General features: G+C 38.6%; 9 protein-coding genes and 1 long non-coding RNA gene across 14 annotated transcripts in view; 8 read left to right on the forward strand and 2 right to left on the reverse strand.

Moving 5' to 3' along the window:
- The window catches only part of LOC110160198 (N-acetyllactosaminide beta-1,3-N-acetylglucosaminyltransferase 3-like), a 9054-nt gene extending 3187 nt beyond the window's left edge, over positions 1-5867 (forward strand). For both annotated transcript variants that reach the window (XM_055164886.1, XM_055164887.1), the window contains exon 2: positions 3875-5867. In XM_055164886.1, the coding sequence (XP_055020861.1) occupies positions 3887-5053 (1167 nt within the window). In that variant the 5' untranslated portion in view covers positions 3875-3886 and the 3' untranslated portion in view covers positions 5054-5867. The remainder of the gene's footprint in view (positions 1-3874) is intronic.
- A 1340-nt stretch (positions 5868-7207) lies between these two features.
- LOC110160012 (uncharacterized) lies at positions 7208-12452 on the reverse strand. Its single transcript, XR_002318749.2, has 5 exons — positions 12275-12452; positions 8274-8297; positions 8030-8181; positions 7734-7826; positions 7208-7410 (listed from the first exon to the last, which is right to left on the reverse strand). It is a non-coding gene; the product is annotated as an uncharacterized LOC110160012 (long non-coding RNA).
- A 33-nt stretch (positions 12453-12485) lies between these two features.
- LOC110158788 (N-acetyllactosaminide beta-1,3-N-acetylglucosaminyltransferase 3-like) lies at positions 12486-17965 on the forward strand. The gene is made up of 2 exons (XM_055165059.1): positions 12486-12645; positions 15247-17965. Exon 2 carries the CDS (start codon positions 15254-15256, stop codon positions 16391-16393), a length of 1140 nt encoding a protein of 379 aa, XP_055021034.1. The 5' UTR covers positions 12486-12645; positions 15247-15253; the 3' UTR covers positions 16394-17965.
- Positions 17966-19622: 1657 nt separating this feature from the next.
- Positions 19623-38612, reverse strand: jak3 (Janus kinase 3 (a protein tyrosine kinase, leukocyte)). 4 transcript variants are annotated; one of them, XM_055165057.1, is made up of 25 exons: positions 38498-38612; positions 38218-38422; positions 36597-36714; positions 35558-35675; positions 35347-35492; positions 33046-33184; positions 32161-32313; positions 31966-32088; positions 31708-31865; positions 31318-31429; positions 31063-31243; positions 30422-30546; positions 28609-28740; positions 28430-28517; positions 28138-28262; positions 27897-28035; positions 27370-27518; positions 26044-26194; positions 25835-25959; positions 25347-25536; positions 21507-21631; positions 20822-20994; positions 20644-20761; positions 20433-20546; positions 19623-20353 (listed from the first exon to the last, which is right to left on the reverse strand). In XM_055165057.1, the coding sequence occupies exons 2-25, from the start codon at positions 38414-38416 to the stop codon at positions 20249-20251; spliced, it is 3306 nt and encodes a 1101-aa protein (XP_055021032.1). In that variant the 5' UTR covers positions 38417-38422; positions 38498-38612; the 3' UTR covers positions 19623-20248. The 4 variants fall into 4 exon arrangements, 2 of the variants coding, with proteins under 2 accessions (XP_055021032.1, XP_055021033.1); XM_055165058.1 differs by lacking the exon at positions 28609-28740 and having other exon boundaries at positions 38498-38594; XR_008633571.1 differs by lacking the exons at positions 19623-20353; positions 20433-20546 and having other exon boundaries at positions 21512-21631; positions 38498-38594.
- A 9458-nt stretch (positions 38613-48070) lies between these two features.
- slc5a5 (solute carrier family 5 member 5) lies at positions 48071-60326 on the forward strand. Its single transcript, XM_020924767.2, has 17 exons — positions 48071-48188; positions 50437-50820; positions 52551-52616; positions 52772-52823; positions 53703-53770; positions 53846-54000; positions 54102-54242; positions 55519-55648; positions 56868-56956; positions 57062-57174; positions 57256-57326; positions 57454-57540; positions 58426-58616; positions 59126-59223; positions 59883-59968; positions 60039-60122; positions 60216-60326. Exons 2-17 carry the CDS (start codon positions 50452-50454, stop codon positions 60324-60326), a joined length of 1911 nt encoding a protein of 636 aa, XP_020780426.1. The 5' UTR covers positions 48071-48188; positions 50437-50451.
- A 1612-nt stretch (positions 60327-61938) lies between these two features.
- Positions 61939-66045, forward strand: LOC110160211 (clusterin-associated protein 1 homolog). The gene is made up of 14 exons (XM_020924851.2): positions 61939-62047; positions 62142-62218; positions 62409-62450; positions 62578-62689; positions 62794-62878; positions 62954-63133; positions 63236-63331; positions 63412-63495; positions 63593-63726; positions 63802-63943; positions 64044-64116; positions 64192-64302; positions 64379-64428; positions 65710-66045. Exons 3-14 carry the CDS (start codon positions 62429-62431, stop codon positions 65878-65880), a joined length of 1260 nt encoding a protein of 419 aa, XP_020780510.2. The 5' UTR covers positions 61939-62047; positions 62142-62218; positions 62409-62428; the 3' UTR covers positions 65881-66045.
- Positions 66046-66324: 279 nt separating this feature from the next.
- On the forward strand, positions 66325-68709 carry ccdc124 (coiled-coil domain containing 124). The gene is made up of 5 exons (XM_055165361.1): positions 66325-66417; positions 66868-67045; positions 67526-67721; positions 67969-68074; positions 68177-68709. Exons 2-5 carry the CDS (start codon positions 66887-66889, stop codon positions 68379-68381), a joined length of 666 nt encoding a protein of 221 aa, XP_055021336.1. The 5' UTR covers positions 66325-66417; positions 66868-66886; the 3' UTR covers positions 68382-68709.
- A 2558-nt stretch (positions 68710-71267) lies between these two features.
- On the forward strand, positions 71268-78326 carry kcnn1b (potassium intermediate/small conductance calcium-activated channel, subfamily N, member 1b). The gene is given in 10 exon segments (XM_055165360.1): positions 71268-72123; positions 74526-74859; positions 74862-74917; positions 75242-75337; positions 75647-76065; positions 76990-77131; positions 77196-77306; positions 77691-77818; positions 77893-77962; positions 78033-78326. Coding segments are annotated over 10 exon segments (2490 nt in total). The 5' UTR covers positions 71268-71277; the 3' UTR covers positions 78321-78326.
- Positions 78327-78994: 668 nt separating this feature from the next.
- On the forward strand, positions 78995-85449 carry uhrf1 (ubiquitin-like with PHD and ring finger domains 1). Its single transcript, XM_020924742.2, has 17 exons — positions 78995-79153; positions 80214-80376; positions 80464-80718; positions 80800-80948; positions 81039-81254; positions 81348-81463; positions 81799-81985; positions 82066-82189; positions 82270-82377; positions 82461-82565; positions 82656-82762; positions 82848-83010; positions 83098-83235; positions 83325-83433; positions 83516-83664; positions 83795-83893; positions 84301-85449. The coding sequence occupies exons 2-17, from the start codon at positions 80224-80226 to the stop codon at positions 84445-84447; spliced, it is 2325 nt and encodes a 774-aa protein (XP_020780401.1). The 5' UTR covers positions 78995-79153; positions 80214-80223; the 3' UTR covers positions 84448-85449.
- A 377-nt stretch (positions 85450-85826) lies between these two features.
- kdm4b (lysine (K)-specific demethylase 4B) lies at positions 85827-116430 on the forward strand. The gene is made up of 22 exons (XM_020924776.2): positions 85827-85962; positions 88091-88650; positions 88914-89089; positions 89168-89282; positions 91863-92056; positions 96907-96956; positions 101330-101433; positions 101589-101726; positions 104775-104971; positions 105056-105294; positions 105372-105541; positions 105619-105739; positions 106088-106233; positions 106320-106506; positions 107138-107214; positions 107388-107443; positions 107641-107749; positions 110806-110994; positions 111836-112012; positions 112200-112319; positions 113871-113963; positions 114644-116430. Exons 2-22 carry the CDS (start codon positions 88120-88122, stop codon positions 115205-115207), a joined length of 3753 nt encoding a protein of 1250 aa, XP_020780435.1. The 5' UTR covers positions 85827-85962; positions 88091-88119; the 3' UTR covers positions 115208-116430.
- Positions 116431-143827: the final 27397 nt, after the last annotated feature.

Raw genomic sequence — 143827 nt, forward strand, 5'->3', positions numbered from 1 at the left:
AGACCCAAAAACGTAGCGGCCAGTTGAAGGGGAGTGCGGCGGTGGTTTGTAAGCTCTGAAACTCCCTGACTCTCCTACCGCAGCATGTGAGGCGGGTACAGTAGACTCTGGGCCAGGTGTCGCTTACAGGAGCCGGGCCCTCACCTCTCCGCCAAGCTCCCATGCGGCGCACCACTGCGAGGATGAGGTCTCAGTGGTCTCGCATAGACACCATGGTTCGCCGACCGCCACCTTAAGTGCCGGTGTGGACCGGCCCTTTCTCAGAGGGTCCTCACCTCCCGACCCTCTGCAGGGCTCCAGGAGAGCGGGCGGGCCCGTTCTGCCCCGCACAGTGCAACCTCTAACTATCTTCTTTCCAACATGAGTGCAACTGGTTGGTCCACTCGCACCCTGGTTGACAAGGACGCTGAGGAGCGGCTATGCGTTACAGCTCTCCCGTCGCCCTTCTCCTTTCAGCGGCATTCTCCGCACTCAAACAGCCAACGATGCGGACGCCGCAGCCCTTCAAGAGGAAATATCGTCGCTCCTACACCGCGGCACCATTACAGAGATGGATGCTACAGAGGCGGAAGCAGGGTTCTACTCTCCCTACTTCCTGGTGCCCAAGAAGAGCAGAGGAGTGAGGCCCATACTGGACCTGAGGGTCCTGAACAGTTATGTGGCCACCAGGAAATTCCGCATGCTGACAGTCAAACAACTCCTGGAGAGCGTTTGCTCAGTAGATTAGATAATAACGTCCATAGATCTCACAGACGCATATCCTTACCCATATCCTGGTCCTTGCGTCCTCTCGTCACGAGGTGGAGGAACACACAGCCCTGATTCTGCACCACATCTTCAGGTTGGGTTTTGTGGTGAACAGAGAAAAAAGCGCACTCCATCCTGCTCAACGGGCCACTTACTTGGGAGTGGAGCTGGACTCGCGCACAGTGCATGGACGGCTCACCAGGGAGAGGTGTGGAGCGCTACTCACCCTGGCCACGACTCTTCAGCCCTATCCCACCAAGTATGGTCTGTCTTGGGGATGATGGCCTCGGCCCACCCAGTGGTAAGCCTGGGGCTACTGCACATGCGCAGACTCCAGCGTTTGTTCACTCGGCTCCATCTGCACCCTACGAGGGACAGGCAGAGAGCAGTGACTCAGGTTCTGGCTGGCCCCAGGTCGCCTCCAACAGGGAGTGCGCATGGTCGGAGTCCCCCACTACGTGGAGGTGTTCACAGGCGCCTCACTCGCCGGGTGGAGAAGGACTCTTGGCCAGTTGGCGATAGGTGGCACATGGGAGTCGCCACCGACCCACATCAATTTGATGGAGATGGGAGCAGTGCAGAGGGTGCTCCTGCACTTTGCCCCCAGGTTACGCAGGGAACACGTCATGGTCAGGTCAGACAACATGACGGTTGTGGCCTACTTGAACAGACAGGGGAGGCCCAGGTCTCCTCCTCTGCATCGGAAAGCAGCGGAGATCCTCTTGTGGGCCGACTCTTGCCTGGCATCTCTGAGAGCACGCCATGTACTCCGAGTACTCAGCATCGGGGCAGACAGGATGTCCCAAGAGGGGCCTCTGCCCGACGAATGGAGCCTTTCACCAAGCATAGCGCTTCAGGTCTGGGAAAGGTTTGGTCGCCCCAGGGTCGACCTTTTCGCAAGTGCAGTGAACGCACAGTGCCCACTCTGGTTCTCGCTCAGGTCGTCAGACGAGTCACCACTTGAGGTAGACACTAGTGCACCGGCTGTGGCCCGTGGGCCTACTGTACACCTTTCCACCGCTGCGTCTCCAAGGACCCCTGCTTCACAGAGTGAGGTTGCAGGGTCTGCATATCCTGGTTATAGCCCCGGACAGCCCGAGTGCCAGGTGGTACCCGGACCTGGTACAAATGGCGGTGATACCGACATACCAGATGCTCTAGTACAGATGGGGGGCACACTACGGTCACGCCCCCTCCTGGGCAGGAAGCTTCTAATCTGGAAGTTGAAAGGGGAAGACTAGTTGGCTTAGGTCTTCCTCCAGAGGCGGTGTCCACCATTCAAAGCGTTAGGGCTGGCTCCACAGTCAGAGCGTATAACAGCCGTTGACGGCTCTTCTCCACCTGATGCAACAGCAGGGGGCTGGACCCCAGCACCTGCTCAGTTGGTGGAATTTTGGAGTTTCTGCAGGAACTCCTGAACAAGGGTCGGGCTTCTGGCGGTGTTTGCAGCAGCCATCACTGCAGGTCATAATGGTTTTGGTTGCTACTCAGCTCATAGTCATCCTTTGGTTAAGCAATTTCTTCGGGGTGCCTCCAGAGTGAGACCACCCTCCAGACACGTTGTTCCACCCTGGGACCTCCAGGTGGTTTTGGACGTCCTGTCAGGAACCCCCTTTGAGCCCTTGGAACGGGCTGAAACGCAGTTCCTTTCCTACAAGGCTGCACTTCTTTTGGCCTTGTCCTCTGCCAAAAGGGCGGGAGATCTATGTGCGCTCTAAGTTCACCCCTCTTGCATGTCGTTCAGTGAGGATGGATGTTTGGTTCACCTTTGGCCCAATCCTTCCTTTCAACCTAAAGCCATCACCTCTGGTTTTCGATCCAGGGTGATCAGGCTTGCATGCATCCGAGAGGGATTCACGGCTGAGGTTTTTGTGTTCGGTCGGAGCTCTACACTGTTATGTTGAGCGGACGGCAGCCTTTCGCATTTCGGGCCAGCTGTTTGTAGGGTTCGGGACCAGAGGTTGTGGGGCCCCAGTGTCGTCCCAACATTTTGCTTACTGGATTCGTGGAGGCATTATGGCAGCATATGAGGCTTATGGTTGCCCCCCTCCTGTGGTCATTAGGGCGCACTCCACATGTGGTCTTTCCACATCTGTAGCCCTATGCAGGGGCGTTACAGTGGAAGAGATTTGCGTGGCTGCTTCCTGGTTCTCTGTGTCTACATTTGTGCAACCTTATCTGTTAGATGTTTCAGCTGGATCACTTGCTCGTTCTGTGCTTGATGGGAACCAGGCTTCTCTCTCCTGAGAGGGTGGCCTTTCACATTGCTGGATCTCCCTCCCTGCCCAGTGCCCAGGGAGGGAGACATTTGTGGGCGCCCTCTGGGTGAGGCTCATCCACATCCCAGCTTGATACTGTTTGTTTCTTGTACAGTTATGGTGCCTTGGTCTGTCGGCCCTGGCTCCATGAACCAGAGTATGTGGGCTGTACTTGGAGTATCAGGTCCACAGGACTTTGTGTTACCGCGCCAATCTCGAGAGCCTATCCAGCTGGGGGTACATTTATTGGTGGGTAACCAATAGCGAAGCCCGTAGGTGGGCGGAGCACACACGAAATAGAAATTACAGTTACTTGACGTAACTGTAGTTCTATGAGTGTGTGCAGGCCCAGCTGGATCGTCTCCCTCTATGAGCTAATTCGAAGAAGGGAGTTATGTGGCTAGTCCGGTATTTATAGGGCACCGGGTTCGCATGTGCCAGGCTGAGGGCATGATTGGTCCAGTGACTGCTTTGATCTTTCTCAGAGGCTGGCTTGGCGCCAGAGAGAGGTAACCAATAGCGAAGCCCAGAGGTGGGCTCTTACACACTCATAGAACTATAGTTACGTCAAGTAACTGTAACTGATGTTGCTGTGATGTGTCTGGTCAGCTGATTTATACAGGACTACAGTACACAAGTACTTGGCAACACATCTTGCATCTAGACTTGATACTTTTAATTAACATCTGGGGGGATGTATGACTATAGAGAAATGTTCAGCAGTAACCATGGTGACACAATGTACATATTACCAAACACTGATATCCTGATACGTTTGATTGTCTGAAAACTCAAAACATAAAATATCAATTTTAAGATAATTTGTTTGGAAGTCCTTTAATTGGCTAACTCTTATTTTGTCTCCACAGTTCCTCTTCATCATGCAAATCAGATACCCCAAGACACTATTTTTTTGTGTGCTTGGAGCTTTGGGGATTTTAATGCTTTATCTATATATAGACTTAAACAATTTTCCAAAATTTCAAGATTTTAGAAAAAAGTTCCAAGAAAGTGTTGAAAGTGATGCGGAGGAAAAGCCTACTCAACCTGCAAAAGTCAACTCCTATGTGTACTCATGGCCCAAGTGTGAACGAAACATGTCTGCAGTCAATATCTCAGGCTTTAGCAGTCTCCCAGAGCGCATTCAAAACTTCCTCTACTATCGCCACTGTAGGCACTTCCCCATGCTCCTGGACATTCCCGACAAATGTGGAGGACCTGAAAAATCATCTGAAGTTTTTCTCTTGTTGGTGATCAAAAGTTCACCTGGGAACTATGAGCGGAGAGAGGTGCTGCGCAAAACATGGGCCGAGGAGAGACAGCACGACGGTTTATGGATACGAAGGATTTTTATTTGTGGTACAGCAGGCGAGGATCAGCAGAAAAAGAGGTTCAACAGGCTTCTTCAGGTGGAACATAAGTTTTATAGAGACATCCTCCAGTGGGACTTTGCAGATTCTTTCATTAACCTTACTCTGAAGCAGATTTTGTTTTTGGAGTGGGCAGAGAGAAACTGCCCCAACGTCCGCTTTCTAATGAATGGTGATGATGACGTTTTCGCCAACACAAACAACATGGTTGAGTATCTCCACGGCCTCCAGGACAATGATGGCAGCAAGCATCTCTTTACAGGGAATCTAATGTATGGAACAGGTCCCATAAGGTCACCACCAGGAAGTAAGTATTATGTTCCAGTTCAGGTGGAAGAATCAAACGTGTATCCTCCTTACTGCAGTGGAGGGGGCTTCTTACTGTCCGGCTACACTGCTTCAGTTATTTATAACATGTCCAAGTCCATTGTACTGCTTCCGATCGATGATGTTTATATGGGCATGTGCCTGGCCAAAGCTGGTTTAGGCCTTGAGGCACACCCGTTAGTTAAGGTTTTCGGATTCCACATTCCCTCCAAAGAAGATGCATATGACCCGTGTTTTTACAGACATGTCCTGCTGGTGCACCAATTTCCCCCCATGCACATGTTTCTCATGTGGAACCAAGTATTCAATCCAAATTTGAAGTGCAGTAACAGTTTCAAAATACTGACATGATAAATGGTCACATTTATATATCGCTTTTCCACTTAATACTCAATAGGGGATGTAAAGCTTTCTGTGTTTTGAGTTTTCTGTTAAATGAAGTTGCACTTTCATTAACGGCTGTTTGAGCAAACAATTCTCAGCACTCCAAAAAATTTAATGTTGATCCTAGATTAAAATAGTTAGTAATCTTTTGTACAATTTAGTTATAATAAACTTTGATTTTAAATGTCCCATCTTATGCAAAATTGAGACTTAAGCCATGTTAAAATGCTGTTACCTTCTCAAAAGCATACCTGGAGTTTGCATACGATGTTCCGCAGTATGGCATTAAACAAATATATCTTTTATCTGTTCAGTTACGGGTGTTCTTATTTCTCAAAACTAAAAGTGCAAGTAAAAACATGCATTATTACTATGAACAGGCCCGCCTCTCCACACATCTGACCTTGAACTTGGCCCTGTGACGTGGCCTGCTTGCCTCCATGGAGATATTTAAATTAAATGCCATCCTGCAGAATGTTCTGAAGGAAATACATTAACATACATGGAATCAAGGTCCCTCTACCCTCTTCCAGAAAAGTTACACAGTGTACTTTAAAACATGTTTCAGCTAGGTGTGTGTCATACTAAATGTTGTCCAATTTGAAAATGAATAACTTTAATTACTTTTTTGTTTGTTCTGGGTATGCAATGTTTACAATGTTTTTATATGGAAAGTTGCTATTTTTATGGGAACAGTTAGATCCTGGTTGAATACAATAAGATTCGTGGTTACAATTGTTAAGTAAGAAATTATATATGGCAATAAAAGTGGTTTTGTGGAGTCTTGGTTCCTGTTGCATTTGTAGATACACTTTAAACATTCCTATTCATCTCATTAATGTTTAATTAAAATAAGGAAGATCAAGCTGAAGTTGTAGTCCATAAATTTTCTAGAATATTTATGTAGATTTTTATTTTTATTTTTTTTACTTTCATTGACACTATAGTCATTGTGGTAGGAATAACGCTGCCACGCCTATTTTGGATTAACTTTATGACGTTTTACATTTATCTTCAAGAAGTCACATGATAAGTGGGTGGTAGATTGAGTAAAGTAAATTTTATACTATTTCCTGCAAAAGGCTGCTCACCTTCAGTACACAAAACGGAGTTACGTCCAATAGTCAAAGTACTTTATTTTAGGTTATTAGGTTCTTTTTTTTTCAGACCAAGAAATTTGTTTTCATACCTGCCAACTGTCCCAAATGCCAAAGTACATGGAGAAACGTTCTATTTGTTTTAATTAGTCATACCACTCGAAACGAAACTCTCAGGTATGAAAACAAAACTCTTGCTCTGAAAAAAGAACCTAATAACATAACTTATCGGAAGACCAAATTAACCTAATTGAACTGAAATACTTTACTTACTTTTTGTCTGAGTAAAAGTACAGATCCACTCGTGACTCCTGACAGTCACGAGTGGAACTGTACTTTTGTAATCTGCACGCAACCTCTGTGTTCTGAAGTGAAAACGGTTTACAGCACTGTCGCCCGCGTGTCAACATAAGCACTAACAGAATAGCGCTCCATCTCTCTGACTGCATTTCCAATTTAAAAACATTTATAACAGGCCTACACTAACACTAACGCTAGATGTCAGGCGTTCGTTGGCTTCAGGCTCATCTCTGTATCAAACAGGATCCTCATTTGGGATTGTGCGGGATTTTTGCAGTGCGAGAGCCTCCTGGTGGCCACGGGAGGCGCATGCATCCATACTGTAAATTAGTAATCATTACTAAAACCGCGCGTGGTAAATGATTGCACTGGGATGTCTAGTTTTTACAATATCAAAAACTAAACAAATCAAGCTCTGTGTACATAAAGTCTTCTGTCCAAGATAACCTATTACTAAAGAACTTAAGTTTCTAAAACTAATGTTTACAAGTAATTAACTAACCATTAGTTGTGTATTACAAGTAATTACTTATTTTTATCAGTATGTATTTCTCATATTTATTGATTATGTTTATTAGTAATAATAATTAGATGCAAATCATAAATCATATATATATATTTTTATAACTGACATAAAATGACAATTTTTTTCTCACAAGTTTATTGCAAAAATAGTGCAATAGTAACATGCTTAAACCTGAATAAAGTGCAGTCTTCTGTTTGTTCCCTGTAACAGCATTTGCTTTTGTGTTTTACATTTCACAATTCAAACAAGGGGTTATAAGAGTTGTCAGCTTGTCCATAACAATTTCACCTTCAATGATGATTTTCAGGCAGCTGGGTGAAGATCTGGTGTTGGAAGAGAGACACCTTCAGATTTACTAACAAGATCCCAATGTCCATTTGGCGAAAGGATTCATCTCCATCCTAAAGAAAAACAAAAAATTTATGCCAGAAACATAACCATTAGTGAATGAAATTACTGAACTACAACAGAGTAAATAAGAATGACAAAACATAAATTGTATGAAATTCAATTTATGCTGACATGATAACTATTTGGTCAAGCATTTTCAAATGTCCAAACAAATATTTAAAAATCAATAATAATCTGACTTTAAGATAAATAATATTCATGGAATGGCTGAAGCTCGTAATGTACAGACTACTTGTCAGTTTTGGCATATTCAAATTATACAATAAATGTCACATTCTAAAAGTTTCACATTACAAACAAAATGTACACTTACAAAGCTAGATTTGAAGAATTCAGTGGGATTGTCTCCGAGTAAGTAAGGAAGCCCTCTGAGTGTGACTGTCCTTTTTTCAGTAGAATCCAGTGACTGTAAGACAGAAAATGGATACTGTATAAGTTAAAAGAAATATACAGAGATGCAAACACTTTTGTAAATATACATTTAACCATTAATATGAACTATGTATTTTAATAAAAATGAATTATCTTTTTATCCATTTTAGATTAACTATGTTATGAACTTATGCTTTTACTGCACATGTGTTTTTATCCAGGTTACAAAAGTTTTACCTGCATTTTCTGCAAAAGCTGTGCCAACTGTCACCCACGTTGCCCCTCTTAGCTTTAAAACTTTCAATAAAACGGGTAGCGTGGTTATCAAGGGCAGAATAAAATTCCTGGTGCAGGTCTTTTCCCACAATCCTTTTGAATTCCAGACAAATCTAAAAAAAAAAAAAAAAAAAAAAAAAAAAAAAAGAAATTAGTGTTCTGTAGTGTCTGAGCAAGTAACCTCTCTTATCACAGCTGAACTCACAGTATTTACAGCTCCACAGCATGTCTGTAAAACAGAAAATATGTTTTATTTATAAAACATATCTATAAATTGTACATCAAAAGAAAGCAAAATCTCAGCTATTTTTTGGTCTTTTCATTCTATCTCTCTGTATTCCTAGTATTCAGACCTAGTGATAAGAGTTCAAAGACTCAGCATCAGTTCCAGTTATAATTATTCCAGCCTTTCTGAATCCTGTCAGGATGGTTTCTGTTGTCACTGAAGTCTAGGCTTTATTGATCCATCCAGTGACTTCCAGGAAAGTTGCATGGTGCACCCACCCGGTTGTCGTGAAGCTGTGTCCTGTGTTCCCATCCCCGTTTTCCGCCAGTTCCTCATAAGTATCTCACTCACTCCAAACTTTCTTTCTGCTGCTCGATTACCGTTTTTGGCTGAATATGTCACTACTTGCAGCAGGACAGTAGCTTTTTCTGCAGGAGGCATGCATGAAGTGACAATGGTACAGGAGTAATAGGAGTAACAGATACTGACACACAAGCCTAGAGCGCCCTCTCACGTTTGTCAGTGTGAAAATTTTAAAATACACAGATGTGGACAAAATTGTTGGTATCTCTCTAGTAATGAAAGAAAAATTACCAATGGTCACTGAACTAACTTGAAACAAAGAAAAAGCAATAATAAATAAAAATTCCCTGAAAAATAACCTATACAAATCAGAAACAGTTTTTGAACAAACTAATGATGGACAAAAATTATGGTACCCCTAGAAAAGATTGTAAGTAACTGAACAATAGGGACATGTTAAACTTTGGTGTGTCCTCTAATCTGCATCACATGTGTCTTCAAACTTGTCCTCAGTCAATCTGCCTGTTTAAAGGGGGACATGCGTCATTGTGCCATTTGGAGACATGATGGATACAACACTGAACATGGACCAGAGAAAGTGAAGAAGAGAACTAGAACGAAAATGATGGACAAGCAGGTTAAAGATAAAGACAATAAGACCATCTCCAAGCAGCTTGATGTTCCTTTGATTACAGTTGAACAGTTTAAGGTCCACAGGGCTGTAGCCAGCCTCCCTGGATATGGCCGCAAGAGGAACATTTATGACAAATTGAAGAGATGGAGCATACAAATGGAACCTCCAAACAAATGAAATGTGAACTCGAAGCGCAAGGTACATCAGTGTCAGATTGCACCATCCATCACTGTTTTTTCCAAAGTGGGCTTCATGTGAGGACACCACTGCTGAGAGTAAATCATAAAAAAGTGAGACTGGAATTTGCCACAATACATATTGACAAGCCACAAAGCTTCTGGGAGAATGTCTTTTGGAGATATGAGACAAAACTGGAGCTCTTTGGCAAGACACATCAGCTCTACATTCACAGATGCAAAAATGAAGCATACCAAGAAAAGAACACTGTCCCTACTGTGAAGCATGGAGGAGGCTTGGTTATGTTCTGGGGATATTTTGCTGCATCTGGCACAGGGTGTCTTGAATCTGTGCAAAATACAATGGAATCTCAAAACTATCAAGGTATTTAAGAACGAAATGTGTTGCTTAGTGTGAGAAAGCTTGGTCTCAATCATAGGTCATGGGACTTCCAACAGGCCAATGACCCAAAACACACAGCGAAAAACACACAAGAATGGCTAAGAACAAAACATTGGACTGTTCTGAAGGGGTCTTCTGTGAGCCCAGATCCCACTCAATCCCACTGAACGTGTGAAATGAGTTGAAAGATGCTGTCTGGAGAAGGAACCCTTCAAACCTAAGGCAACTAGAGCATTTTGCTCACAAGAAATGGGTCAAAATACCAGTTAACCAGAGCAGAAGTCTCACTGACAGTTACAGAAATTGCTTGATTGCAGTGTTTGCCTCAAAAGTTTGTGCAACAAAATATTAAGGTACCATCATTTTTGTCCAGGCCAGTTTCATTATTTAGTTTTTTCTAATATTCTGTTGAACCACAGGTGAAAAACAATGTTTGATTTTTGTTGGAATATTTTCAGTAATTTTTTATATATATTTGCTTTTTTTAGTTTCACGTTATTTCAGTAATTATTGTTGATTTTTCTTTCATTGACAGACGGGAACCAACAATTTTGTCCACATCTGTAAGTCACACTGGAGGATGAGTCACAGGACCACCCAAACCATGAAAAAAATGCAACTTATAGTCCGAAAAATATGGTTCATTTAAGTAATGAGTGCACAGTGTGATGGGGCATCTGGTTCTGACCTCTGATTTGGGTCAGCGCAACTAAAGAGACCAAACCCTGTGAATTGTGTTGTAGAGCTCACATTGTTGTTAAATTAACTTAGTGTCACTAGAAAAATCTCCTTATTCATATGTGAACATTATTCATTGATTTGGGTGATGGGACAACTTGCCCCAGACCCCAGGTGCACTTCATCTGATTGGTTTCTTTTTTTTTCTTTTTTCTTTTTTTTTTTACCAGGTCCCGCTTTTTCAAGAGAGACCTGGCCAAGGTAGCAGCCAACACAATCAACATAAAACAGTACTATCACAAACTATCACATTAGAAAACCATTTGCATCTCTCGAGAAAAGCATTCACGTATCTTTGTCACCACACTTTTTACAATTTTCTTGAACAAGAAACATCATAGATTACAGTTTACGATATTCCTGTAAATTATTCCAAGACCATGGTGCTGCACAGGAAAAGACAGATTTTCCCAGTTTAGAGAGGCATCATGGCACAGTGAAGAGTAGGAGGAGCAAAGCCAGTAAATAAATATTAACCAATGCTGTTTTCTGTCAATTGTTAACTATATGCAGCCAACTAAATCATAGAGAGTGCAGTGGTGTGTGAGAGACTTAGCACTGGTGATAAATCTTACTGATGCATGATACAGTCCAGTTTGTGCAGACTGGAATAGGAAGCATTCATACACAAGGTATCACCACAATCCAGAACAGAAAGAAAAGTTCCACCAGTTTTTTTCTTAGCACTAAAAGAAAAGTTTGTGTCTAAAATAGAAACCAATCTTTTGTTTGAGTTTTTTTTTTTTTTAGGATTGCAATACTTTAACTGTAAGATGACCATCCATTCATATACCCAAATATTTATATGAATGAAACTGTCTGAATGACTTTCCCATCAGATAGTGAATAGTGCAGGTGCTTGATCCTTGTGGGACACCTCTCACTATATTGAATGACTCTTATCTGTGGCCCTCGTCCAGCACATACTGGGTATGGCCTGTAAGATCATTTTGGAACCATCTGATCGATTTTTTACAGAACCCAGTTGATCTTAGTTTATTTAAAATAATGTTTTTTGGATCTTCACTTCTGAATTTGAACTTATTTGATCTTTGTTTGCCTGAGATATCTCCAGAAAAGCATTTTTCATAGTTACAAGTAATTTTTTTCAACATCTTTCCAAAAGAATTAATAATGTAGTACATATTTGAATATTTAATAACAAGTATAACTTTTTTCTAATGATCAATGAAACTGAACAGATGAAAGTAACTTTAGCCACAGCCCAGAGAAGTGTGCCTGGGGGTATGGGGCACATTGTCACAATCACTGCGGGGCAAGATGTCCCATACTTACAACCCCTTTAAAAACAAAACATCACCAAAATCAATGGGTAATGTGCACAATTAGATTTTTCTAGTGACACTGAGTTCATTTTTCGCTCTGACCCAAACCAAAGGGCTGGACTTTAGTCACACTCTGCCTTCATTGCTTGAATGTATTTTTTATTTTTTTGTATAAACTATTATTGTTCCTAAGATAGAAAATAAAACTCATAAAAATATATTTTTTTTTAATTTTTTAAATTATTGATAAAAAAAGAATGTGACATCTAACCCTGTGATGGGGCATGTTGCCACAGCCGTCCAACCTTGTATTTGAACTATTGTAACTGTGTGTACGAGACAGAGATAGAATGAACCAGCTCTTTCATTTGGCAGACATTTTATATTTTAAATTTATGTTCAGTTTCAGAAGTGTGACAACATGCCACGGTCTCCCCTACCTTTTTTAAAAACAAGAGTCTCCACAGGCTACAGGTGCTTTAAATAGACCTTCTCATCCTAATTGCCTCTACTTTCATTTGTCTAAACTAACGAAATCAACGACTTGCGCACGTGATGTTCTGTGCACTTCCTCCTCCCCCACTGCGTGAGCGCGCGTCCTCGGGTACAATCTCCTCTCCCTCCGTCTCCTCTAGGGCGGCTCCCATCGATGAATCTACATCTCTCCATACCTGCTTCACAGACTCAAGTAGATCGCAGCCTACTGGGTGTCTACATCACATTTTCCGCAGCAGGTGGACTGTACTTGTAAGAAACATTTGTACAAGGCGGAAGACCACGATTCTCATCTTCTAAAACTCATCATTTATACGTAAGTTGTCAGACTTTTTGACTGTTTTGTTTTTAAATAGACGACTTGAAACTACAGTTAGCGGTGTCTAGACAATCAAAGAACCTAACGACATCACTCTGGTTGCGCTCTATAGCCTAAGTAAAGGTCCGGTTGGTGTATCACTCGTGGTCACACTTGGTCTCTTATTTATTTATGTTCTATGGAAGTGTTTGTATGGTGCTTTTGTTGTTGTGTTGTCTTTTCTTTGTGATGAAGCATGTGATCCCCTGTCTCAAGACAAAGTTCTCCCATGGGAGACAATAAAATATGATCTTATCTTAAATAGATTAAAGTGAATAAGTGCTGTGTGCGTATCGTCTGCCATTTTCTGGGCTCTATGATACACACTTCTTCAATACTTGCCGAAATGAGCTCTATACAGGCTATATTAAACATAAAAATACAGAAAGATACCATTCTGGATTTGCATGTTTGGCATGTCCGAAACCTGCTTGCCCCATGTGGTTATTATTGCTTTTCCTAGAATGTTTCACAGTGTAGCCGACCATTACACATGAACAGCACCTTACGCCACAATGGCAATTTATAGGTCAGAACTGTGGAAAGGTGACCCCATTGTAAAAGGTATTTCATCAATAAGACCGCTGTAATTAAATAATAAATACCAAATATACATTCATTTGTGGGTTATCTTCATAGAAACAAGCAAGTGACAGACAGAAAAGTTACATTTCCTCTAAAAAGCTTTAGATCTAATTAGCAGAGCCTACTCTTGGCTGTATATTGATGCTTACAATGCCCAACTTTTATTTAAATGATTTATTGTCAAATGTCCTATATTACACCAAACAGACTCTTGTGAGCTTTAAGTCATGTTATAGTGTTGTTACCTCATCAAAAATATATCTGGTTTTGTGTCATTCAGTCATATCTGAGTAAACCATTATTATTAGTCTGTCTACATCTCCAAAGCTCAAAATGTTCTATTTGAGTGTTTTCTGTTTGAGACTAATAATATAGGGTTACTCAAGCATGTGTGAATGAAACAAAACACAACTCCATGTCTGTTTTTGATGAGGAAACAACTTAACATAGATTACTACAAATAGTGTAATATGGGCCCTTTAACTTTAGATGTATTTGGGAAATAGTTTAGCCTGTGTCTTTTGTCTATAACATTTCATAGACGTTGCTTCAATACAAACAAGGCAACAATATTATCCTGTAAATCAATCAAAAGTTGTTGTCCCGCAACAAACAAGTTCTACAAACTCATAGCTTATCCTCTCTCTTTGTCGTTCTATGAAATGTTAATAGTCCTGAAGTTCTTTATATTGCAAACATCATTGCAGTGAGGGGACTGGCACAAAATAATTTTATAGTTATATTTTGAGAAGTTTTGTGGGAATTATCACATTTGAAAGGCCCACATGTTATAATGTTGTTTCCTCATCATAAACATAGCTGGAGTTGCGTTTTGTTTCACTCACACGTTTAACCCTAACCCTGCATATTTTGGCTGTGTTCTTTTCTCAAACAAAAGAACACAGCCAAACTTCATACACCTTCATTAGAATCAGTTCTATGATTTCAGACAAGGAATTGCTAATCTCTACAGAATAAAAGATAAAAGGTAGCTGTTGAAAATAGGGGTGGGTATTCGATGAAATTTTCTTAATCGATCGTCGGAAGAATTAACGATCGATTATCGATTAATCATTAACGTTTTTATATTAAAATGATCATCATTATTATTACTAGCTGCACTACTAATCTGCATAAATAAATTCAACTTTACAACAAATAAACCGTAACGACTCTAGAGCCACATCAATCCGTTTGACATTATAATGTGTTTAAAACTTAAAACCGCATCGCTAATTTGCATAAACTCAGCAAAGATAAAACTACAGCTCTTGTGCACTGATGTGGTCAATTTCTGTCGGATTAAAAGACATGACTCAGTGAAGTACAGGGTAGGGTGACAATATTTGCGTTTGTCAAAACCAGGACACCGTACGGGAGGTGGGAAGTGGGGACTCTTCATCGACATTGCGCGACTCTCACCTGGTAAAGCTTTTTCCCACTGGACACCGAAACATATGTGCTGCTTTATACACTGTGCACAAGGACTCCTACTTGTCCCGAACGCAACAGAAAGTGTGGAATTTCTTGTACAAGTCATCGTTAAATACACATTTGTGCTTCGGCACGCTGCAGGCTCACAGACTGTTTGTGTTTGCTCGCTCCTTCTAAGTGCAGAGAGACACATGTACGGACCCCTGTTTGGTCACGCTACGCTACGCACAGCAACCTACATTTGGTTTGTCGATTAAAATTAACGTAATCGATGAAATTCTTAATGATCAATTATCGATTAATCGATTAATCATGCCCATCCCTAGTTGAAAACTAACACTACATGACATCACAAGGGGTAATATTTTGATCTGTAGGCATACTGATAAAGGATTGTTCAAACACATGTGAATGAAACAAAACACAATTCCCAGGTATGTTTTCGATAAGGTAACAACATTGTAACATGGCTAAAAGCTCCCAAGAGTCCGTTTTGCATAACCTATTATATAACTATTTCATTTTTTCTTTTTTTTTCAGTGTCAAGATGTTGATAAAACTACGGCTAAGCACCTTTTTCCCCATTGCCGCACTATTACTCTTCATTTTGTTTTGTGTCCAGATGAATAACAATAACTACTATGATAACTTAAATAGCTACAGTGAAAATGTGACGGAAGAGGAGATTGTGTATAAGAGAGTTATAAGGAATTGGCCAAAATGTGAACAAAACAAGTCTGCAGTTATCATACAAGGCTTTAGCAGTCTCCCAGAGCACATTCAAAACTTCCTTTACTATCGCCATTGTCGGCACTTCCCCATGCTCCTGGATATTCCTGGCAAATGTGGCGGACCTGAAAAATCCTCTGAAGTTTTTCTCTTGTTGGTGATCAAAAGCTCACCTGGGAATTACGATCGGAGAGAGGTGCTACGCAAAACATGGGCCAAAGAGAGGCAGCACGACGGTTTATGGATACGAAGAGTGTTTATTTCTGGTACATCAGGGAGTGGTAAAGACAAACTGAAATTAAACAAGCTTCTAAGAGCGGAGCAAAAGGAGAACAGTGATATCCTGCAGTGGAATTTCGAAGAGTCCTTTTTTAACCTGACTTTGAAACAGATTTTGTTTTTGGAATGGATGGAGAAAAATTGCCCCAAAGTCCGCTTCCTGCTTAATGGTGATGATGACGTCTTCGCCAACACAGACGGCATGGTTGAGTATCTCCGAGACATCCCTGGAAATAACGGGAGCAGTCATCTTTACACTGGGTTTGTTTTTGAAAATACTGGACCAGTTCGAGATAAAAGAAGCAAATACTACATTCCAGAGCAGATCCAAAAGTCTGCTAAATACGAACCTTACTGCGGAGGAGGAGGCTACTTACTTTCAGGTTACACAACTATGATCATTTACAACATGTCCAAGTCCATTGAAGTTCACCCTATTGACGATGTGTATATTGGTATGTGTGTTGTGAAGGCGGGGTATTTGCCTACACATCACATAGGGGTGAAAACACTAGGATTGGTGATATCAAACAACCAGAAACTAGATGAACAAGAGCCCTGCCACCTTAAAGGCCTGCTGCTGGTGCACAGATTTTTACCTGCTCAAATGTTCCTCATGTGGCACAAAATAAATGACCCTCAACTCAGATGCGGCGTGCAGTTTTGGGAAGACATTTAAAAAGTGAGAAATTAGAATTTAAAGGGCCTATATTACACTGTTTTTGATCTATGTTGTAATGTTGTTCCCTCATCAAAAACATACCTGGAGTTGTGTTTTGTTTCATTCACTCAACACACAAATCCTGCATATTTAGGCTGAGTTCTTCTCTCAAACACTCTGATCCACTTTGTGATGTCATGTGGTAACACAGGAGCTGCTCCAGTGTGCTTTTAAACATACAGCCTCACTAGAATACTTTGGATAATGTCAGCCCTGGAATTTCTGATCTCTACTTAACAAAAGGTAAAAGGTAACTGTTAACTTGAAAAGTACCACTTCATGACATAACAAGGTGGAACGGAGCAATAGAGACAAACTAATGCTAAAGGGTTACTCAAACATGTGGGAATGAAACAAAACACATCTCCAGGTATGTTTTCAAGGAGGTAACAGCATTATAATATGGCTTAAAACTCACAAGTGTACGCTTTTCCATAATATAGGCCCATTAACAATTTAAAATTGAATATTATACTTGAAACAGGAAAACTCCTCAGAATGTTCCACATAACCGAAAGCTGAATCTCACAAACAGGAAGAATTTTTAAATCTTTGGACCGTGAAAGAACAGAAGCACTTTGCTGTTTACAGTATAATCAGTGGATGCAATTGTCGTCTTACTATATGCCTTACTTTTATGTGTGGGTGTGTCATGTTGTCCACCAACTGTCCTCTACAGCACTTCCCCATTGTCACTCTAATGTGTTTCCAGTATGATCAGTTTACCTTTGATAATAATCAGAATAATCCCAGGGTTTCTTCAACGGTCTATATTATGTTTTTTTGTTGTTTGTTGTTTTGTATGTTATAATGCTGTTTCCTCATCAAAACAGTACCTGAAGTAGTCTTTTGTTTCATGAACATATTAAGCACAGAAACAGAAACCATTCTATTCCACCTTGTGATGCTATGTGGTAATACTGGAAGTGCCACACTGTGGTGTTAAACTCTATACACTTCATTAGACTCATTTGGATCATTTCAGCGATGGATGGAACAAAACATTTTGAGCTTTGGAGATGTAGATAGACTAATAATAAAGGGTTACTCAAGCATGTGTGAATGAAGTAAAACACAACTCCAAGTATGCTTTTGATGAGATAACATTATAACATGGCTTAAAGCTCATAAGAGTCAATTTTGAATAATATAGGACCTTTAAATCTAACAATAAATCCTATGAATATTTTGAAGTTAGACAGATCTGTTACATGCTTGTATATTGCAGTTGTTAGTTGCTGTTGTAGACACTGGAGAATGTTGAAGTAAAGGCATAGGTTCAATAAGCAAATTCTGATACAAGACCAAGTGAGCTTCTACAGGATTCATTTTACATTAGTTTTTAAGTAACTTTTTTTCCTCTTAACCATATTGTTTTTAGTTTGTGCACGGCTGTTCTGTGTACTGTGAATACAGACTATTTGTTGTGCTTATAATAGTAATGTACTTTGAATATTTTGTATTGATACTATTTATTAACATATTTACATTCTTGACAATAAAATTAAATAAAAATAATATAAAAGACAATATTGCAGAAGTCTTTTGCAGAATGGTATGAACAAGACAAAAGGAAATCAAGTTCACGCCACTGTTTACTCTGGTTAAGGACATCATGCAAATATATCTTTGCAATGTGTGGAGCGGAAAATGCATTTACAAAGCAAGAAGCAGAGTGCATACTTCAGGTTAGTCTCATTTCACTAAAACATACCTGTCATCATTATATTTAAGATGTCACTAAAAATCTTACCTAGTTTTTCTAGTTTAGTAATTTCGATCAAGTTTTAGTCTTCCTAGTTACCGTAATGTAAATAAAGGCCAAACCTAGATTACTAATAGTTAAGATTACTAATAGTTTTTGTTGCTTTTACTGGTAACAGAAGTAGAGGCATTCTGTTGTAGAACTCACCACTACTTCCTGTTAACTTTTCCTCCACAAACTGCCGCTTAATACCACAGTGATGTAGACTAAGTCTACTACCGTCTCAATGTTTTTTTCTGTTTACTACTTTATATGAAGTAAGATGTATCAAATTTAGTATCAAAGGCAAATAAACTACTACTACTATTACTTTATTACTAAATATTTTATAACCAAATCCTAAAATTAGCCACCCTTTCTTTTGTTGAAAAATATTCAGTAGAGTTATGTAACTTTTTTCTTTACTACATAATTCCATATATCTCGCTTCATACATTTGAGGTCTTCTATATGTACAGTATATATATATAAAAAAAAAAAATTAAAAAAAAACATTGAATGAGAGGGAGTGTCCAAACTTTTGACTGGTAGTATAAAACTATGATAATATGTACCACAGATACTATTTCAAGCAATAATTGAAAAAGAAAAAAAAAAAAAAAGAAACATGTCATATACACTGAACTTTAATGCACTGTAAACACTTTTACAGATATATAATACAGTTGAGATTAATTTGAATTTGTGTTTTGGGGAAGAGTAATGCATGTTCACTTTGTATATGTTTTTATACTGGAAACAAAACATAAAAAAGTATAATGAAGCAGTCATATCTCAAATAGGATTTCTGTAAAAAGGGTTTCTTCATTAGTAGTTTAACTGTTCAATGGGTCTTAATGATTAACCTAAACAAACAGTCACACCCATACCATAAAACATTCCTCACCTCATCTATATTATTTTATTGATTCAATGTTTTACCAGGTAGGTCCATCTATAGAGTTTCCTTTGTAAGCAAATGAAACAAAGAAGCAGTCTTTTCAGCTTTTGTGGAAACTATAATTTATGTAAGATCCTGACTATGAAAGTAAGGCTGGTCCATGGTCTTGAATGTAATTTTGTCAAGGAGTGAAAACTGATACCAACAATTACTATTATAATACAATCTCATAATTAAAATGTCTGAAGGGTTACATATTTTAATTGAAAAGTCCTGTACTGTGCACTCTTGTGAGCTTTAAACCATGCCATTACCTCCTCAAAAACATACCTGTGTGTTCAATATGTGTGAATGAAATAAATCACATCTCCAGGTACATTTCTGATGACAACATTATAATATAAATTAGACAATAAAGTAATATGAGCCCTTTAAAAAAATTGAGCTTTTGAATGTGAGTGAATGAAAGTTTGTATGCACGTTAAATAATAAATCTGTGCTGTGAAGCCCAGCCTAAAATAGCGAGAAGAAGCTAATTCCAATTAAAAGAGCAGCAAATCAAAACAATATTTATTTATACATTTATGGGAATAACATAAGAAAATATAAAAACACACTACAACATGTTATGGCAAGAATTATGACATGGCATGCTTGGTTTTGTTATAATAGACAGATATAAAAGTAACAAAAAGTCGGATACTAATAGCTACTATAGAAACTAGCACAGAAACTATATATTCCTATTCAAGTATCGATACAAAAGAAAAAAAAAAACAGATACATTACATGTGACATTTCCTGAACAGTCTTGAATGGTTTTGAGTTTCATCAGAACTAGTATAAAGTCTCATGGTAACAAAAAGGAAGTATGTTTTGTGTTGACGACAATGGGAGCAAATGCCAGTTTTTTATTGGTTCCTGTAATTTGTCACTAAATATCCAATATCACAAATCTGATCATTTCTACCAGTGGCTAGATCAATTAACGTCTTGTATTACAACAAAAATCTGCATTTTAACAATATCTATTTTAGCTGCCCCCATCTGTATTAAGTATTATTGATCTATATAGAAAGTTATGATGTCATCTGAAACCCAGCAACTGTGTAAAAAATGTGCATTTTTAAATTAGCTGTATAACCACTATAGTAAATCTGTGTGACGTTTATCTCTCTTCTTGTATCATAGCTTCAATTTGTTCTTCCAAACCAGAGAAGCCAGGACGGTCCTCATAGTTGTACAACCAGCATTGCTTCATCATACCGTAAACCTGTGTGATAGATATAAGAAGTGAATTTCTTATTTCTTAAAATGATTCTTAGTATTGACGTGATTGCCATAGTCAGAACCTTTGTAGGACAGTGCAGTGGAGCAGGCAGTCTCCACCCATTCTTTATAATATTAGCCAGATACATTGAGATAGATGGTCCCTGTACTCCGTGTCCTATTTCCTGCATGCACAACTGAAAAAATAACATTGATGCAAGTTTGATTCAAAAATAAGAAAGCATATTAATATGTTAATAATAATAATGTTTGGAAAGAGAAATGCATATTTACTCTTTTTGGGTTAAAGTTTGCATTGCAGTAAGAGAAAAGCTCATGAAGAAGAACTCCAAAGCTCCACACGTCAGACTTGGATGAAAACTTAAACTCAGTTAGGGACTCAGGTGCGTACCTATAAAACAGCTGTAACCACAGAACTTGATGCACATTTTAGTTTGTCATAGTTTATTACCAGAATATGGGGCTTTCTCCAGGCTGTGTGACTCGATAGTACTCTTTATCACAAGGGATGACCTTTGTAAGGCCAAAATCAGCTATTTTAACCCTTGAATGGTCTGCAACAAGAATGTTTCTGGCTGCGAGATCTCGATGGACATAGCGTTTGTCCTGGAGATACTTCATGCCCTAAAATTGATGATATGACAGAGCAAAATAAATCCAAGGAAGACAGAGAGGGTATTTAAAGGACATATGCCAGGTCTGAACACTAATTTCACATCAAACAACATTAATATAATTTTTTTAAGACTTTACTAAAAATCCTGCCTATTTTTTTCTAGTTTGATTATTTTGGTGAAGCTTAACATTTTGCTTAGTTGGACATGGGTAGCAGATATAACATACATAAAGGTAATTCCAGTTCCATTATCTAGAAACCATAATGTTAACAGGGCCCAAAACGTTTGTCTAAATTGCTCAAAAATTATGATTAGACTAATAAAAATGAAAAAATACCTTTATATAGTTATCTTTTTGTACTTTTCTTTTCAACTGTGACCTGACAGATGTAATGCTGTGAGAAAGAATTATCACAGGCCCTACTGCACCAAACCAAGTAATAATCGGAAAAACATGAAAAGCTGTCATATTTAAAGTATATGACAACTTTAGATTGTTGAAGTGACTGGACTTAGTACCTTACAGATTTGAGAGGCAAAAAGCAGCAGCCTTCTGATGTTCACACTGTCAGGGAATTTCTCCATGTAGTTAATTAAACTCCCAAACGGCAGGTATTCCATCACCAGGCTCATGTTAAGGCGACCTATGAACAATAAAAGGCAGGTACTAAAAACCAAGGCAAATGATTAATAGCCCTCACATAAAAAAATCATGTCTTATATCAACAAAGTTAATAATTGTTCCTGTGATTCACAGTGAATATCAGTTTACCGGTTTGAACTGTTGAAACACCTGTCCAAGAAAATGAAACCTACACTGTCAAACGCCTAGTATTTATAAGACAAGTATTTGCCCTATTATACAAACAAAGCACTGGTGCTTGTTAGTTGTTTTAAGATGACATAATATTCATACTTCACAAGCTGATAGCATTAACATTCCCTGAGGGGTGTACTGCTACCTGTAAGAACTGTTCTGAGATTTGTTTAGAGTAGATTAGATTAGATTAAATAGATAGGAGATCTGATTTGTGCTGAAACACAAGTCTCTCTCAAATAACATTAGTTACCTCGAATTCACACCAGGAGCTGCAGCAGCGCTTAACGTAGGCGTAGCTGCACGTACGCGTAAATTTCAAAGTTTCAATTCACAACAGAGCGTCAGAGACACTCCTGCTACGCAGCCTGCACATCTTCTCACTGTTTTCAGACATCACATTTTGTACTTGCTTTTTATTATTTATTTTATGTTAAAGTGTATTAAGTTAGAATGTGTATTAAGTGTATTATGAATTAAGTGTACAACTGCAACGCATTTGCGTTTAATGAAGTTTAAATCTATTAGCACGCACATTAAACACCTCAGGTTTTTTTTTTCCCTTAACAAGGTAAAATCACGTATAATTAACATACATTATGAGTGTGATTAAAATCATATGTCCGTCTAGGTAATAATGGATGGATAAGGGAAAATAGTCGCTGAAACGGGCGAGTTTTAACGTTCTGGAATTTTAAGAGCGAGTCAGGACTAATTTAGGTCTAAACCAGGTCTAAACCATGACTAAGCCCGGACTAAATCAGGTCTAAACCAGGTCTAATCTTGGAGAGAGAGAGAGATAGCGAATCCTAGCGGAGCAGGTGTCCGAAAAGCGCGACGGCTGCACGTACCTCTTTTCCAAGCTCTGCACTGGTCCTTTCGCCCGCGGACACTCGGGGCTACACGGAAGGACCTCCGAGTATATTTCGACAGTGAGTGCTGGTTTAGTCCTGGTTTAGTCCTGGTTTAGTCCTGGTTTAGTCCTGAGTCCTTGTAGAACTGGTGTCTGACATCGTAAATCACGTGCGCGTTGTTTACGTCGCTGTCTTGACTTTGGTTAAATTATTTTGAAAGGGTATCGGAAGTTTATTTTGACTCCGCGTGTTTATTTCCTGTCTTTCCCCTGCTAAAAACCTTGGAGACGCACCATTGACGCTGCAAAATTAGAAGTCCAACCTCTTGAGCAGCGCGTCAGCGTCAGACACTCGTTGGACGCGCGTATGACACTGTTGGTGTGAACGGTCAGACCGGTTAAAATGGAGTTCTAAGGCAGCGCGTGTGCTGCTCGTGTTCTGTGCTGCTGCGCTTACGCGCCGTTGCGCTTTGGTGTGAATTGGGGGTTACAAGCTAGCCAGCATTACCCAACAGTTTCTCAGTTAGTCACTCTCACTTTGTATTGTATTGTACTGTACTGATCACAGGCTCCTGAAAATGTCCTGAAAACTTCTTAAAAAAAAAAAAAAAAATCTTAAAACTTTTTGGCAGTGTTTGCTAATGTGTGCATTGTATCACCATGCTAACTCCTAATCATTCTGCCATACAGATACATGTAGAAGACCCCCAGTGTGATGTCACTGCAAAGTATCAACTGGTATATAATACATTTAATTGTGAAGGATTTAAAGTACTGTACCTTATGTGTACAGTTTCAATACTTTACTAGTACACTGACTAATTAGCATGCTGGTTATTGCAGTAATAATATAACTAAGTCCTTGTGTTACATTGAACAGAAATATTGATCAGAGTGTAGGAGAATTTAAGTAATTTATCTTCCACGTACATCTCAGTTTAACATTGACTCACAAAAGCTATATTTACACCATGATCTTCCGTTGGCATACCATTGGCATGCCATTATCAGGCGGCCCACAGTGTCTGCGTACACTGGTGTGTGAATGTGTGTGTGACTGGGTGAGTGGTTCCTTGTTGTAAAGTGCTTTGAGTGACCATTTACCATTATCTAAATTGTGGCATATTGCCGTCTAACCGGTGCCTACTGGCCTTCTCCTTTGGAAGCACAGAAAAGGGACTGAACACTCAAAGATTATACTATGTTCACTTTTGAAATCATACTATGTTGATTTTTCAAGCCTTTTCAATTATTGATGATTACTGATTGATAAATAAACTTCTCCTGCTTAAGACATCCAGTTGGTCTCCAGCCTTTTACTTCCAACCTTTCTTGGACAAGCAGAAAACTTCAACAACACAGAGTACTTTTAAAAAGTGCACTACTCTGGTGGAGAGTCATTATTCCACAATATGGAGTGAATCTCCATGAGAGGAAGCTACAGGTTAGATTTGTGGTAAGGCGACCCCACTAAGAATGAATGTTTTTTTTTGTTTTGTTTTGTTTTTTGAGCAATAAATAACACCTGCAGCTGAATAAATGAGTGCGTATAAATGTACATCAGTATTCCGGTTATGATCAGGTTTTTTGAGTATCCCGGTTTCTTCATGGTGCATGTATACGCCGTACCCTGGTTTCAGTATCAGTATTCAGTATAGATACTGTAGCTGGTTTATTCCGATAGTAACCGGGATACTGTTGCATGTATACACAGTATCCCGGTTACTGCAAAATAGAGTTGAGTGCGCATGCGTCCAAAAGACAAACACTTTCCAGTCTTTTCACACAATAGTAGTGACAAAATAAAGTGACCAACATAAATACAGTGACCATACATGAGCGAAATGACTAAAATTAAGAGCTGCGCTAAACCTGCACACGTACAATCTGCACTCTCGTATGACCTGCACGCGTATAATCGCCGAAAAGCTAAAACATGAACTATCTCCTATACAGTGCAAGCACAGAACAGACTTACCATCATTAGCATCTCTTCTGTCAGAAAAAAAACACATGTAATAGACAGAGTCGTGTTCTTCAGTCCGAAAGAAGCTGATCGCATCAGCGGCACAAGAAGCGAGCTGTTTTTATTAACCATGCAGTCTTAAGTTTTGTTTCTGTAAAACGTAAACAAATGTGATCAAAGCTGAATTATATTATCAAACGGACTGATGTGGCTCTATAGTGGTTATGGTTTATATGTTGTAAAGTTGAGTTTATTTATGCAGAAGATTTTAATGAAGAATCTGTTCGGTTTGATCTTCGCAGTGGATTGTGGGATACTTCATAGCTCCTTACCGCTGGTTAAACCTCCCGAGCTTCCTATGCTAAAGGAGCTCATGGTTTGTATTTTTCTTGGTTTATTAAATTGATTTAAGTGAATTTTTGCGCTTGCGCATTTGTAAGATTATGTCAAGAAACCGGGATACTACATTTGATCATGTATACAGGGATATGAGTATCCCGGTTTCTCAGCATGCACGAATACTGACAAAACCGGGATATAGCTAATAACCGGGATACTAATGTGCATGTATACAAACTCATTGTAAGACAGATTAGTTTAAGACTATATATTGTGAATTTAAACCAAAGCAGTAACATCCCCATGAAGACAAACAGGTTGGGGTCCTCCTCCAGAAAAGTTACACAGGGCACCTTTAATGTTGCTTAAAAAGAGTGTTTTTACCTGTGCTGTAGCAGATTCCTCTGTACTTAACAATATAATCACAATTCAATGCACTCAGAGTATTGACTTCTTTGTGGAAATCCTCAACAGTGGACTGCTTGTTTGGCTGCAGCTTCTTCACAGCTACAAGATCACCAGTGCTGTCCCCCAATGGGTCATAGCGACAGAGTTCAACACTGCCAAAGTTACCCTAGCAAATATAAACAGAGAAAGCCTTTAATTAGCCTCAGGTGATGTAAACATGACCATTGTGGAAACAGTTTGTCCAGGTCACAATATAACATAACAGTAAGAACTTAAAAAATCACAACTGTGACAATTAAAAAAAAAAATTATTATACTTATTTTTGCTAATGTGTGCTTTGTGTCTCCATGCTAACTGGAGAACATTCTGCCAATAGCTACACATACATTGAGCACACCCCCGGCATGATGTCACAATTACCTATAGAAATGTTGATAAGGGATTATTCTTTGTATTTTAGTACCTTTCCAAGCAGTGAGATGTAACACAGGTGACGCTCTTCAAACAGCATGTCATTTTGCTGTGGAGTCAGGGCTTTCCAAACTGCATTCTGTGATACAGAATCTGTCGCGTGTAGTATCACATAATCTACCAAACAGCAAGACATTTGTGCATGAAGCCAGGTGTAATTCTTGATAAAATGCCAAAACAGATACAAGACCAGATACATACCTGACGTGATGAGACTGTTTATTTGTCGGATAATGCTGCGTGATGAGGGTCTGAAGTCTGCCTGGTAGTCCATGCACTGACTGATCAGATCAGCTAACTCTGTCCACTGTGAGCGAGGCAACTGCTGGAAAGACTCGTAAAACTGACGCTTCTGATCAGAAAATAAAAAATATATTTAGATATAAATATATAGGGAACAGTGCAAATTAATGAACAGTGGCGGAGCGTGCATTTCACACCTACGCCTTCAGTAGTGCTCCGTCTGAAACAATACACTCCTCAATAACAATTTTATAGTTATAAAAGCATCTTATTACACAGAAATACAGTATAAAGAGCCGTGGAGATTCCGTGCATGTAGAAGTGAGGAGAGTGGGGTGCGAGGTGCACGGGGAAGTAGTGAGGAGCACTAAGGTGCTAAACCAGGACTAAACCAGAACTAAACCAGGACTGTTTGTCGGGACTGGCCCAAAGGTGCGCCCGTTTAGACTGTCGGGTGACCTCAGACGAAAGGACCACGCGGCATGGCGCTCCGCGCTGCACGGTGCTCAGTGCAGCTGTTGCCCGATCAGGCTTTGCAGACACACTCTCACTCTCTCTCGCTCTCTCTCAAGTCTAAGATTAGTCCTGGTGTAGTCCTGATTTAGACCTGGTTTAGACCTGGTTCTGCTCCTAATGCATTTTGCTGCTTTGGCTTGTTTTGCTCTTCTGTCCAATCAATGGGTCTGAATCCGGTGACGTCATATGCCTGCTAGAAGGCCCTGGCGATACCAACTCAAAATCTGATTGGTTGAAGCAACAGTTTCATTGACATTTATTTTGTGTCCGAGAGTCTTCAGAACGGATTGTGAAGGCCTAAGGGACACTTCTTTGACTTTGACTCTGCCTAGCAACAAGTGACGGCTGAAATGTGACTGGTCAAATGCTTTAATATGAAAATGCACGTGTGGAAGCAGCACAACCATCGAAAAAGCTCTGAAAGGAAGCAGACGGACCATTTGGAATTATTTAATAATAATATAATTAACATCAGTCTGTGATTCAGATATTTTTTTAGGCCAGCAGAAAAGGCCTTGAAGGCCCTGACGCCCCGCCACTGTTAATGAACATTTAGACAAATATAAATATGACTATATGACAATATGATTATAGCCTTATTTCCATAGTATGGTTATTGTAGTTTAAATCTGATCTGTGTCATGACTAGAGCTAGATAGTCTTATAAGGATTATGTGACAGTATTCTAACAATGTCCAAATATTGTACAGAGAGTCAGATCATAGTAAAAATGTTCTACGGAAGTGTATAGAGCAAAAGTAGAAGTACCCTGTCTAAGTCCCAGCCTCTCAAAGGAGTGTTCCTGTTGAAGATTTCCCACAAAGTGGCACCATAACTCCACTTGTCTGACTCCAGGCTGAGCTTCTCCGGAGCCTCCACCACTTCAGGAGCGACCCAAGGGATACGGTCCAGAACCACTGAGGAAGACAATCAGAGGTGAATGTGAGGAATTGGACCAGATCAAAGAAGATAATCTTGCACTTGCAAGATAAAATTGCCTTAAGATAGTGCACACATGTGAAAAAATTATCTTGAGATTTTTCGTCCAAATGTTTATATTTTGTATAAAAAAATGGATCTCTCCAAAAATCATTGCTTCAATGACAGCAAAACAAGCACAAACAAAATGAGGCAAAAATTGTGAACTGAACAGCATCTATTATAAATTATGTCAAAATCTCATCTTGTCTCATTTTCAATGAACCTAATCTTATCTATTGTTTTATGCAAATTGTGCCCCATCCAATCCCTGGTAAATATTATTTTCTTAGAATACACTTTTATGACCTCCTCACCATCTTTGCCCAGCATGGCCACACTCACGCCAGGATCACTCAGTTTGATGAAGGGCAAGTCCCCCTGTGATGGGTCTCCTTCTCGAGCCAAAAGCAGATTTTTAGCACAGATATTCCCATGGACTATGTTCTTTTCTTCCTGAAATGTTTAGAAAAGCAAACATTTTTCAACTCTGATTAAATTATTACAATATGAAGTTATTTACAATTATTTGCATTGGGATTCAAATCTTTGACTCACTAGGAAGTTGAGTGCTGATGCAAGCTGTTTTGCTACATCAAGTTTCCAGCTCACTGAGACAGAAACTCCTCTCTTCAAGTAAAGGTCTAGTGCCCCGTACTTGACAAACTCTTGCACCATTATATCTGAAAAACACAAGAGCAGCTCAGTGGGGAGTATTATTTTACCCCTCATAACAAGCAGAGGGTGAAAAACAGGTCACATAAAGACATCCAGCCGCGGAGGTAGTTTGAGGTCACACAGTTTTTTTGTACTTGATTACACCAGATTTTGTGGTCAACATAATACTCACTCTTAGCAGCATGTACACTGACACCATACACAAGAAGGAGGTGCTTGTAAGAAACCTGACTCATAAGGCTGGCGGCTTCGAAGAAAGACTAAAAACAACAACAAACAAAACACATTCACAATAAAAAAAAATGTATTTATGTGTTCATTTTCTGTTTTGTGTTAATCATTAAAACTTGCCTCCCAGCAGTTCTTGTGAACCACATCTAGTTCTTTGAGGAGAACTTCTGTCACATGTTTCTCTCCTTCATTCATATCAATTTTGGAGCCCTTAAAAATCCTGGTAAAGGATCCCTGTCCAAGGCTATCACCCTGACAAATAACAAGAATTCATAATGTATTGTAATCTAATTGTGATTACAACAATGCTTTTTGTGACCATAGCCTGTATAAAGAAGTGGACTAAGTGAGTGTGATGTCACCCATAGTGTTCAGCTCTAGTCAAATGAAGTTCACGATGTTAACTGTTACAGGCGCGAAAGTGGACTCAAGTTCCATAGTAGGAATAGGTTTATTTTACAAAAATAGTGAAATAAAAACACCATGATCAAAGAGCAGGTTAATACGAATATTTTAAAATCAAAATGATGAATCTAACATCAGCATTTATAGACAGAGGGATGACAATTTTTCAGTGCAAAGTCATTTGGAAACTGAGTCAGTGGAGCTGGAAGCATGCCCATGTTCACATCCTATTTGGAACATGACAGCTAACAGGTTAGCTATGTCCATTTATATAAACAGTCTATGGTTCTGACACATCAAGACAGATTGAAGTTAATTTAATTTAAAAAAAATCTAAAAGAGTGGCAATGGCAGAGCGTTTGTTCTCCAGTCCGAAGCAGGAGTGTAGTGGGTGTGGTACGCAGAGGTACAATGTCAACCAACTTCTCCCGAGATATAAGAAAATAACAAATATAAAATAGCCTACAACAAGGTATTGGCAATGGTGAAAACAACCTGCATAAGCCTATGATATCTCCAGTACTGTCCTATTGTGACCTGCGACATGAGGGGACCAGGACTGATCCCAGGACTTGTCCCAGGACTGAGTGTCTGGACGAGCCAGGAGGTGCAACCACATAGACCATTCGGTGACCACAGGTAAAAGAACTCAGCACATCAATGACGTCACGAATAACATACCCCCACTTTAAAAAAGAGAAAGTTGGTGGTTCAGTTCCAACTTTGACACACTGCCATTGTGTACTTTGGCACAACACTCCTTGTCACATTTCCTGCCTGTCCGTCTGTAGAATGGATCTCTCCCTCACTGTGGTTCTCCTCAAGGTTTCTCTTTTTCCTACTGTATTTTTTTTATTTTTTTTTTCCTGAGGAGGGTCTAATGAGGGTCTGGGACAGTATTTGGTTCCTGTGAATGTATGTTTATCTGCTTATCTGTTGTGTCAATATTGTCACTGTTTGGTTTTCTAGCTTTTTGTGTTTTGTTAAATCTTGTGAGGCGACTGTTGCTGTTGAATTTGGGCCAGGTGACATCTCTGCTCCACCACCACCCACAGGTACATCCTGTTTTTGTTATTCAAGGTTCTGCTTATACAAAATTGACTCTTGTTAGACTGTTTTTACCTCATCAAAAACATGCCTGAAATTGTGTTTTGTTTAATTCACATATGTTTGAGTAATCCTGGATTATTGGTCTGTCTACATCTAAAAAACTCAGATGTGATGTCATGAAGTGGTGGTTTTCAAGTTAACAACTACATTTTACCTTTTGTTTATGAGAGTCTGGCAATTTCAGGGCTGAAATTATCAAAATGATTCCAGTGAAGGTGTATGGAAATTAAAAACACAGTGGAGCACTTCCTGTCTTACCACATGATATCACAAGGTGGAACAGAGTGTTTTCAGTTTGAGAGAAGAACTCATCTTAAATATGCAGGATTTGTGTGTTAAACATGCGAGAATGAAACAAAACACAACTCCAGGTATGTTTTTGATTAGGAAACAACATACAAACAACAACAAAACTCACCCATTTTAGGTCCTCATATTTGATCATGTGAAACTGGATGTGATTGAATTTGCTTCTTTCAGGGCAAGGGGAGTCTTGCTCTTCCACTGAACTGTTGCCTCGAATTATGATTAGATTTGTGAGTTCTGTAAACAAAACAAGCATATCACCAATAGTTATTTGACTGATTAACAAAACCATTATATTAACAATGTAGTTTTAATCTTAAATATTACACTGTTTTCGTATTTTCCTTTTTTCATTGACATACCTGGAGTTTTGTTTTGCTTCACACACAAACCCTGCATATTTAGGCTTAGTTCTTCTCAAACAGAAAACACTCTGTTCCACCTTGTGATGTCATGAACAGGAAGTGCTCTACTGTGTTTCTAAACTCTATACACCTTCACTAGAATCATTTGGATAATTTCAGCCCTGGAATTGTCCATCTCTACTAAACAAAAGGCTTAAGGTAGCCGTTAACTTGAAAACTACTAATTCATGACATCGCAAGATGGTACAGAGCATTCTGAGCTTTGGAGATGCAGACAGACTGAGTAATAAAGAATTACTTTAAAATGTGTGAATAAAACAAAAACAACTGTGGGTCTTTTTGTTGAGGTAACAACATTTTAACATGGCTTAAAGCCCACAAGACTCACCTTTAGGCTTGGGGGGACAACAGCGACCTAGTTTAATGGGAATGTCGGCCAAAATGATTTTATTATGCTGGTAAAAGCTTGTGAGCTCCTTTAAACTGGAAAATGATTTTTGGACCCCAGGAAGACTGAAGTTTTCATTCTTTATGATGAGACAGTCTTTGTAGTCCAGTCCAATCGGGGTCTTATGAGACAAACCAAACTAAGATCAGCAAAAGTGTCATATTATGCAAAAACATTTATTATTACAAAAATAACCTGAATGCAAACAGTCAGGAGGTAGTTGTCATAACTCTTAGGACTTTGTCGTAAGAGAAATGCGCCCCCTCTAAATCCAGACTTTTTCAACTTGTTCATGGCAAAGTCCGATCTGTTTGAACAAAAATATGTGGTTGTCAGTAGTGGAAAGGTGGAACAAAGTAATGGTGGAATATGTTTACTTAAAGGTGCACTGTGCAACTTTTCTAGTAGAAGATCTGCTATTTGCTTGTCTCCACGGAGATGTTGATGCATTGTCTGAAATGCCCTGGTATGGCATTAAATGTATCCATCTTGCATTTACTCAGTAAAATGGGGGTTTATTGACTTAAAAACAGCTTTTTTCTAAATCTATTGTGCAGCCTTACATAATACCATTGAATATCTCACGTAATGGGTCCATGACAGTGGTTTCTGATTCCCTCCAGAATACTTGGTGGAGCAATGCTTTGACAGAAGAAGTGGGTTGAGTCTGTAGTCAGTCTGAAGTAGCCATCAATAAGAGACACAAATGAGAGAGCTTCTTTCAGACTGGTGAACTTGGCTTCCTGCACAGTAAAATAAATAATAATCATCATGAAATAATAATGAACAATGACACATTTATTGGCAAGGTCGGTGAATTCAAAGTGTATGCATTTTATTTACCAAACATCTGTCATCCCTGCGAGTTACTGTGACTAATCTGCTGTCTTGTCCTGCATTTTCAAGACAAACCCGCTGAACACTAATGTCAATGATGTCTTGGAAATCACAAAACGTCTCCCATTCCTCAATAAGGCAAGAAGAAAACTGTTATTCTTTTAAAATCGGCCTGTATTTTGTATTGAGGTTTTAATTTACCATTGGTTCATCAAGCCTCTCATCTCTTTTTGTCTGAATACCAGATTCTCCACTGATGCGCACATGAGTGAACTTCGAAAAAGATCCATCCACCTGAAAGACTTCACTCCCCAAAGATGGTTTGATAGCAGACAGTTCTATCAGGTATTTGACCTTAAATATGACATAAGACAGGTTAGACCACACAGTCCCCCAAAACATAGTTAAAAGAATTATATTTAAAGGGGTCTTATTACACTATTTTCTAATCTAGCACAATGTTTCCTCATCAAAAACTGACCAAGAATTGTGTTTTATTTCATTGCATATTAAGACTGTGTTCTTGTCTAAAACAGTGTTCCACCTTGTGATGTCATGTGGTAATAAAGGAAGTGCTCCACTATGTTTTTAAACTCTAAACACCTTCACTCAAATCATTTAGATAATTTCAGCCCTGGAATTTCCAATCACTACAAAATAAAAGAAAAAAGTACGAGGGAGCTGTTAACATTAGGCTAGACTACCGCTTCATGACATCAAGGTGGAACAAACCATTTTGAACTTTGGAGATGTAGACAGTCTAAGAATAAAGGGTTACTCAAACATGCATGAATCAAACAAAACACAACTCCGGGTACGCCCCAAAACTCTAATTTATAGAACAGTTGAAAGATGAAATCACCTTTACTTTGATAAACTGTTGTTGTCTTTGCATTTTGGATGGTATGAAAAAGACAGAGGGATTACTTTTTAAAAATCCAACATTATTTGCTGTATTTTTCAATTTTCTTTATTCAACAAAATCTTGACCTGACTGCTATAAACGTATACTAAATGTAAACCACAGGTATTACCCCCACTAAACAAAGTAATTATTATAAAAATGTGAAAACCTGTCATACGTACTTTAAGGGTGCATGCATCTACTGAATTGTTCCCAAGCTTCCTTAAGAAACGCTTCAAAGTGTTTCGGATTCGGTACCGATCCAGGCGACTTCTTTGTTGGATGTCATGACGATGAGTTTTAGGCAGGCAGGATTTGTAGCTGTTAAAAAGAAATTTGTCATTATCTTTTATGATGTTATAAAATGTAATATAATGTTTATACTAGCCAGGTGAGAGAAGTAGACAGTTACTAAGGTTATGATTAAGATCCACTTTATTGTCCCCAAATTATCCTTTGTAATTATCTTGTTATGCTATCTACACTATGAGAGTGTGCCAGCTTTGTTGTGACAGAAGAAGGGCAGAGAGTACAGGTGAATTTGAACAAAGACCAGGTGAGGATAGGGGAAGAGGCTTCACATCTGCCATTTACTGGTGAAAACATAGATAACAGAATAAACTTGCAGATAGTAACTTTGAATAATATATTTTACAGTCTAGTTATACTTGACTTTTGGTTGCTCATCCCACTGTGAGGAAGTTTACAAGTGACAAAACCTTTATCTTGATATGGTTTTGATTTTCCCCTCCTTGATGACCTTAATGTGGTGGAGGGGTATGAGTGCGAGTATGAGCCCTGGAGCTATGTTGTCAGGGGGCTTCATGCCTCTGGTAGGGTCAGCCAAGGCAAACAAGTCAGATGGGTCAGACTAAGAGCGGTTCAGAAGCCCTTTATGATGAGTTCAACAAGGCCAGTTACGCTGCCCGGATGGGCATTACCGGGGCACCACTCAGGAGCTAGGCCTGGAGTGGGTGCTTGACATTGAGCCATTGAGTACCTGGTGGCTGGGCCTTCGCTCAGAGGGTCCAGCCGGGCACAGCCTGAAAGGATGACGGGGGGCCGTCCTCGCTACCCATTTCCCCACCTCCCTACCTGGACTTACCCCGGTGCAAGGAGATCTGGGAGGCAGTCAAACGTGGGGGCCTCAGCTACTGGATCTCCGAACATGGAGACTAGCTCTGGGGACATGAAATGTCACCTCTCTTGGAGGGAATTAGCCTGAGCTTGTGTGGGAGGTTGAGCGTTACTGACTATAGTCGACCTCACCTTAACACAGAGCTTGGGCTTTGAAACCCAGCTCCTTGAGGGCAACTAGACTCTCCATTTCTCTGGCATGCCTGCGGGGAGCGGTGGCCCACAGCTCAGCCGCTGTGTGTTGGAGTTCACCCCGGTGAACGAGAGGGTCACATCCCTGCTCCTTCAGGTCGAGGACAGTCTCTCAGTGTTGTGTGGGATTACGGGCCGAACAGCAGTGCAGAGTACCTGGACTTCTTGGAGTCCCTGGGAGGGGTACTGTTCTTCTACTAGGGTACTTGAATGCCCATGTGGGCAATGACAGTGACACCTGGAGAGGGGTGATCAGGAGGAACAGCCTCCCCGATCTGAACTCAAGCAGTGTTCTGTTATCGGACACTGGATATTGATAAATGGTCACATCTGTGGGAGCTGGAATCACACCACCAACCTGTGGGTCAGTGGACGAACACTCTACCAACTGAGCTAGTGCCGATATTGGATGTCCTGGTGTCATTGTGTCATATAACCTCCGGCCGCATGTCTTGGACACTTGGGTGAAGAGAGGGGCAGAGCTGCCAACCAATCACCACCTGGTTGCGAGTTGGGTCGGCAGGGGAGGAAGCTAGAAAGACCTGGCAGGCTCAGGAGTATAGCAAGGGTCTGTTGGGAACATCTGGCTAAGCCCTCTGTCAGGGGGACTTTCAACTCGCACCGCCTCTTTTTCAAATGTTCTGATTTGTTTTGTGTCTTGTGTAGCAATGGGATGAGATACAATTTCTACAGGACAAGATGAAATACAAGATTGGACCTAAGATAACGAGAGAAGACAATTTTGACATTACTTACAATAAACAGATTGTGCAATTGAGTTCCCAATTTTAGCTTCACCATTTTTGTTCTACTTAATTTAATATTTCTGCTGTCATTGTAGCACTGCTCTTTGGGACTCTAACTTATCAAAAAATGTAACCCACCAGTATTAACTCAATTTTTTTGATTCAATCCTATGTAAAAACATAGGAAATGTCTCACGAGATCATTTTCAGCACGTGTGCACAATCTTTTGTCAGTTCTTGTCCCAAGGTCTTATCTTGTTCAATTCCTAGTTAATAGTTTTGCAAAATGTACAAAAGATTTCCCAGAAAAAGTATTTAAGTGTAAAGTATATATTAGAGTAAATAGTATGATTACTCTAGCCACTACTACAGTATTTATAACTGACTAATGATTCAGTGTTTATTTACCTGACAGATCTACACAGCTCTCTCACACTCTGATGTCGCTCTTTGGCCATTCTCCATAAATCCAGCACGACCAGCCCCAGACAGTCCTCCTGCGCGGTCAAAGGTGGGGACTTTCCTGCCTCACTGTTGATGAAATCACTTCTCCACTTAAAAAAAGGCATGTGTAAATTAAAAACAATCACTGACGAATGTGTGGTAATGTGATCTGTACCTGTGCAAAGAGGTAATCAATGACACCGCAGTCTACAACAGGATTCATTCTGTCTCTGGTCAGGCTATGGCGATAAGATGTCTTTGGTTCTTGGCCATACCAATTTTCAAAGAAAAACCTTAACATAAAAAAGTGTAAATATATATTTTGCTTATTTAAAAGGTACATTGTGTAGCCTTTTAGCTGGTGTTCTGCCACCTGATTATTTCTATGAATATGTCATTGCTCTGCCTGTAATGTTCCACAGTATGACATTCAACCTTTAAAGTTCCACTGTGTAACTTTTCTGGTTGGGGGTTTGCAATCTGCTGGTCTCCATTGAGTTGTTATTGCTGTATCCAATATTCCACTGTATGATATTAAACTTCCTTATGTCCATGGAGAAGTAGGAGGTGATGCCAAAAGGCCAAGTTAGAGGTCAGATCTGTGGAGAGGCAACCCTTGGGCAATAGAAACACACAGAATAAAAAATAAATGCTAGGTAGATTCGTTTAATGTCAGAGTGTGGAACATTTCAGGCAATGCAGCGAAATCTCCAGCAGGCAGCCATTCCCCAGTCAGGAAACTTACACAGTGCGCCTTTATTTAATTTCATAGGCATTATTTGGGAATGCACCAATCTAGCTTTTTCCTTTCCAATACCGATTTCAGTACTATATTTTAAAGTACCTGCAGATATCAATTGATACCACTGCAGAGACTGAAAACAGCATTTACTTCCTTTATACAAAAAACAAAATAAGACAAAACTGATCCAATTGTGTTATGTATCTGTTACTTAAAGTTCTTTCCGGGCCATAAATGAATATATCCAAACAGGATATACAAACCTACAAACCTTAGGCTACAATTTGGTGTGTTTATACTCATGTTGTGTCATGTTTGTCCATTAACATGCTCTGTCTCAATTAAATATATAAGTAAATATTGGCTTAATCGATATTTGGAAGCTGATATCTGATCTAGCAAATTACAGTATCGACAACAATGATCGATACCAGCACTGGATTGGTAAATTCCTAGCATTATGTTAACCTACCTTACTCTAAAATGTACAAGCAGGTTTTCATCTCCGTTGAACATATGTGATGGAGGATACCAGAAAGACAAATCAGTAGACGCCAGAGCGAAAAGACTCTGATAAACTGGAAATATCCCTATAAAAAACACATCCATCATAATAACAAAAATGACATGTACTTAATAAAAATAATACTATATATTAGTATATAGTACTGTCGCAGATGCTCAGAGCTGATTTACCATTTTGTGCATTATTCATTCACCCCATACTGGGTGCTGTCAAGCTATTATTGTACACTGCAAAAAGCAATGTCTAGTTAAGTTAAAATGACTTAAATTAAGAACATTTTACTTTATATGAGTAGAGTCAACTTGACAAGTAAAATTATCTACCAAGGGAATAAGTGTGTTTTTTTCTTAATTCAAGCAACATTAAAATTTGTTTCTTATTTTAAATGCAAAGAGTAAAGTTGTTTTACTTATCTTAAATGTAGTAAGATATATTTTCATATTTTAAGTACAAAAAGTCTTGTTGCATTGGTAGATATTAAGTGAAATATACTTAAGTCATGATAAAACCTTCTTAACTCAAGTCATCTTAACTTGGCTACATTTCAGTGTTTGGTGTCCTGTGGTTGACTGACGGAAACCGCCAATGTGTCATCAGCCCTTCCAAAACAATCAGTTACTCACACGCCACATTCATACTCAGTGATGGGAAAAATACTTTGATAGTGTATGTAGATAGACAGAATACTGAAATCTGCATTAAAATGTATTTTGAAACATATTCTGATATATGGTCCAGTCAGAGTACTGCATTCTGAATACTTAGAATACTTTTACATTGAGTTGAATTTAAATGAGTCTAAGGACACAAAATAGGTTTAAAAAAAGCTTTATGCTTGTTTCACTGTTTTTTGTCATTTATTTCCGAAAAATTACACATGCAAACACTATAAGAGTGATGTTTTCTATTTTTCTCACTAATTCTGTACAGTTTTAACCCTAAATTTTGTGATCAAGTAATGTATCCCTTTAGTAAAGTAACTGTATTCTGAACACAAATGAAAGAGTAACTGTACTGGAATACAACTACTTAAAATTACCTTTCTGAATATGTATTCTCGGTACATGTATTCACTGACTTTCCAACACTGTTCATACTAGGCAAAGTGGAAGAAATATCTTGCCTAAGTACACAAGAACAATATAAAAACACGGAAGGAGTGACAGCTTCAGGGGATTTTTTTCTCAGTTCAAAGTCCAGAACAGCTACTCCTCAAGGACAAGGCTCAAAAGCTAAGAAACTATGAAGATGCCCATGTTTAAAGTATAAAATTGACCATGATAGAGTAAAAAGCTGTCAAAAAAGTCTGAGGCACTCTGGATTTAAAGGAATTTTATTTTAATTCCAACAGAGAGCCTTCACTTTTTTGACCTCTTTTTACCCTATCACAGTCAGATTTTATACTACAAGCATGGTCATCTTCACTGACTGTTAGCTTTACACAACAGCAGCGTACATTAGAATCACACCTGTTATTCCCAGCGGTCTTCCATCCAAGTGCTAACCAGGCTCAACCTTGCTTAGCTTCTGTGTTTTAATAATATGATAATATAATGTCAGAACCTACCACATTTGGCTGCAGCTTGTTTGCAGACATCTTCAGCAGAGACATGATTGCATGATATGTTTATAATGGTCTCTTCTTTGGTGCCAGGAATGAAGTATAGATGGATTTGTAAACTGTGACCTGAACTACAATCAGATTTCTGACTACCACCTCTGTCTCGATACACCAGAGGGGCACAGTCCTCTTCACTCAAATCCATCAAGCCCTGAAAAGACAAAACCACACTATACCAAATTATGTCTCTAAAAACATTATGCAAGTATTATGAAACTGGTTGTACCTTTTTGAAGCTGTTTTTATGCAATGTTGTCTTCCGGTACAAACATTGAGTTCTGGTTTCTGCCGGCTGTTAGTTATCAGGAAATGTAAAGGATTTCCTGTTTTAGAGAAAATGACATACGCCATTTCATGTCAGACGTGATAGAGATATATGATATAGACTATTCAAGTATTAGTACTACTTCTTTATTGTTTTGTATTGTATAGACAAGTTTACTATTTGTTTTCAGGGTAAATACAGTTAGGATATGCAGATAATATAATAATAAAAACTAATGGATTTTTTCAGTATTTTTTTGTGCTTGGATTACCATAACTGCAAACATATACAGATATATCTTTTCCTGAGTAATTGCTTTACTATTTCAGCAAATTACAGTAAATACACTGTAATTTGTAAAGAACACTTTACAGGTTTTTGCAGTTTTTTTTTACAGTTATTCATTGGTTTGAAGTATACAGTAAATAATTGCTCTGTAGGTTACAGCAAAACCTTGTATATTAAAAATTTACATGTATTACCTGACAATTTTGTTGCCAATAATTTCCTGTAATTTCAAATACAGCTAACCTATGGATTGTCATAAGAATAGGAATTATTATATTAAAATTGATTAAAACATTTATTTAAAAAAACAGTTAACATTAAAATATAAGAAACTATTTAAGGAAGGTCAAGACAAATGTAACTGACTCATAATTGGACATGAGCTGATGTATAAAGTCCATAAACAGCATGAAGAGAAAAGACATGAGTATTCTCACAGAGAGGAGTGACATAAAACAGTTGTGCTCAATGTGATTACAATGACTTCAACATCCCACCATTAAGTCTGTACATTAATGACTACTTACCAGTCCAGTGTACAGTAGGCTTTTAGTGAAGAAGCCAGCTCAGATACATTGGTGGGTACTTCAGTCTTCAGTATCAGAGTAAGCTGAACAGATTGACATTTTATTATTATAAATGAAAGTGATACTTATGCCTTTAATGTACCTATAATCACAGAAAACAACAGTGGCCCATATGCTATTGTAATTACAGAAAGTTAACATCACTAAACTTTTACATTAATGACATGAACACCTTTAACTGAAACCTAGTGCACAGTAAACCTTTAGTGAAGAAAGCAGTCAACTACAGAGGTGATATTCAGTCTTCAGTCTCCATGTGGTGTGGTGACACCTGAACAAATAAATATCTATTTTTATTAAAGGTGGTGTTCATTATTACACCTGCAATCACAGACTGAAACTTGGTCAATTCTTTAATTTAATCTGATGATTATCTTTACTTTAATCCAGTGCACAGTGGACTTTTATGTCTGTAGAGAAAGCTTAGCTCATGGTGAGATATAGCCTGTAGGCTGTTGTGACCCAGCTCTGCTAAGGACAGGGGAATTAACAAAAGAACCAAGGTGTAAAATGGTAAAACTAAAGTTGTTCTTTATTTAAATCGAATGTAATGGTAAAACTAACAAAAAGAGAATATTTACAATAGACAAAAGAGGGTCTAAACAGAGTAGTCAACTGTATAACTAAAAAGTGACAGAATTAAATTGTACAAACTCAAAAACAACAGAATAAGTCAGTCTTCTTCAAAGTCACAAAGGACCACTAGTGTCTCAATCACACAGAAAAGCTAGTCCAGAGACACAACAACAGTTGTAAGCAATAGACTATAGACCATTATCACGCTTCCGGGTTTTGTGGGCGGGGTTTATCTACTTTGTGAACTTCCACTTCCGGCGCAACAACAACAATGGCTCAAACGATGTCTAGATGTCACTGCTCTTTTTAAATGATGAAATAATCAGCAGGATCAATGCATATTCTTTGTAAATACTTTGTAATAGCTTTATAATTGGCAAAAGAAGTTACTGGGACCAGTTAAAGCTCCACAGCGGGAGCAGGACAAATGTATCAGACACAAAAAGGAGGAAAAAAGTCCGCTTCAAACAGGTGTTCTCGCTCTGTCTTTTTTATTTTCTCATAGCATCGTAAAGTTCATTGAAGTCCGAAACATCACGGTGCTTTGAGAAAACAAAAGAAAGCCTGGTTAAAGCGGACTTTTTTTCTCCTTTACGTGCTTGCAAAAGAGACTGTCGTATGCCGATGTTAGCTGACTGAAATTGAGAGGCGAACATTCTTCCTCTCAGAATACAAATGACATGGGTGAATTTACTTAGCCTCATTTAAAAATGAATACTCTTGCTTTTGTTGGGTATGTTGGGTAAATGCCTTATTTCCATACACCAAACTGACGTTAGCATAAAATAACCCTCCTGTTCTAAAGCATAGGCAACCTATGCCCCGACATACAGTCACTCCAACAGACCCGCACTCTGTCATACCGTCATTTCGACAACCCTCCACCCCGACATGCCCCCATTCCGACACCAATGAACCAGGACTAATCTTGAATGAGAGAGAGAAAGAGAGACAAAACCGCCATCCCATATTGGAGGGTATTTGGCGTAAAGCTCTGTGCCATTAGAGCGCGCAGAGCTTTACGCACACTGCTCTGTTGGCACGAGAGGGGGCCACATACGCCTGACCTCCTGCAGGTGAGAGCACGTGGAGGTGCCAGGTTAACGAGTGCGTAAAAGTCCGCAACTTTAAGTGCGCGCACGAGGAGAATGAGCGCTGCAGCTACCTCTTTATAAACTTTTATGAGTTTATTAACTTTTATGAGTCTTTAAGGGACCGACGCATTTCTGGGTCCCTGTGTAAGCCGCTCTGTCCTCTATGACCAGGTATAATTCTAATCTTTTAGCCCTTATTCATGAAAATATCCAGATTCCTAAATCATTGATCTTTTTGTGTCTCTATCTGACTGCGAGCCCGGCACCGGTTCACTGTCGCAACATACTGAGCTTTACAGCGCATTCTCGTGCGCCCTAGTCTTTACCAACAGGTAATGAATGTCTCCTGCTCCTGTCCATTCACAAAAATGTCCAAACTGTCACACAATTCAGTTTTTCGTAGTTTCTCTGCTTGGCCGTATCATTGCGCCTTGAGCCAAATGCGCATCACCTCCACCTGCAGTGTCACGTAACACCCCGTAACCTCTTCATTCATAAAGTTCCAAATTCTTACACATCTGTCCCTTGTAGCCGCGCTGCTCGGCTGCACTCGCAGTACCAGGACCTTTACGCACAGTGGTGCGCCTTCAACAATAGGATTCTGCCACTCCGACCAAGGGATAAAGAAATGTCGGAGTGCAGGGACGTTTGATAAAAAATGGAAATGCCACTACACTGACAATAACACGTCAATATCGGAGTGATGGTATGTCGGATCGGCAACTGTAAAGTTATGTTAGCTAGTAGCACTCACCTTCATAGTTGTAGGTGAAATTTTCAAAAAATAAACTGTGTCCGTTGTCCACTTTGGGGCGGGCTGTGATTCAATGTTGATCAATGAGACGATGTACGTTGGAAAAGGATATTTTCGGTAACTTTATAAGGGATGTAGTCTATGTAAACAACTTCAGTTCGTCCATCATGAGTTCAATCAACAGAGTGACAATTCACCGGAAGTAGGCATGCACAAAGGTCACAGAATGCGGAAGTACTACGTATCAGCGTGATAATAGTCTGTTCACAGGAAGAACAGCAGCCACAAGGGGCAGGGGGCGGGTTCTTTTGTAAGTGTGGCAGCTGCAAGTGTAGGCTCAGGATTGGCCAGGCGATAAACTAATCAGCTGGAAGTGCTCCAGGTGCCAGCTTGAATTGAATACACCAATCACAGCAGAGGCCTGGTAGTTTGAGTCATGCCCAACAGTGGGCTAACTGCGCTGACAACTTCACCTGAACAAACACATTCATAATTGTGAAGTCTGAACTGGCAGTATGTTTTTGTAGCACACACACACAGCGCATCATGATGCTTTTTGTATATAGGCCTAATCATATAAAAAAGTAACCACCAATTATGCCACCAAAAAGTCTGACTGACTCCTTAAAAACGCTTAAAGGTTGTATGGAGGATTTTTTTTTTATTTCAAATTGTCAATGAAAGTTTAAAATACCAGTACAGAGACGCAGCAGCCTCGTAATTATGATGACCAAAAAAAAAAAGAATGAAAATCTATCAACTGTGGACGTAGTGAGGCCAGATAAACATCAGCCAATAGAAAACAAGGCTACCTCATTTCCTATTGGCTGTTAGGTTGTCAATCAAACTCCCCACATTTCTAGTGTAACTGACTCGTCGGTGCGCGGGGATTATGTAGTTTATGCAGCAGTTTTTAGAGAATTTTTCCAACTGTAGCTTCCTCGCAATTCGCACAAAGTTTGTTGCGATGGCAGACGAGAATCAACGACCGGTTCGCTGTAAAAGAAAGTCAATTTTTGAGGTCGCTGAAAGAAGAAGAGAAGGGGAAAAGGAGCCAAGACAAACTGAGGTGATTCTTGGAGATTTCTTCCAGCAATTGGACGAATGAAGCAGATGAACGGTCTAAAAACTGATGCGCTGGTCGATAAATTATTTCTAAACAGGTCACTTCAACAGTAATTCTGAACATGCACTGGATGTAAACAAGCGTGATTTCTAGAGTAAAGAGGTGGGAGGAGATGTTTCTAGTGAAGGAGCGGTGGAGGAGGAAGGTGGTGTCACTCATGCACAACATTTGAAAAAGGACCGTCACTGTATGTCACTTCCCTTAAAAAAATCCTCTATACAACCTTTAAGTTCAGACGCACGCCTCACGTCTCCACTGCTCCTCCTGCCTGCTCCAATGTTCTCCGCGACCCCGCCTGGCACACACCTCTTTCCCTAAATAACACACGTGCTACCGGGCTTGTACCGGCCCAATGCTCTATGTTGTTACCGGCACACTGCCGTTAACCCACATCATTCCGCGCTCACCTCCGATCACCGCTGCCTCTAGTGTGCGCCACACCCTCTCTGCCGGAGTGTTCTAGTGTCGGAGTGTTTGTAGTAGTGGACCCGGGTCCGTCCGCACTCAGCTCGTGTCACCGACACCGCGGTGCCTCGCGCAGCAGCAACACGAAGATGAGCAGGGCTCGGTGAAGTCGGGCATTTCACTCAAACGCTCATGTAAACGAGTCTATCGCTCTAAATAGTGGTGCTGTTAAGGACCAAAAAAAAGTGCCCAATTGTTCATTTTTATGGTACAAGCATGAAACTTTGCCAGATTATTAATATCCTAGGGACCAACATTACATTTCAGAATATAGAAGCCAAGCCGACCCCGGAGCAGAGTATTGCGCATGACGCAAAATGGCCAACATGGAAACGAGGTTAGTAGCTAAATTATTTATGAAACCGCCTTTTTGGAAAATGATGTTAAATTATCACATAGGTTATAAAGAAGAATATGTATTCTCAATTTTCGATGCCATATGAGGAAAAAAAAGAACAACAAATTAGTTTCACAGGTAATGTTATCCCACTCTCACTGTTTATGTATTAAAAATGCTTATAAAAATATTTGAAATATATAAAAAAAAAAAAACATATTGGCAAATCCTGGTTTAAACCATATGTCTGATAGAGATATCAATATCCCAAAAGCCTATCCATACAGACAAAGGTGATGTTTCTTGCCAGTAGTAGTTTTGGAAGAGTAAGGGGCAGCATATATATAGAATAATTTATTTTAGGGATTATTATCATTTTAATCAGGTTGATTCTTCCTATTAGGGAGATGAACATTTTATTCCAGTTATTTAAGAGGAGTTTAATATTTTGGATCATTGGTTCTAGGTTAATGTGAGGGTTTCATCCTGCCCCTCCTACCCCTCCCTTCCCTGTTCTTTCTCTCCTTACCCTATTTGGTTTTCCTGGGCGGACCCCAATCACTCACCTGCTGAGCTCCACTCCTGATCCTCGTCAACTAATCATCTCCAGCAATAAAAGACCTGCTGATCTGCTCTCCAGTGCCAGATCGTTCCGTCAACCAAGTGGTGAACTACTCAGGCTTTTTTGTGTTTTTGAGCATTTTGATGGTTTTTGACTCTTACCTGTTTACTTTTGTCCGTTCCCCAGTTCAACCGTTTTGGAGCCAGCCTCATCCCGTTACCACCTGTTCCGCAAGCCTCTGGTCAGCCTCTTCACCATTGCACTTCAGCCAACCTGGACCTGTCCTACCTCCCCTGGAATCTATCCCCCTGTCCACGACTATTTTTTGTTAATAAATACTTTTGTTTCCCTCTGCATATTTGGGTCCGACCAGTGATTCCTTAACAGTTAAGTTGCATTATTTCCTCAAGATCTCTTGTAAGTTTAATTCCCAGATATGTCATGCCATTTGGTGCCAATCGAAATGGCCATTGAATACTGGATATATGAGGTGCTGTTGCTGAGATTGGCATTACCTCTGATTTAGACCAGTTGATTTTGTACCCAGAGATTTTAGAGAAATTATTAATCAGTGAAATTATGAGAGAGATGGTACCAGTGGGATTGGCTGAGACTAAAAGAAGATCATCAGCAAAGAGGAATATTTTGTGTTCCTCTTGGCCAGCATGTATCCCTTTAATGTTTGGATTGTTTCTGATTGCAATAGCTAGTGGTTCTAAGGCGATAGCAAACATGAGGGGAGAGAGCGAACAGCCCTGTTTTGTGCCTCTGAAGAGACTGAAGTGGGGGGAAGAGATCCCGTTGCTTAAAACAGAGGCAGTAATATTTTTTTTGTGAAGTAAATTAATCCAGGTAAGAAATGTAGGTCCGAATCCAAATTTCTTCATTTTGTATATTGGGTAGCCCCATTCAACCCTATCGAAGGCCTTTTCCGCATCTAAGAAGGCCATGACAGTGTTAGGGTCATTTTTAGATTTATGTATAATATGAAGGAGCCTTCAGAAGTTGTCTGCAGAGGACTGCCCCTTAACAAAGCCTACTTGATCTGGATGTATGATTGTAGGAAGTATTTCCAAGTGAAATAGGTTTATAGTTACCGCACTGCTGTGAATCTCTTCCCTTTTTATTTATTACTGTAATCAAATTTGTACTCAGACTCTTTTAACAAATACAGCTGGAAATATAAAGACATTTTATTGAGTCGCCAATGGCTATGGAAGTCCAGTTTATTAAACTGAGGCTTGTCTGGCTGCACACCAAAACTTTATTTGAACAACTCATATTATTAAAAATATGAATACATCTGTTTTATAGAGTGCTTCTCGCAGTAACTCAGACACTTCACAATACAAAGGACAGGACAAACAATCTCAAGTAGTGAGATAACAGTAATATTTGGGGGTTAGAGGCTATGAGGAAAAGGTGATCTTTGAGCTATTTTTTGAAGGTGGTTAGTGAGTGAGAGTTTCAGAGAGTTCCAGAGGGTTGGGCCAGCAAAGGCAAAGGCTTGGTCTCGCAAGGTCTGGTGCACTGATTTGACTGTGGAAGTGAGAAGGTTTTAGTCAGCTGATTGGAGTCTGCAGGACGAGTGGTGGGGATGGAGGAGGTCAGTGAGGTATGGAGGGGCCTAGTTTGAGGCCATAATGTGCTTATGACGAGTCATAACCAATTGACATAACAGAACAGAAGAGTCTATGATGGAGTATATGAAAATTCTTCCCAAAACGGAGACATTTTTGCTTTCTTTCTTAGAAGCTGAGGTTCATCAAATACTTCTGCTTTTCCCAGAAACACATGCTAAAATGCTGATACTGGAGATATCACTTCTGTACACATTGTATTTCCTTTGACATTTATTGCCACAGCACAGTGCTCATTTCTGTGTTTGCATACCTCTGGGGTTAAGCCTCACTTCCATGCAGCATTTAATAATCAACCACAGGGAACCCACACAACCCTTACATTTTAGGAAAACAGTCACATGGCCTCCTTAATGCTTTGGAGTCTAGAAAAAAATAATTGTTCAGCATTACAAAATTGATAACTAAGCAAATTAGACTATATGAAAGGGATTATGCAATATTTTTTATGCCAGCCTTGTTTTCATGTAGTCCATTTTGTGACATGCGCAGTTTTCAGCTCCAGTGTTAAATGAGACTTAGTTCCACATCCAGAAATATGGGGGTATATAGTGTAGCGGACCAAGTTGTAGTTGAGTAGTAGACCACGAATCTTTAGAGAAGAGGGACAAACGTGTCCCTTTTCTTTATTGAGTAAGAACAGGTCCAAAAGTCCAGGAACCAGGCCAATTTATAACATGACATGGGGTTAAGGGGCATGATCCATGCGCACAAATGTCACAGCCAATTCTGTGGCTTATGTAATCTGGCAAAGTTCCATGCATGTATCATAAAATCTAACTATTTTGGTCCTTAACAGCTCCACTAAAATGCACATATATGGCGACCATAGGCTGTATGGTGGCCACAGATGACAGCACGTTATGCAGGTTTAATTATTATAGGCTTCATTTATGTTAAGTGCTAAGCTACTTAGAGTCAGATCACAGAAACAATAACCTACTCTTTACCTTACAAACTTTATTACAATGGTAAAAAATTTATAAGTCTGAAAAAAAAAAAAAGGTTTAAACAGGGTACTTACTCTTTTATGCAGTGCATGGACTAGTGCTGTATCTCCACGAGCTCCTCTGTCTCTGCTCTTCTTAACTGAATGTGTGCAGTGTGCAAACGTTTGAAAGTACAACATTTACATGTAATATCCTCCCATTTACAGTAAAGCATTAACTAATTGTAATTTACAATAGGCTGTTGTAGAAAAAGGTCTTATTAACGTAATGATTTTCTGTCCCACAATGCATTGCAATCTACAGTTATGACATGTAATATGTGAAAGCAAGAAACTATTGTAAAAAATTACTGTAGAAACCACAGCAATTTGTTACAGTTGTTACTGTGTCCTCTCGAAGTTTTTATACCAAATACCACCAGAAAAGATTTGATTTATGAGTACCACAAGACCGAGACTAAATAGGCTAATATAACAGGACTGTTCCAGTTCTAATTAGGCTAAACCAGGTCTAATCAACTGAACATTTGTATTAGAATAGGAGTTCACTGTGATAAGCAATATTGGGGATGTTTTCAAATAAGCGCACTCATCAATCCATATGGTGCACCTTTTGAGTTTCACTTTGTCTGCCCATTGTGATCTGATTTTTACAGTTTCCCTTTACATGGCCAAAATAGCCCATGTGGTTTAATCATTAATCATTTAATCTATTTAATCATGACGACACACAAAGGAAAAAGCGGCCCAAGGTTATCATTGTTTACCATATGGAGTACCTGTGGCTTTATTTCCATGTTTTTGCAGTCACACATATTAAGATAAAAACTTACATTAAATATGCATAGGTGCACATATCGACAACTCTCACACGGAGACTACTGAGATCAGGTGCAATTGTCAAGACCATAATAACAAAGTGTACCACATAGGCTAGTATAAAAACAACTCTTTCTGTATCACCTAGCCCTACTTATAAATCTCAAACTGGGGTCAGAGTACTTTTCTCTGTTGCAACAGCACAAGAGTAACCTACTAAAACTAGCAAAAACATTTTAAGATGATAAACCTGCTTGATATTTGCTCAAACTAAAAAACTCTCAAGTTGTTAATATATGCTTGTGTTAATCTATGCTTTGGTGGGACTAGGGAGATATGGTGACGCATGCGCACAACGTGCCTGCTTCTTCAAAAAAGCGCAACTGCGGAGGGAGAGAGAGGGATTCGGTCAGCAAATTCCTCTCTGTCTTCAAGCAGCTGAAACACCTGTTGCGGTAAGGAGATATATATATATATATATATATTTTTTTTTTCGTTTTGTTTTGTTTTTAATAACTTTGTAATTTGTGCAAACTAAATGATTTTGTATTTGGGATGCACTGTTGACTTTATAATAATGATGTGAACAATGACTTCCAACTTCCAAACTTGTTTATTCTTAATTCATAGATAAATTATATTAATTTCTCGAGTCTAAGTGATGGGTACAAAAGGTTTTTGGCATACTTTGTCATTGTTGAGAAGAACAGTTGAAAAATAAGGGAACTGCTATGATCTCTGCCATCATTTACCCCAGCACTGATCATCTTTTATTTATGCTGGCATGAGAAATAAAATGTCATATTTCTTTAGGTATTTTAATCAGAATAGTGCATATTAATCAATGTGTCAGGAGATAGGTTCAGATGAAATATGAGATAGCACAATAAATACATTTCCCCAGTTGTCCTAAATTGAATTCAACTTTCAATTTCAAAAAACATACTTTATTTGACATTACAAGACAAATTGCCCAACATGAGTTTATTCTAACCTATACCACGTGTTTCCACTTTACAAAATATGTTGAAAATATTTCTTTCATTCATAATATCTAAGACTAATTATGCAAAACTACCAAATATAGTTATGTAATCTTATCAGGACTTAACAAAACAAACTCCACATTGTTTTTCTGGCAGTGACTGATCCTGCAGCAGCTGTCTTTCAACTGTTTGTGTATGAGGACAAGGACACCCAACCGCTTTGAGGATATTTAGAGGTTCAATAGTAGACATTTATCATTCTGAACAACATATTTTTGCAATAGTTAGGATTATGTCATGCTTTCTGCATTTCCATAAAACGGGAATCTTCTTATTATTTTAACCCTCATTTAATCACACTTGAAACTGTATTTCTACTTTTTAGTTATAACTGAGTAAGAACATAAAGTGTTGGTCTTCTACATGAGAATAATTATGTCTTCTCTACCAATTCTGCTAACTTCAGAGTCAGATGTGGAAGCTGCACAGATCATTAAAGGTGCACTGCACAACTTTTCTGGTGGAGGGTCCGCTATCTCTTTGTCTCCATGGAGGTGTTATTGACTTCCCTGGAATGTTCCGTGGTATGATATTAAATATACCCATCTAACATTTATTCATTACCAGTGTTTCTTTTACTCAAAAATACAATAATTTCTTCCGTGAATAGGGCGACTCTCCATAGATCTGAATTGTAATGTAGCGTAGTGCTGTAACCTACTTGTCTCCCTTGTGATAGATTGGTATATACTGTGGAATATTCTGAAAAAAGCAATAACATTTCCACGGACACATCAGGTGGTGGACCCTTCACTGGAAATGTTAAGCAGTGGACCTTTAAGTTCAACATAATGCAGTTTAATATAATATATATTATAATATATAATATAATATAAGTGTCAAAATATATAGTATATATCACTGTTCAAAGCCTCTGTGCATGTTGTAATCATGCTGCACTAAACAGTGTGATTTGGTGATTTTGAGCTTTCAGAGATTAGATTATTAGTAGCCTGTTTATAAGTGTTTATCTGTGAAAAGCTGCCAGTTGGCTGCTGACATGGCATTGTGTGACGCAGGCAGAGATTTACAACAATTACAGTGGTAAGGGTTCACACGTGTTAAAATGAATAGGCCCATATTATGCTATTTAATGATCTATGGTATAATATTTCCTCTTCAGAAACATACCCGGTGCTGTGTTTTGTTTTCTTCACTTTTAATTAACACCAAAATCCTGCATATTTAGGCTGAGTACTTCTCTCAAACAGAAAACACTTTGTTCCACCTTATGATGTCATGTGGTAATACAGGAAGTGCCTCACATTTTGAGCTTTGGAGGTGTAGACAACAATAAAGGATTACTTAAACATGTGTGAATGTAACAAAATACAACATTCTTACAAGGCTTAAAGTTCACATGACTAAAAACATAATAACTGTCTATACTATACAATGCCCTGCCCTGTAAAGGTATAATAAGAAAAAAAATAACAACAGTATAAATTATTTTTAGACATTTGCAGGCCTGTTTTACAACTGAATTAGCGTGGAGTGTAATCACATTTATGCAGTTCCCTCTTCACAAATAAAACTAAATTTCTTTCCTTTAAGCTGTTAGTAAGCCCAAATAGCCAAGAACTGATTTGGTAAAATGTGCAAATATATAGGCCCTGTATATCACCTAATAACCTAATACAAATACACATGTTTTTAGAGCCATCGCCAGACCATGGAGGAAGTATCTGTAGCTGAATCCCCCTCCTTGAGCTTTAGCCTGGGGGACTATGCAGTGTTTTCCATCATGTTGCTGGTTTCAATGGTGATCGGACTGTACCAGGCTATAAGGAAGCCAGCGGCCGGAGGTGCCAGTGCAGAGGACTTCTTCACAGGAGGTCGGAGTTTGCCTGCTGTCCCCGTTGGCCTGTCACTCTGTGCTAGCTTCATGTCTGCCATCCAGGTCCTGGGGGTCCCCTCGGAGTCCTCACGTTATGGATTTAAGTTTCTCTACATGTGCCTGGGCCAAAGCATAAACTCTCTACTCACAGCACTGCTCTTCCTGCCTGTGTTCTATCGTCTCAACATCACCAGCACCAACCAGGTCAGCTGTATTCTGATATGAAATCTTTCAATCATCATAAATGTTGAATTCAGTTAAATTAGTATGGATTGGACAAGATCTTGACAAGATCCTGCACATGTTCACACACATAAGGAAAATTATCTCATGAGATTTTTGCCTATTTGCCTTGGATTTAAAAAAGGGGTTAACTTTGCTGTAATACCAAAAAGCAGTGCTACAATGACAGCAAAACTATCCTTTTAAATGTGCATTGCGCAACTTTTCTGGTGTAGGGTCCGTCAGCTGCTTGTCTCCATGGAGATGTCATTGCTTTCCCTGGCATGTTCCACAGTATGACACTGAACAATCCAACCTTACATCTATTAAATTACAGGTGATTTTATAGCTCTGACGCATTCTGACGGTTATCGGGTTTGCCTCTCCACAGATGTGACTTGTAACTTGGTCTGGTTTGGTCTCCATGAAAATAGCAATGTTTAATACCATACTGTATATCAAACATTCCAGATAAGCAATTCCCATCTCTAAAAGTTAGCATAAACACATTTTTTTTGGCAATAAACACTACTAACTACTGATTTTATTTATTTATGTATGTATATATGTATTTATTTATTTATTGAAAATGTAGTCATGTACAAACTTGTCAATTTTCTCTCAAGATAAATAATAGATTGGTGCATTATACTTAAAGGTGCACTGTGTAACTTTTCTGGTGAAGGGCCTGTCACCCCTCTCATATATTGGATTTATCTATATCCTTCGAAACAAGCAAGTGACACCACCGCGCCAAGTTACAGGTCAAATCTGTGGAGAGATAACACTGCTCACCGTAAGAAAGCCTGCTTTCAAATGATACTAGATATGATATTTAATGCCATACTGTGGAATATTCCTCAAAGCAAAAACATCATGGAATCTTGCTGAATCTTCACCAAAAAAGTTCTATAGAGTGCCATTTAGTTTGATCATTGTCTTTGTATCATCCAAGATGTAATTAGCCAGTAATTTGTATGGACTTTTATATTTATTTATAGTATATTTATATATATTTATATAATATTAATATTATGCAAAACAAAACCTAAAATAGACAAACAATAGACAATATAACCCTCTTATACCTCACCCCTCTCTACGCACCAAAGTCAAGTCTGGTGAAGTATATTTTAGACAGATTCAGTCCTAGTTTAACCCTAACCCTGAAATAGTCCTGCCATAGTCCTGGTTACAGGTGCATTGTGTAACATTTTTGGTTAAAATACATTTCATAGTATTAAACCTTACCATCTTCATGGAGACCAAACCAGACCAAGTGACAGGTCAGGTCTGTGGAGAGGCTACCCCGCTCACAGACAGAATGCATGTTTTTCTAGGTGTTTTTAAGCTATAAAACCACTTGTAATTGAATAAATGTAATGTACTGCTGTTTAATGTCAGACAGACCCACTCCCCAACCCAAACGCTAACCCAAAGTATCTGGAGATATTTGGAAACACAAATATTTTCTTAGATGGTACTTAGATGATGTGAAGAGTTTGAGATTTACTGGAATATACAGTACATACCCCTGTAGTAGTCTTGTTATAAAAAAAAAAAAAAAAAGCCCCAACAGGAATTCTATATCTATAGTTCAGCCTGCACCTGTGTTCCACCACACTGCATAGTGATTGTGCATGAGTGATTAAAGGAGGTGAAGAAGGATGAGAGACAGATATTAACTTCACCTGTCTTTCTGTCTGTCTCAGTATCTGCTCATGAGATTTGGCCGTGGGATGCAGCTTCTGGGTAGTGTCCAATTCCTCTTGGCTACAGTAAGTCGATATTTGCTCCTCCTTTACATGCAAATTCCTATCACAGAAACAAAACAGTTGCAAATTACCCAACACAAGCCGAAACTAAATAATGATAAAGATGTTTTTTTAGGTAGTTGTTTTTGCATACATTTTCAATAAGTTTGTCTTTACAGCTGCTTTATACAGGGATTGTCATATACGCACCTGCTTTGATTCTCAATGAAGGTATGTGCTACATCTGGTCTATACAAGTATGGGTAGCATGGTTGACCAAAATGAATAATTAATATTTTGGGTGGGATTATCAATTCATTTATGCACTCTTTCAAAAATGAGCTATAGGCCTATTGATACTTTTAAATCTTTTTAGACATAATTTGCTAATGTGTTCATGTATGTTTCTGTGGCTGCTGAACATTCCACCATAGAGATGCATGTAGAACACAAAGTTTCAATATAGGGTGTGTTCATGTGACAGCAACATTCTTGAATTCCTATAGTTTAAAATGAAGCTGGGGGTCAGGTCAGAATTCTGTGGTGGAATTTGCAGTTAAAAGTTTAGATTAGATATTTGCCCAGATTTATAAATGGTTGGGGGTCTGTCACCTGCTTGTTTCTATGGAGATGTTATTGCTCTGCCTGGAAAGTTCCACAGTATGACATGAAACAGCTCTACCTTACATGTGTTTAATAACAGGTGGTTTTATAGGTCAAAAATACCTACAAAGACAGGCATTCTGACTGTGAGTGGGTTGCCTTTCCACAGATCAGACCTGCAAATTGGTCTGGTTTGGTCTCCATGAAGATTGAAAGGTTTAATACCATACTGTGAAACATTCCTGATAAAGCAATAACATCTCTATGAAGAAAACCATTTGACAAACCGTCCACCAGAAAAATCGCAGAATGCACCTTTAACCCATAAAATCAATATAAGCCCGTGCCCTCCATCTAAAACATAACTTTCTACAACATGAAAGCAATTTTTTAGTAAATGTCTCTTGATTGAAGGTCTAGTTATGCACAAAAAGTGTGCATAGTGTATATTTCATTTTGTTTTGTAAGGATTAAACATGAAATTAAATATTTGCTCCTCAATTTTAGCCACTGGCCTCAATTTGTGGTTGTCTCTGTTTTCTACTGGTATCATATGCACGGTGTACACCACGCTGGTAAATGCAGTTTTGTAGATATAGATTAACTTTCCTGGTGTGTATTAGCAATCTCAATCTCTGTCTTTGTAACAGGGGGGCATGAAGGCTGTTATTTGGACAGATGTGTTCCAGATTATAGTCATGTTGTCAGGTTTTATCGCCATTTACATCCAGGGCACTGTTCTGGTTGGTGGTCCTGGGCGCGTACTGGAGATCGCCTACAACGGATCTCGTATTAATTTCGACGAGTAGGTCTTTTTCTGTCTATAACATAAACAAAACAAAATTATTTCAAACTCTTTCATCATTGAATGTTTTGATTTAAAAGTAATTTGATGTTATTTTACAGTTTTGATGTCGACCCCCGTAAGCGCTACACTTTCTGGAGCCTGACTGTAGGGGGCGCTATGGTTTGGCTGTCTATGTATGGAGTAAACCAAGCTCAAGTTCAGCGATATATCTCCTGTCGAACAGAAAAAGATGCCCAGTGGTAAAAATAATAATAATTGGGGCTGGGAATCGTTGGTTTCCTCATGATTTGATACAACACAATGTACGACACATGGCTCGGGATAGGATATTATCACGATAGGGCAATACACATGATAATCGATATAGTGCTCTATGATACATTGCTGTTTTTTAAAGGAGCATTGTGCAATTTTTCGAGTGGAGGGTCCATTACCTGCTTGTATTCATGGAGATATTGCTTTGTCTAGAATATTCCATGGTAAAGATTAAACCTATCTATCTCAAAGGAGACAATTATATTATATTAATTACATTACAGGTGAGATCTAAGGAGAGGCAACACTGTTCACAGAGAGAATTGTTGTATTTTTACACCTGTAAGAATAAATGCTAGACTGATGTGTGTAATGTCACACCATGGAACATTTCAGGCAAAGCAATAACATCTTCATGCAGACAAGCAGGTGTCGGGGCCCCCACCAGAAAAGTTGTGAAATGTATCTTTAAGAACCAAACACATTTTAGCAACAATATTTCTTTGTTAAATCACTACCTATAGATAGTTAATATGAAATATGTCTATTTTTATCATCAAACAAGTTTCCTTCCACTAAATAAGCTACAAAATTGTAGTGTGGTCACAAAAAATTGCTGAAGAATACAAACAGTACACGATATATTGATACACTAATATTTTTGCATATAATAATACATTTTATTATAAAAGTAAGCAAAAGCATTATTATAGAACAGTAAAAACATACAGTTAAAAACTATAGAGTTCAAGCAGGACAGTGCAGCTGTGGTCTGGTGTTGTGGTGGAGTAAACAGGCAGGCTAAACAGGTGCATTTTGAATTTTTGGTGAGTGAAAATTGCTTTTTGTTGTTCTATAATATGCTTGATTCTTTCAGCAATTACTTAGGCCTATCTAGCTGTTGTGTTTTTATTAATTACATTCCAGTGATCACATATATTTACATAATCACATTTAGACTCAAACATTTATGTGGAAAAGGAAATTGAAAATAGAAATTTACTTCTGTAACATTGGTGGACTTTGATTGTTGAGCTCCATATCCTTGAGCTTCTTCAGGTCATTTGTGTATGTGTTGAATTTTGTTTGTTTGTTTTTTTTTCCTCATAATTACAGAGCTTTAAATTGTATATGAAATGATAAAACTGAGGTGTTAAAAAGCAGTTTACTAAAAGTCTGCAGGGAGTTCATATATGAACTACAAGTATAGGCTTGAATACAGTATTGTCTTTTAATAACATTCAGTGGTTTATTTTGCAGGGCCCTTTTTGTGAACCAGGTGGGCTTGTGCCTTATCGTGAGCAGTGCAGCAACTTGTGGGATTGTCATGTTTGCTTATTACATTGAGTGTGATCCTCTTCAGTCTGGGAGAATTGCCTCACCTGATCTGGTACATTTACTGTTGGAAATAGGTTCACACTGAAGGTCCTTATTCAAAATTGACTTGTGAGCTTTAAGTCATGTTATAATGTTCTTACCTTCTCAGAAACGTACCTGGAGTTGTGTTTTGTTTCATTCACATATAATCCTTTATTATTAGTCTGTCTACATCTCCAAAGCTTAAAATGCTCTGTTCCACCTTGTGATGTCATGAAGCAGTAGTTTTCAAGTTAACAGCTGCCTTTACCTTTTGTTCAGTAGAGAAATCATTTAACTTATTCTAACACACAGTGGAGCATTTCCTATATTACTGCATGACAACAGAAGGTGGAAAAGACGGTCAAATTCCACTTGAGAGAGCAACTCAGGCTAAAGGGTTTATGGGTTAAACATGTGTGAATGAAAAAACACAACTCCAGGTATGTTTGTGATGATGAAATAACATTATAACATTATAACATTAAAAAAAAAAAAAAAAGCATAATACTACTGTGGTTAATGTCTCTGTCATTACTGGGCCTAAACCCCTTAAATAGTTTTCTCTGGTCATGTTTTTTCATAATATCTCAGAAAATGGTGCCATTATTCAAAAACAAAGAAGAGATAGTAGTCATTTGAAATTGCTATATACTTTGTGGACACCATTCTTGAAAAATAAAGATAAGGTTCAACATTTGTCTAACTTTGAACAATTCTTTAAAAAAAAAACAATACTTGCTCTTGAAGGTGCATTGTGCAACTTTTCTGGTGGAGGGTCTGTCATCTGCTTGTCTTAAAGGTTATTTCTTTGCCTGGAATGTTCCATGGTATGACATTAAATACATCTATCTATCATTTATTTGTTACGTATGTTTCTATTGCTCAAAAATACAATAATCTCTCTCTGAATAGGGTGGCTTCTCCACAGATCTGACTTTTAATGTAACTTATAGTTGTCACCCTTGAGATAGAAAGGTTTAATTTCTACCATGGAACAGGCTGCAGATCCTCCACTAGAAAAGAAATAAAATGCACGCTTAAAGTGCATTTATGTGGAATGTGAAATATGACCAAATGTGACCAATATGACAGATGTCATGAACTCAGTTCAACCTAGGATGGTTCCATAATGCAGGTTATCCTGTTTCGCTAAAACCCATTAATATGTAAATTTACCAGTCTCTTTATTTACTGCAATTATATACAGTTAATTAGAATAATGCCTGGCTCTCTTCTTTTGCATATTGAAGTATATGCCAAATTTTGTGTTGGAAATCTTTGATGGCTATCCTGGTTTCCCCGGGCTTTTTTTGGCTTGCGCATACAGTGGAACACTAAGGTAATGAGTGACATAAGACTAAGAGATAAGACTATATTTTGAACTGCATTTGACTAAAAATCATAATGTTTTTTATTTTTTTTAATTTTCATTTTTTGTTTGAAGTACTGCCTCCACCAGCATCAATGCCATGGCAGCTGTCACAATGGAGGATATCTTGCGACCTCATTTACCCAATATTACACAGTCAAACCTAGTTCTAGTTTCCAAGGCTCTGTGTAAGTACCTAATCCACATTCCTTTGTTTGATTAACTCTGACACACTGCCTTGTCTGCTTAATTAATTCATTTTATTAAAGCCCTTTTGTATGGAGTTGGCTGTATTTCAGTTGCTGCTCTCTCCTCATTCTTGGACTGGGGAGTGCTTCAGGTATCACATTTTATTTGAAATAACCATATACAGTGTTTGTTAAACTGGTGGTAATTTAAAATGTCAATAACAAATGCATTAAAGTTTTTGTTTTGTTTTTTCCCACATGGTTTTGTTTTACATCCAGGGATCCTTTACAGTGATGGGGGTTGTCAGTGGTCCATTACTGGGAGTTTTCCTTTTGGGCATGTTTGTCCCAGCAGCAAATAAGTTGGTAAGAAAATTAACATATGTATATAATATAAATATATATACATTGGATATTCATCTTGTCATAAAGTATAATGCAAGGCTAACACGTTACTTACACTTGTAGGAAAATGTTCAGGACAGTTAAAGGTCCTATATTATGCAAAATTTACTTTTGTGAGCTTTAAGCCATGTTATAATGCTGTTACCTCCAAAACATACCAGGAGTTGTGTTTTATTTCATTCACACTCTTGAGTTACCCTTTTAGTCTGTCTACATCTGAAAAGCACAAAATGCTCTATTCCAACTTGTTCAATGCATGTGATGGGTCTTTTATGAATGAAACTTTTAGTCTACAATTTACATTTATTTTACTTCGATGTACACATTATATTACTATGTCTCAAATTTTTAGTTTTTTTCTTTTTTACATTCTTATGAGTACTCAGTGGTTTCCATTAATAAACTGTGCAATAAATTGGCATTAAAAATAACACTTTTTGATTGTTGTTGAAGTTGGTTTATTTAATCTTTAATCGGCCCATTGAACTGGTATTACATATTATATATATATTATATTATATTATATATATTATATATATATAAATATATAATATATATATATATATATATATATATATATATATATATATATATATATATATATATATATATATATATATATATATATATATATATAAATAATTATTTATTTCCCTGCCTGGGCCACCACAGTTTTATAAGAGGGAAACTCTCCATATTACAGTCTGGTCCTATCTTTAGCCTACTTTCTTGTGTAGTAAAACTGCCTTAAGTATAGTTTATTGGACCTATCCATTGACACTTATCTGTAAACCCTACTCTACTCAACCTGTGATGTCTTTTTATAATCTGTTACACAATTTTCAGGGAGCTCATTTAGGCATCATAGCAGGATATTGCGTCTCTGTGTGGCTGGCTGTTGGTTCTACTTTGTACCCTCCGAGTCCACAGACGATGGGAGTTTTACCAACCTACACCGACCACTGTGCATCCACCAACATCTCACTCACCCTCACCTCCAGCTCCAGCTCCACCAGGCTACAGCCCAAAGAGCACGGGTCAGATGTTCAAACTGTAACAGGAATTAAACTACTACTCTCCTCTTTACTTTTCTCCTACTTTCTCTCTTTACTTTTTATTTAATACATTTTATTATTACTATTATCTTTTAATTGCTTGGCTTTATTTCATTTTTCATAATATCTGGATTTGACATTGATTAAAGGTGCATTGTGTAACTTTTCTGGTGGAGGGTCCATCACCTGCTTGTTTCTATGGATATGTCATTGCTCTACCTGGAATGTTCCACAGTGTGACATAAAACAGCTCTACATTTATTCAATTACAGGTGGTTTTATATCTCAAATATACCTATAAAAGCAGGCATTCTGACTGTGAGTGGGGGTTGCCTCTCTACAGATCTGACCTGTATCTTGATCTGATTTGGTCTCCATGGTCTCCAAAAATTGTGATTCGTAAATTTTGTATGAATATACTGTGATTCCTCAATAAAAATATTTATTTAAAAAAAGGATTGGAACTACTAACTTGTTTTTAATTTCTCTAGGGGAATCCATAACTTCTACTCCATGTCCTACCTCTACTTTGGAGCCATGGCAACAAGTTCTGTGGTCTTAATAGGGCTGATTGTGAGTTATGCAACAGGTATGAAACTACTACTACCAAAGTTGCATCAAATTTAATATGTTTAAGTTCAATAAAACAAAACCGCTCAGTATCACAAATGAATTATGCAAAGAGGTCATAAAGATAGAAACCTAGCTAAATGCTGGCTAAGCGCTGAACTTGACTGTAAAAGTCCAGCTTGGTTGCAGGAACAACCCGTCTGTGTTTGTCTTTGACATATACTTTATCATTATTGTTGTTATCCTTTACATGGGCTTATGTCATGCTATTTAAAATCATTCCAAAGAAATGTAAATCTAGTCAAAAGGAAGCAAAGTAGATAAATTAGAAATGAAATTATCACAATGCCTTTCTTTTTATTGCATCCCCACACAAAACTATCTGCTAGTATGTTTTGCTTTTTTTCAGTTGCTTTGACACTAAACTCAAAATTTTGGCACAAATTCAAAACTTGCTACTGAAGAAGTAAATACTCATGTTTAAGTTCATGTTGGCACAACTTCATATCCACTTTCAAGCCTTAACTCTCATATCAAAACTAGAAAACACTCACAAAAGTGGATTTATAATTGCTATATCAATTTAATAGCTTCCTTTATAATTTATTACTTTGCACTGACAATGACAATCAAATTGTTTTCCCACAATATTGTATTGTAAATACTTTCTTTTTACAGGGCCTACAAAGAGAGACCAAATCAAAGAAGGTTTGTTATGGTGGGACTTGAACAAAAATAAAGCTGATGTCCTTTCAGATCCCAATGTAAGTTAAACCTGTTAAACTCAGGCCTATTATATTTATTATATTGAATTAACCCCTTCTCTCTTCAAAGACAAATGGGCAGATATTTCCTTCTTTTCTTCATAACACACGAGAAAGGCTACATCTTCCTTTAAGCAAGACAAAAAATACAACGGTAAAAACATACATAATGCTCAGATCAAATCTATTATCAATTTAATTATTCTGCTGTTATTTAATACAGAAAACATGTTTTTGTTTTTTAAAGACTGAAAAGACAACACAGTCGCAACTTTTTAAGAAGAGACTTCACCAGGGGAATAACACCAGAGATGGGGCTCAAGATTGTACAATGGTCATGTTAGAACACATTAGTTAAAATGTATTAAGCATAATGTGCACCATGTAACTTTTCTGGTGTAGGGTTCGCCACCTTCCTTTCTTCATGGCAATATTACTGTTTTGCCTTTATTATTCCACAATATGGAAATATACTTGGTAACCACAATGGACACAGGTTAATGGTCAGATCTATGGAAAAGTAAGCCTGCAAATAGTGAGATGTAATGTTTTGGGTTTTTTTTCCAATGTATTTTTTTTTTTTTTTTGGACAAATGGAAGGCAGATATGCTTAATGCCCTACTGCGGAACATTCCATGTAATTAAATAACATCTACATGGAAAAAAACAAGTAGTGGACCCATCACCTTAATGTTACATAGTGCACCATGATTCAAGGGGACCATTAAATAAAATGCAATAAATTGGTGCCAATATGCCAGTGAGGGTCTGTAATTTGTGGCCTGATGTATTTTTGAATTAATCACATTTTTAACTTTTCTTCTATATTATGTTTTCATTATTATTTTTAGTTTGTTTTTATCTGTATTCTACTGACACCTTGTGGTCAAGATATTAAATGCAGCTGACTAAACAAGGATTTTACAATTAGGCTAAAGTAATAAAAGTAGAATATTTAACTGTGTTTATTGCGTCCTTCCATACACTCCAGTTAGACAGGCTATGACACAAAAGCATTAAAAGCAACCGGGGAAAAAATGCAGCATAATCAAAGAATTCAGATGATCCAAACACAATAATCCAGTCATCCATGAACCCTCATCAGTCCCGGGCTGTTTCACCACTCGTCCGCGGCCCGGTTCGAGTCCTCGTCAGCCACAGCACAGTCCAGGTGCCGAACACCGGGAAGCGCAAGGTCCCTTTCGTTTAACTTTTCCAGGAATGAGGAGAGCAAGCGTTTGTTTAAGTGGTCGGTCAGTGTCCGTTCTTCCTCCACCCGCTGCTTGCTGACACATCTGCCCGGTTCTTGATGCTGCGGCTCTGGCTCCTCCGTAGCGGCCTCGGTGTGGTTCAAGGACAAGCCGCTCGACTGCTCCTCTACCCCGGGGTTCTGCTCAGGCGGGGGCCCGGTGTCCATCTTTGATATCAGAGTGGTTTGCAAAGCGGCATTCTCCAGCTCCTTTAAGCGTTTGCTGTGAAGGCCGCAGGCAGCTTCTCTTCCACTCGGATTGTTGTGAGAGGACTCTCCAGTCTGCTCCATCATGGCTCCATCGCACAGACAGGAAAACAAAAGAATGAAAAGGCATGTGCATAGAAGGAAAGGATCGCCCTCTACAGGACTAGAGGAGTAAAATACATTGATAGCAGTATCCAGAGACGAAGTTTACACAAACTGCAAATTTCAGATTACAAGTCACCGTTTATTATTTATACTCCTTGCCCTAACAAGGTTAAGCACAAGTTTAAGTCAAATAGTCGGCACCATTGACATATATCAACACCACTGATAGATATGTCAACACCATGGTCACTTCTTAAATTACACTGAGTTACACCCATACACTGTATAGCCTGAGATTACACCCAAGAATTAGAACAGAAAAGTGGCATTCGGAGCCCTTTAGCACAGAAAATAAGCAGTATATTGTTTAATACTGTGGTTTGTGACATGAAGCACCCGCAATCAAGCGAGTAGCAGAGCACGTATTTTGACTACTCTGGGCTTCCGTACTCAGTATTTGGTTTCCATAGATACCACTTGAGGCAGTAGCACAGACCGAAGCTGCTGTTCCGACAAAGGTAACAGCCTCTTCAACAGCTTTTGCGCTACAAAGCCGAATAAGTCACATATTTGTGTGATTTAAAAAAAACATTTTTGTTTGTTTGTCTGCAGTATCATTATATGTTCGTGGAAACAATAACGCGACATTTACCGAGTTAGCTTTGTGCTAAAGCTACTTACTCCTCAAGGTATGTTATCAAACTAGCTAGCTATATTTTTTAATACGATATTATAGTTCTTTTAGCTAACTTCTAAAATGTTTAATTCTTTCATAGAAAAATTACAACAAGATTATTGGCCTTACAGTATCCCTTAGTGATTGCGTCGCTATGTTGAAGATCATATTATTTTAATGTTGTATTCTTTACGTTATTTCAGTGCATTTCCTGTGGATCATCATGTCTTTTAGAGATTTAAGAAGTAAGACAATAACACTTGTCCAATATCATCATTCAGTTGAACACTACAGACCATGATTTACCCTTTTAGTTTAATGTAACATACATGTGACATGTCCTTCGCTTTAACGTGTTGTTTTATTCGTCAGATTTCACAGAAATGATGAGAGCGTTAGGGTACCCTCGGCTGATATCAATGGAAAATTTTCGAACACCCAACTTTACCTTAGTAGCAGAAATTCTAATTTGGCTTGTGAAAAGGTATGCTCTAACCTTAGCTCTAACACCTGCTTTATTCCTGCTAATTTGTTTTATGGTGTGTACGTCTGCTCAACAACTGTTATATTTTTGTCATTAATCTTCAGATATGAGCCTCAAATGGATATTCCCACAGATGTGGATACAGAGTCAGACAAAATATTTTTCATCAAAGCTGTGGCCCAGTTCATGGTAATTATTCTGGTATCCTATAGTTCTAGTATATTCTTTATAATTTATGTTCACTTGTATTATACCTTTTTAAAGGCGACAAAGGCTCACATTAAGTTAAACACCAAGCGCCTCTATCAAGCTGATGGATATTCAGTTAAAGAGTTATTAAAGATCACGTCTATCCTATACAATGCTATGAAGACTAAGCAGTTGACCTTGGATGATCCAGCTGAGGAAGACAATAGCAAATTCAAGTTTGACCTAAGTTCTCGAGTAGGTATTCTATGTCAATATCTCGATTTTAGCTGCTGACTTGGCTCATTGTTACATTTATAAGAGAAATTATATTACAATATCGTTTGGTTTTCTTTTTAGATTGCAGATCTTAAAGCAGCACGACTGTTGGCATCAGAAGTCACCTCAAAAGGAGCATCTTTATATGACTTATTAGGAAAGGAAGTAGAGTTAAGGGTAAGTTAAATAAGATCAATTTATATCTGCTTTGTTGACTGCAAAATAATACCTCAGCCATATCTCCTTATTGTCTAAAGGAAATGCGAACTGCAGCAATTGCAAGACCTTTAGAAATAAATGAGACGGAAAAAGCACTAAGAGCCGCCATCAAAGAGGTTTTGGTGTGTACCTAACGTTCCATTTAAAATTTATATAGTTAAATTTGTAAAGCACACTGTAAAGCAATATCTGAAGTACTTGTGGGGCTGTTTTTTTAAGGAAAATGTGGAGAAAACTAAAGAAATGCTGGGCAACGTTGTTTCTGATGAGGCGAGCCTTGATGCAAAGATCGAAAAAAAGAGACAGGAACTGGAGAGGAATCGGAAAAGGCTACAGACACTGCAGAGTGTGAGGTAAGTACCAGCCTCAAGCTTTATAAAGCACATGAAAGGTTCATCATTTCACATCTTTATATTTTTGTCTGCTAGACCGGCGTTCATGGATGAATATGAGAAGATCGAAGAAGACCTTCAGAAACAGTATAACATATATGTTGAAAAGTTCAGAAACCTTTCGTTTTTAGAGTCTCAGCTGGAAGAATACCACAGAATAGAACAAGAAAGATTCGAGGTGTGTTGAAAGCACCAAAGTTTTATTTGGGAAACCTGTATTTTATGGTGTTTCACATGAATCGCCTTGTCTTTGTCTTTGTCTATTGCTGTTTTTATAGGAAGCAGAAAACACATTAAGAATGATGCAACAGAAATTAAGGGAAGAAGAGAAAGACCTCATGAAGGGATCCTGTAAGCTCACTGTCTAAAACACTAGAATGATTATTTTGTTTACATTTGTCATGAATTAGTTTATTTTCTATGTAGTGAAGGATGAGGAGTCTGATATTGATGTTCCAGAAGATGATGGTTCTGACAGCGACATTGAGGATAGCCGTCCCTCTAAGCTGCGCCCAACTAGAAATGGCTTCTTAGCAGGTATCGTTTGTGTAATCAATCAATGTTTTGTCTATATCTAAACTGAAACTCACATTTTTGTGTTTGTTGTCTTTAGGCAGAGGAGCCAGGTACTTTGGAAACATGCATGGTGGAGACAGCGATGAGGTATTTATATTACACATATGTTGGTTTATTGAGTCAATATGTTTAATAATCTATGACTCTATGTATTATTTAATAATGTGCAATCTGTTAACCACGTCACTAATTCTTTATCACTCCAATTATATTTTTCCTCTAACATTAATCTGTTTATTCATTCTCTGTTCTATCCCTTAACTTGTATTAAAAAGCCATCTAATGCAGTTTCCAGAAGTACTCTTTCTTTCTCCAAGAAACAATGGAAAATGAAGGTTTGTGAAGGACTCAGATGTAGTGAACTCTTCGGTCCTTTAGTGTGTTCAAAGTTAAAATCCATCCTCACCTTTGGCACAAACAGAACTGCATGCAGAGCACGCAGTGGATATGAGTCCAAGTGTGAAATGTGATGGAAGGATTTTCCTTTTAATATCAGTAAGAAGGTCTTTGTAGATTGTACAGAATTTAAATGTGCGTGTTCAGTCAGACTAGAGATTAGTTTTCTCCACCCCACATAAATTTACACTCGCATTGCCATACATGTTTTTCTTTCATCAGTCAATTTATATTCTAATTGTTGCAGTGAATGGTACAATGGCATGTTCACACTGTCTCACTGTTTAACTAGTCTTTGCCCAGATTTAACCTTTTCCAGACAGTGTGAACTGCTCAGTGGAGCTCAACAGTCCTGCCCACTTCAAGTCCGCTCTGGTCCCAAAAGTAAATTTCCCATTTATTTTTCCTATACATTTTTCCAAAAATTCTAAGAGTTCAAAGGTGCAGGCTAACTAGCTATGTGGTACTACTATCCATATCTTGGTTGTTTTAAATTAAGTAATGTAAAATTATAGGTTTTGTAGTCTTAGTTATCACATAGCTGATTAGCCCTGAACAAGCTTTCAAACTTATTATTATTATTATTTTATTTTATTTTTCGCCTATGGGACAAAAATATAAGGGGAAATTTACTTCCGCGATTCAGCTGGGCTGTCACTGTTGAGCTCCATTACATGGAATCTGATCTTTTTTGAATCAGACTTTATATGCGTACTAATATCTGATTCAGAGATTGTTGATCCTAAATTTGGAGGATCAACAAAACCACATCTATAAATTGTATTGTAATACATCCTATAAGTCCTCCAACATAATGCTCTATAAAATAGTGTTATTGTAAAGCAGCAAAAGTAAGTGAAACATGTCTAGGTAATAAACGTACTTTTGGATTCACATTTGTGACACAAAATGTTTTCTTTGCTTTTAAAGTTTGATCAAGTCTCATATTTCCCTGTGTGACTTCTGTTTCAGACTGAAGGCAGTGAGATTGATGTGGAGGAGGATGAAGAAGATGAAGAGGAAGAGGAGGAAGAGAGCAGGGATTTGGAGGATGACAGTTTGGATGGACCACGTGGTGGTGCACGATCAACCAAAGGGGGCATGAACCCTCCTTTGCTCGAAGAAAGTGACAATGATTTCTGAAAAACAACAAAACACATAAACCAAACAAAACATATACATATTTAAATTTTCTGTATATTCACAATATCACTGTTCAGGAATATTACTGTTACAATATTAAGTTCAAGAAGAAATATTGTATATACATTGTTTTTTGTACATTTTGTTGTAGTTATATTTTTTATATTTAACCTGTTTGTCTTAATAAAAAAAAAAAAAAAGTTTATTTGCTTATTGCTTTTTGTGTCATGTGTTTACATATTCACACCCAGTCAAACTAGTAAATCAAATCTAATGTATTCCCTTTACTATGCCACTGATACAATACACTTGAATCAGGAATGTGTCTTGCCAAGGCTTAAGAAAACTTTGTGGTTTCATCATAGAACTATAATAAAATAAAAGCTTTTATTAAAGATCCATGGGTTTCATAAAACTACAATGAAAAAAATGCCAGTATGTCGTCATCAAAGCGCGCGGTGACAGCGGGAAGGGAAGGGGGTGGTACTGGTAGCTGTTGTCTGATCCACATTATTACAGATTTATCCCATTAATTTGGTATGTTCTGCATTTCTTACTTTGTGCATGACTTTTTATAGTCTAACCAAACTTCTGTTTGAGCCACGGATTTAGGCGTGTTCATTTATCACGAATGATAAGACAAGTTGCCATCTGCTGCTGCTAGCTTGTAGCTACTTCGGTGCTTATGACAAAAAACAAACAAAAAACTTATCAAATGATTACGCGTTAGCTTAAAATATTCGATTTAAAATGTTAGACACTCGTCAATGTCCGACTTCTGATTTCCAAACATATACACGAACTGGTGTTTTAGTTACCAGTAAGTGTTTTAACATATTCTGATCAGTCTGTAGCTTTAGCCTTACATGCTTATCAATCATATACCCACTGTTACACCAGTAGTCCTACCTTTAATTTGTGACACATAAGACTCTTAAAATTATTTGACTGTGAGCTGTGTAAAACCGGTTGTTTGTCTTGTCTCAGCTGACAGGAGGCCCTTGGGATGCCAAAGAAGTTCCAGGGCGAGAACTCAAAAGCAGCCACCGCCAAAGCCCGCAAAGCTGAGGCCAAAGCAGTGGCAGATGCACGCAAGAAACGAGCGGAGGAGGATGCTCTGTGGCAGGAAACAGACAAACATGTGCTAAAGAAGGAGCAGAGGAAGGTAAGATGTAGTGCACACCATAGCTTTCCCTCTCACTTAAAATTATGAAAGGTTCTGTATTACACAAGACTGACTCTCGTGAACTTTTAACTGTTAGAATGCTGTTACCTCATCAAAAACATACCTGGAGTGGTGTTTTGTATTCCTTATTAGGCTCTCTACATATCCAAAGCTGAAAATGCTTTGTTCCACGTTGTGATATCATGAAGCAGAAATTTCCAAATTAACAGCTACCTTTTACCCTTTTACCGTTAGTTTATTAGAACTTGGAAATTGCAGGACTGGAATCATCCACATCATTCTAGTGAAGGTGTATGGGGTTTAAAAACACAGTAGAGCACTTCCTGTATTACAACATGACATCATAAGGTTGGATTTTCTGTTTGCAAGAAGAACTAACATTATACAACAGCATTATAACATATATCAGGCTCTTTAACTAACCCAGTGCTATTGAACTGACAACAATATGCAATACAGGATGATAAAGAGAAAAAGAGACTGGAACTTTTGGAGAGAAAAAAGGAAAACCAGCGACTCCTGGATGAGGAAGCGTCTAAAATCAAAGGAAAATCCACAAAAGAGGCCGGAACCGGAGGAAAAGTGACCCGGGCCCAGATTGAACAGACGCTACAGAATGAGCAGCAGAAACAACAGCAGCAGGAGCAACCCAAAGGTAATTAAGAAATGCCATATACATCTTTTTGGTAGAACATAAGATTTTATTTCTATCTGAAGTTCATAGCCCTTAAAAGTCTTAATTTTAGCAAAAAAAAATATTATTATTTACATTCTCATTTCTGAACCTATCAAAATTCTTGAGTAGCCAAGCCATCCTCACCAAAACATTGTTCCAGTCAACCCTTCAAATACAGACTAGTTTATTTATGCATTATTATCAACTGATTATTTTCTTACTCCAGAAAAGACTCATTTGGAAACCCCTCTGGAGGAGAATGTGAACAGAATAATCCCAGAGGAAGGAAGTGTGGAAGCTAGAACCATAGAAGATGCCATTGCTGTTCTCAGGTATTTACTTCGTCATCATTTCAATGTGTATTTACAAAAGGTGGTTAAATGAGATAGCACAACAGCAAAAATTAACTAATTAGAATATTGTCTTCTTTGTAGTACCGGACCAGAGGATCTTGACCGACACCCTGAGCGCAGAATGAAAGCCGCGTTTGCCTCCTATGAGGAAACCAACATGCCTCGTTTAAAACAGGAGAACCCAAACATGAGGTTGTCCCAGCTCAAGCAGCTGCTGAAAAAGGAGTGGACAAAAGCCCCTGAGAACCCCCTGAACCAGCAGTTTGCTACCTACAATTCAAAGTGAACTCACAGTTTTCTTACCCACCAGGAGTAACCTCAACACTTACTGATATATGGAAAGCCCAAATTACTAAGGCTTAAAAAAGATACTCACGTGTTTATCAAAATGAATTAGGGTTTAGCCCCTGTGATAACTGCATCAGCTATGTATGTGTGGTTTGTCATAACAGACCAGTCGCATGCTTTTAGCACTCAATGAGCAAGCAGTTGGGAACATGTCAGTAATTTATTAAAGTAAATCACTCATTCATCACCACATCTTTTTGGCCTGATATCTTGTTCTTTCTCAACACATGATTGAGATTTGCCAATATATTTTGTTGCCAAACCTACTGGTGCATTTTCATTTTTTATCAATAACTGCCTAAAATAACTTGATGTACACTGTATCTATATCATTATATAATGTAGGTAAAGCATGAACTGAACCAGATCTGGATCCCCAGCTAGTGTTTATGCCGTCACACTCACATCTACTATAGAAGAAGTCACCATGTGCATAAAGTAAGAGTGTGGACAGTCAACTAGTTTTCATTTAAATAATCTGATAATGAACCTTTACTTTTGGAATTGAACATTTGAAAAGTACTGTGACTGCAGTGTTGAGTGCTCTGTTGAATCACAAAAGGTTTTCTCTGGCACAGCAACATTCATGCACTGACTGCTGAGGTGGCAACAGTTCTTGTACACACGGTGACAGCAGACAGCATGTAGAAATTAAACTTTTCTTCATGCAGCACTATGAGGCAAATTATAACAATATTGTTTACATGGACTTAAAAACGGGGCTTGTTAGATTATTAAAATGACGTGTTAGTAGTAAAATGTGATGCGAGTATTCTGAGGTACTAAAATTAGAAAGAAATTGCTGTTTACACACCATTTTAATAATCTCCAGAAATAATATAATAATCAGATTGATATGAATGAAAAACATGTTAAGGTCTTAATTGTTGGAATATGCAATAAAGCAGCTACTCAATAGGCTTGTAATTCTTATATTGCAGCCATTTTCTTCTTGGAAAATCAGTCTAAATCATGTTTTCTATATAGGCCTGTGTTACAGAAAACTGACTCTCTGAGTTCTGAGTTCATGTTATGATGTTACCTCAACAGCAATATACGTGGAGTTGTGGTTTGTTTCATTCACACATTTGAGTAATCCTTTATTACTGATCTGTCTACATCTCCAAAGCTCAAAATGCCCTGCCCCACCTTGTGGTGTCATGAAATGGTTGTTTTCAAGTTAACAGTTAACTTTTACTTTTAGTTCAATAGAGATTGGCAATTCCAGGACTGCAACCATTTAAAGATGGAAACTTTTTTCAGTTTGAAAGAACATCCTAAATAGGCAGGATTTGTGAGTTAAACGTGTGAATGAAACAAAACAAAACAATACTCAATGTATGTTTTTACTGAGGACACAACATTATAACATGGAGCCCTTAAAAGATACACTTGAAATTTACAGTGACTGTTCCATTTATAGACAGATTTAAAAATGGCCTCTTTTGTTCAGACGTCTCTTGTGGTGCTGCAGATAAGAGACATTATAAAGCCCTTTGAACCACAGACTTCAGATGACCCTTTGTTTCCTACTTAAAGCACAGCAATTATTCAATTTCCTTAGCAACCAATAGGTCCACTCCCAAATTAGCGTGATGTCTTTGAGGTGGTTTGTGTGATGTGCTTCATTAATGCGGTGCCTTGATTTTCTTGTTTTTGTTTATTCTCTCTAACCTGTTACTGTACCCTCCCACTCCGCTCTTATTTGCATGGCAACCTTTGCAGGGCCAGTTGTTTTCTGTGCTTCTCTTTCTTCATGTTGAATCTAATCATTACTTTCAAAGGAAGCCATCTTTGCAGCCCCTGTGTTAAATGTGCATGCACCATGTTTAAACAAGCCACTCAGAGCCTGTATCTTTTCTACAAGTGTGGTCCTCCTATCACAAGCTCACAACAAGTGTGAGCCTCCTATAACAAGCCCTGTCAGCTTTAAGAAAACGACTAAGAGAAGACATAGTAAGGTAAGCAATACTTTTTCATTATTTTATTACTTTTAAGTGCCTCAAGTTCAGAATTTCTACAGCAAATAAAACTACTGACCCACAAGGAACATTTTTTGGACACAGTAGCCCACTGAATATTATTGCAGCAAAGAGAAACATATAAATGATACAATAAATTCTAAATAAGTAGCAGAAATAGCTATAATAGAAATGTGTATGTAAGTAAAAATAAAATATAGAAATATAGTAATAAAATATATATCTCAGTTATATACAATAGAAAATAAAGTGGTTTTAATGGTTCTGAGTATGTTTCCACTCATTCAAAAGGTGTTTCAAAGTAGCCTTGAAAAGAGCTGTGTTACATTCTCTGAGATGAACAACCGAGGCATTGCATTAACAAATTCATTGTTATAAAGTAGTTGTGAAATATGTGTATTGTCTAAAACTTTGTCATTTCTATAGTTAGTTGAAATGGTTTCTGTTGAAACTTTAAAATGAAAATATTCAGTTAATAGTTAAAGATGAATGGAATCAGTGTGTCAGATCACTACATACCCTTACTTTTATACAGGTTTACAGTTTCTCTTTCTCTGCCATTTTTTTTTTTTTTTTAACATAGAGTAACTGAGGGCCTGAGGGACAGTTCAGATTTCACAAAATTTGTCAGGTGTGAATGAAAAAACAAAAGTTACAGTGATTACAACATTACAGTTTGAATATAATCACCTTCTGTTCTTGCAGCACTGTGCCAACGCCATGAGGCTGATCCTGGTTAAGCCCACGAATGCCACACGTCGCCTGGACTCTTCAGGGGAGGTCTTTCATGAACCAGATGATGAGCACTTCAACGCAGGGGGTCCATCTTCACCTGCCAAAGCCACAGAGGGCATGTGCGATGGCTACTCTGGTACCCCCATTCAAGTGGCTCCATCCCCTCAACAGTCCAGTCTCCGCTGTGGTCCATCAATGCCCCGAAAAAGACCCAAGAGTGTGTCAAATCACATGGCACCTCTTAAAACTGGTAGTTTGAGATTTTCACCTCTAAGTGATCAGGATTGGCTGTTGCTATGCGGCCGTGTGGAAGATGATATAACTACAGGAGACTTACCAGGAGCAAGTTCAGAGTGTTCAAAACAAAGTGATCCATGGGAGTGCCCTTGTCAAGAAGTATGTTCTCAAAAAGTCCACTCAAAACCTCAAATTCAAGACTGCCTTCCCAGAGTGAGAACTGATAAACATTCGTCATTAGAGACTTCATCACAGTCAGCAAACAGACATGATATTTTGCAGCCAGGAGTTCAAAATGAAGTTGGTATGCAGTGCAGTGTAATGCATCATGAAGGCTGGAAAGGACTTTTGCCTCCCTGTAGTCACTCAAAATCCAAGGATCCAAGTCAAAACTTATTTAACATTCCAATAGATGACACAGAAATGTTAATTTGTCATGATAAACCTGCAGAAAAGTGGAGAGATGTTTTTGGAGCAGGGCCATTGTTAGTTCAGCAATGTCCAAAACAGGATTTGCATTGTTCAAGTGGTAGAGAGGAAATATTTAACAGATCTGATGATCCAACCACTATTTCCAAGTATCATCATGTTCAAGGAAGCTGTAAGGAAAAACGATCCTCTACTCCAGCCATTAACAAAAGTCTCCAGTCCCTGCTCACCAGCCAGTTCAGTTCGATGGAAAACCAAGATTTGATGGTGGAAGAGGAGAGACAGAGGCAAGCGCAGGTAAATGCTGCAAGAAACACATACTCCAAACATAAGTATGTAACTGCATTTGACATATACCACTTTTGTAATTGCAATATAAACAAATTATTGTTTGTTTTTAGTATTCTTACACTTATAAGTATTCAAAAACAGTACTGTAATACAGTCCCTGACAAAAGTCTTGTCGCTTATCCATTTTGTAGAAACAAAAGCTTATAACCTGACTTTAAATGAATCGACTGGTTTTAGAAATGTCTCATATGAAAGCTAAAACCCTCCCAAATTATGCTCAATATACTAAAATAAATTTGCTTCACTGAAGAAAGATTGATCATTTAATGAACACAGAAAGGTCAGATTTTGGCAAGACAAAAGTTCAAAAAAAGTTTTGTCGCCTACAGAAAATTAAACAAATAATTTACTTCAAATACAAAAATATGTTGCATAACGTCAGTGAATTAAGTAGTGGTGCTGTGAGATCCATATTTAATATCTTGTATGACTTCCATGAGCTTGAAGGACGCGTCCATGCGGTTCGACAACGATTCATACAATTGGTTGATGAAGTCATCAGGAATAGCAAAGAAAGCAGTTTTACATGCCTCCCAGAGTTCATCAAGATTCTTTGGTTTTGCCTTCAATGCTTCCTCTTTCATTCTACCCCAGACATGCTCACTGATGTTCATGTCTGGTGACTGGGCTGGCCAGTCCTGGAGCACCTTGATCTTCTTCACCCTGAGAAACTTTGATGTAGAGATAGAAGTATGCGATGGAGCACCATCCTGCTGCAAAATATGACCCCTTTTATGGTTGGGAATGTAAGAGGTAGCTAATACTTCTTGATATTTTTGGCTATTGATATTGCCTTCCACGCACACCCCCATACTGGATGGAACCCCAGACCAGGATTTTTCCACCACCAAACTTAACTGTTTTCTGGGTGAATCTTGGATCCATGTGGGCTCCAGTAGGTCTCCTGCAATATTTGCGGCGGCTGTGATGTAATTCAACCGAGGATTCATCTGAGAAATCCACCTTCTGCCACTTTTCCAGTGTCCATCCTTTTAGCAGGCTGTGGGCCTTGGCAAATGCCACACGGTTTTTTAATTGCCTTTTGTTTAGTGCTGGTTTCTGTGCAGTGATTCGACCATGGAGGCCATTTCGAGACAGAATTCTACAAACTGTTGTGGTTGACACATGGACTTGAGGTGACCAGGTCTGGTGGAGCTCTGCTGCAGTAGAAAAGGGGCTGGCCTTGGATTTTCAAATCAACAAACGGTCCTCCCGAGCAGTTGTCTTGCAGCGTCTGCCGGACCTGGGCTTGTCAAAAACATCTCCAGTCATTTCAGATCTTTTTCTTATTCTTTGTACTTGACGCTGAGACACATTGAAGGTGTCAACCACCTCAGCAGTGGATCTGGTCTTCAGCCTCTTGATAATTAACGCTTTGGTCTCAGGGTGGATCTTAGTCATGTTGTCAGAGGTCAAGTTGCAGTTGATGTGAAGGTCTGGTGTGCTGGGGTTCTTTTTATACACACCCACTAATTGACTGATCAGTAACTGATCACAGGTGAGGCTGTAATCTAGGATTGGGTGCATCATATGACAAGGCGACAAAACTTTTGTCTTGCCAAAATCTGACCTTTCTGTGTTCATTAAATGATCAATCTTTCTTCAGTGAAGCAAATTTATTTTAGTATATTGAGCATAATTTGTGAGGGTTTTAGCTTTCATATGACACATTTCTAAAACCAATCGATTAATTTAAAGTCAGGTTATAAGCTTTTGTTTCTACAAAATGGATAAGCGACAAGACTTTTGTCAGGGACTGTATAATGCCTGTCAAGATATCCATAGTGCTTTATAATGTATCATTCATTCATTCTCTGCATTGGGTGCCCAGGGGCAGACTAATAGAAGTGAGACTGCCAATCTGCCCCATTGGTCCCTTCCACCAACTCACACACACACACACACACACACACACACACACACACACACACACACACACACACACACACACACACACACACACTCCCACACACTCCCACACACTTTCATACTAGGCAAGGGGTCAAGTGTCTTGCCTAAGGATACAATAACAGATTTTTTTGGCCACTATGGCACTTGATACTCCCAGTGGTCTCCCATCCAAGTACTAACCAGGTCCAGCCAGCTCAAATCTTTTTTTTACGTATATATCTTATCTCAGTAGAAAATTGTTAACTTTATAATACTATTTTTTTATAGCTATTTATAGCTGCACTATTTAAGTTTTCTGGTGGAATGTCCACTTCTGCTTTTCTTTATTGAAATGTTATTACTTTACCTACTTTAATTACTTGTAATATTCCTCATTATAACATTGAACATTGCACCAGCATATTAAACCTTATCTCATTCATGCTCACATTTTATAGGTAAATCCTCATCATCCCTCTGGTTCCAAACTGTCCCTGCCTAAGCACAGCCCTCCTCCCTCAGACACAGACATCAGTGAGATCGTAAACGGTGACGCGGTTAGGTCCAGTCTAGCAGATTTCTACTCATCTCAGCCTCTTCAGCTCCTGGAGGACGCCTTCTCCAAAGTGATCCATGAAGACTCCAGTAAAGACCGCAGTGAAAGCCAGACAAGAGACGAGACCAGCAACATCCCTCAAAAGAAGCCCAGAGACATTAGCTACAGACTGGGCCAGAGGAGAGCTCTGTTTGGGAAGCGCAAGCAGCTGAGTGATTATGCTTTAGTTTGTGGGATGTTGGAATTATCATCATGGTGATTGAAACAGAGCTCTCCAGAGGGGTGTACACAAAGGTAAGAGAGTCATGTCATGTGGGCATTGAAATACTGATATCATAAATGTTGTCATCATTTATAATAATACAAAAAATCCTGCTGAAGGAGCTCTTTAAGTTAAAATAATAATAATAATAATATTTTTTTTTTTATCCAAATAAGGGTAGGACTATCAACTGTAAAATTATCCACAAATGTCCAGAACTATGAAATATGGGATATATCAAAAGATAAACAGGAGTCTTATTCATTGTATATTTCACATAGTGTCTTGCTGATTTTGTCATTATTATTCTAACTATATTGAAAATGCATTTTACATTACATTCATGCTCTATTTAGGATTCTGCCTACTCTTTTGCCCTGAAAGGCCTAATCAGCGTTTCTACAGCTATTCTTCTGGTCCTCATTGTGATGTACCACGCAAGAGAAATTCAGGTAAAAGCAACTAGACCAGGGAACTAAGGGCTCTGTAGCTTTATTAATTCATTCCACACTCAGAAGTGGTAAGATACTTGCAATGTACTGTGGGACAGACAAAGTTTGGACTTTTTTCTACTCCCTTTCAGAAACATGTAAATTACTTAACTATATTCCTTAATTACTATGTTCAAAATAAAAGTTATTTAGAAAAGGTATCTGCAACTAGTAAAACAACCATACATCCACATAATGAATTTTACAGGAAATAGTTTTAAATTAAACACATTTGAATAAAAACTCATAAAAACTGTGCTGTGTGACCAGCTCTTCATGGTTGATAATGGAGCAGATGACTGGAGGATTGCGATGACCGTGGAGAGGGTCCTATTTGTTGCATTGGAGCTCCTTGTGTGCGCGGTCCACCCCATCCCGGGTCAGTACGTCTTCACCTGGACCACTCGATTAGCCTTTAGCCATACCTCCTCTGTGGCGGATGCAGATGTGGACATTATACTCTCTGTGCCAATGTTCCTACGCTTGTATTTGATTGGACGAGTCATGCTCCTTCACAGTAAACTGTTCACAGACGCGTCCTCACGCAGCATCGGGGCGCTCAATAAAATAAGTTTCGACACCAGATTTGTGATGAAGACTCTGATGACCATCTGTCCAGGGACAGTCCTGCTGGTCTTCAGTGTGTCCTGTTGGATAATAGCAGCGTGGACAGTCAGAGTATGTGAGAGGTATCTGATGCAATGTATCGCTTATGGACAGTATTTTTCCTCTATATAATACATAATATTTCAAGTTGACATAGATGTCATGCTGTAGAACATTCCAGGTAGAGCAATGACATATTCATAGAAATAAGAAAATTTCAGATCCCCAACCAAAAAGTTATATAGTGTACCTTTAATAGTTTTTAAAAGTGATAGGTACGTTTTGCCACACTGTGGAACATGCCAGGCAAAGCAATAACATCTTCATGAAGACAGGTATCACACACATGCACCACCACCAGAAGGGTGCAGCTTTAGCTTACTTTTTGATTGGGAATTATTTAATATGCTTAAGGAAAAATTATGTTTTATCATAGACTGTATAAAGAAGTGGACTAAGGGAGTGTGACATCACCCATAGCGTTTGGCTCCAGTCAAATGAAGCTCACAATGCTAGCAATTACAGGGGCGAATTTGGAGGCAAGCTTCATATTAGGAATGAGAATGTACTGAGGGACAAAACAGCAAAATAAAAACACCAGAATCATTTAGAGCGGGTTAATACAAACATTTTAAGACCAAAATGACGAGAGAGGGGTAACAATTTCTCAATGTAAAGTCAATGGGAAACAGTGCTGGTTTATGGTTTTAACACAATACTAGTATATTTTTGGATGTTTCAGGGTGGCGTGTATTAGTATTTTGTAGTAACATCATTGATAGCATTAGCATAAATTATTTTAGTGTCACTTTTAAGCCCCAGTGTTGTGGAAATGGTAGTGGTAGGAAATTAGAAGTGGTATCAAAAATATTCAGCTGTAGTAACAGTAGCAGGTAGTAGCAAGTAGGTGTAGAAATAGAAGACTTGTTGATGTAGTGGTTACACCTGTATAGAGTTTTCTGATAACATTCTTCCTCCAGTGTATAATTATTTATCTGTTGCTGCAGGTACCACGATGCTCAGGAGGTCACCAGTACTTTTCTTGGAGCAATGTGGTTGATCTCAATAACCTTCTTGTCTATTGGCTATGGAGACATGGTCCCTCACACCTACTGCGGTAAAGGGGTTTGCCTTTTGACTGGGATCATGGTAAGTGGTCTGGGGGTATTGTTTAGTTCTGAGAGATTTATAACGCTATTTTCTATGTTCACAGGGAGCTGGATGCACTGCCTTGGTTGTTGCTGTTGTTGCAAGGAAATCTGAATTGACGAGGGCTGAAAAACATGTTCATAATTTTATGATGGACACTCAGCTTTACAAAAAGGTATCTTTATTATATGCTATTATAAAGAAATAACTCAGTCATACCTTTATCAACATAGGTGCACTATGTAACTTTTCTGCTGGAAGAATTGCCACCTGTTCATCTCCATGTCATTATCTTCATGGACACAAACAGGTTGTGCCACCATGCCAAGTTACAGATTGTGGAGAAATAAACCTGTTCACAGTAATAAGATATAGTCAATGTATTATTTGTCATCATTAAAACACTTGAATTGAATAAATATAAAATAAGATAGATAAGTTTAATGTAATATTGTGGAACATTCCAAACAAAGCAACACTTTAAACTCATACTTCACTCAAAAATATATTCCTATGGGCGAACACAGAAAAACTGTCACATAATAGGTTTGTTTCACAGATAAAAAACACAGCAGCCAATGTGTTGAGAGAAACTTGGCTCATCTATAAAAACACCAAACTGGTGAAGAAAATAGACCATTCAAAAGTCCGGCACCATCAGCGAAAATTCCTCCAAGCTATTCACCAGTAAGCCAAAGTCTTTGCTCTGTAATTTTATGTTTTGTTCTCACTCTTTATAAGGGGTTGTTTTAATATTTTAGATTACGAAGAGTCAAAATGGAACAGCGAAAACTAACAGATCAAGCAAACACTGTAGCAGATCTGGCTAAGGTTTTGTAAAAGCAGGTTTTGTGGTATCAGTGTCAGTATAAAACATAGCTGAAATGTTCTTGTCTTGCAGACTCAAAACATGATGTACGATTTAGTATCAGAGCTGCAGCACAGAAGTGAAGAGCTGGACCAAAGGATCGCGGCACTAGAAGAAAAACTGGACACTATTCTCCTCTCAGTGCAGTCACTTCCAACAGCTCTCTCCCAGGCAATAACGAAGTTACAAAAGGATTTCCTGGATGATCTCGCTTGTCGGGTCCACTTCCTCTCATCCTCTCTGAGCTCCGAGTGTTGCTCCATCCCTGTGAGACAGCTCTGCCCAGGCCCAACCACAGCAGACACACAACACAGCCAATAAGAAAAACTGTACAACTTTGATCACTTACAGCAGCAGTTATAATGGGAACTTTATGCATAGATGATTTATTTGTCTGTCATTTTTGTTATCATTATCTGTTAAGTTTTTTTGTGCACTTGATGTTATGATACTTGAGTTTTACAGAAAGATTGGGACTGTGCTGCTTCAGCTATAGTTTTAGTCAACAACATTGTTACGCAATTATGGTCTTCATGAACAGCAGTGTTTATATAGCCTATACACCATTCACTAATCAAAATTGGCCAAGCTATAAGCACATTGACACAAAGGCCTACGCATCCTGATAGGCATGTCACTTTCGTTTTGGGGATAAGCACATTTTACATTTACGCCATTAGTTAACCAAAAACAAACCAGAAACAGGGTGCATTATAATTCGGAGGAATAAGATAAAGTGTAACAAGACTACGTGTTGGATAAAGTACTCTGGGCTAGTCACAAAGGGCTCATGAGCTCAGTTGTTTACAAGAACACCATGCTCTCTAGTTACTAGTTCCGTAATCTCGCGATAGTCGTAACTAGCGCTGCGCCCACGAGAGTGCCATTTCGCGCGCTGGGGCGAAGCGCCATCCTCTCCTGTGACAGGCACGTGTTTGGCCCAATTGGATGGATACGCACAGGCAGAGCTGACCAATGGGGACGGTAATCCTGTACAGCAGGCGGGATGTCAAAGTCTTGAAGAATTACTCATTGATCAGTCTCCAACAAGCAGCAGAGTTCTCCTACAAGCTACGATAAGGAGTTACTTTGGGACAAACACACACCATTTCACAATAACCTGAATATTTTCTTTGTATTGGACCAAACTGCAGGTAAACGTGATTCTCTCTATTGATCCTCTTACTTCGCAGATTGCATTCATTGATTAAATGTAGCCTTTTGCTAGCTCACTGATGTTAGCCAACTTGACAAAGTCATCTACTTTCTGTTGAACTTTTGCGTTTCGTCATATAATTTCAACTACACACCCAACTCAGTCGACTTGATTTTACTGCTGGCTGTTTTGTTTGTAATGTGTATAGACCTTTTATACAGATTATATTTTCATAGCCCAACTAAGTTAACTGGGGACTTGAAACAATAAGTTGTAACGTGGTGATGCACTTTTGGAGGAGATATGAAGACTGGGCTCCATTATAAACTCCTGTGGCTGTTTATACTGCGCCCTTATTCACAAATAATGGCACTTTGCTTCATTAGTTTGCTTCTTCCCTGAATTAAACCAAACAAAATAAATTGCATTGTCTTTATCTATAAATCATTTTGCAAATGATAAACAAAAATGGGACTTGTAAGTTTACTGGTGTGTGTGAGGAAATCCAGTTTGGCGTTTGGCTTATGGTGTTTTGTTCTGGTAAAGGGCTCGTGTGGTGGAGACAGCGGATCTCAGCTGAGTGCTGCGGTACAGAGAGAGGCGCCCGATGAACACTCTTTGCCCCATTTCTACTGTAATAACCAGTCTGTTGACTCACTGCACTGCTGTATTTGTAGTTTTCGTTTTAAAACACAAAAGCGGATGTTTTTATTGTGTGAGTGCGATGGCACATTGTTTGCTAGCGCTGCCTCTTCTCCGGATGTGTGCTCGCTTTAAAAGAAAGGGGAGTGGCCTAAACTCAGTTTCCCGCACTGTATTCAAATGAGCTCCTTCCCTCTCTCACTGACACCCAGCCCAAATGACAGGGGCAGGCACAATACTTTCCGCGAGGAGGGGGGAGGGGCCCGATGTGTGCTGTGAGATTACTACACACTTGTTGTGATACTTCTGTCTGTAATTTGAAGTTCCTTTTAGGTTTTTGACATGTCTAATTGATCAAACCTATTGGAGTGAAGTTCATGATTTCCAGCTGACATTGTTTTTGGGTGCTGATACAGGGCAGGCACAATGTGGATCCAGGTGCGGACAATGGATGGGAAACAAACCCACCGGGTTGATTCCCTCTCCAAACTCACTAAAGTGGATGAGCTGAGAGTTAAAATAATGGAGCTGTTTGATGTGGAGCCAGAGAGGCAGAGACTGTTTTACCGGGGCAAACAGGTGAGGCTGCGTGACGTGAAGTATAACATAACATAATCTTTGTGGTCCTACAGTTTAATCTGACGTCACGTGTCTCTTACACTTTAGATGGAGGATGGTCACACTATATTTGACTACAATGTAGGCCTCAATGATATAGTGCAGCTGATGGTTCGCCAGAGTCCTCCAGCTCAAGTCGTCAAAGACAAAGAAGCTGAGCTCTCAGACTCAGATTCTGGCTGTGGCTCCACTCCCAGTGAGTCTGACAAGAACTCTACTCACGGGGAGGAAGTACAGGCAGCTGGTACTTCGGCAGAGGTGACTGCCCCCGAGCTTATTGACCCTGGGTTTGGACATTACAAGGTACAGAGATCTTAACTGAAGTTCCTTAGTTGTGTTGCGTTTGTATGTATACTTAAACTTTTTACTTTGTATTGTTTATAGATTAATGAATTTGTTGATGCAAGGGACCTCAACATGGGTGCCTGGTTTGAGGCTCAGGTTGTAAATGTTACGAAGACTGCAAAGACTCCCGCTGAGGGTGAAATGGAGGCACCACTAGATGAGATCTTGTACCACGTCAAATATGAGGAGTAAGTGTGTGAGAAGTACTAGGCATGATTTGTTTGCAGGAGTTGAGTTTAAACTTGGATTGAAACAAAATTAAATAACTCTGATTGCAGTTACCCAGAAAATGGTGTGGTGCAATTGACGGCTAAAGATATCCGTCCACGGGCTCGCACAGTTTACCAGTGGCACCAATTGGAACCCGGAATGGTCGTCATGGTAAACTACAATCCTGATGACCCTAAGGAACGAGGCTACTGGTATGATGCTGAAATCCAGAGGAAAAGGGAGACTCGTACCATCCGTGAGATTTATGCTAAAATCCTTCTTGGGTGAGTACCAAACAAAGTGTGGATTTGAATCTTAGTTTTTGATTTTACAGAGAAGATAACTATAACTGATAACTTCTATCTTCTATCTTCTAGTGATGCAGGTGACTCTCTGAATGATTGCCGCATTGTGTTTATCACTGAAATCTACAAAATTGAAGAACCTGGTTGTCAGAGTAATGCCCCATCAGGAAGTGAGAGTCCGCTGAAAAGTAAGTTACGTTAAGTCTTTTGAAAAGTAGCTTATAAAGAGTTTAATAGCAAAAACGGTTAAGTGTTTTGAAAAATTGCCAGAAGTTTTCTTTTGTCACCATCTTCCACTATGCATTATTTCCATTGATAATACCTGCAGATATTATCAAGAAGGGTTGCAATAAAATTGTATACTAATAGTTTTAAAAGCCAAATAGGAGTAACCTGCAAGCCTCCATTTGCAAAAAAAAGATAAGCGCCATTTGAAAAAGTCTTTGAACTCTTCTTATTAAGCCATATACGTCAAACCTCTTCCAGGCTATGTCAGTTAAAACAATGCATATTTATTGTATAGGATCTAACGGACCTGAGTGCAAACACTGCAAAGATGATCTCAAGAAGAACTGTCGCTGGTGTAACTGCCATCTGTGTGGGATCAAACAAGATCCTGATAAACAGCTTCTGTGTGACGAATGTGATATGGCCTATCACACGTACTGCCTGAATCCGCCCCTCACCTCGATCCCTGAAGATGAAGACTGGTATGTGCAGCTTTGTTTATAAACGCACCGAACCAAGTAGTCAGGCTTTCTACAGGTAATCCATGTTTGATTTATTGTAGGTATTGTCCAAATTGCCGTAATGACTCAAGTGAGGTGGTGCGTGCTGGAGAAAAGCTAAAAGAGAGCAAGAAGAAATCAAAGATGGCCTCTGCAAACTCTTCCACCCAGAGAGATTGGGGCAAAGTGAGTGTGGAGTGTTAAAATAGAAAGACTAATTATTTACCATTAATTAACTGAGTATTTGTTATCATGCTGTCCTTTAGGGAATGGCTTGTGTTGGTCGAACCAAAGAGTGTACCATCGTCCCTTCTAACCATTATGGACCTATTCCTGGTGTTCCTGTTGGTTCTCTTTGGAAATTTAGAGTACAGGTATGTGTTTTTTGCTTTTTGTTTTTCTAATTGTATTTTTTGTGTGTATGTGTTGGCAATTTTTTATATTTTCTTTTTTGTAGGTGAGTGAGGCTGGTGTACATCGGCCTCACGTGGCTGGAATTCACGGTCGAAGCAATGATGGGGCTTATTCTCTTGTGTTAGCTGGAGGATATGAAGATGATGTGGTATGTAGAGAAACTTTCAAAAAAACAGCCTAAACAAGTTTTTTTTTTTTTTATCAACACCATTTTAAAAATTAGAACTTTGAATTTTAGGATGATGGAAATGAATTTACATATACTGGGTCTGGTGGGCGAGACTTGTCTGGTAACAAGAGAACTGCAGAGCAATCCTGTGATCAGACTCTTACACATATGAACAGGTATAAAATTTTAAATATTTAAAATGGTAACATTAATAGCCCTATTTGTGTTATTTTAATTATGGATTTTTTTTTTTCTAACTAGGGCTCTTGCTCTTAACTGCAATGTGCCATTCAATGCCAAAAATGGTGCGGAAGCGAAAAACTGGAAAGACGGGAAGCCTGTTCGGGTTGTGCGAAACTCCAAGGGTGCCAAACACAGTAAATTCTCCCCAGAAGAAGGAAATCGCTATGATGGCATTTACAAGGTATGTAATCAGAAGTTTTACCTTTTGTGTTGATTCTTCGTGGTTACATTTAGTAAACATGAAGTTATTGTATCATGTTTATTACAGGTTGTAAAGTACTGGCCAGAGAAGGGAAAGTCTGGTTTCTTAGTTTGGAGGTATCTGTTACGGCGGGATGACAGTGAACCTGCACCATGGACAAAAGAGGGCAAGGACCGGATTAAAAAGCTGGGTCTCACCTTGCAGGTAATTTTGCAGATTACAAACATTTTAATTTCGAGGTTTAGAATTCTAATTGAAACGGACCATTTATGTAATATATTGCCAATTTGCAGTATCCTGCAGGTTATCAGAAGGAAAAGGAGAATAAGAATGAAGTTGAAGATGGAACTCCAGAAGGAACCCCAAACAAGTCAAAAAGAAAACGAAAATCTCAGGGAAATGGTAAATTGATTTACACCGTACTTTTATGGCATTGGTATAAACTCTCAGTCATTGTATGCTAAAGGATATGTCTTGTTGCTAGAATCTGCAAAGAACTCACCAGCTAAGTCACCCAAGAAAACAAAGGTAGAGGCGTATAAACTTACCAAGGAACAGAAAACACTTATCAAAAGTGATGAGCAAAACAAGAAACTGTGGGATGAAGCCATGGGGTCACTGTCACTTGGACCGGTGAGTGAAAAATAACAATCCCACTATTGTCCTTTTTACACTGCCAATTTTTGGGGTTGGTATACAGTAATGATGGGTGGCTAGAACTGCAATTACAAATACAGTATTATCATGTTTACATTCTCCGCAGAAATTCTTGACTAAAGTTGAAGAAGTGTTCCTCTGCATATGCTGTCAGGAAGTGGTCTTTCAGCCCATCACCACTGAGTGTCAACATAATGTGTGCAGGGTGAGTGAATGTTTGGTCTTGACCTATTTGTATCTGATAGTCTTAAAAGTGACAAATCATTTAATGATCCAGTCAGAGTTGAGGTTTTGGATCAACAGTTTTGGCCTGAGGGTGAATTACTTTGTATTTAATCCCAGACACTGAGTGGGAGTTCTTTACACTTGTGTCAAAGATGGTCGGTCTGCCCCAGTCAGTAGTAACAACAACAGTTGCTAACCACCGGCTAAGTGTGTGGAATTGTGTTTACTTCTTATAAAATGCTTATTCATACATCCAAGTCTCTTTACATTTGTATTGTTTTGATCAATCATTTTAACATCACAACTGATTTTGTATTCTACTTGTAATCTTGCTAAATGAAGGCACTAGTTGCAATTCTGACTTTCAAATTTTTATTTTCCACACAGGAATGTCTCCAGCGCTCCTTCAGAGCAGATGTGTTTACCTGTCCAGCTTGCAGGCATGACTTGGGCAAAAACTACTCCATGGCAATCAACCAGTCTCTGCAGGAGATTCTTAATCAGTTTTTCCCCGGCTACAGCAGCGGGCGATGATCTTTGGTTATTCTGCCATCAGCTGAAGATACGCAAAGTAAACTGTAAGGAATTTAGTAATGGCAATAAAGAATCCCTTTCTTAATATATTTTAATGAATATAAACTACATTTTGTGGACTTAAATGCAACTCGATGTCATTGTTCATATGTGGTTAATGAGTTCTTCGTTATAATACAGCCATTAATTTTAATTTCAGTATTTTGTTTGCTTGTATTAACAACATTATTGACTTGTTTTTGTTCTGTTTAAGCCGTTATCTCGACCAAACTTCTTTTCCGTTGGCTCAAACTTGTGTGTGCCTTAAATATGATAATCATGAAGCTGGGCTCTCAAGGCATTTTCTAAGCACAAAGTTGAACTGTTGCCCCACAAATTATATGCATGTTAATATTGGATTAGAACCAAGTGTTCTTCCTACTTGGCACCAAGCACTGAAGTTGTCATTTATCTGACCATTGAGTATCTGGTCTTAGTTTTATTGTTTAAATTTTTTTAATGTAGAACCAGCAAAATCAAATGGGTATGTCAAAAATTGTAGCCTTCCAAATAGATTTATTAAGGCCACCAGTATTTGGCAATTTAACATTAAACAAGTCCAAAGAAGTGCTGACCGTTTATATAGAACCCCTGTATTTTAGCATATTTTCAGAAAACTTGACTTAATGAAATTTTGAGAATGTATACTCAATTTGTAATCCTTTTCTGCCATTTATTTTTGGCTCCCTTATTATACATTGATTAATTTCATGCACTGCTCCTGTAATGTTTATACCTTTTTGTTTCTGAATGGTGTGTGACAGGATTTCATCCAAGTGTCAGCACTTTTGAGTGATAAAATTGGCATATTCTGAAAAAATGTATTATATTTTCACAATTTGTACACGTTTTTAGTCGTGTTTTAGATTTTATATGTAGTTTTAGAAATGTTGCACATGTTTTGTGCAAGAATTTTCTATTTTCAATGTTATTCAATAAAAAAAAGGTAAAAATTTTAAGAAATGTCTTTTTTTTTTTTTTTTTTTTTTTTTTTGTAAAATTAATGGACCAGAGGAAAAGAACCCTTGTGCAAATTGATCACAGAAGTTAGAGTTGTTCTAATGACAAAAATAATTAACTGCTAAACACTTTTTTTTTTTTTTTTTTTTAATCAAACGGATTTTTGCATATTGCAAAGCGGAGCCTACGTGCACGACGACCACGTCCGTAAAGTTTGACCGCAGTGCACGAGCTGTCAGTGGGTGCTTGTTTTACTGGTTTAGCCATGTGTCAATCACAAATGAACCAATCAGAACTCTAGATCTCTGGTAGTATTTGCGTCACCTTGTACACATAGCCAATCAGAAAAAGAGCTTCACGAGGAGGCGTTACTCCTTGCAAAAAAAAAAAAAAAAAAAAAAAAAAGATTAGCCTCAGCTGTGGCTAATGCTAGAGGAAAATTGATCCAAGGAATTTTGAAAACGAAACCAAATCGGCGGATCTGACAAGGAGTTTGTCCTTTATTTGGTGCAGGAGGTATGTTTTAAGGAAAAGTGCCTAATTCACTCCGATTGTATATTTTCTGTAGCAGTGCTGTGCTAATCGTCGCGGCGTTGTTTTTTTCTGAATGCAGATACGGTAGTAGCGAGAAGCTAAGCAGCTGTGTGTGATATATATACACGGCCATGTTACTAGTTACGGTCACCAACAATAACTTTAGAGAAATAAACATTACGTGTTCGACATAGAATTATAGCCGTGTTATTTCCTTCCTGCTTGAAAGCTACATTGCTTTTTAATCTGGGTCCTTTACCTGCAATTAAAGCTAGCTTCTCTGTTGCTTTTGCCGTACCCTACCGTCTCCATTAGCAGCTGCTGCAACACTGTAAGTGCACACATGAGCATGTATTCTGCTGAAGTCAAATATGCACATTAACCCAAAGTGGATATTTCAGTGCAGAACGTAAAAGACGACATGTGATTTATTGTACGATGCAGCAGTGCTAAAGTTTCGGATCAGGCAAAGTTAAATGGTCTGTAGGCCCTTTGTTATGGTGGGTCAGGTGAGATTGCGTGGACCTACTAACACAGTAGCAAATGCATATAATCTGTTATCACTAATTTGGTCTAATGCAAAATACATTTTTATTATTTTTACCATATTATTACTAATTGCAAAAAATATTAGTGGATGCATATACTTTCCACAAATCATATTTGCATTACCTATTCGTGTAATATAAAATAGTGTGTGGACTCTTTGAGGTGTGACACTAGTAAATGCCCTCGTTTGACTTCCTTCCTTATAATCAGTCATGTATTCGTGGTTATTGTAACAGAAGGTTTAAATTTTATTCTAATCCAATGTTTTCATTTATTGAAATAACAGGTTTGTTTAATTTAAACTAGAAGACTTTGAGGGGCATTGGGCACTGTGATTTACCCCCACTGATCTCATCTCTATTTTATTATTATTGTACTGTTAGACTTAAATAGGGATGGGCTATATTTAAATACAAATACCTCTTTATAATGTTTTTATTATTATTGTAATGATAATAAGATGATAAGATTGATATATATTGAATAAGAACAGCACAAGAACAGCAGCACTTGAATTAACTCACTAGAATAAATATAGTGAATAATAAAAAAAAAAATCAACATTTGACATAAAAAATTTAACTAGAATATTTACCTATACTTTCAATAAAATTATACTAAATAGAATAAAATAATTATAAGAATAAAAATGACCTGAGGAATTCAGTTGATGAGTCTGGAGTGCTCAGAGGAAACACCGAAAAGTTGATCCTTGAACCTTCTTGCTGTGAGGTGCAAGTGCTATTTACCAAGCTGCCAAATTAAGCCATAAGATGTCTACCATTATTTGATGCCTCATTCAAACTACTCTTGCTGCACCTCTGCTATAATTTTTAGTTTAACAAATTTCTTTAAGTTCAGAAAAGGCTTTGGCACATTTCAGGACATATTTTGTGTGGTACTACAGGAAATACAGCCAAATGAGTTTTAGAGAGAGAAAAATATCACTGATGTGTAGCCATACATGTATATGCCACATGCTGATCTCCAAGGAGATATTTTTGCTTTGACTGGAATTTTTCATAGCATGACATTATACCTCTCGATGTTGTATTTAGAGTGTAGTGTATTGACAGGTGTTATGGAAAATGTGTGAAGATGGTTTCTGTAGTTATCTGGACACTGTTTTTGTGATCAAAAACACAAATAAAACCTTCTCTATATTGAACTACTCTTGAATGAATGAAGAATTACACAGTGTCTTCAAATATGTACATGTTGTAGTGCAAGAAAATCACTTTTCAACAGACCTTTTCTGACCTGTAAATTGGCCAGACAAGCCCTTCTCTCTGTAGATGCTTGAGTTTACTGTGGAGATTTCCAGGGAAAACATATAGGGAAAAGCAAGTGGCAAACCAGAAATGTTACATCAGATACAAAGTTCATTTGAATCCAGATTTGTTTGTCTTATTTTATTTTATTTTTTTTAGTTGATTGAAGCTCATAATGTATTCATAAGACAAAGGTCATTGATGAGGAGGGGAAATAACAAAAAATGTGAATATAAACTAAAACGCTGTTGCAGTTTGAAAATGATGTTTCTCTCTGGTCTGCGTTTCAGATTGACCTGCAGGTCTGTGAGGTATTGCAATGGCTACTGAGGCGCCCATGGAACAGGGCCCTACCCCTGTTTTACCTCCTGCTCCTGACTCTCGTCTTCCCAAAGAAGAGATGGTAACCCTGGGTCTACCGATAGCCCCAACTCCTGAGCCTTCTCAAACCTTCGAGCAAGTTACTTCCCTGGGAGAAGCTGCACCCCCTCCACAATGTGACCCACAGCCCACCCTAGTCCAGCTTCTTGCCTCAATTCCTGTCCCTACACCTGCCCCTGTTCCTGTTTCAGCTCCTGTCTCTGCTCCTGCCACATCTCCTGTCTCCGCCCCTGTCGCAGGCCACAATGCAGCTCTTGTCTTGGGCCCTGATTCGGCCCTTGTCTCTGGTGCTGTTCCTGGCTCACAGGTGCCACCGGCTCCTCTGCAGCCTCTGGTTCCTCCAGCCAGCACCAAGAACCCCAGCTGCAAAATCATGACATTCAGACCCACGATGGAGGAGTTCAAGGACTTTTCCAAATACATTGCCTATATGGAAACTCAAGGAGCTCATCGTGCTGGTCTGGCAAAGGTGGGAGTCACTCACACACTAAAACTCGCTTCCACACATGATGCCTAAATATTTTTTAAAAAGGGTGCACATCATGGTACCATTTCATAGCACTATTGTCACTTCTACCTTTTCATTAGACAAATTTGATGACTGTATGGTGTCTGGTGTGACCTGATTGGCTTGTCTATTTAATGCGGTGTACCATAATCTTCAGTGAAATTGCGTTCAACAACTGAAAAGTAATATAGTCAAATTTGGAAATTGTCTTTTTATTTTCTCAGGTAATTCCTCCTGAGGGATGGAAACCCAGAAAGAACTATGAAACTATTGAGGACATGGTGATCCCAGCTCCCATTACTCAAGTCGTAACTGGCCAATCTGGTCTGTTTACACAATACAACATTCAGAAGAAGTCCATGACAGTTGGTGAATATCGCAAACTGGCCAATAGCAAGAAGTGAGTTTAATGGAACCTTTTTGACCTTTGACAGCTTGTAAGAATGTCATTGATATTAAGATTCTGTATTGTTTTCAGATACTGCACTCCTCGCCATAAAGACTTTGATGACCTTGAGAGGAAATACTGGAAAAACCTGACTTTTGTATCACCAATCTATGGGGCTGATGTTAGTGGCTCCATTTATGATGAGGTTAGTTTGGTAATACTCATTGTCACTCTCATACCAAATGTTCAACTATATGGGAGGCAGATTGAGACATTATGTGACTTTTGCTTATCAAATCTGTACTCATAGGTAAGCCCTAAATGTAAATGTAGTTGTATCTTTTTTTATTTTATTACTTATTGGAAATCAAATATAAATTTTATTACTTCTCATATATTATCAGAAATGTAAAAAAAAAAAAAATCCCTCAAATTTTCGCTATGGTGGCCTCAGTAATCCTTATTTAAAAAAAAAAAAAAAAAAAAAATATATATATATATATATATATATATATATATATATATATATATATATATATATATATATATATATATATATATATACAGTCCCTGACAAAAGTCTTGTCACTTATCCATTTTGTAGAAAGAAAAGCTTATAACCTGACTTTAAATTAATCGATTGGTTTTAGAAATGTCTCATATGAAAGCTAAAACCCTCCCAAATTATGCTCAATATACTAAAATAAATTTGCTTCACTGAAGAAAGATTGATCATTTAATGAACACAGAAAGGTCAGATTTTGGCAAGACAGAAGTTTTGTCGCCTACAGAAAATTGAACAAATAATTTACTTCAAATACAAAAATATGTTGCATAACGTCAATGAATTAAGTAGTGGTGCTGTGAGATCCATATTTAATATCTTGTATGACTTCCATGAGCTTGAAGGACGCATCCATGCGGTTCAACAATGATTCATACAATTGGTTGATGAAGTCATCAGGAATAGCAAAGAAAGCAGTTTTACATGCCTCCCAGAGTTCATCAAGATTCTTTGGTTTTGCCTTCCATGCTTCCTCTTTCATTCTACCCCAGACATGCTCAATGATGTTCATGTCTGGTGACTGGGCTGGCCAGTCCTGGAGCACCTTGATCTTCTTCGCCTTGAGAAACTTTGATGTAGAGATAGAAGTATGCGATGGAGCACCATCCTGCTGCAAAATTTGACCCCTTTTATGGTTGGGAATGTAAGCGGTAGCTAATACTTCTTGATATTTTAGGCTATTGATATTGCCTTCCACCCTGCAAATGTCTCGCACACCCCCATACTGGATGTAACCCCAGACCATGATTTTTCCGCCACCAAACTTAACTGTTTTCTGGGTGAATCTTGGATCCATGCGGGCTCCAGTAGGTCTCCTGCAATATTTGCGGCGGCTGTGATGTAATTCAACCGAGGATTCATCTGAGAAATCCACCTTCTGCCACTTTTCCAGTGTCCATCCTTTTAGCAGGCTGTGGGCCTTGGCAAATGCCACACGTTTTTTTAATTGCCTTTTGTTTAGTGCTGGTTTCTGTGCACTGATTCGACCATGGAGGCCATTTCAAGACAGAATTCTACAAACTGTTCTGGTTGACACATGGACTTGAGGTGACCAGGCCTGGTGGAGCTCTGCTGCAGTGGAAAAGGGTCTGGCCTTGGATTTTCAAATCAACAAACGGTCCTCCCGAGCATTTGTCTCGCGGGGTCTGCCAGACCTGGGCTTGTCAAAAACATCTCCAGTCATTTCAGATCTTTTTCTTATTTTTTGTACTTGACGCTGAGACACATTGAAGGTGTCAGCCACCACAGCAGTGGATCTGGTCTTCAGCCTCTTGATAATTAACGCTTTGGTCTCAGAGTGGATCTTAGGCATGTTGTCAGAGGTCAAGTGGCAGTTGATGTGAAGGTCTGGTGTGCTGGGGTTCTTTTTATACACACCCACTAATTGATTGATCAGTAACTGATCACAGATGAGGCTGTAATCTAGGATTGGGTGCATCATATGACAAGACGACAAGACTTTTGTCTTGCCAAAATCTGACCTTTCTGTGTTCATTAAATGATCAATCTTTCTTCAGTGAAGCAAATTTATTTTAGTATATTGAGCATAATTTGGGAGGTTTTAGCTTTCATATGAGACATTTCTAAAACCAATCGATTAATTTAAAGTCAGGTTATAAGCTTTTGTTTCTACAAAATGGATAAGCGACAAGACTTTTGTCAGGGACTGTATGTATATATATATATATATATATATATACACACACACACACACACACACACACACACACGACACACACACACACACACACACACACACACACACACACACACACATACATATATATATATATATATACACACACACACACACATACATATATATATATATATATACACACACACACACACATACATATATATACACATATATATACATACACACACTAATTTTGGAGTAAATGTCACTTGCCTCTATTAATCAATAACAGACTGATTAAATATGTATACCAATTTGTTGCTCAATTTCATTTAGAGTATGGGAGCCACCATAGACTCTGAATAGAAAACACTTAATCGCTGATGCTGAAGTTGCTGCTTATCTAAGATCTGTATTGCATGGGACAACAGCTCCATCTTCTGGCATTTGGGACATAATGCAGTAGATTTCAACATTTTTCCTTGGATTATGTGCCGTGCTGATGGTGCCGACAATATATTTGTTAGTATAAATTTAGTCTTGTTTCTGATTGATTCATGTTTAAACCTTTTTATTTGTAGGATGTCCATGAGTGGAACATCGGCCATCTAAACACACTACTGGACATGGTGGAGCAGGAGTGTGGCATTGTCATTGAAGGGGTCAACACTCCGTACCTGTATTTTGGGATGTGGAAAACAACATTTGCCTGGCACACAGAGGACATGGATCTCTACAGCATCAACTATCTGCACTTCGGACAGCCTAAGTCCTGGTAAGTCAAACCTCCTACCTTGTTTTTCCTACTTTGTTTTTAAAGCAGGTTGCTCTGGTTACAGCCCCAGAGAAAAGCAATGAACCGAACACTGCTGTTAATCTGCTCTTATAAAGACTTTGCCATTTTAATGTTATATCACTCAGAATTGACTTAATGTGCTATCTAACAGAATGGGAACCACAAAGCTTCACAGGAGGTCCAAATTATTTAAAAGAATAATCATGAAGGGATGATATTTTAGAGTTTCTGTTTTTTTAAATAATGGTTGCAGTTATAATATATCTACTGATATATTTCTTATATATAAAAGATTATAGGTATAGATATAGAGGAGAAAGTTGCATACAAAAAGCAAAACAAACAGATAAGTTACATCTGCTCTAGATGTGTCACCAAGTTTAAAAAATTGTTCCCCCCAAAAATTGTTCCAGTTATCATGTAGCCTTGAGTAATAAGTCCATATAGTAATTATTTTGACAGGCTTGTCTTGTTACAGCTCATGTAATGCCTTTTGTTTTCTGGTGCAGTTCATTTAAATTCTTATAACCCTAACAAAATAATTATTCTATTAATAAAATGTTCATTGACTAAAATGCCTTCCAATGCACTACTCAGTTTCCAGCATAAAAGATTTTTACATCAGTTTTAACAGTGCTAGTGAAATAACTGTAATTAGATTTTTGTTCTTTCTTGATATCATCAGCATCACTTCACTGGGGCACATGCCCCAGTATTGATCCGTAGTGCCCCAGTATAAATTTCACGAATTAAAAAAAAAAAACACTAGAGTTTTAAGTCTACATGGCATAATTTACAGAATGCAAACATGGCTACTTAATATGGTAACTCATTGCCACTTTATTCACTCCATACACAATGCGCACATGGCTACTTAACATGGTAATTTATTCACGTGACTTGGGCTGTGATTGCAGTCCTATGCTCACTTCAGAAACAATTTCAACACATAACATTTAACAGCGGTGTCTGAGCGCTATTTCTTTCCACCTGTCTTACAGGTTAGTACTAGGTAAACTGCCCATCATTGTTTGTTTTCACCTCTGTGTCTCCATTTCCATGTGGATTTAAATGTTACAACTTTACTTTTTACTTTAATGAATGAGGCAGTGAACTGAGGTAAACTTTCAGCTGCGTCTTGCAAGCAGTTCTAGCTGTAAATTAAAGTAGCTTCTGCAGATGTTAGCTGCTGTCTTTTAGCTAACTGGCTCATAGGCAGATCATTGTTGATTCATGTGCAGTGGTGTTAAATATGTTGATCTTTATGTCTACCAGACCATCACCAAGGTAGCGTGGGTAAACTTCTATCCACGTTCAGGGGTGTGCGGAAGCGTGCGGGGGCGTCTCTCTGCAACCTGTGCTTCATTTAGAATCCACAGATAATGTGCAAGCACATCACAAACACACACTCTCACTGCACACGGCTTGTCCGCAATGGCGTGTGTCCTCATGTACCAGCATGTATCACAGCACAGGTTAAACTTTTTAAAACATCCTACCTGTTCATCTGCCTCATGTCGGCGCGCTGCTCCTCACCTTTTCACGCTCTCGCTCCTCCCTGCGTACAATCGCACACAAGCTCATCCTCAATGCACTGATCAGAAGAGCAAGACAAAATGCTAAGCAAAAACTAATCTAAATTTATGTTGCAGTGCAGGCACAGAGGAGCCTACAGCACAGAACAGACCTACCGCGACATGTGACTGAAGTTTGCCTAATAAAAGTGCACAAATGCATCTATATTTGTCACGATATGCATTTGATTTGATAATGTGCAGAGGTAAATACCACTGCAGAAGCAGTAAGAAAATGTAAATCCAGTTAGAAACGGGAAAAACAGGTTTAAAAATCCTACACACTTTCTTCACATTTTTCATAGTTTTGTGTAAAGTGCCAGTGGAAGTTCTCTTAAAGAAGAGCTTCTCAAACTTTGGGTGAGGGTCGAAAAAAGAGGAGCAGAGTGTTTAAGTGCAGAACAGTTTGTTTGGCTAAATAGATCGATAATTTTGACTTGGCCATTTTATAAGTAGCTCGCATGCTGAAAAAGTGTGGGCTCCCCTGATGTAATAGTTAGCCTAGCACTGTGAGCTCCCACACTCGGTTTCTGGAGATTGCTATCTTGCATCTACCATATTTGATGTGCATATTTAAGGTTTAAAAAATGGGTTTTGTAGCACTCTTGTAGCTGGATATCAGAAAATGTTTCCTTTTTTTTCAAGTAGGCCAAATGCATCAGTTCATTTCAGCTGGTTAGGACATAATCTGATATGATTGTATGTATGTGTTTGAAGTATTTTTAATGTTTTTTTATGATAAATAAGTACTTAAAAAATGTTTTGCGTACTGGCTTCATGCGCTCACATTTATTATCTGTGCCCCTGCTGTGCTCCAGTACACTAAGAGGTCTAGTGACGCCCCTGCTTGATATCTGCATCTTTTTCAAATTTTAGCAATGCCAAATCCATTCTGTGACCCAGAAATTCTCACATTAAATTTATAATGTAATTTTGTTTCTTACAGCTCTGTTTCATGCCAGTTGTAATTTCTCTCACTTTCCATCACACTTTCTCTCACCCACAGAGCTCTCCAAGCTTCTGACTTCCATTTTTGTTGAATTGAATCATTTTCAGGTTTTCCACTTGTGTACGGTGGGGTAATTACAGGCTGTTAAACAGAGCATGCCCCCTTAAAACACACTCCCCTCTCAGGGTGCAGCCATTTGTGAAATTAACTCCCCCTGCAACTGTGCGCCCATCAAAGTCAAAACTTCTCTCTGCTCTTTGTGGTTTCCAAACTGCTGCTTGTGTCAAACTTCTGTCTGTCACCTCCCTCTGCCTCCATCCCTCCATCTTTCCTCTGTCTTTTGTTTCAATCACACTTTTCACAAACACACTCCAGCAGATCCATGTGCTGTCAGACGAAAGTTGTGCTCAGATTTTGTGGGCGAGGAGGAGAAAAGAGGAGGAGTAATGAAGGGAGGAGGAGGAAGGTGAGAAGGTGGAACATAGGAGGAAGGCAAAAGGTTTGAAGTAGGAAGAGAGGAGGAAGGGGGTAGGAGGAAGAGAGGAGGAAGAGAAGGAGAGGGATACAGGAGGGTGAACAAGGAGAACGAGAGCAGAAAGAGAACAGAGAAGGAGGAGTGAGGAAGGGTGGGAAGATACAAGGAGAAGGATGCTAGAGAGGGAGAAAGAGGGGGGAAAAAGAGAGGAGGAGGTCTGACAGAACAGACAAGAACAGGAGACTTTCTGAAGTGAATCTGTGCTGCTTCTATCCAAGAAGGAAAACTAGGAATTTCTATTGTATGTTTGGAAGTGTATATTTAAAAAAAAAAATAATAATAATAATGTACAATCGTTTCACAAGTTGATTAATTGAAAAAATAATCACTGACAGTTTTGCAACACTACTAACTAACACATTGATTTGGAAGTGTTCATGATCTAAGTAGAAAAGTCCTCTGAAAACTACTCTAAGCCCTGATCCCCTCCCACTGAAGCTAAATCATACTCCATTTCTGTTGGATGGAAGTCCAAGCATTTATTTGCTGCATGTTGTTTTATTTGTGTTTTTCTCACACTGCCACACTCAGACGTGTTGCTGCCATGGCAACAGTGGCCTCAGGACGGGTAACGGGAGACGCGCCGATCTGCTGATTTGTTTAGTTTGATGCTGTGCTCCTCTAAAGAGATGTACTCAAATCAGGCTTACACACAAATCAAACTAATGCATTATTCTGCATTATTTATTCAGTAGAGCTGAGGGAGAGGGCTGTGGGGGCAATAATTCAGTTCAAATGATGTATTCACCAACATGAGCACAATGCCACAATTAAAGTTATGGGCCACACCATTCAGAACAACCCTTTTGTGTTTAGCCTTTTGTAGACAAGTTCTGCTAGTCTTTGGATATCTTGTGTAAAACACATTCATGAATCATTTAAAGTGAAACTTTGAGTAAAATAATGATGAGTGAACACTTGTTATAACAGATTTAAAAGCTCTTAAAAGTAGATTTTGAATTCTGAGCCCCATTTAAAAAAATCTAAATTTATTAAACCCCGCTGTTTCATATATGGTTAAAGTGCATCCATATCCAGTCTATGCTTTTTAATACATAAATATCAGTTGTAATGGTCAGCTTCTGTAGGCTGATGTCTTTGTGGTCAGATGTTTCTCACATTCTAACTCAAGGTGGCAGTGTTGCACCGTGAGTGCCCTGCACCGACTCATAACAACTTTTTTCCTCAGGTTTAGTGCCCCAGCAGCACATATGCTTTCACTGTCTCTCTGAGTGCTTCTCACACTCACCTTTGTTTCTTCTTTGATCGTTATCTTCTGCTTTGAGCATCCATGTTACTGCCTCAAAGTGCAACTTTGTATTGTTATACACCAGTATATAGGTGCTGATCATGTGGCATGGGAGAAGAAAATTAAATATTTTTACCTACTTTGTACATTCATTCATTCATTCAATTAATTATTAATCTATTTATTTAACCTTTCAGAGCCATCCCTCAATTTATAGAATAACAGAATAACAATGTTTGAAATTACCACACAATGTTTAACATAATGCACTTCAGCACAAAATACAGACTGTAAATAAAGATGCTGTTCTTTGTGAAATAAGGCTTAATGAAGGATGGCTTGGTGTAGGATACAACTGGTGGCATTTGGATGATTTTTGTGCTGGTGACTGGCTTTGGTACATAGCCCCTCACAAGTGTTTATAATCCTGTTGGACGCTGATTGAACCACAATGTTTCTCTTTGTTTTGTAATAACAATAACAGTATAATTATCGACTGCATTTTTATTTATTTTTTTCCAGGTACTCCGTTCCTCCTGAGCATGGCAAGAGGCTTGAGAGACTGGCACAAGGTGAGAATATGACCCCATGTCTGTTTTAATACATTTTAGATGTGTGGGTTTTGAATTCGATGTAATTTATTCAGATATAATAAGACTTGATAATTGACTTGCTTTCAATAGGATGACGTAAAAGCCTTGTCCTTCACTATTCTTTTGTTATGTTTATGAAATTATGTAAGATTTTTTTCAGGCATAGACCATTGCAGTCTGCAGCACTGTATCTAACCATCTTCAGCCTTGCCTTTAACTTTGCTCTCCTCTTTGCTTTCCTTCTTCACCCTTTAACAACAATAAAAATCTTCATAGAAAGAACTACTAAAAAACCAAATGCCTTTCTGTAAGGCTTGTCACAATAACACATGACGTAATGCTATAGAAATTATAAGAAACAAATTCACACTACTGTACTGACTATAGTTGTTAAAATGATCGAAGATACTAATCAATACTAAAACTATTTTCAAAACTAGATACTAATATGAGCAAGTATTGATCTAAAAAAGTCACATTTAAAGGACAAAAATGAACCTTTTCTGACACCCCTGTAGCAGTGTAGAACATACCTGGATGACTGAGACAGACATACATACATACATACATACATACATACATACATACATACATACATACATATACATATATATATACACATACATACATATATACACATACATATATATATACACATATATACATACATACATATATATATACACATACATACATATATATATATATACACATACATATATATATATATATACACATACATACATATATATATACACATACATACATATATATATACATACATACATATATATATACATACATACATACATACATATATATATACATACATACATATACATACATACATATAAGGCTGCATTGTAATATAAAAGAAAGTACTAAGATTTAAGCACATTCTGTTGATATGACAATTCACCATTTAATTACATTCAGCTCTCTACAGCTCAAATCTTATTGTATTATATAACAAATTCCTTTAATGGCAAAGAATATTGACCCCCAAAATATATTGTTTCATCATCCATTCATGTCATAATATAGAAATTATGATCTATGTTCCATAACTGTCCATGAACCTCCAATAGAGCCCTTATTGTAGTTGACACGTTTTTGTCCTTCCTCTTACATGCCTTTTCTTCTCCACGTTTTCCTGCTCCTCCTTTCCGCATCCAGATCAATGAGGATTATCTTGTGTATTGTACAAGATGGAAGCTGCTGAAATGATGAGGGAGAGTTGGCCCCATCCAAACTACATTCAATAGACACACCATTTGTCCTTGTTGTTGTGGAGAGTGGAGAACAAATCAATAATCACCAGCACAGAGCCTCTGTCGTCCTGTTGTACCTGAGAGCTGGGCAAATGTCAGGCACAATATGTGGCATAAGAGAGACAAGAGAGAAAGGCTCATGACATTTCATTGGTAGTCTACTGTAAGGCCTATGTTCAGTAGAGGACAATCAATATTATGCTCAGTTATTAAGATTTAAATTTAATGTCACATGAGTGGAGATAATAGAAGTCCAGTCCACAGAAGTATGATTTTTGTTAGTTTGTTTTTTCTGACCCCCATGGGGAAATTCTTCTGCATTTTTATTTATTTATTTATTTATTTGATAGGGACAGTGCATATTAATGAACATCTGTAATTATGGTGTAAATATGACAGATTGTCGCAAAAAAGATAATTTCCTTCTGTTGGCTCTAGGCAGCTGACACAGAATACAATATAAAATACAAAATACATTTCAAATACATTTGACCTCTCCTTCAGTGCCTATCAGGGACTGTTGGCCGCAGCTGTACATCTCTTGAAAATCATAGCCTGCATAAATGAACATACCTAACTAGCTAGCCGCCATGTTCCAAATAGGAAGTGAACATGAGTGTGCTTCCAGCTCCATCGATTTCTGATGATTTGAGCTACCTAGTGTTACTGCGTATGTGCACGCGCACAACCCCAAAGTGCTGTCACAGTTCAAATGCCCGTCGATTTGAGCTACCCAAGGCAGAAGTGGAGTGACAAGTAACGTTTTAAAAGTATATCAGTTTTATTGTATGTTTTCACCAATTAAGCATGTAAGCAACGACATGTCAATGTTAGATTATTTAATAGTTTGGGTTTAATATTTGATTTTATTGTTATCATTTTCATTACATTGTATTTTATTTTATTTATGTGTATAGAAAACGTAATTTTGGTTAGAAAGGTGCTGTATTAATAAAATATCACCATATTATAGTGGGAAATTCATAATGCAGCCTATGATATTAGCGTTATTATATATTTGCACTATTTAATATAAAGATTTCAGTGTTTCCAGTCATTTCTTTCTCTCATATAGTGGGAGCCTTACTTGATAGAAGATATAGGCCTGTCGAAATGAGCTACCTCTACCCAAATTCATATAAATGAGTGAATAATGGTGATTCAACAGTGGGAGCATTATTCGATGGTTAAATTGGCCTGTCGATATGTGCTACCTGTCAAAATGAACTATGCATATTCATGTAAATGTGATGAAATTTGACATAACTAAGGTATAAAGTATAATCACCCTACGCAAACAGCATAAAACCTGCTGTCTCTTATCCAAAGAAATATGCAGTAAAACTGGGGAGGTTAGCTTTATTGGATCTGTACAACTGTAAATGGAAAAGGTAGCTTATTTCAACAGGGTAGCGTGAATTGATAGATGTCACTGCCAGTTTTGGCTATGGGTAGCTCATTTCGATTGGGCAGCGCATTTCAACAGAACACCGGCTCCAATTCACTTTGTACTGAAAAAAACTTAATCCCTTTCGCTAACTGCCACAGTGAGCTTTGTCATTTTGGTCTTAAAATATTCATAATAACCTTCTCTACATGGTTCAGGTGTTTTTATTTCACTATTTTGTCCAGAAATCAGTTCCTACATATTACTAATATGTAACTCTCCTCTTAATTTGGCCCATAAGTGCTAGCCTCTGTGACCTTCATTTGACTGTAGCTGAACACTATGGGTTATACAGTTTATGCTTGGGACCCTTCTCCAGATTTTGTTATTTGCAGAGAACATTCACTATCTAAAGTAATTGCAGCCTTTCATTATACAATAAGTCAAATTATGATATTGGTTTGATTGCGATATTTTGTACAGCTGTAATCCAAACCAATCTAAATGATTGTGTTGTTGTCAGTAGGTGATAAATCCAGTTATACTTTGCAACTTCAATGTATAACTCCTTTTAGAGCTGAGCTCAAACTGTCATGATCCAGTAGATGCTGTCACTGTCTGCATGCTTTCAGTCAGTGAGCCTCCTGCAGCCTTCTTCTGAAGCAGCTGGCAGTGGGAGGAAATCCATGCCAACGTCTCTTAACAAGCACCCGCTGACCTATGAAAGCCGTCGTCAGCAGCAGCAGCCAACTGTTTACGAGCTCCTAAAAGACAGTTATGAGTGTAGCAGAATGCCCAACAGGCTCCCCCAGTCCTATTCAAACTCCAGAGCAGTTAAATGGCAGACAGACATAGAGAATAACCACAACTATTCTTCCTTCCCTTCTTCATCTACGCATTAATTTCCATCTTGTTCTCAGACTTTTTGGCTGGAGAAAGCGGTCGGTATAAGAGGCTGTGGTGGTGGTGGCGTGAACTTAATTTCCAAACTCAAAAGGACAGAATGAAGCCTTTAAGTTAATATTACCCTGTGGAGAGCTCCCAGAGCCAGCTGCATTTTAATGGGGATTAATACCAAGGCTCTGTCGGCACATTATTCACCTTTATCAGCTCCAACAAGCAGGCAGGCGATGGGAGAATGGCGGCCTGTCTCCCTCTCTGGCTTTGTAGCCTGGAACAGAGGCTGAAACAATCCAGTGAAAATGAAGGATGAAATGGCTACGATTATACTGTCAGTCACATTAAAGTTTAACTGGGCGGCGGCTCGGATGGACCCCCCTTTGAGGCTCTGGCGGGCGCGCTCAGAAAGGGGAGAGTGACGAGTGATGGAGGAGAAATTCTTGCTTTTGATTATGCACAGGCTGTTGGAGTCTTTCCAATGCTGAGGGAAAAAAGTTGGCTTTTGTTTTCACAGAGAAAGTTGAGTCTTTGAAACCCAAAATGTCACAAGGCGATATGCTCTCAAGACAAACTGTTTTAGAAAGGTCAGGTTCATTGTTAAAGGCAAAGCTGATTTCAAACACTGTGTGACAATAACTACCATATTAAGTAATGGGTGTAGGATAAGAGACTTTTACTCTTGTGGTAATTAATCATCTGTAAAGAATTTAAATAATTTCCAGAAGACCTTAATATCTTACTTTAAACCACAAATGTGAAGCATTTTAATTGCATTTGTGCATTGTTTGTTTCAGGTTTTTTCCCAGGCAGCTCACAAGGCTGTGACGCCTTTCTTCGCCATAAGATGACTCTGATCTCACCATCCATCCTGAAAAAATACAGTATCCCCTTTGACAGGGTGAGTTCACTTTGCTTTAACAGATCTTCTCCATATTGTGTATTAGATCATCCAATTGAGTAATTGTATCATTTTTAGAGGGAAAGTAACATTAGATAGGGTAAAATATCATTTTTAAATTTTTAAATTTAATCAAATACTTTGTTTTCAAACAGATAACTCAGAATGAGGGAGAGTTCATGATCACTTTCCCTTATGGTTATCACGCTGGCTTCAACCACGGCTTCAACTGCGCAGAGTCCACTAACTTTGCCACTCTGCGTTGGGTGGATTATGGCAAGATGGCTACACAGGTAAATGATAATCATATATTGGACTTTTTTTGTCTTTTCTAGTTACAAATATTCAGAAGCAGTTCTTCTCTGGAGTGTCTGTCACCTGCTTGTTTCTATGGATATGTCATTGCTCTGCCTGAAATGTTCCACTGTATGATATGAACTGGCTCTAATATTACATTTATTCAATTACAGTGTTTTTTTAGCTCAAAAATGCTGAGAAAAATGGGCATTCTGACTGTGAGCTTTGTTGTCTCCACAGATCTGACCTGTAACTTGGTCTGGTTTGGTCTCTATGATCATAAAGGTTTAATAACATTGTGAAATATTTCAGACAAAGTGACCACATTTTTATTGAGAAGAGCATTTGACGGACCCTCCTCCAGAAAAGTTACATAGTGCACCTTTAACAAAGTATTTTACCAACACTGTCCATAAACCTACATTTCCTTATGGACATTAAATTGCTGTGAGCTACTAAGCAAGAAATTGACAAGGCATATGTGGTTATGGAAAGGAGCCCCTACTACAGTGTCTTCTGGTAGCCCCTGTTCTCTTAAGATTTGACTTCACTCTCCCACACAGAGAGAACGGTGGAAGAAAAATGAACATGGGTGCGTTGGGGTGTCCTCTTCCTCTCCACTTGACTGAATGCCAGATTTATGAGGTGCCAGTGCGGCTCTTTTGCCTCCTTTTTCTCATTTTCGCCCTTTTCCACTTTGCCCATGCGACCACTTGTAATTTAAGAACCAGTAGTGCCTCCATCCAAGCTGCTGCTCAGGGGACCATCTCCTCTGCACTTGTCTCAGCCTGATAGAGAAGAGGAGTCAACTCTGCTCCACTAATCCAAGTTGACAAAGTGACATTGCAGCCCCACACATAGGCTTTGGGAATAGCCGATTTGAACAAGTTGTCTTTCTTACTTTAATACTATTTCTGTTTTGTAAATTCTGAGTTTTACTTAAAACTGATTTTCAATTGTACAGTAAATGCAACATTTTGAGAAACAGTGAGACTTTGGTGGAAGGCGTAACTGGTGGAGGATATGCCATTAAACTTACAAACTTAAACTTAATCTTTTTTTTATTTCATTACAGTTGATTTTTATAGCTCAAAACCTGTCTCCATGTAGATGTTATTGTGCTACCTGGAATGTTCCACAGTATTCCCATGGAGACAAGGGTAATGAAATTAATGTAATGTAGATAAGTTTGATGCCGGACTCAACATAGTAACATTTAATTGGATTCTACAGTTATGGCTGTGGCTTGGTGACAGCCTTACAAAACAGCAAATGTAGTATTATGCACAATGAATTCAAAACACTCAAGAGAGGAACAGTTGCTATGGAAACTCCAGGAGATATACAAACCTTATATTTTTGTCTCGGGTCCCAGTTATGGCCGCTGCCCCCACCTGTTCTGTCAGCACCAAACGGGACAGTGAAGGATGGAGCCAGCGATCAAATTTGTCACCGTTTGGGGGCTGCCAGCACACAGCTTATGTCTCACTCTTCTGAAATACAAGCTCCTTAACTGCTGCCCCATCTGTCTGACTTACTAAGAGAATTCACACCTGCAGTCATGGCAAGCGCACTGACAATGTGCTCTGTCCTCTGTGAGCTCTTTGGGAAACTTTGAACACAAAACATCTGAAGTAATACATTGAATGGTCTAGTGCTGGGAATCATTGGTCCTTTTTGATACACAGTACATGGCACAGGATACGATATAATCACGATATGGTGGTAATAGATTGATGATAGATTATATTATGTATGATACACTTCTTAAGGGTTGGGCTATTTTGACAAAAAATAAAAATCCAAATTAACTTTTATGGTTATCAATACACCACAAAATCCAGGCATGTCAATTCTAGCAGTGTCTGTGTGAGTTAGGAAATAATTTCATATAATATACCTTTTTAAATCTAAACTTTTTTTTCTGATGGATGTCTTGCCTGATTGTCTCCATGAAGAAGGCTGTGTTTATTACCATACTGTACAACATCCCAGGCAAAGCAATTACATCTCTAATTCTCCATGGAGATAAGCTAGGCAGACCGTTACCTGGAAAGCTGCATAGTACCGCTTTAAACAAAATGTGCAGATAACAGCCAAGTGATTCTGTTTACCCTGTTAAGAAACCTGTTGAACTATTGTCTCTCTCTAGTAATGGAGGATAAATAATACTATACTATGGGTCATGCAGGTCCGACTCAGACCCTGTTTTGTTATTAGTAGTTGGCACTTCCACTGAATGCACTGATCCATGGTACATCCCCAGGCCGGAGGTTTGCAGAGGCTTCATTAGCACCCAAAGTATACTTCAGGGCTCATTGACTGTTAGCCTCGGGGTGAGCTTTTGTTTTGCTGGATTTTGTACTTTGCAAGTCTGTTTCCCTTTTCTAATTAAGTATTTATGTGATAATAAAGTGGAGGCAGCCTGGGCCCTCGAGACGACTACAATATCCATCCATAACACTCTAATGATTTCAAAAAGTGAAATAAGTGCTTACAGATGCAGATAACACATACAATTACTGTACAAGAAACAAATCTACTGTCATCATATTTTGTTTGTGCTTGCCATGTTTTCCCACTGATATCAATCCGAATGAAGGCATGTCCCCTCTGCCCTCCGCTCCACCGCCCCCCAACCAACACCATATTTTAATGTCTCCGTCTGTCAAGTGGTGTCTAGATGAGATGTAGGCTGGATATTGTTTTTCTTGGGGCCGGCGAGCTGCTGTGTTTCCAGTAATTGAACATAGGCTCTCAGTACAACTCAGGAAATAATATAGACAGAAAGTAATACAACAAGTAAGGCACAAAAATAAAGTATTTTCATCTTTCTACTCAACCTTCTAAGTTTTTCATTTCCCCCTTTTCCCCACAGAATGTAGACATGGCCTTTTGAGTACAGTAATGCACTGTAGATTTGTACTTTTCTCAGTGTATTATGGTAATTTATAATATCATCAGAATAGATGGCATAGTTTGTTTGAAGGACCCATTGTAGACAGAAATATCTGTCAACTTGTCACATTGTCTCTTCTCTTCAGTGCACCTGCCGCAAGGACATGGTGAAGATCTCCATGGATGTGTTTGTGCGCTGCCTTCAGCCTGAACGCTATGAGCTGTGGAAACAGGGCAAAGACACCACCATGTTGGACCACCTGAAGCCCACCGAGCTGAGCAGCCCTGAATTGGAGCGATGGAAGAAGAGCCGTGTGGAGTACAGAGCCAGTGCCCTTCGCAAGTGAGCAGTCTCTCCACTCTGAGCGATCACCGACAGTATGTTCTGGTCTAGACTCCGGTCTAACACTTGTTGTATGGGTTTCAGGGCCATGCAGAAGATGAAGCAGTTCAGACGCCTCAAACTGGATGAGGTGAAGCTGCTGGCGGAGGAGGGTGTGGAGCTGGATGCGGTCAGTTACCAGCGGCAGGTGGAGGAGCGTGAGGCCCAGCGCAGACAGGAGAGGGCTGAGCGTCTCGCCAGAGAGGCCATGCTCACGTTGGAGGCCATAGAGCTCAAGGAGCAGGAGGCTGCAGCCAAAGCAGCAGAGGAAGCTCTTTACAATGGTGAGGAATGTCCCATAGCATTATTTTAGGTTCTCAACATTATTTCATGCGCTTAATAAATAATTTTATATTTGTAGATGAAATGGAGGAGAAGAACCAACTAAAGCAGCAGAGAAAAATGGCACATCTCCATAGCGCCATCACTGGGTTTGAGGAAGAATTTGCGGCGTTTGCCAAATCAGGTGTTACAGGTATCCAGGTGGGGAACACGTTGAAAGAAGAAAATCGTGACCTAAACAGTACTCAGGTAACACACTCTCCTCACAGTTTGTAGGTTGAAATAATTGTCACAAAACTCGTCTAAATCGTCTTTGCCTCTCACAGCCAAGTTTCTCCAAAATAAAAATGCCTGCAGAAGTGATGAAGAGCCGTCGCCACCCACTGAGCAAGCCGCCAATGCGATCGCCACTGTCCATCGTCAAACAAGAAACCACCAATGACAAAGGTAGGATTGTTATATTCTTCAAATTAAGCTTAAAAACAATATGCTCTTTAGTCGGTTGGTTGGTTGTAATTAATCAAGTCTGCATCATATGACTGACATGTAATGCACAGGTCATGACTTCAATTATCTGTTTTTCAAAGTCATTCAGATTGATGACCTGAGACTCCCTTGGTTCTGTGTGGTCCATTGTTAGTATTCAAATGCATGAATTGAACTCTTTTTCAGATGACAATGTAGCTTTAAGTTTAATTTATATAAACTCTTTGTTTCAACTGTTGCTGTTGCAAATTACCATACAAATACATTTAATGCATATTTAATGACTTTGTTATTTTTCTGTTTCCACAGATCTTCCCTCTCGCTCTTCACCGGACAATGAGGCGAAGAAGCAGGAACCCATTTGGCAGAACATCTCACAGAAAGGCTTCAATGCTGCAGTGGCAGGACTCAGCCCACACTGTGCCATCTGTGCCATGTTCTGTCCCTATGTCAAGGTAGACCACCCACAAACATGCTTTTGACCACAGAATGTAGCTATTGTTCTTTGTTTTATTTAGTTTACTTTTGCTTTTATTTCCAGAATGGAAAAGAGCTTTCAAAAGAGCCTCCAAAAACCAAGGGAAGCAGAACTCGCCCTCTTGTTCCTGAAATGTGCTTTAGTGCTGGAGCCGGAAATACTGAACCTCTTCCCACCAACACTTACATCGGAGAAGATGGCACTAGTGTTCTCATCAGCTGCTCAACCTGCCTTGTGCAGGTTCATGCCAGTAAGTTTAGATTTCAAGCTTATGCTTGAAGAATGCACTGCTCTTCGTTACCAGAAATATTATACAGTGCTACAGTGTTAACAAAGAAAATAATCCTCAAAATATCTCAGGAGCTTTCAGGTTTGTTTTCCTTTCAACAGAAGCTGCCAATAGTTAAGAGAGTCACAACTTTAAAACACTTTTTAAAAATATGTTGAACCAGCATGTTTTACATTCAGTGTTGCATGGCTGTATCCATCCACACAAACTGTCAGAAACACTCACACTCACTCTCCCTCCTGGGCTCTTATTATCCCTAAAGCTCAAGTGCACCTTCAAAAGGCCAGTTCATTAGTCATCTAGGACTCAGGAGCAGGGCTCAGCTGTGGAAGAAGCAGCACTACTATTGATACGAGCACATGAAGCAGAAACAGCCTCCTCTCCACTTCTTTGTTTCGGAGTAAACATCCAGATGAGAATCGGTCAAACCTGTCCAGTTGTTAAAATGTTCAATTCTTCAGATTGGCCTCATACTGTACAGACTGTTATGTACATCACTTTATGTTATGTAGGGATGAATGGATGAAGGCATGTTATAGTGCTTTAACTTTATCTGTGAAGCTTGAAGGTCACAAAGTCTTCCTCTTTGCAGGTTGTTATGGTGTGAAGCCAGACTCTGTGAGTGATAACTGGACCTGTTCCATGTGTGCAGCAGGTGCTTTCACTGTGGTAAGTGACTGCTGTGTCATATGGCAAAAATATCCAATTAAAAACACAGTGTAAGGACCCAGTAATGTAGGCTATAATTAACACATTTTAAAACTTCATTAGTGACTTTAAAAGAGATCAACAAATAATCTGTAGACTGTATTTCATCTAAATATTAACTGTATGGTTTCCAGGAGTGCTGTCTCTGCAACCTGCGCGGAGGAGCTTTGAAGACTACTACTGACAAACGGTTAGTGCAAACTTAGTTGTCCTTGTCAAAAACAAATGGAAAATACATGGATTTTATAACGTACTACATTGGTGTATTTTGTTATTTTATTTTGCAATTTTGGAACACTTTTCTTCACATGTTTATAATGAGAAGATAGAAAACATGAAATTTTTTTAAGACTCCATTTTGAAGAGTCCCTTTTGGCTTCTCTCCAGGTGGGTCCATGTGATCTGTGCCATAGGCGTGGCCGAGGCTCGCTTCGTCAATGCTCTTGAACGAGAACCAGTGGATGTCAGCGGCGTTCCTGAGACGCGCAAGAATCTGGTGAGTGTAGCGTTTTCAAATCACACTGTGCCCTACAATTCACCATAACTTTATCACTCAACTTATTATTCTTCTAGTTTGGGTACCACACTGCGCAAAAGGTGTATCTAACATCACTTAAAAAAGTGATTGCAGATTTTCCTCCCTCCCTTTTTCAGTATTGTCAGTTTGCATTGCCCTGGTTGTTAGTTGGACAGTTGGTGCTTTTGTATGACTGAGCAGTAGGGAACATGTGGTAAAGTGAATTGTGCTTGAGGGAAACTGCAGAATAATCCTCTGACATTTCACTGCATCAAATGAACTGCGTCGATCTCATGGACAAGACGCGATTTACCCATTTGTGCCAAGCTTTGAAATGCTCCTCATCTTCTCTTTTCTCGACAACAGCCTGTTCACCACGTTCACAAACAGCTTCCATCCTCGCGTTGCATTTTCACAAATCTACGAATAAATGAAAATCACCTCTCTCTCTCAGTTCCCTTCGCTCTCAATAATCCATCAAAGGCACCAGAGGATGGCATTATCCAAGAGCCTGTTCCTGTTTTAAAAGGCCCGAAGAAGCAACTCTGTGGTCTCATGATTCCTGGTGGCTGGGCTGATCAGATGTGAAAGCTTTGATACTGGTTTATACAGCAGCATCCGAACATGTACAGATATAGATTGGTCACAATAACTAATTTTGAAGTACAATATGTTGATACAGAAAAATATCCTGATTAATAATATTGAAACTACTTGATACCACTGATACAGTAACCCCAAAGCAGAATCATCTCGGTGATTTTTTAAGTGAAATTTATTGTAAAAATGTGGCCAGCAATAGATTACTTTAGTAGTTAATTCTAGTATCTATAAATAATATTATTTATTTTAATAATTCAGCCAACTACAGCTCAAATGTTATCATAGAGGCTCGATAATGCTGTAGAAAAGTAATAAAAGTGCACATGATAATTACTGATCCTAAAAAAATATAGTTTGATATAGTAATTATTATGAAAAACCTATACAGACATACAAGACTTCTGTGTGGTGTCGGCATCTAAGTATACTGCAGCAACAGAACATTTGAGTTGTTTTTAATTGATACAAGAGTATTTAGAGGAATGATCAGTTATATATATTTTTTTGTTTTTAACAAATGAATACACCTACTCCATAAACCTGCATGTCATGTATGGGTGTTAATTTACATGCCCTCTGAACGTCACGTATTAAAATTCAACGAAGACAAAGTGAGATATGAGGGAGAATGGAGGATGCAGTCTATTCCTGCCCTGATTGTCTGTACAATACAAGTCAGCGAAAACAATAAACCCACCACCACATGACATATCACCCTACGGAGTCCTTTTGAAAACCGTTGTACATTTCTCCAGCACCAGCTCAAAAATGAAGTATTGACACTTTAATAAAGAATTTTTATTTTTTATTGATCGGCCACCGCTACAGGTCTAGTGATTTGTCAAAAGCAGGAGGCGCACAGAGGGAGGATGAGTGAGGGTGTGTGTGGAGATGGATCATAACGATAAACCAATGCTGCAGCACAATTCAGATGAGAATTGACAGGCCACAATACAATGGAGATGGATGGGAGCATTCTGTCATGGACTGAAAGTAATGGGTATTATCTAATATACACAAAAAATTCTCATTTGTGCAACACATTTTCAGGAGTGTGTGATCAATATGAGCGTTCATGGTCCTGTTTAGGTGTTTTGATTTTCAACAAAAATGCAAGAGTGACTAACTGAAACTGTTGGCTAATGCTACCAAGCTTGTGATTGCAATGTTATTTGAGAGGGACTTGTTGAACAGTACAAAATCAGATCACCTGTTTATTGTCGGACCGTGTTAAAATAAGGCTCAGATAGAGGAATGCTTACAGTTAGCTTCACACCCCCAGGGAATGGTGAGGACATCTGCTGCAGTTATCAATAGCCGGTGTTACTGTGGAGTTTGAGTTAAAGGATAAAAAGGTTTTGCTTTTATTATGAAATGCAAAGTTGGAGTTGAAGAAAAAGTTGACATTTTTTGCAAACCGGGAGTCGAATTTCACAATAACTTTGACACTTATGACTGCACAGGCTTGTTTTGTGCCAGACTGAAAACACCCCTTCTATTTTTAATGAGTAGAAACATCGGGAGCACAAACAGAATCGCAGATCTGAGAAAGGAGAAAATGGTTCCACTGCTGATCCGTACACCATTTTTTGCTTCAGAAGATTCCTCACTATTCCTTCTCTTCCTCCTCTTCCTCCTCTTCATCTCACTGGAACAACCACATAGCTCCTGCAGAGTGGTGAACACTGGCTGGGTGTTTTTTTGTGGTTTTATTTAAAAATGTCCAATTTCTTAAAAGGTGAAAGCATTTTCTAAGAGCATGGGACATTTTAAGATAAAATACCAATCGCACACTAGAAGGGTTCAGTGGTGGGGAGAGAGCTGTGGTGGAGCACTGGTTGGTTAGACTTGTTTTCAACTGTTGAGTTTTTTTTTTTTTTTTAATCTTTGCTTTGTCTCTTTATTCCTCACTGTTTTTGTATTTTATTTTTTTTACTCGGTATATTTTCTTCTATATATCAAGTTATTTCGATTTTAATAAGAAATTAAATGCTTTTTACCATGTTATAACCCTCATCAAAAACATGCCTGACATGGTTTTATATGTCAGTGCTCAACCCACAAGCCCCCAATTTTCCATAATTATACAAAAGCATGATACAAAACAGTACACTTCAACTTCACAAATCTGATGTAATGTGTAGTTTCATTAGCGAAATGCGAGGTGATGATGTTGTGATAGTGCTCTGAAGGGGGAATGATTTAGTGTGGGGAAAAAAGTGAGGGGGGACTAAGAGCATCAAAAAATTATGTTTTTTTTTATACCCTGTTAATACGTTGTTTTCAGTGAATATAGCATTTTCAAAACAATAGAAGGTAACATGATGATCTAAATATGTTATGTTAGCCATTTATAATACCCCATACACCTCTCTTTAAATTAAATAGGTAAACACTACACCAACCACAGTCTTTTGCTTGTGTGTTTGCAGAAATGCGTTTACTGCCTGGGTCAGAATTTCCATCAGAACCGAGGAGCTTGTATCCAGTGTTCCCATGAGAACTGTGCCACCTCATTCCACGTCACCTGTGCCCAGATCGCTGGAGTCGTCATGAAGCCCGCCGACTGGCCCTACGTCGTCTCTGTCACCTGCCACAAGCATAAAAAGCCAATGCCAAAGGTAATCATAAGCATAGGGTTTGGTCAGTGCACCCATTTTGTAGACTATATTATTTCAGTTTTCATCATTGTTGAATGTGATAGTAATAGAATAAGTAATAAGTAATAGAAATGGAATAAAATGTTATCTGTGACTAAAGGGGGCATATTACACAGAATCCGCTTTTAAGAGCTTTTACAGTAACTGTGTTCCCTTGTCTTACTCAAAGTTGCATTTCAGATGATTCATTCATGTTTGAGTAATCTTGTATTGAATTGTATCAAAAAAATTGCTGTTGTCATTACTTCACCTGCTGCTCTGTAGTTACTGACAGTTATTTTAAAAATTTAGAGTGCAGGTTATTACTATGGTGAAATGCCACCATGGAGAGGTATATCAATTCTGCAGTTTAATTTGAAATGCCCATTAGAATTACATTTTATTTTACGTTTGGGTATTATTTAGCTCAATTCTTAAAATCAATCAATCAAAAGACTTAAAACGAAAAAACAAACTAAAAGTTGTTTAAATTAACATGGTAAATGTTAGGTCAGGGGTATCCAAACATTTTTCACAAAGGGCCACATATTGAAACATATTTGAGGAGGAGGGCCATAAACAGTTGGTCAATATAGTGAGTTATTCAGATTAATTAAGTAATTGAGTTTATAATGGTAGAATTACTTAAATTTGCATCAATTTGCAGTCAAAAGTTCTACTCAAGTTCATTTGGGCCAAAGCAAGAGACTTGGGAGCTGACAAAAAAATGCTAAAAAAAAAATGCCCCAGAGCCATAGTTTAGTTTTAAATAAACATTATTTTTTTCAGTATTTTCATTTGATCTGTTTTGCTCATTCAACAGCCTCGAGTAGCACCCAAAGGGCCACAGGGTCCATCTCTGGGACAGCGGGTGATTGGGCGGAACGCTGATGGCTGGTACTACCACTGTACCATCATCGGTATGGCAACGCAAACACTGTATGAGGTCAACTTTGACGATGCTTCATACTGTGACAACCTGTACCCTGAAAGCATTCTGGTGAGATTTTTAAGTCTAATTAAATCTACCTGCATGCACCACGTATCCTAGCAACTGTTTGTCCTTTGTAGTTTGACATTTTACAGAAAGATAAATAAATGAGTCACTGCTTTACTAATCAGTTTTACTTTTGAGGCGTATTGTAACAAATAATTTAATGAGTTTGAATTGGTATTTTTCTCTCTAGAGTCACGACTGTCTGCATAATGGTCCTCCAGAGAAGGGAGAGTTGATTGTGGTCAGCACTACCGAAGGTCAAGTTTTGAACGCCGCATTTATCAGAGAACACATTCACAAGTTTTATCAGGTGAGTGAGTTGCTGGTGTACAAGAGTTACAATAGCAATACTGTCTATAATATCTAAAGATTATAATGGTCACTAAGGGATTGATTCTAGCCAGGGCAATGACATATCCATAGAAACAAGAAGGTGATGGACCTCCAACCAAAAAGTTACACAGTGCACCTTTTAAGCCCAAGTTTATGTTGCTAGCTTGCTACTTTCTGGGTAAAATTCAGTTTTGCACAGACTTACCCACTGTTATTTATCAATATGTTTAAAGCTTGGTTTCCTATGCAGATCACATCTAAGTGGATAATTTAACATACTGTCAAAAGTAGAGATTTGGCATCACTGAGAATTTATGTTGATAATGTGCAGAAAGCTTACCAAGTGTAAAAAGCCTAAATTAAAATGATTTTGTAACAGGTCTCAAAGCAACACAACTTTCCACAGTGCATCAGCAACCCGGGTTCAGTTCTTAATCATAGCTGTAGTTTGCAGAAACTTTGAAACTCTTTACATAAGCATTAACTAAACACAGCCAACCATCTTCAGTTTTCCATCCTTTTCATAGGCAAAGCTCCATAACCCCTGATCTGTTAGAGTGTGTGCAAAGTCTGGCGGTAGTCTTTTTTTTTTTTAGTCCATCAATAAAGGAGCATTTTGTAATTTTTCTGTTGGAGGGTCCATCAACTGCTTTTGACCATGGAGATGTTATTGCTTTGTCTACAGTCACAGTATGATATTAAAACTTGCTATCTACATGGAGACCAAACCAGATCAAGTTACAGGTCAGATCTGTGGTGGCAACCCCACTCAGTCAGAATGTCTGTTTTTCTAGGTATTTTTGAGCAGCTGTTATTGAATAAATGTGAAGTAGAGCTGTGTAATATTATACAGTGAAACATTCCAGGCAGAGCAATGACATATTCATAGAAACAAGTAGGTGACGGACCATCCACCAGAAATGTTACCTTTAAGGTTTGTTAAAGCAGACCTATTACGCAAAATAATGTGAAAAAAATTTGCTTTTCTATTGTTTACAATGTGTATGTAGTATATGATTATTGTTTCTCTCTTGGCACAAACTCAAAATAAAAACGAATTAATCAATCAATCAAAATAAACGTTTCAGAGCTTTTAACCAAATTATAATTGTTCCCCCTTCTCATTTATTCACCTTCTGTAAGTTGTATTTGGAGTGATTTGTGCATGTTTGAACAATCTTTATGGATAAACAGTAACATCTCCTTAGACAACAAGCAGCTAGTTACATAGTGCAGCTTTAATTTGATAAGAAACATTATGCAAAATGTACTTTTTGGAGCTTTTAACCATGTTATAGCTATTTCCGTTCTCATTAACTCATCTCATTTATTTAGAGTGATTCCGATCTATCCCCATTTTCACCACCATCATATGGCCACTTACTAGTTCTCTGTATACATAGTTGTTTTTACGTGGTACGTTATTTGATGCACAGTGCATGTCTTTAGTGGATCATAATTCACGCCTCTCTTTTGCACAACAGTTTGTTTTTATTTACCTAGTATTCACACAGTTCCTTCTTTTCAGGTGGAGTTTCAGGACCAGAGTCAGTTGATGCTCAAACACCATGAGCTCTACAGCCTGGAGCAAGACCTGCCTAAACGCGTCAGAGCTCGACTTGTGAGTTTATCTTACTGCTTTAGAGGAGAACCTGCTCAACCTAACCTAGCTACATAGTCATAAAAATGAAATATCCTTTTCAGATATGTGAAAATGACATGACTCTCAAAAGATGACAACATTTTCTTAAAAATACAAGCCACATTCTCTCTCCCACATGAAAACCAAAACTTGGATTGGTCTAGATTACGTAGGCAGTCATGCGAATAAATACCTCTATTAGTAAATGACATAAAAACCTTCCATATCTTTCTATAACATTTTGACATTGTGAGTCTGTGCTTTAGGACCAAGCTTAAAGACTCCGGCAGAACTCTGTCAACATCAAAGATTACTTCACAGGAATTGTCCAAGTTAAAACTGCCCACACGAGTTTCACAGGATCGTTAGAGCAATCCAGCATAAATCTGTGTTCATTTGCACACTAATCAGCAAAGCGAACCACATCCAGCAAAACTAAGTTACAGCAGTGTGTCTATTGAAATCCACCTACTTTATTGCAACACATCTTTACCGACAGATGCTTGGCACTTTTGAATTGGGCCTTTTACTTCTTTGCTTCTGTGTCTAGGATCTGAGTATCTGACCAAAATTAAAAAATTTAAATGTCTCAAATCATTTATGTAGTTTCACACTCGCTGTCACCTTGAATTTTAAACTATATTTGATTTCCTCTTCAGGCTATACTTTCAACAGAGGCTCCCTCTGCACAGGATGGCAGCACTGCAGCGAAGCGCCGCTGTCTGCCCTCTGGTACCACCTCTGCACCTCCTGCCGCAAACGCCGCCCCTATGGCCCCCATGGCAACTACACAAACGTCCTCTCCTCCAACGGTAGCCTCCACTGCAGTCCCTAATAGTATTAACTCATCAACAGTGACCTCACCCCCCCTGAGGCAGGTTAGCCCTGTGCTGTCCCAGGGCGTCCCAGCTCCGTTGCCCCCAGCCATGTCTGCTCAAACCAATGGTCTACACATGAACAGTATTGGTGCAATGGACACGAGCGCAGCACTTTCACACCATCTCACAGTGTCGCCCCTCGCGGCAGACCCCACCCTGGGACTGCAGGCCACGCCCTTTCAGTCCACGTTGAACTCTGACCCTCTCCTGTCCACGCCGTCACCCCCTATGCCCCCTCAGCATATGGCCCACAGCTACACGGCCAGTGGTAACTACGTGACCTACATGGAGAGCCTCCTCAATGCAAATTTCCCTCAGGAAGACCCCGCGGGGCCCCTGTATTAAACTAATGTGAGCTTTTGGAGGATGAAGAATTAAGTTGGACAGTGTGACGTGCGCACTGGAGCTGGTACAGACACATGAGCGCTCTTACTGCATGGACTTCTGTGTTTAAGTTAATATATTTGAGTGGTGCTTTAACCTGCACTTATAGGACAGTGCTTTTTTTAAGTTCTTCTGTTTTCTTGTTATTTTTATATATTTTGTTTCCTTCATGTGTCATGACAGGGAGCAAACATGTCTTCACCATCATAAACTCTGGGTGGAATACCTCTGCATTTCCTGAACTGCACACTCTGACTTTGTGATTTAGAAAACTTATTATTTGTTAATATTTAATTTTTTGTTTGTTTGTTTGTTTTTGAGGTGGGAATCAAATAACCAGCAGCAATGAACATTTTCTGATTCCTGCCACTTCTGAGCTTCTGAGTCATCTTCAGTTTATCTTGTCATGACGATGTATTTTCTTGTTGAGGGTATAAAATGGGAAATGGGAATTAAAATGTATTGTATAGGAAGCTCAGTATTTCAATGTCCTAGTCATATATTGATATAATTATTTGTACTAGAAGAACATGTTGGATGCAAACACTAGTCTATTGTCTGCAGAATGCATTACAATTGTGAAAATGTCACAGTAGTTGAGCTATGAGAGGTTATGTATTGAACTAAAAGGCGGCTTCACTTTTTATATCAACATTAGTCTCAGGGTTCCTACATCAGAGTAATAATACAACATTTTCTAATACTACTGCCCATATGAAAGCACTGTTTGACTCTCTCATTTGGTCTCAGCACATAATGATTATCTCTTGCAACTTGTAAAAATGGCTTATTGGCGAAACTATGTAGGAGCCCTTACTCAACATTTTGTACCAAACTTGTATGTTGAAACATAATTGTACAATATCTGTGTCTTATTTCTATGACTCTGTTCTTACCTATACTCATGTTCACTTTACTACAATGCTGGCCTGAAATACTACAGCTGACAGTTACAGGTTCATGAATGTTTTGAACATAACTTTCACTTGCCCTACAGAATAAACCTGCTATTGAAAGCCCAATACTGTGTAAATACCACAGGCCATAACTATTGTGAATCAGATTCTCTTTGTTTTCTTTCTGTCCTTTCAGCTAAATCTTTCAATCTGTTATTATTACTATTATTATGTATCAAATTAATGACCCACCATGATGTCATACACATTAAAACTTGCTAGTCGCCATTTCAATTGTGTTGCAAGTTTTTTTAATTCAACTAGAAAATTTTCCAAAGATATTCTTGTGTGGCTTTAAGCTTCTCTATCTCCATGTTGGTACAAGGACATGTTAATGATCAGCTCTGTGGAGAGGCGAGCTTATAAGTGTAATGTGTGTTTCCAAGGTTTTGTCGAGTTCCATCTTGAGTTCCTTCTTTTTATCATGTGAAATCCGTAATGTTACCTGAAATGTGCCTGAAGAGGTTTTAGATTGCCCTTACGATTAGCTGAAAGATTCTGTGCAATGCTCAGCCCGCAAGCCTACATCATCTGCATTTCCACATGACAATTCTCTGTAAATATACAAAAACATGATACAAAATTACACCGCAACCTGACAAACCTGGGGCAATGTGCAGTACCATAGTTTCATTAGTGGGATGCTGTCCTATTGTGTTGCGATAGCGCTCTGAAAGTGGAGTGACTTAACATTTGAAGCAAAGGGAGGGGAAACTCGGCATCAAATACAAATGTGAAACTTATCAAACATGTTAATACAGTGTTTTTGTTGAATTTAACATTTTCAAAACAATAAAAGCTAGCATGGAGATCTAAATATGTTATGTGTTAGCAGTTAATACCCTGTAGAAATAAAATAACCCCTCTTTAATGCCGCATTGTGGAACATTCCAGGCAAAGCAATAACAACCTTCCCATGACAGCAACAAGCCACAGCTCTTCTGTTGCTGATTCCCTCTGGTTAATGGTTTTTAAATTCGGGCTGAATGGTGCACAGATGTGGCCAATCTCATTACAGACCATCTCTTTGTTACACAGTGGTACAATCTGTGTGACCCATGTAGTAGTTGTGTTGTCACAACTGTATTTTTCACACAAAATAATAGACAATTCTCCAGTAGTTCAATGTGGTCTTAGACCAGTTTTGATAAAGACTTTTCTATTCTAGTCCAATGTTACTTGTAATACTTGTACTTTGCCCTGAAATATCTAAAAGGTAAATGCACAAATGTGGAACCTGTGCGTTTCTAATAGTGACTACAACCAAGAACTCACTGTATTACAACAGAAAGCATTTTAATAATGATTTTAGCTATATATGGCTTATAGAATGTTGTGATGTCATCTGAAATAACTTAACAACTTAAGTATAATAAGATCTCCTGTTATAGATCCACTGATTACCACCGTATTAGCCTATAGATTTGGTACAATTACCATGGTGACCCTGCCAAGCGTCAGTCACGTGAGCGTAGGTGACGTATGGGTACCTCTAAATATGGGCGTGCCCCAGTCGGCTCCTCAGGTGAGTCAAGAGAGCTGCCACCGGGAGTTAACGGTTTTGCGTATTTGTTTGAAGCAGCATCGCTTCTACATCTTCAAAACTCAATGCTGTGTTTCACCTTGTATCATCATGTAGTAGTGGTTTTAGAGTTGCTACTTAAAAAAATAAAAATAAAAATCTTTAGCTTAGTAGAGATTGGCAGTTCCAGAAAATATCCAAATGATTTTTGTGGAGGTGTATGGGGTTTAAAAACACAGTGGAGTAATCCGTATTATCACATGATATCACAAGAATTTTCTGTTTGAGAAAAGAAATCAACCTAAATATGATTGTTTTAATGTGTGAATAAAATAACTTCAAAAAACAAACAAAACAAAAACTTCCAGGTATGTTTTTGATGAGGAAATGTGATTACAGCGTAGATCAGAAAATGGCCTAATATGGGCCCTTTAAATGGTACAGGAATTAGAAGCATTCATTTAAAAAGTCTGCCTTTATCTTTGTCCAAGAACATTGCTTACAACCTTTTACATTTGTAGATTTGAGACCATATTGAACAGTAAAGTTACAGTAGCTGATTCCAATAGTGTAATGTAGAGAATATACACACTGAGGTCCTTCTCGTCTAGCTCTCCCTTCTGTTTCTTTTTGGCTCAGCGCTTGTAAAATCTGCTCAGGAGGATGTACAGGTGACTGAGGATGATGAAGGGAGGAGGAAGAATGGAGTGGTCGTGGAATGTCATGATGAGCTGGTATCTCTGGAACTTCCACACCTGGTTTGAGTTGGACTTCACCTCAAAGAATGTATTGCTGTGGGAAATGGAGAGTTTACAATTAATAAAACAGAACTCTAAATATCAAATTTACTGTAAATATCCATATATGTTCCTAGAGGTCAACAAACACTTGTTTTTAAGTGCCTTTCATTGATAATGACTTTGCAATGGATGATCAATCAAAAAGAGTGGTTAAACATATGTATGTGTGTGCCTGTGTGCCTTTCCTGGGTACCAAGGGACATTTAAACCGGGCTTTTACCAACATTAGGTCACAAAGTAGTTTCCAGTGCTGTTGGAATAAGGAATACCTTTACACAGAGGTTAGTATTTCCCAATATCAATAAAATGTTATCTATGTTTTTATTTGGTTTAGGTAACAGAAGGCTTAAACAGCGATGAGCAGGTTGACCAGCAGGATTTTGGCCACCAACAGGTAAAAGGCCATGATGGCTGGAGTGAGCCAGGCCCCAGAGATTCAAGAAGGCAGACTCTTTTCATCCTCTTCACACAGGTGCCCACCACAAGGGGCTACAAGAGGACAGTACGTCTTTGTGTTAGTCACGTGTTTGTTTAAATAGTCTAACGTTTAAATCTAATTAACAAACACTCACGGTTGATTTCCATGGCCCAGACTTGTACGAATCCCCAAGTAAAACAAAAAAGCATAGAGGAAAAATTAAAAAGCATTAAATTCACATACAATAACTCTTTACACTTAAAATAAGAAGCAAACTATTAAGTTGCTTGAATTAAGAAAAAAAAAAAAACACTTAGTCCATTGGTAGATCATTTTACTTGTCAAATTGAATCTATTCAAAGAAAAAAAAATGTTTTAAGTAATTTTAACTAACTTACACAACTCCCCATTCTTAAATACATGCAGCGTTATCATGTTGTTTACAAATACTGTATCTGGATGACCACTTGTGCCATTCAGGAATAAGTGAAAGCAGATGTCTTTAATTGGACAAACCTATTGGGACAAATTTACCTCAATCATTGCTGTGTAACTATGTAATCTCCCTATTCATCGCTGTATTCTTGAGACCTCCTGGATGTTTTTTGCAGTAATTGGCCGAGCAAACACTGTTGTTTATTCCTCAGTGCAGCGGCTCCTGGCACAGACTCTACCTGAGCAGTTAACTCACAGAGAAAGACCGTCTAGTCACAGATGTTGTTGTTTTCAGATGGTATAATTGGAATAAGTACATAGACAGTGTAGTGGAGATGTAGTTATGAGGTGGGGTGTGTGCGCCCTTCTGCGAAACTTGAAATTAACTTCTCTGAGCAGGTACAATCCTTTTCAAATTCAGAAATCTTAGAAATAGTTATAGAATCTTAGAAATAGTTAGAAATATTTAAACATGCACAACATAACTTTCCTTGTGGAGGACGTGTCATCTATTTGTCTCCATGGATATTATGGTTATTCTTTACCTTGAATGTTCCACAGTATGGCAAGAAACATTTGGTCTTTATATTAAAATAGGAGGGACCCCCCAGGTTAAGTGTCAAGTTTAATTTCTTCTGATAAGAAAAGAAAAAAAAACAAACAGATATTGCTACCAAAACTACTGACGGCAAAATATGAATAAAAAATATGACATGAATTCCTGGACTAAGAAGCACCCATTCATAGTAATAATGGGTGATAAGATAAAGGACTGGAGTGAGGATCCTTCACATGATTATTCGCTTTGTCTGGAATGTTCCACAGTATGGTATTACACTTATCGTTTTTCATGGAGACAAACAGGTGGCAAATCCCCCACCAGAAAAGTTCCATTAAACTTTTAAGTCATTCTACCTCAATTTTACCTGCAATTCTTCCCTCTGTAGTGATTATCCAAACATCTGAAATAGTGATCTTAAACATGACACTGTTTTTAGACTCAACCTTTGTGTCCCTGTGTAGGTTTATTTATAGCACAAACACATAAGTAAATGGGATTACACACGGCTGGTGTATCTTCTCTCATTCACTAACAGGATTCTCTTTGGCTGCACAATGCCTTTAACTGCACCCACCAAACTGGAGGAAGAGAGAAGGTCATGGAAGAACAAGGCGCCTAAGTCGTACAGACAAATCAGACACACAAAAACTCTCTCTCTCACACACGCATGCACGCTCGCACACACGCGCACACACACACACTGCTGCTGGCTGTGCATATGGCAAGACTAGAGCCCTCTCTGGATCAAGGCGGACATTAAAATTCTGCGGAGCCCACTGCGTCTTTGCGAGAGGAACTGGGGATGTGCCAGCTCGGCAATTACTTTAACAACTCTGAGTTTGATTTCTTTATTCTGTTGAACTCCACCAGAGGTAACATCGAGGAGAAAAGGACGCGCAAGGACAAAGCAGGCCCCCGTCAGCTGTTAAGTTTGGGAGAGGGGGTAGTTATAGCAAAGATTTTGGCATATTATTAGATGACAGCTTTTTAGTTGCATTTGCTGAGTGATGATGTCTAGACTTGAAATATCCTTAGCTGAACCATAAAAGAATCTTCAACTGCAGTGTCTTACAATCTGATAGTGGTTCTCAACTTGTAGAACTTCTGGAGTCTGCACCCACCTTACTACTATCATGGCCCTTAATCCATACAAATCTTAATTTCTAAATATTACATATTAAACACATTTTGCAGGTTAACCATGATATTTGTCAAAATACTGTATTTGCTCAGCTGTTGATGGAACCATTGGTCATCATGAGACAATAATTTTTGTAAGTGACATGAGTGACTGAAATAGTGTTGGCTGTGACCCAATTTTCAGTCCTAAACCATCAGTTGATTCACAGAAACATGTGCTTCCAGTCCAGACCAGTCTCAGATTGTTGTTCCATGCTCCACATCAACTGAACTAGCCTGTTAGGATAAATGGTTATACATTTATATATAGCACTCTTCTACCTTCGCACCACCAATCCTTGGGTCAGTGGATCTGAGCAATCAAAAATCAAAACAATGTTGTTCATGTTGACAGTGGGATTCAAACCACCAGCTTTTGGATCAGTGGACAAACACTCTACCAACTGAGCTGCTGTCACCCCACTATAGTGACAATAAAATTAATTTACATGACAGTTGTTAAATACATGTCTTTTATAGCCTCAGCATATAACTTTTTGCTGCAATAGTTTCTAAAAAGGGTTTTATATCTCAATGTTTCCAGAAAGTTACATACTGTATCTTTAAAATGTGGATGTCTTGAAGGAAAACAGAGATCAAAAGTAACTGGAGAGACTGACAAACAGAAGAAATCAGCGAGAGTGATGTGGACGTTTCCTATACTTTTTTGCGCTCATGTGTCATTTCTTATAATAGCATCCAGATTTCTATTGGTCGACAGTAAAACACCACCTGCTCCGTAGTGCGTCAGTACAGACCACAAACCATCAGTGCCTTTGTTTGGTTTAATCAGCAGTTGTTGCTGTTAAAGTACCATCACTGGTGCACTGCTGAACCATACAAAAGATTAACTAAAGCGTGAAGTTCAAAAGTCCTCTTGGTGACTCCAAATGGCCTAATCAAAGCTGTCCTTCACCAAACCCCTCACCTGCCCCTCCACTGTCACACGGAGAATAGCTCAAACCAAAATGGAGGTACGCGGATGCTGGGGATCTAATTGAAGTTGTAAGTGGTAATTATGTTGACAAGCTGGTTGATATGACAGGTTCCATTATGGCCTTAAGCGTTTATTACATTTCTGCCCAGTAAATCACATCCCACTGAGGCTGTATTAGCATAATGACTTAGCGCTGCACAATCTGTTAACACTGTCCATTGTTCAAAAGGGAGGATTGAAAGAAGGTGCTAGCACTTTTTGAGCTTGGACACAGATTGAAGGGTGTTTTCAAAGGTGGTTGAAAATCATGGTGTTTGGGTGCATTTATATTGTTCATTCTGGGTAATAATAATAAGATTGTGGCAGTTTTTTAAATACTGCATTACTTTTTGTCTTGACTGTGATTGGTCCAAGGGCTATTTAAAGGTACACTGTGGAACTTTTCTGGTGCAGGCTCCATCACTTGCTTGTTTCTGTGGAGGTGTGATTTATATATCTGGATTGTTTCACAGTTTAGCATTCAAGTTAAAAGGCCCATATTACTCTATTTTCATATCTATGTTTTAATAATGTTGTTTCCTCATCAAAAACAGACCTGGGGTTGTGTTTTGTTTCACATATATTTAAGCGGAGTTCTTCTCTCAAACACAAAACAGTCCACTTTATGATGTCGTGGTAGTACAGGAAGTGCTCCACTGTGTTCAAGTTAGAAGTTGGATCCGTGGAGAGGGAATGAGAGCATGTTTTCTCAAGTTTTTATTATTATTATTATTATTTATTTTATTTTTATTTTTTATTTTTTTTTTTAGCAATAAAAACATGTAATTGAATAAATGCAAATTATCTTTAATACCATACTGTGGAACATTCCAGGCAATGCAGTAACATCGTCATGGAGACAAGCTGATGGACTACCCTATCGGAAGCGTTACAAGAGCTAGTGCACCTTTAAGTTCTTTCATCAAAGACTTATTGAATTTGATGTGTTTGGGTGGCGCCTGAGGGGTGGTGTTATTTCCTTATACAGACAGGTGGGGGAGCTCTTTGTCAGTGGATGCTGTTTGAACAATTTGGAGAGTTCAGTGGATAATTCTCTAAACCTCCAGTTTAATATGTGGATATATGAGACCACCTAAAAAGATCTTTATTTAAACAACATGCATTTGTGTCTGTGTTCAAATCTCATGCAGCTAAAGACAGACTGATAAACTGAGTCTAATGCTAGATAAAGATGGATAAAAAGATCTTCTGACTAATTAAAAGCACCTACATTTTAGGCCAATAAACAGTAATTTTGTTTTACACACTATTTCATTTGCAGTAATTATGAATTAGCTTTATATTGACTTGGGTAACATCTAAAACTTAAAAGAGAGTGTTTTTTTATAGTGTTTTTACAGTTTTTTTGTACATAATCAAATATACTTAAAGGTGCACTGTGCAACTTTTCTGGTGGAGGGTCCACCACATGCTTGTCTTCATGGAGATGTTATTATGTTGCCTGAAATGTTCCATGGTATGACTTTAAACCTCTCCATCTAGCATTTATTCATTACTGGTGTTTCTATAGCTCAAAAATACAATAATTGCTTCTGTGCATAAGGGAGCCTCTCCACAGATCTGAATTGTAATGTAGTGTAGTACTGTAACCTGCTTGTCTCTTTTGTAGTAAATAAGTTTTAATCTGTACTGTGGAACATTCTAGACAAAGCAATAACATTTCCATGGAGACATCAGGTGGTGGACCCTCCACAAAAATGTTACATAGTGCTCCTTTAAGAACAGCCTCTAACACAGCCTTCTGATGACAATGCGATACAGGCATAAATCCTAAAATCATTCAAGTCATCCTACAGGATACTGCACTGCACTCAATAGGCAACATCTGCAATGACCTGGAAGAAGTCAATACTATAAACTAACATATTTTATTTGAGAACAGATGCTATTGGATTTGTGACCATGCCAGAGAACACCCAATAAAATGTCTTCACGGTTGATTCAATCTAAAAGTTAGGTTTCAACTTCCCACTCCCCAGGCACTTCCACCTTCTGTATTATAAACCAGCAAGAGTTCAAGTTAGTTGATTACATATATTAGCCTAAATTTGATAGACAAGAATACTAAAACGCAAATGATTAAGCCTATAGTTTCGATTTCTCCTATCACCTCTGCATTGTTTGTTCTTCCTTCAAACCCAATTAACTGCAAGTGAGAAAAAGCCATGTTGAAGAGCAGAGAAGGCTGCACAAAAACAGTGTTAGTACGCGCTGGTCTTTAATAATGAGGCAAATCTTCATCCAGTCACACACTGCACAAATAAATGGCCGCCCCCTCCAAGCTCTTAATCGTCCCATTAGTCTTGGCGCCTTTGGCTTTTAGTTTGTGTTCCAGCCGGTTCCCATTGGAGCAGCCCGCAGACATCCATCACCTGCTGTTTGCATGCTGACCACACTCACGGTGCAGACCCAGCCTAGCGCACAGTGGGAGAGGCCCCATCATATTTACTCCTGTTCTGCAACCATAAATGTGCTGTTAGATTTAATTTGATGTTCTCTCACAGCAACATAGAATGAGTTGCATGCAAATTGTTACCTTCACTTTAAAGGTGCACTGCGCCACTTGATGGAGAGTCTGTCACATGCTTGTCTCCTTGGAGATGTTATTGCTTTGCCTGGAATGTTCCATGGTATGACACTAAACATATCCATCTAGTGTTTATTCATTATTATGGGTTTCTACTGCTTAAAAATACAATGATTCCTTCTGTGAATAGAAGCGACTCTCCACAGGTCTGAACTGTAATGCAGTATAGTTTAGTTTCTCCCATGTCTGAATCATAGACTGTAAATGAACATCCTGATCTAGTGTTTTTATTTAGCTATTTTGTCCATAAATAAATTCCTATTCCTAATATGGAACTTGGCTCCAAATTTGCTCCTATAACTGCTAGCTTTGTGAGCTTCATTTGACTGGAGTCGAATGCTATGAGTGACGTCACACTAGTCCACTTCTTTATTCACTCTATGGTCTGAATGCACATGTCACCGGAATCCATCTGCCTACCATCTGTCAAAATGAGACCTCTCTCTGTGTCTCTGTGTCTCTCTCTCTCTGTGTCTCTCTCTTTCTCTCTCTCTGTCTCTCTCTCTCTGCGTCTCTCTCTCTCAGTTTCTCTGTATCTGTGTCTCTCTCACTCTCTCTGTCTCTCTCTCTCCTTCCCTCTCTCTGTCTCTCTCTCTGTGTGTCTCTCTATGTCTCTCTCTCTGTCTGTGTGTGTCTCTCTCTCTCCCTCTCTCTGTGTCTCTCTCTTTCTCTGCCCCCCCTCTCTCTGTGTCTCTCTGTGTCTCTCTCTCTCTGTCTCTTTCTCTCTCCCTCTCTCTGTGTTTCTCTCTCTCTCTCTCTCTGTGTCTCTCTCTCTCTCTCAGTCTCTCTCTCTCTCTCTCTCTCTCTCTCTCTCTCTCTCTCTCTCTGTGTGTCTCTCTCTCTTTGTCTCTCTCTGTCTCCTCTCTTTCTGTCTGTCTCTCTCTCTGTTCTCTCCTCCCTCCTTCCTGGCCCATACGACACCCTTTAACTCTGCTGCTTAAAACCTCATTTCAGACACAATTAGCCTTTAGCCCATCCAAGTGCTGTGTCCTGTGGTGTGCGGTGCTCTCCCCTCCTCTTTCCCTCTGTCTCCCTGATACAAATCATTATTGAGGTTAGTGATTTTTGATCATTTACAAGAGAAAATAGATTAAAGGCCTTTTAGCTCCAGCCCATTAGGAGTCTACAGCCCCGCCGTTGATGCAACAGCAGTTATCAGGGCATAAATTCATTCCTCAAACTTTTTTTGGTTATAGCACAAAATTCCTGTAATTATTAAAAATTTGTAAACAAAAACATTCTAAATTTCAGAATGGAGGCAACTGGAGGCAAAAGTGAAGTGGGAACATAATGTGATTTCAATTGGAAAACCGGGATTAACTTCAGAAAATCACAAAATATGAAAAATCAAGAGAAATTTGGCAAATGAAAACCACTCGGATATAAGTGAGTGATATCAGAGCATGGTTTAAAAACATTTACTACTGTGTTTTACGTTATGTGTTAATTTAAGAGGGGATTATGATAGATACTAAGCATTTTTGACAAAGGAAAGAAACAGAAACTGACGCTGAGCTGACAATAGTTTGTCATTTCATCTACTGATATATTACACATTTCACCATAAATTATACTATTTGTGAAGCTCAAATAGAAAAAAAAAAAAAGAAAATAAATTGTAATATATTGTATTCTTCCATCTTAACAGAGAAACAAATATTATTTATACCTTGGAAATTCAAAATGGTTGCTTCATTTTAGTTATAATGTCTGATCATCAGTTAATCAATGAAAATATGTTATGTCTACTTCAGTTACCTCCATTCTAAATTTTTTTACATTCTGATGACATGGGATTTTAAAGGGTCTATACATTTTAGGAGTAGAAGGAGCACTCTAAATTAGTTAGTAGTTTCTGTTGTTTTCTTTTTGTTTATTTTATATATTTATTGCTAGGCGACTTAACTGCAGAGCTTGCAAAACAACAAAGTCCATCAGTTCTAGTTTGCTGCCAAGGCACAATGTTATTTTAGTGCGTCTGCTCTAATCCAAATGGCTGTATTATTTAACTGGTCTGGGCTCCGCAACTGTTCCCCCTGTTTTTCATTTCAAGTGGAGAATGATTCAGCTGCTTTAATATTTGCCTCTAAATCATTTCTCACTGTTTTTTTTTTTTTTTTTTTTTTTTTTTTTTGTATCTGTTGCTCCACTCTTAATTTGGATGTCTATTTAACTAATATGACAATAGTTTAACACATTTTGAATTTGATGCCAAGTAGATCTATTAAAGCTGTGAAATATGTTGACACACCGAATCTTCTCCAAAAGCTTCTACAAATATCAAAAGTAGCCTCATACTTTTTTACAATCACAATGAGAAAGGCAGAAACTTTGAGCATGTCACAAACCAAGACATGATTCAGTTTTAACTCAGGTCCCTGCTATGCTGTACAATTACAAAAGCATAACGGTACTTACTATGAGTGGGGTGCCTCTTCACCAGAAACGTGACCTGGTACTACCTCCATGACGACAGAAAAGTTTAATGTAAAAAGCTATGGAACATTCCAGGAAAAACAGGCTGCTGGCCCCCAACCGGTTACTGCATCTTTAAATACAAAGACACTTAAATCAGCCTTTCTCTCACAGACTCATAAATAAATACATAGACTTCTTTATGCAGTCTATGCCTTCTCTCTTTTTAATTGAATTTGGCCTAATCATTTTAACTTACAATCCCTGCTGTTACAACTCACTGCATAATGAAAAGAGCATTTTCCTCAACTAATAATAACAATTAAATAAAAAAATAAAAGGGCATTTTAGCAAGTAGGTCTTTTCAGCTACAAACATAGAAGATTTAAATATTATAGGGTTAAATGATTATGTGTAGTCTCTTTTTGGAGTAATTTTATCCTCACATTTGGCAACCCACCAGGAGGAGCGCACAGCTGCAGCTCTGCAAACCACGCCACCTCCAGGTACGAACTAAGCTCACTGATTTGATTTCAGTAAATTAATATCTATTTATGGCTTATCGATTACATGAGGCCACATATTATTTATAGTATTAGGAGAAGAAAAATATAGTAAAATAGAAAAGATATAGGCTAGCAGAATTAGCGCGTCTAAACTACTAGCTTAGCACACCTGAGGCACTGAAAAATATTAAGATTAAATACGTTTTTAATGTAGCTAGGTTACCCCAAATATCTACTTCCCTCCAAAATATCACAATCATAAAAAATAGACTCCACCACATCTGATTTTCTCACATAGCCCAATTTCCTGTGTTGATTTCAAAGTTTTTCTCACCTTCATGGGATTTCATTCACCACCATTTCTTATCTTTTTTTTTTTTTTTTTTTTGCCAATAGAAGGATGACTGCAGCAGGCTTCACAAATGTGTGCCAAATTTGTGATATTTGGAAATGTAGAAAGAGCTTCAAGCCAATTTATTCAGTGTGATTTGACAACATTCAACAAACCTATTTTAATATGAGCTCTGAAGACACAAACATGATCCCCTCAACTAGGTATGATTGGTAACTAATAGAGCAACATTGCAGTGATTATAATGTTATTAGGCCTGCCACAGTAAATACAATATTGAATAATCGTTCAGTATATGAAAGTTGGAACATTTTCTTTCTTTGCACTACTGGAAAATTGTTTTTTTTTTATTATTTATTTTTGGCTATATGATGAGATGAGATTTGAGCCATAAAACGTTGATTTAATGTTAATAATTAATAATTCTAACTCATTACAGCTGCAAACTGTAGAATGACATGTTTCATTCTGCTGTTTATTTATTGCAGCTCATGATTTTCTAACAGTATTGTAGATTTAGAATAGCTTTAGAGGTTTCTGGTCTTATGGTTTTTGTGTCAGTGGTGTAAATTTGTTTCAGTATTATCATTTATCATCTATAGTTTCTTCAGCAATATACTGTACTTCAAAATGTGACATCATTATCATGACAAGGCTAAATGTTATAATGTTCTGCTCTTTTGTGCTTCTTGCAGAGTAGACCTAAGACTACTCCTCAGTCCTTATCTTGAACCAATTTTGTTTTAAGCCCTTGTAAATGTAATGTAATTTTCCACAATCTGGTCAGTTTATGTTTTAATAAGTGGCTGTGCAACTAAAGATGGCACAATATCATACATCCTTCCTCCAGAATGGCATTGACATCATAAAGACTAGATATGGCTCAACATAAAATATCAAAACTTAAAAGACTATAGTGATACTGTAGGCTACTTATAAAAAAAATCCCTAACATTTAATTATGTTTTTGTGAGTTATTCATTAATCCAAATTTGAAATTCAAATAACAGAAATAAAAAAAAAGTATGCAAACAATTTTCCTTCTTCAGTAACTCAATTTGAAAAGTGAGGGGTCTTGCCCAAGAGCATAACAATAGCAACATGATACCATGTTCTGAATCGTGGAATAATAATAATAGGAAATAATGCTCACGGGGCTCGCAGTAAATTTGGAACCAGTTCCATACTGGTAATAGGAATTTATTTATGTACAAAATAGCGAAATAAAAACAGCAGCATCATGTAGAGCAGGTTAATACAAACATTAAATGACGAGGCTCACTGCAGCAGTTATAGAGAGAGAGGTGACAATTTATAAATGTAAAGTCAATTGGAGCGAGAGTTGATGGAGTCAAGCGTGTCCCTGCTCACTTTGTATTTGGAATGTGTCAACTAGGGGGTTAGATATGTCCATTTATATGTACAACCTATGCTTGTAACATACTAGAGTTTTGAGAACTTCATATTCAGCCTAAACTCTGAGCTGTGTACTCTAAACCCTTTCACTTTTGAAGACTGCTGATTGGTCTAGATAACCTTCCGTTTTCATGCATTCATCATTAAACCTAAACTCATTACTGCAGAGAAAGGCCACCTCCCTGTCCTTTATAGCCTCTGCTGCTGGCGCATGTCCCCACTACGTTATTGTACAAATGGAGCTGGCCATTCGCATAATTAAAACCAAGATACTCGGACATAATTCTTAATTAAGCGCTAATGCGATAAAGTGTGATAGAGGGACAAAACTCTGCTTTAAGGAAGGGAGGCTCTGTAATGAGGTGATTAATGGACTTAAGAGGCAGCACGATGTAATGGATGTCTTCACAGAGAGACTGTACTGTCTGCAGATACAGAACATGACTGAAACTTCAGCTCACAATAATGAACCGTGATGTTTATTCCTTTCTTCTTGTTCTTTAAACGGCCCAGATGTCATTATGTTCTGATCTATGTTATACTGTTTCCTCATCAAAAACATTATTGGAGTTTTGTTGTGTTTTATTCACACGTTTATCACACAAACTCTGCACATCTAGGCTGCAATCTTCTGTAAAATAGAATGCATGACTTTCTAAATTGTGATGTCACATAGTAATACAGGATTTGTACCTTCGGTAGAATCATTTTGATAATTTCATTTGCTAATCTCTACTGAACTAAAGTAAAAAGGTAGAGGTTAACTTGAAAACTGCCACCTGATGACATCACAAGATGGAACAGACTATTTTGATCTTTGGAGATGTAGGCAGACAACAAATGAGGATTACTGACAGTAGTGACAGCATTATAACATGGCTTAAAGCTCACAATAATCCAGAGCGAATTTTCAACCTTTCTGAACAGATTTGTTGTTTATTATGAAACAAAATGGGGGTCTTCTTTTAGATGAGCTCTTTTAGTGTTGCAAAGCCTCACAGGATCATTTTGTAACTGATTTCACAGGTTGAACTTTTGACAAACCAGTCACATACTGCAAATGTCGGCAGGGAACCTTTGTCACTTTCAACAACGCCTTCATCATCATCATCATTATCACCATCGTCATCATTATTCAGGTTTGAATTCAAACTCTCCAACTCTCATCTCCAACAAACTGTATGAAAAAGTGCAAACACTTGCTAATTATGTTCAGATGCTCATTTCAAGAAATTGGTGCGGAAAAACTTTGAAGACACATTTGTTTTGCCTGTGATCATTAATCCAAATCGGGGTGGACAAGAAGTAATGAGTTAGCTTTAGCTGGCTGCTCCGGCACTCTGTAGCATTCAATGGACCCACATTAATCACGGCTAGCTGCGGACACTTTAGCAAATTAGCATAAAGATGAGTTCTGCTCCTCTTTTGGCAGCTAACCACCGAAACTCCTTTTGACTCTCAATTCACCTTTGGATAAACCTTCACAAAAATGTCCGCACCTGCTCTCATTCAATTAATACGTGTGAAAACGAGAGGCTCAGAGGACTTCACAGCCTCTGAACAGAAATAACCCAAAAAGAGACGGTTTAGTGAGTACAACTGTGCGTGTGTCAAAGTGAAAAGGTCATTGATGCGGTTGCAGAGTAAATCCCTAAATAGTGAATGCTTCTGTGCTCCGTCAGCCCCTGCTCTCTCTCTCTGCTTTTATGGACACTTTACTGGACAGCTCTGACTTTGTCTTTGAAGTCCCATTTTCCTCCCAATTGTTAAGTCTGCTTTTATCCTAGTTGAATGGAGTAGCCCAAACTACTTAACAACTTTTTTAATATGTTAAAGTTAATTTATGCTTTCAAATTCATGTAATATTAATCAGAATTCCAAAAAAGACAGCTTTAATAAAAAATTAAGCGCACTCATCAATGCTCAAATATTCTAGTAAATACTTTTTATATGAAACTATTGATGCAATATTAAGAATGGGACAAGACAATTTCCACAAGATGAGACAAAACATGAGACTGGGTTGACAAGAACAGTATCAAATAAGACATTGTATAATATGTTATTAGAATAAATACATTGTGCAGTCCATTTCACAGTTTGGGCCTCAACCTTTCATTATTGGATTTATTAATTACAGTTTTTCCAGAAGTATCACTAGTGCATGTCATCTTGTCCCATCCCTATGTAATATATGCAATGTAAATTTTACCCCCAATGCCCTTCCTGTTGCTGGTGTTGGCAATTGATGTACGCAGGATAGGGACACAAGGATGAATTTAAGTGGGAAGCCTACATGAGTATGCACCTTATGTACCTACTTGAGTTCAGCGTGTTATGGTCTATATAATTTGTCTAAATATAATTAGGCAATGTCTCTTTCCCTCTGGCCCACTTACATACGCACCTTGTCAAAATACACTTTAAACATGCTCAAGAGTATATTTTGTCTTAAACTCATCTCCTGTGCTATTGCCAAACATGCACACATATCCTAAACATCTTTCTGTAGCCACTAGGGGGCAGACAAGCTCCACCCGTTCTGTTGTGTAGCCCTCTTCCTCTCTCCACACCCTCTGTCTCCAGCAGAGCTCATATCCCCATCAAATTACTGTGTGTGTTTTTAGCCCCTCAATGTTAATTTTAATCATTTATTAGTTAACATGCTGTGGAGAGACAACTGCTATTTATTTGTGCCTGTACCAAGTACCGAGTGAAGTCACATTGGCTTGTCTTATCTATTGCTCTTCATGTTGGAGAGTTGGTTCAAAATGAACTTTAACTAGTCCAGTCCAGTGGTTAAAGCTACATCATGTGACTTTTCTAGTGCACCTGCTTGTCTACATCAAATGCTATGGCGTTGCATGGCATGTTCCACAGTATAGCAATACTTTTATCTGTTTCCATGGAGACAAAGCAGGACAAATCTGTGTAGAGGCAATCTCGCTCACAGTAAGAATTAATGTTCTTCAAAATAAAATGAAAAACCTGTAAGTAAGTGAATGCAAGAAGAGTTTAATGCAATACTGTGGAACACTACAGGCAAAGGAGTAACATCTCCATGAAGACAAGGAGATGACAGACACCCCACCAGAAAAGTTACAGCCACCTTGTGATAATGTTATTTTTATTTTAATATTGTTGACAGCTTTCAACTAGCAATTAGCAACTTAGTCACCCATGTACTCCAACAGATGGCAGCGCTACACCAAAATGCCACACAATATGCTAATTTAACCTCCAGGAGTGGGTCAGAGCTATACTAGTGTTTGTGTCAGAAAATACCTTGTTTTGAAGCATCTTATTCAGCGTGCTGTTTGTCTGTTCTAGAGTGTACCCGCTGAATCTTGGATAAGACATGAGAAGAGGAAAGGAGGGAGACTGATCTCACTGTCACACAACCACTTTCATCTCATCTTATCGTATGGAGCCGACACAAAGTTTACAAGGTGAGTGACAGTAGAGGCTCTATAACAGTATTGTACGCTACAAGTGCTCGAAAAAAATATGAAAGCATTTTTTAAAGGTATTATGCAAAATTGGCTCTTGTGAGCTTTAAACCATGTTATAATGTTGTTACCTCCTCAAAAACATACCAGGAGTTGTGTTTTGTTTCATTCACATGTGTTTGAGTAACCCTTTATTAGTAGTCTGTCCAGATCTCCAAAGCTCAAAATGGAATGAAAGCCTGAAGCGGACGTTTTCAAGTTAACAGCTACCCTTTACCTTTTATTTGGTAGAGATAGGAAATTCCAGGCCTGAAATCATACAAATGATTCTAATGAAGGTATATGGGGTTTAAAAACACAGTGGAGCACTTCCAGTATTACCACATGACATCACAAGGTGGAATAGAGTGTTTTTGATGAAGATCAGAAAATAGCCTAATATAGACCCTTTAATGTTAAGAGTTTGAATTGCTGATGTTTGCCATGGTTACTATAAATGTTGATCAAAAAGAACAAATATATGCACATAAACTAATAACTTAAACATACTCTAATACGGTGTGTCTCCTTGATGAGAGTGTGACCAGCTCTTGAGTAAAACTGTACGCATGTGTCATCTGGTAGAGAGAGAGCAGGAGGTCATGGTAAGATCGTTAGACTTGATGCAATAATGTGGAACATTACAGGCAAAGTGATAACATCTCTATGTAGACAAACAGAAAAGTTACATAGTGTAATTTTAATATTTGGTCACTTAACAATAGAAATGTTTTGTATCAATAGGGGTTGTTTTGTCTTGATGACGGCGTGGCCATGTAAAACTCTATCCTGTAATTAAGTGAATGCAAACAGAGCACTGCAGGCAATGTGATAACATCTCCATGGAGATGAGCTGAAGTCATGACAGACACCCCACCAGAAATGTTACCTAGTGCAGCTTTAAATTGTCTTGACAGCGTAGCCCTGAGTAAAACTGTATGCATGTCTCGTCTGTTGGACAGAGGACTCAGGAGGTGAATCAATGGGGGCGTACGTGTGGTTTAGGCACCTGCCATGTTTTGTGAAGGTCACGGCGCTGCGCTCCTGCTTTATTTAGGTTTCAGGACCAGATCCAATCAGATCGCTGCAAAGCCCCTCTCCCAAATCCTCATCACATTATGTCGCGCCATAAGCCCTGTTGAATCAGCGGCTATTGGACTAGCGCTAATCAGCTTAGCTTAGCCCCACTGTAAATATGCAAATAGTATTTGATGATTAATTGACCCCGGTTGGTGGCGCAGCCAAGCAGAGAAGAGAGAGAGCAGTGTGTATGAGACACAGCTCTCAAAATGAAAGAGAATCATCAGGTAATTATTAAACATGATGAATAATGAAATGTGTGAATGTTTGAGGGAGTGCTGACTGTGGATGTGCAATTAAGCCTGCTGAGAAGGATTCCATACATTTTAATTTATCATGACAGGTTCCCACATCTGGACTATATTACATTACGTACATTACATTAACCAGGTCAACAGGATGTGAACCTTTAATGGTCTTATTAAGAGCTACACCTGGGAACGAGAACAAAAATAAATTGTCCAACATAAAGTGGTAGTGGTAGAACTGTCTCATCAAAGGATCTGTTCTTCAGGAAGGCCAGAATAGTTCAGTCTTCTATGTCAGGGGTGAACGATTTGGGAAAAATATCTGTGATTCTTCTGATAAGTATTGCGATTAGCCATGGCGGTCCTACACTGATTTACTGCCCGGGTGACCCCCCTCCTTAAATATGCATATTTAGGCTGAGTTCTTCTCTCAAACGTAAAACACTCTTTTCCACCTTGTGATGTTACGTGCTGATACAGGAAGGACTTCATTGTGTTTTTAACGTCCATACACTCTAACTAGGATCATTTGGATAATTTCAACCCTGGTATTGCCAGTCTCTACTGAACTAACTGTAAAAGTTACATGAAAAGTACTACTTCATGACATCACAAGGTAGAACAGAGCATTTTGAGCTTTGGAGATGTAGACAAACTAATAATAAAGGATTACTCAAACAAGGGCAAATGAAACAAAACACAACTCCCGGTATGTTTTTGTGGAGGTAACAGCATTCTAACATGGCTTAAAGCTCATAAGAGTCAGTTTTGTGTAATATATGGGACCTTTAAAGCTTCCATCCCTTCATTTTTTAATCAAAAGTAGTATGTTATGTCATTTATTACAAAGGAATTGACTGATGTAATAAATAGTGGTATGAAAAGGGTAGTGTCAGAGCAAGTGGAGGTCAAGTCCCCCACTCTTCAGCTGGAAAGGCTACCCCCCGCCCCCCCCAGAGTGGCTTCAAATGTCAACAAGGCAAATTGGAAATAAGTAATTCTTCCACAGTGTGAAATAGATTGCCTCTCTTCTATATGTATGCCACTGATTATGACAAATTGATTTTCACAGTCAAAGCAAGCCACAAATCCAGCACCCTTTTCCGGTACATTTTTTCTTTTGTAGAATTATGATTATTTGTATGTTCCTCTGCTTTGTGCCTTGGGGGCTGGAGTCTTCCTCTTTAATTTGTAGATTTCCAGTCTGTCTATAAATTGGGCGTCAGCAATAAGCAAGGGCTGGAATGAGTGAAGGATTATTCAATATTAACATGCACGATCTATGTGAGATGTTTCCTTCGATTATACCATTTGGAATACAACCTGCTATGTGCGCTAGAGCTTGAGCTGACAATGAGGAAAATAAAATCGATTAGGTTTCGGTACAAGCTTCTGAAATCGTCTGCTTTCTGCTTGATTGTTCAATTTTCTCCCGGCTCATTTTCAGTTATGTTTCCATAGATCCAATTCTCTCACTCGCACTGTGCACATGCCTGGTTTTCGGCTCTCTCTCCCCCTCTACACGACTTCTCATCACCTGCCTCAAACTCCGTTTGTCTGTCCTCGGAGAATGGCTGTTTTATGAAGTTTGTTGCAGTTCGGAAGGGCTGAAATTGCTCGGCAGAAAAAAATAACTTCAAATTGGCAGTTGTGTAGTTTTTGGGCTATTAGCTGTTACACCACAAAAGGTACAAGCGCAACAGGAGGAGAGGCTAACTGTGGCTTTGCTTGTGTTTACAGTTACTGTGTTGGTGTTATGGCCATTGTTCCATTTTATAAAAGGAAAAGGAACACATTTTAAGACTTAAAATCACACTCAATGTTCTTCAAGCACCAGTGTTAATTGTAATGTATGTATATGACAATTTGTGAAGCATGCATGACTTTTTGAAATTTGAGGAAACTGCTAAAAATCAACACCTGGACTGGTTGAGGCAAGATAACTGACTGGGACAGCTGGTGACTCTATCCTACAGCAGTTGTTCTCAAACCTTTCATACATACTCACAGTACCACCAAGGAAAAAACAGGCTTATAGCAGGCCTAAAGCCAGGTCTAAACTTAAACTTAAAAGGTGCACTTCTTTGTAACTTTTTGGTTGGGGATCTGTCACTTGCTTATTTCTGTTGATACTGTGATTGCTCTGCCTGGAATGTTCCACATTAAACAGTTCTACCTTACATTTATTCAGTGATTTATAGTTTACTTTATAGCTCAAAAATACCTAAATAAAACAGGAATTCTGACTCTGAAATGTGAAACATTCCAGGTGAATCATTAGCATCTTCATGGAGAAAGGCATTTGACAAACCCTCCACCAGAAAAGTTACACAATGCACCTTTAAAATTGAATGTGTGTTGTGATGCCACTCGAATCCTAGTAATAATGTTTTGGTCAAAGGACAATACGGCAATCACCGGAAATGGAAGAAACTGAACTTACAATTTTCCCATTATTGAACATATTTTTGTTGTCTGTAAATATCCCATGTACCCCTCCACAACCTGTTTCCACTTTCCTCCGTGCAGTTCCCTCCTGCTGTTCCCTTTAGTGACAGGGTCTCTCTCGGAGCTAAAACATTATCTTTCTGCTCATTAACCTTGGACAGGCTTCTCCATTCTGGCTGGCTGCGCGGTGCTCCTCTGCCTCCCCTGTCTTCACCTCCATCTCCCAGCCTGTCTCTCTCACCTCCCTATTTGTCAATGCGCTCACCCGAACCAGACGGAGCCTTTTAAAATGTCGCCTGACGCCTCATACGCCTCTCTTCTCCCCCTGAGTTCAGGATGGACTTACCAGGACAATTTGTCGCACAACTTGCCAAGACACTAATGAGATCATCTGTAGCCAACTTCCACACACTTGGAAACATTCTCCCTTATATTTGCATTATGAAGGTCCCTCGGCTTCCGAACTTGGACAAGACACTTTTAAATCTTGTGTATAAATTTTGGTATTTTCAAATTGAAATACGACATTCATGGACAGTTGACCATGACAATAAATCTTGAATACTACTTTTATTACAGCAGCTGATATTTTGAATTTTGCATAAATCCAAACTGCCGAACAAACCAAATAAAAAAATACACAAGATGTTAAAAGCAAGGCCCAAACTTTAGTAACAATTTTTGCCTGGTAAATCCAGAATGATCTCTCTGTATCTCTGTGTCAGTCCGCATACTGTTAATTAAGTGATCATGCAATCAGATGTTTTTTTTCAAGTGACGCATGTGAAACAAAGGAGCTCATTGGTATTCTGGTTCCTAGGCAACAGCAATTGTACTTTGTAAGGTTTCTCAGTATTTATGTAGTAGTATGTCCTATCATATACTTTATTATTATTTTACATAATTTTATTGTTTATTTAATTGCTTTTTCCCAAGTTGTAGGTAGGTGTTAAAACTTGAAACCTAACTAACTCGGAGACACAAAGAAAATGTGAATGTAAAGAATGTCCTTACATTGTAAGGACATTTATCTATTTAGTAAGGGCTTGGGTAAGTTGGAAATTAACACAGTATCTAGGAAGTACCACTTTATATACCTTAGAATTGTTTATAAATTGTCACATTAAGAACCTAAGAATTACCTAGAAATCACATTGGATAGACCAGCATTTTGTTTTACAGTCTTATTGTTCTTTTTGAATGTTGTAAATCTGTCCCTTCTGACTAATCAGAGTTGGTCTTGTGTGAAACGTAGCAAGAACTCCAATCTCTAACCAGCTCTAATTACTACAACACATACTTGTAATTCTGCCCTGAGTGTAATGATCCAGAAAATCACCCCCCCCCCACCCCCCTCACTTTTTTTTTTTTTTAGCAAATGCTGAGGTGCCTTTGTGCAGTGCAGACAATAGATTTTGGTATTGTAATTCTTATTTTGTTTGATTTGTGATGTTCCAATAAAATAAAAGTATTGATTTTTGTAAGGATAATTTAGATGCAACAAATTTCAAATCATAAAAGTCTGATTAAAACTGGTCACACAACACATTTTTGTATTTCACATTTTTATCAATTACAATGGTAAAATGATTATTTCTTGCCGTAACAGAGATTTGACATTGTGGCATCCCTACATATTTATAAATGACTCCTGTTTCATTGCAGGAACTTGTTTGTGAAGCTTGTGTTCTTTGATGTCTCTGTCTTAAATGTGTTTTTCTCACCCGCCTGTGCATGTGTGTGCGTGTGTGCGTGCATGCCTGTGTTTGTACGTGTGCCTGTATGCGCGTGTGCGTGCGTGTTTGTGTGTGTGTTGGGAGGAGAAGAGCTTATCGACAGCCCACAGGATGTGCTATCGATGTGATCAGTCTCACTTAGTACGCGAGCTGCTCAAGTGTGACTGTGAATAATCAGGCTTTGCACTACATCAGCGCCATACTCTCCACCAGAACTGAACCAGAGCTGGGAGAGGGCTAGGCCTGGACTTAACCAGGACTTAACAAGGACTTGACCAGGACTTGACCAGGACTTGACCAGGACTTGACCAGGACTTGACCAGGACTTGACCAAGATTTAACCAGGACTTAACCAAGGCATAAACAGAGCTGGGAGAGGGGTAGGCCTGGCCTTAACCAGGACTTAACCAGGACTTGACCAGGACTTAACCAGGATTTAACCAGGACGTGACCAAGACGTGACCAGGATGTGGCCAGGGTGTAAGTAGGGCGTAAGCAGGGCGTAAGCAGGACTGAAGCAAGGCATAACAAGAGCTCTGGTTATGCCCTGGTTAAATCCTGGACGTAACCAGGACGTAACCAGGACGTAACCAGGACGTAACCAGGACGTAACCAGGACGTAACCAGGACTGTAGCTGACTTTGAGTCTGGCCACAGGTGAAATGAGCTCATCATTGATTTGCAAATAAAGGTATTGGATTGAAGCACACGGTGTAGTCATTAATGGAATAGGTCATTTTCTCACCTTAAACAAACCATCTGTCTCTGGATTAAAAGCCTCACATCCAGTTTTTCCTTCACCATCAGTCCAAGAAAGAAGCACATCCAGCACTGGTCCGCTAAATGTCTGGCTAGCTGTGGTGTTATTTTTTTGTTTTGTTTTGTAATACAGACTCCTTACATGTTAAAAAATCTCTCAAAGCGCAACACTAGTCATTATTCATTCACTCCATACTCTTGTATTCTTCATATATGTATTGCTAAGCTATTACTGTAGCCACGCATACTGGAGATACCTTCATGCCCGGTGAGGGTGCAATGCAGTTCGGCACACAGGCAGGTCCCGCAAGACTTAGAAAGTCACTAAAATCAGTTGCACCCTGCCACAGTGACCTTGGTGCGGTGCGGGTGCAGAAAGTGCGGGTGCGGCTGCAAAAAGTTTATCTTTTCCGGACACCACAGTGGTCTCTGACGCCAAGTTGACAAAATCACATTAGCAAAATAGGAAATCAGACCCACAGAACTGACAGATCCAGTGTATTTTCAGAATAAAATATCCCTGCACACTCCGTGTACTTTACAAATGCACTTATCCACTGTAGACAGCAACGGGATCCAAAAGCACGAGAAAGTGGTAGTAGTGTGAAATGTCGCTGTTGTTTACCAACAAGGCTTCTTGTACATGATAATCTATCACATGAACTCTCAACCCGCAGCCAGCAGAGACCACAGTCAGTGGGGGCACATGAGTCGCAATAAAATCGCACCGAACCCAAACCCGCACCGCACTTGCAGTCAGTGTACATCCGGGGTAACCCACCCTCCCTCTGGAACTGAAAACCCATCTCTTTAAAACCACCTTTCATTAACATTTTAGCGCTATTACAAGTGTTATATTTTATGATTATTGAAGTAAATAGACAAGAGCGAAGTCTGCACCATCTTACTCTCCAACTTCCACCAACCACTTGCTCACGCTCACCATATTCAAATTAGGCAAGAAGGGTGGTGTGTCTTGCTCAAGGACACAACAAATGTATGCACTGGTTGGAGTGGAGTTCAAACTGTATTGGTTCTATTTTAGTGTACTCTTGTCCTATTGAAAGCATGAATTATCCTGATTAACAGTTATAATTGAATATCTCACAAAAATCAATACTATATTTATTTGCATTGTAATAATATTATTGTTTTGGATAAAAGTAAGAAATATGTGAAGCAAATAGCTCATGGACCTTCAGAGAGGTCTGAAGAAATTTGAGTTTCATATTTGATTAATATTTAGAACTTGGAAGTCATGCAAGGACAACATAATTATTCTTTTATACCTTGGAAAACTCGTGAAAATCTTTGATCAAAAAGTATGCACCAAAAACCTGAAAGCACAGTGAAATAAGGCCCCGTGGAAGTCCTGCATTTATTTCCCCCTCTAAACATTTTTACTTGGTTGCTTTGCATAATTTAAAAAGGGATACTTTGAAGTTGGACTAAGGAAGCCACCCACCACTTAAACCATCTGATATTTTCTCTTGCTGTGCGCAAGAGACTGTAAATGTTGTTTTTCAAGCTTGGGTAGGTGGTGTTGTGCGCAAACGTGTGCAGCTGCCATCTTTAGTCATGTTTCTTGGAGGTCTCCTGATTGATATGCGCCAAGAAACCAGGCTCACCCACTCTCACGGGTTAAGTCATCTACGCAAAAGCACACAGAAGCATCTCCAGCAGGCTTACCTCGAAGTCTGGGACAAACACAAAATCTAAAACCTCTAGCAATTTCCACATTTTAACTTTTTGATTGCCAGAAAAAACAACCTCTTTCATATTCTTTCACTGTAATTTAGTAAAAAACAATTTGCAATTTCGCTGCAGGTAATTGCCCTCTGAATGTGTTTAGAGAGCAATGCAAAGTAAATGGCCATATTTTGTAAGAGTCCCAGTAGACAAACAGAAAGCTTACAACATATAGGCAGAGGCAAAGGTGAGGCAAGGATAGATTAAATATGCATAATCCTTTTGCTTGGGATTCCTGAGTAGATCCTAACTCAAAAGGGTGCTATTGACCTGTATTGAGGCACTACCACTTTTCTTTGATGGTAGATGAGACTAATGCTTTGGATACATTATTTGTTGGGGTTCATTATGGTTTTAAACAAATTTGTGCAGTTTAAAACAGTTGGTGCAGGTATGCTTGGTGGTATGTCAGTTTCTATTGTTGTTGCTCAGGATGTTTACATTTATTTTTCTTAAGTACTTGTTAAGGGCTGCATAATATATTGAAAATAAAATATATATTGCAATACTGGTTAAAGAAGCGGGTGTTAGTTGCTAATACATAACATATTTAGATCACCATTTTACCTTTTATTGTTTTGAAAATGCTATATTAGTCCATAAAAAATGTTATGGGTTAATATAGCCATATATACAATATTATACGTCATTTCATTTCGTGCAGCCCTGATTCAGTTCTTGTGTTTTCTGCTAATGCTACACCTACTTCCCAAGCCAATTCACAGAGGGAATTTGGGCACTGACATGACCTGAACAGGTTCGGTGAAGATCTCTAGACTATATAAACGCAAGGAAAATGGCTCATATGATGTAGAGGGAAGAAGTCAGGTCAAGAGAGAAACTGAGGGAATTTATTAATTTTTTTAATATAAATAAAATACTAATTGTACCAAAATCACATAATGTGAGCACTGACATGAGCAGAACAAGTTTGGTGAATATCTCTAGCCTGTATAAATGCAAGAAATGGAGAAAGGCTCATTTGAAACAGAACGAAGGAGTCTGGTGCTTTGATTCTTGAAGAGAGAGACTGAGTGACAAAATATATATATATTTATAAAACTTAACACGTCACATATGCCTTTTGTTCTGCTGTGGTTACATGTAGCATACATTTGACTTTTATTTAGTCATTCCTATACAGACTGAATGGCTTCTACACCAGGTTACTCCAAGTTTAGGGCTTTTTAACATTCATCGAAACACTCCATCTTTCACATTTCACTACTGTAATTTAGGAAAACACATTTTGATATTCAATTTCTGGGGTCGGTGTAAAGCATTCTGTAAAATAGCTCCACAAAGTAAATGGCGTAATCAAAACACAATATTTGTTGCTTCATACCTCTGCCTTTCCATTTCGGCTTTCCCCTGTCAGGACCTCTGTTGTCGTTTAATGGATTTCTCGTCAGTGTTTACCTGAAATTGCTTGGGTTTTTTTGGAGGCCAACGCCTGAAAGTATTAATTCATTTTTTCAGTTCCAATTGATTTTTTTTTTTTTTTTTTTACCTGCCCTCACCACTTGTCCCTTTGTCGGATTTAATGGGAAGATTGCAATGCTCAATAAACTATTAAATCCCTTGTGCTGAGACATTATTGATGCAGGCTAAATAAAGCGAATTCCAATGGAGCTAGGTCATGTTTCGAGTGTCTCTCTTGTTGAGGAGGTGAGCTGCAGTAATGTAGTGCAATCGGCTTCTACTTATGAGCCAGTACTTATAATCCTCCTCTCAATGGCCGTCTTGGATCATTATTTTACTAAATGTTTGTATTATGCTGATCTATGCTGACTGTATTCCCTATGTCAAGTGGGACTTCAATGGCAAATACTCGGAGGTGATTGCAAATATTCATCGTGTATATAGAGGGCCGGACCATCCCAGCGGACGGGCTTATGTCCTCGTCTCTGTGAAGGATGCGTGAACGATTTTTTTTCATCTAACATCCTGTTTGACATTGGCTCGGTTCAACTGCAGAGAGTTAAGTGCTCTTACCAGAGTTAATCATGGGGCCCGTGTCCATATACACAGCAGTCCACAGAAAAAATATATAGATGTGGTTGTTATTGAATCTTTTAAACTGAACCTCCAGGAAAAATGTGTGGGTTATGAGATGCCTTTTAATATGTGTACTAAAAGGAAGTTGAACATTCATAAGTTTATTGGTACAACACTAGGGGTGTGCAATATTGATATATTGTGATACTAAATTTGGTGATACAGCATCACTATCATGGGCTGTTGTATTGATATATTGCCAAGAGTACTTTTTGGTGTCTTTTTTTTTTTTTTTTTAGCATTTTTTGGGGGGACCACACTATAATTTTGTTGCTCATTTAGTGGAAGGAAACTTGTTTATGCAATACACTTGACATATTCACTGTTTTGAAGATTAAAATAGACATATTTCATCTTAACTTTTCACAGGTAGTGGTTGAGAAAAGAAATATTCTTGCTAAAATGTATTTGGTTCTTAAAAAACAGTGACATATCACAAAGTGTCATGTGTAATATATATCAATTTATAGCATGATGTGATAATGTCTTATTGTGAGCCGTGTATCGTATTGAATCATGAGGGACCCTGTGATTCTCAGCTCTAGCCAACACCAACCTCCTCACTCTCTCCATCAGGACAAAGCACCGGACCTTTAGGAACTGCCCCCACTCTTGTAAACTCTCTACCACAACCCATTACGAACTTGGACTCATTACAGAACTTCAAATCACAGCTAAAAACTTGCCTCTTCAAAAAACTTGCATTTCTTTGATTTCCACCATTGCCCTTTCTTTTCCACAGTCTTTCCCTGTCTTTTAGTGCAAAAAAAGTGCTATATAAGTTTGATGAGTGTGATAGTGTTTGATGAAGTTTGATTAGTATTTTAGGCTCACGTGGTCTGAGTATATGCAAACACCACATAGAATGGC

The sequence above is a fragment of the Boleophthalmus pectinirostris genome, unplaced genomic scaffold (assembly GCF_026225935.1).
Source record: "Boleophthalmus pectinirostris isolate CB_2022bp ecotype Guang Dong unplaced genomic scaffold, ASM2622593v1 HiC_scaffold_7, whole genome shotgun sequence".
NCBI lineage: Eukaryota > Metazoa > Chordata > Actinopteri > Gobiiformes > Gobiidae > Boleophthalmus > Boleophthalmus pectinirostris.

What these genes read in the sequence shown, in the direction of transcription:
- jak3 (XM_055165057.1), bottom strand. Translation starts at nt 38,416, where the DNA reads ATGGATTTGAGTGAAGAGGACTGTGCCCCTCTGGTGTATCGAGACAGA. An exon ending in TTGATTACCTCTTTGCACAG is followed by an intron (nt 35,493 to 35,557) that starts GTACAGATCACA and finishes CCTTTTTTTAAG; the next exon opens with TGGAGAAGTGATTTCATCAA. An exon ending in TCCTGACTGTTTGCATTCAG is followed by an intron (nt 31,244 to 31,317) that starts GTTATTTTTGTA and finishes TTGTCTCATAAG; the next exon opens with ACCCCGATTGGACTGGACTA.
- ccdc124 (XM_055165361.1), top strand. Translation starts at nt 66,887, where the DNA reads ATGCCAAAGAAGTTCCAGGGCGAGAACTCAAAAGCAGCCACCGCCAAA. An exon ending in GCAGCAGGAGCAACCCAAAG is followed by an intron (nt 67,722 to 67,968) that starts GTAATTAAGAAA and finishes TTCTTACTCCAG; the next exon opens with AAAAGACTCATTTGGAAACC. An exon ending in GATGCCATTGCTGTTCTCAG is followed by an intron (nt 68,075 to 68,176) that starts GTATTTACTTCG and finishes TCTTCTTTGTAG; the next exon opens with TACCGGACCAGAGGATCTTG.
- uhrf1 (XM_020924742.2), top strand. Translation starts at nt 80,224, where the DNA reads ATGTGGATCCAGGTGCGGACAATGGATGGGAAACAAACCCACCGGGTT. An exon ending in ACTCTTACACATATGAACAG is followed by an intron (nt 82,763 to 82,847) that starts GTATAAAATTTT and finishes TTTTCTAACTAG; the next exon opens with GGCTCTTGCTCTTAACTGCA. An exon ending in GCTATGATGGCATTTACAAG is followed by an intron (nt 83,011 to 83,097) that starts GTATGTAATCAG and finishes TGTTTATTACAG; the next exon opens with GTTGTAAAGTACTGGCCAGA.
- slc5a5 (XM_020924767.2), top strand. Translation starts at nt 50,452, where the DNA reads ATGGAGGAAGTATCTGTAGCTGAATCCCCCTCCTTGAGCTTTAGCCTG. An exon ending in GCACGGTGTACACCACGCTG is followed by an intron (nt 53,771 to 53,845) that starts GTAAATGCAGTT and finishes TCTTTGTAACAG; the next exon opens with GGGGGCATGAAGGCTGTTAT. An exon ending in TCCCAGCAGCAAATAAGTTG is followed by an intron (nt 57,541 to 58,425) that starts GTAAGAAAATTA and finishes CACAATTTTCAG; the next exon opens with GGAGCTCATTTAGGCATCAT.
- LOC110158788 (XM_055165059.1), top strand. Translation starts at nt 15,254, where the DNA reads ATGTTGATAAAACTACGGCTAAGCACCTTTTTCCCCATTGCCGCACTA.
- kdm4b (XM_020924776.2), top strand. Translation starts at nt 88,120, where the DNA reads ATGGCTACTGAGGCGCCCATGGAACAGGGCCCTACCCCTGTTTTACCT. An exon ending in ATCGTGCTGGTCTGGCAAAG is followed by an intron (nt 88,651 to 88,913) that starts GTGGGAGTCACT and finishes TTATTTTCTCAG; the next exon opens with GTAATTCCTCCTGAGGGATG. An exon ending in TGTTCTGTCCCTATGTCAAG is followed by an intron (nt 106,234 to 106,319) that starts GTAGACCACCCA and finishes TTTTATTTCCAG; the next exon opens with AATGGAAAAGAGCTTTCAAA.
- LOC110160211 (XM_020924851.2), top strand. Translation starts at nt 62,429, where the DNA reads ATGTCTTTTAGAGATTTAAGAA. An exon ending in CCGCCATCAAAGAGGTTTTG is followed by an intron (nt 63,496 to 63,592) that starts GTGTGTACCTAA and finishes TGTTTTTTTAAG; the next exon opens with GAAAATGTGGAGAAAACTAA. An exon ending in ATGGTGGAGACAGCGATGAG is followed by an intron (nt 64,429 to 65,709) that starts GTATTTATATTA and finishes CTTCTGTTTCAG; the next exon opens with ACTGAAGGCAGTGAGATTGA.